Below are 144,179 nucleotides of genomic sequence, written 5' to 3'. Positions count from 1 at the left end.
TAAGCCATCCCAAATAAAGAAAATAAAATGTATAAAATTGGTATCTGTTGCCCTAGATTTTACCTCTCCTGAATTCCAGATGTATGCTTCCTCTTATAAATGAAACTCAGTTTCCCCAAAGTGGAACTTCTCATGTTTCCCATTTAAACATGTTCTCCCAATGCTCATTTTGACATTACAGGAACCACTCTAACACAGGATTGAAGACAAAATGATCTCTGATTTCCTCCCCCATCCTCCCATTTGGGCTATTGTCCAAGGTCTAATTAATTCGGCAAATATCTGACCTAGTACCAGGGACTGTGACCTGGTACAGGAATAAAATGGTGAGCAAAACAGACATGGATCCTTCCCTCATAGAGCACACAGTCCCCTGGCAGAGATGGACATTAATCAAATAAAAGTCGCAATTGCCACAAGTGCTGGTGGGGAGGCAGTGACATAAACACGGCTACACCATGAGAACTGAGACTGCCTGCACCCACATACCCTAACTCAGGGGTAAGAGCTAAAGCCGCCTACATCAACATGACTTCACTATTTGTTCCAGTAATTCTTGCCCAGGGAGGTAAGTCTTTATACCAGTCAATACCTTTATTGTTTGCTTGTGGAAATTCCTAAAAATCAATTTAGTGACAATAGGTCACTTAACTAGCAGCCTATATAAAACCGATACCAGCTCCTGACTTCTCACTTCTGAGACACTTTTCAGTTTTGCTTGATCAGCAGCTTATTTGGGTGGTCTTTGGGAGAGTCTATAGTCAATGACAAGCTGATAGGTTCTGTGAAAGAAATCAAAGAATGGGAACAAGAGTGGATAGCGAGGGGCTTAATCTAAAATGAGACTAGGAAAAGAAGACCCAGGGAAGGCTCCAGAGGAAATGATGATGGGGCTGAGAACGTAATGTGGAGGTGGAATTCACTAGATGAAGAGTGGAGAAGGAAGCATGTTCTAGGCAAAGGCCTCCAGCTGGAGGAGAACTGTACTTTTCTACAATGGAAAGGAAGGTATTGCAACTAGAGCAGAGAGAATGCAATGAAGGGCAGGATGAACTGGGGCCATCATGATCATAAGGACCTTGTGGGATATGTTGAAAATTTGGGTTTTTATCCCTGAAAGTAAAGGGCAACCATTAGAGGGTTTAAAGCAGAAGAGTAATGTGACACCTTAACAAGATCATTCTGGTTGTTGAGTGGATAGTGGATTGTAAAAGAACAAAAGTTTGGGAGAGATAATTAAGAGCTACTGTACAACTCCAGAAAAAAGACTAAAGTGAATTTGACAACCATATTATAAGCCAAATCCATCCTGTTTACAATGCCCCCTCCCAGTTTAGGCTTTCCCCATAGCCTCTTCACCTAGTCCACATGAATCTAACTCTACTACTTAACTAGCTCTCTGATTTCAGTATTCTGCTTTGTAAAACAGGCATAAGTGGCCAGGCGCGGTGGCTCACGCCTGTAATCCTAGCACTCTGGGAGGCCGAGGTGGGTGGATCGTTTGAGCTCAGGAGTTCGAGACCAGCCTGAGCAAGAGTGAGACCCCATCTCTACTAAAGAAAAAAAATAGAAAGAAATTAGCCGGACAAGAAAATATATAGAGAAAATTAGCCGGGCATGGTGGCGCATGCCTGTAGTCCCAACTACTCGGGAGGCTGAGGAAGTAGGATTGCTTGAGCCCAGGAGTTTGAGGTTGCTGTGAGTTAGGCTTACACCACAGCACTCTAGCCTGGGCAACAGAGTGAGACTCTGTCTCAAAAAATAAAATAAAATAAAATAAAATAAAACAGGCATAAGTAATAACACATATGCAGCCCACTTCATTTAACAAATATTTTTAGTAACTATTATATGCCCAGCACTGTGCTTAGTTCTAGAAATTTAGTCATGAGCAAGACAAACATATCCTTGCCCCTCAAACCACCAGATTGTATAAAATAATGCAAGGGAAGACTCTTTGAAAACTGTGAGGTTGTATTAGTACTCTTGATTGCAAGTGACAGAAACACAAATCAGATAGCAGAAGCAAAAAGGTAATTTATTAGCTCATGTGCCTGAAAAATCTAGGAGTATCCTGGTTTTAGGCATTTGGGAATCTAGGTAATGACATCAGGGATCCATACCTTTCTCCATCTCTTGGACAGGCTATTTCCACATGGTGGACAAGATGACTACTAGCAGTGCAAGAATAATCTTGGCAGGAAAGAATACAGTTATGAATCACTTAACAATGGGAATATATTCTGAGAAATGTTTTGTTAGGCAATTTTGTCACTGTGTAAACATCATAGAGTGTACTCACTCAAACCTAGATAGTATAGCCTACCACACACCTAGGCTATCTGGTATAGCCTGTTGCTCCTAGGCTATAAACCTAGGACAAGCCTGTATAAGCATGTTATTGTATTGAATACAATGTAACACAATGGTAAGTATTCGTGTATCTAAACATATCTAAGCATAGAAAAGGTACAGTAAAAATACAGTATTATAATCTTATGGGACAACCATCATAGATGCAGATCAGTGACTGAAGTGCCATTATGTGGTGCATGACTATACATCTTTCCCGAGAGCTGCAAGGGACAAGTTCAGAGTGGGATTCTGATTGGCCTGACTTACATGAGACATAGAGTACCAATCTTGATGCAGAATTCTGGCCAGGCTTGGATCATGTGTCCACTCCTGGAGGAAGGAATTGGGGGAGAATTCAGAAGAAATTCAAGTCCTCCTGAATCAAATACACTGAACAGTATTTCCATGGAATGGTGTAGGGGAAGATTGGTTCTCCTGTGAAAGGTTTGCTGGGCAGAAACAGCCATGCTGACATATATGCCCACAACAAAGATGCTACAAACAAATATTAGGCTTTATAATTAGGTCCAAAATATCTGGTATCTCTGTGGTAGCCTTTATAGGTCTCAACATAAATACAAGACAGGAAGGAAGATGAAATAAGAGGAGAAAAGTAAAAATGTAATAATATTAATAGCTAGAAGACACATAGTGTGAGTCAAACACATGATTTTAAGGATAAGAGAGACCTGAAGATGTTTTTAGTCTGAGGAAAAGTAGAGTAGAAAACACTGGAGAGAAAGGAAAAAATCAGTAGAAAAAGGTCAAGGAAGAAAAAGAATAAAGAACACAGGAAGAGGGTTTTGTCTTGAGGCAGGATAGCTAGCTCATCTTTTGACTCAGAAAGGAAAGAGGTTTGGATAGGTGTGGATGTACCATATTTAAAAATCATCAATTTTTGAACAGAGTTTATTTTCACCTTGAAACATCTCTTATATGGTGATGTATTTTTCTAAAATGTTTCACCATAAACTTCTCTTTTTTATTTTTGATTATTATGTGTACATAATAGTTGTATATCTTTATAGGTACATGTGATATTTGGATACAGGCTTACAGTGTGAATTAATCAAATCAGAGTAATTGGGGTATCCATCACCTCAGGCACTTAACATTTCTTTGTGTTAGGAACATTTCAATTCCACTCTTTTAGTTATTTTAAACTATGCCCCAACTTATTGTTGATTATGGTCATAAATATCTCTTAATGACTTAGCATTGTTTTATAGTTTAACTGCAGCATTTTTTTTCATGATGTTACCTGAAATAACCTGTGCTTCTTATAATCAATTGTCTTAGATTTGATTAAATTTGTCTGGTAACTGTATAAGTAATCTAAGGGCTTTCATGCTTGACAACCTCCACACTCTCTGCTTTCTGAGCAAGTAGAGCAGGGGATGAGGTGAGACAGTTTGCCAGTAGGGATTGGATTAGGATTTGGATTAGGTAGGTACAGCCCCTGCTCTGATGAGACCCTCAGCTCCACCAGTTACTAGCAGGGTCTAAAGCCAAGTTGCTTAACTTCTCTAAGCGTCAATTTTTTCATCCATGAAATATGTTTGAGGTGTAGATTAAATGAGTTTCATGTGTGGGAAAGAAAATCTTTGTATGTTGCTTGAGCCATAGAAAGTGTGAATAAAGATAAGTTGTTGCTTTTGTTATTATTATTTTGGGTTTAAATGAGATGTGAATGTTTGGAATAACTGCCAAGGAAAATGGCAGAGGGAGCTAAGAACAATAGAAACAGTGTTAAGAATCTATCTAAGAGTTGAAACAATAGACCTACAGTGCCACAGTCTGCTCGTGGCATGACTTCCTTAAACAGAGTTGGGCAGCCAGGTACAGGTGTGTCAATGGCAGCTCGTACCATCAGATGTTTGGCTGAGTAAGTGCAGCAACATGCCAATCATGCCACTGCTCTGCACCTTTGCCTTTGCCATTCTCTTCCCAGGAACACCATTTCCCCATAGATATATGGCTCATTCCCTCACCTCCTGCAGACTTCTTCTCAAATGTCACTTCTATAGGGATGCCTCCCTGGTCACACACCTAAAGTAGCTCTTTCTACCTTACTCTGCTGAATATTTTCATTAGTGGACTGTGGCACCTCATATTAGAGGGCATTTTTATTTGTGTATTGCTTGCCTGCCTTCCTAGCAAGTAAGGCAGTGGTGACTTGGTTTTGTTCACTGATCTCTAGAGCCTGATCCAAAACAGACACATAAATAATTGCTGATTAAATAAATGAATAAATAAAAACAAAAGGTGAGAAGGCAATTCAGGTAATCATCCAAAGTTGAGGTTACGATGGAAGGAAATGAAATCAAAAGGGAGCTGATGTTCACTTATTCATTCATAGCTATTTCTTGGGCACCTACTCTGTGCCTACTCTGTTCTAGGTACTGGAGATGAACCAAGGAGGGAAACAGAAAACTCCTGTTCTCTGGGACTCATATTCAACTGTGGGAGATGGAAAATGAACAAGATCAATAATTAAATGTATACTGCATTAGAAAGGGATATGTACCATAGAAGAGTGCAGCAGGACAGAAGGAATCTAGAACATAGGAAAGAGTGTGAGTGGTTACCATGTTAAACTGAGTAGTCAGGGGAGATGGCTGAGACAGTGGCATTTCAACACAAACAGGTGGAGATCACAGAGTTAATCCTGAAGCTACCTGGGTAAAGATTATTCTAGACAGAAGATACAGCTAGTGCAAGGGGGCTGAGGTAGAAGCATTCCTGGAGTGTTCAAGGAATAGCCAGGAGACCAGTGTGGCTGCTGCAGAGTAAGGCAGGGGAGAAGGCCAGGAAATGAGGAGGGTGCATTGTTCAAGGCATTGTCAGCCATTGCAAGGACTTAGGATTCCATTCTGAGTAATGGGAAACCATGCAGGATTTTGGGTAGTAGAGTAACATAATAAGAATTTTGTTTTAAACAATGTAAAATACAATTATCCTCATTTTACAACTAAGAAAACTGAAGTTCAGAGGGTGAAGCATCTCAGAAACCCCAAAGATTCCACCAAGCGTCTCCTGGAATTAATAAATAAATTCAACAAAGTCTCAGGATACAAAATCAATGTACATAAATCAGTAGCATTTCTATATACTAATAGCAGTCAAGCTGAGAGTCAAATCAAAGACTCAAGACCATTCATAATAACTACAAAGAAAATAAAATACCTAAGAATATACTTAACCAAGGAGGTGAATGATCTCTGTAAAGAGAACTATGAAACTGAGGAAAGAAATCACGAGGATACAAACAAATGGGAAAACATATCATGCTCATGGATAGGTAGAATTAACATTGTTAAAATGTCCATACTATTCAAAGAGATTTACAAATTCAAAGCAATCCCCATCAAATTACCGACATCATACTTCACAGATCTAAGAAAAATAATTCTATGTTTCATTTGGGACCAGGAAAAAGCCAGAATAGCCAAAGCAACCTTAAGCAAAAAGAACAAATCTGGAGGCATCATATTACCTGACTTCAAATTATATTACACGGCTATAGTAACTAAAACGGCATGGTATTGGTACAAATATAGAGACATGGACCAATGGAATAGAACAGAGAATCCCAATATAAAACCATCTACCTACAACCAAATGATCTTCAACAAAGCAGAAAACAACATACACATGGGAAAAGAAGCTCTATTCAATAAATAGTGCTGAGAAAATTGGATAGCCACACACAGAATGAAATAGGACCCTGACCTCTCACCACTCACAAAAATAATTCAAGATGGACAAAAGATTTAAATCTAAGGCATGAAACAATAAGAATTCTAGAAAAAAATGTAGGAAAAACTCTTCTAGATATCAGCTTAGGCAAAGAATTTATGACTAAGAACCTAAAGGCAATCATGGTAACAAAAATAATTAATAAATGGGATTTGATTAAACTAAAAAGCTTCTGCACAGCTAAGGAAACAATCAACAGAGCAAATAGACAACCTACAGAATGGGAAAAAGTATTTGCAAGCTATACATCTGACAAAGGGCTAATATCCAGAATGTACAAAGAACTCAAGCAAGTCAGCAATAAAAAAACAAACAACCCTATTAAAAAGTGGGCAAAAGACATGAAAAGAAGCTTCCAAAAAGAAGAAAGACACATGGTCGATAAACTATGAAAAAATGCTCACCATCATTAATCATCAGGGAAACGCAAATTAAAACCACAATGAGATATCACCTTACCCCAATTAGAATGACTTTTATTAAAAACAATAGATGCTGGCATGGATGCAGCGAGAAAGGAACACTTATATACCGTTGGTGAGACTGCAAATTACTGCAAACTCTATACAAAACAGTGTGAAGATTCCTCAGAGATCTAAAGTAGATCTACTATTCGATCCAGCAATCCCACTATTAGGTATCTACCCAAAGGAAAAGAAGACTTTTCATCAAAAAGACACCTGCACTCAAATGTTGGTAGCAGCACAATTCACAATTGCAATGATATGGAATCAATGCAGTGCCCATCAATTCATGAGTAGATTAATAAAATGTGGTATTTGTATACCATGGAGTACTACTCAGTCATAAAAAGGTGAATTAATACCTTTTGCAACAATCTGGATGGAACTAAAAACCATTCCCCTAAGTGAAGTATCTCAAGAATGGAAAAACAAACACCACATGTTCTCACTATTAAATTGGAAGTAACTGATGAGCACATTTGTGCACAGAGGGAAGTAAAACTCAGTGGAAATCAACCAGGAGAGAGAGGAAAGGAGGGGAGGGGCAAAAACCTACCTAATGGGTACAATGAACACTATTTGGGTGATGGGCACACCTATAGCCAGGACTTGAGCATTACAAAAGCTATCCATGTAAACTAAAACATTTGTACCCTCTTAATATTTTGAAATAAAATAAACAAAAACAAAAAACTAAAAATGAATGAACAAAAAGAAATATCAGCTCCTCCTCCTCACACCCCTTGTGAAGGAAACTGCACTATCCCCATCCCCTGATTTTTTTGTGGCCACGTTTGTAGCTTCTGAACCCAGCCACAGGCATTTATGACCAAAGGGCAACCAATCCATTGGCTAAGCTGTGACACATTCTGATGGTCCAGTAAGATTCTGCAAGCCACTGAAAATAGAAAATCTAAGAGCTCTGCCTGTTAGTAGTGGGAACAAGAGCAAATAACTAGGAAAAAGAGGTTGGTGGTAGAGAGAGGAAAATGGAGCAAATAGCCAAGCACGGTAGACATTCTCAGACAGTGCTGGTCTGGGCTAGTGTTGCCTCAGTTCCTAAGCTGACTGGTTCCAGAAGTAATGTATATGTATTCTTACAACAATCTCTGCTTTTCCTGAGGTAACTTGAAACCTAACCAAGCCAAGCCAAAGCAAGTTCCCAGGCCACTCATGATATTGTCAAACAATACCTCCTTCTTCTCCACGTGGGTGGTTCACCAGTCTCACCTGCCTATGCTATTCCTGCAGCCATCTCCTCTGTGAGCACTGGAGAGCCAGTCCCCAGGCCGGAGTCAGGCCAATTCTCCTGACTTATACCAATGGGATTCCAGTTGATGCTGCTGTTTTCTGATCTGGAATACAATATTCTAACTATGAAAAGCATCTCACCAAGACCCTCTTTTTTTCTACCAGGTATCTTCCTCTTATTTTTACTACGACTGCTAACCCAATCTGAAACTAAGGATCCTAAAAATAACCCTAGCATGTTAAAGGGACCTTCCAATATTCAATTCAATCCAACAAATACTAAGTGAACATCTACTACGTGCTGGATGCTGGGAACAACTATGCACAAGGCAGACAAGTCCTCAGGGAGCTTCAGTCTAGCAAAAAAAAAAAAAAAAAAAGAAAGAAAGAAAAGAAAAAGAAAACCGGCAAACTTGCAGTACTTTGGTCTTGCTGTCACAGATCTGTTGTATATGGAGAGTTCTATTTTGAGGAACATGGAAAGATAATGGTGTCTTTTTCCTGTGAGCTTAAGAACTTAAAGTTGGTCATTTGCCAATCTAGCAAATCTTGCAACATAATGCAGAAAAATCTGATTAAAACTAAAGCATGTCTCCTTGTCTCATGGACTGAATGCTTCCACTGAGATTTGAATGTCCTCCTTGTTCCTTTAAATGATGGCATCTGGCCAAGTCATTAACTTTTTGATAGCCTGTCCTCTTTCCCCCAGCTATCGGTTCCAGATCTACACTTGGTGACTCAAGTTTCATGGCTGCCTTGATGGGAGTTGAGAATGAATAAACATGTAGAATATTAAATCTGAAAGGACAGTGCCAAATGTAAGAGGAAAATTAAGGAAAACAATGCTTTTCTGCCTGTTTTATACATAGTATATGTGTAATCTTCTGTGTTTTTTCTGGTCTTATTTTAAAAAATTAACATACAACAAAATTGACCTTTTCTGTGTGTTCAGTTCTATACATTTTGACATGTGTATAAATTCATATAACCACCACCACACTCAAGACACAGAACACTTCTGTGTCTCTCTCTTGTTATCCTTTTGCCATCACATTCTTCTCCTACCCCAATCTCTAATGGATCCCTAATCATTGGTCTGTTGTCTATCAAAATTTCATACAAATGGAATCATTTAGTATGTAACCTTTTGACACTGGCTCCTTTCACTCAGCTTAATGCCTTTGAGATTCACCCAAGTTGTCGTATGATTCAATAGTTAGTTCATTTATATTGTTGAGTAGTATTTTGTTATTTAGATGCTCCACAGTTTATTCACAAGTTGGAGGACATTTGGGTTGTTTCCAAGTTTTGGTGATTATGAATAGAGCCCTTAGATAAACATTTATGTACAGGGTTGTGGGTCTTTTTTTTTTTTTTTTTTTTTTGGTAAACTTATTTATTTTTTCCGTGGCAAATACCAAGGAATGAGATTGTTTGGTATGGTGGTAGATATATGGTTAAGTTAAATTAACATATATATGTTTAAGTTAAACTTCGCCAGGCAATGTTATAATTTTTACTTTCAACAATCAAGCATATTTAAAAATATTTAATAAAAGAAGATAGTCTATCTTCCAAGATATTTGCCATGTCTATCGCTCTTCCTTTGCTACTACATTACAAGTTTCCTTCTAGCATCACTTTACTTCTATCTGAAGAACTCCTTTTAGCAGTTCCTCAAGGACAGGCATGCTGTCAGTGAATTCTCTTAGTTTTTCTTTGTATCAGAATGTTTTTACTTCCTTACTTTCAACAATCAAGCATACATAAAAATATTTAATAAAAGAATAGTCTATCTTCCAAGATATTTGCCATGTCTATTGCTCCTCCTTTGTTACTACAAGTTTCCTTCTAGTATCATTTTACTTCTATCTGAAGAACTCCTTTTAGCAGTTCCTTAAGGACAGGCATGCTGGCAGTGAATTCTCTCAGTTTTTCTTCATATCAGAATGTTTTTACTTCCCCTTGATTCCTGAAGAACACTTTCACTGTTATAGAATTTCGGGTTGACAGAACTTTAAAAATGTTGTTTTACTTTCTTTTAAATGATTTCTGAGGAGAAATCTATAGCCATTCAAATGGTTGTTTCTCTATAAGTAATGTATTGTTTTTCTCTCGTTTCTTTCAGTATTTTTCCTTTGTCTTTAGTTTATAGGGGTTTGATTCCAATGTGCCTGGTCCTTGGGGCTGATAATATCCCCCATTGGATTTAGTGAGCTTATTGAATCTGCAAGTTTATTTCTCTTGCCATACTCTTTCCATTCCCTCTGAGACTCTGATGACAAAAATGTTAGACTTTTTTATTATGTTCTACAGGTCCCTGAATATGTTCATTTTTTCCAATCTTTTTTCTTTCTTTTGTTCAAATGCAATAATTTCTATTTGATCTATCTTCAATTTCACTTTTTTTTTCCCGCTAGTGAGCCTAACCTGTGAGTTTTTATCTTTAAGTTGTTGTATTTTTTCAATTCTAACATTTCAAACAGTTCTTCTTTATATCTTCTATTTCTTCACTGAAGCTTTCTATTATTCCATTTATATAAGAGTTTACTTGCTTACTTGGTGGAGCATTATTACAGTAGCTCCACTAGCAAGTCTTTGTCAGATACTTTCAATGTCTGTGTCATCTTGGTGTTGGTATCTCTTGATTTTCTTTTCCCAAGTGAGTCATGATCTTCCTGTTACTTGGTACGCTGCATACTTGCAGACTGCATTCTAGACATTTTGAATATTATATTATGAGATTCTGGGTCTTGTTTAAATCCTACAAAGAATATTGATATTTTTGTCTTAGCAGGTAATTGACATAGTGGGCTCAGCTTACAAATTGTGACCAATCATTTGTGGATTATGAATCCAATATCAGTCCAGTTGTTAAAGCCTTTCCAGTCCTGTTCAGATATGTCTCATGTATATGCCACCCAGTGTTCAGTCAAGGATCTGGGCAGCAGTTAGTCTTTCAGTTCAGTCCTTAATGTCCATGTGGTTTTGAGTCAGATCTATGCATACACAAATCAAGGGCGAGCCCTCAAGTTCATAAACAACTTTAATCGACGATAATCCTGAACTCCTTTCTCTCTGTGTTCTCTCTTCCTTCAGTCTGAAATGTGGGGATAATTGTAGGAAGTGCACGACAGAATAGGGCTACCAAAACCCCAGATTTCTGACCAGAAGAACCAAGAGGGGAGCCCCAGGAAACCAGCAGGTACTGAAGGAAGAGAGAACACAGAGAAAGAAAAGGCCACAGGAACTTGCCTCACCCTCTTGGGGCCATGACTCCTCCAACTGGGCAGGATGTTCCCTTTCCTCAGAGTTTGACTCCTGTGTGCTCCTGTTACTGCTACCACTGCAGTACTTCATAGGGGTTAAAGTAAATAAAGGACTAGAGAAAAGGGGAAAAAATAAAATCACGGTTTTCTACAGCTTCTCCAAGCATTAGGACTTCCTTTTCCCACTCTTTGAGCCAGAGTTGGAAGACCTCTCCTGAGCTCTCTCTGCCTGTGCCTCTGTGTCCACATTGGGTTTCCAGCAGTCTTGAGTTCATTTCCAGGGATACCAGAGGGGGAAAAATGATAAATTCACCATTTTGGTTTTCTTCCCCAAACTGCCTGCTACTATTGACTTTTCAGAGTCCTCAGATGCTCCACATATTCTGCCCAGGTTTTGCAGTTACATTCAGTGGGAGAAATAGGCTGCAGTGAGTACACGTACTCCATTGTACCTGGAATCAGAACTCCTTCAATATTTTTAAAAACTTCTTGAAGAGGCAAGAAAATGGTGAAATTTCTTATTCTAAATTTCCTGCCTAACTGAATGTTTAGACCTATTAATGCTAGGAAGAGGAAAAATGTAAGTGTGGGTGGGTGAGGTGGGACTATCATGTAGTCATGTGAAACATTTTAAAGCCAAAAAAAGGAAAGAAAGTCTTTTAAGCTTTACTTTTACAGGCTTCTATTTTACCCAGTACCATCTGTGGGAAAGGAAATAAGAATTGAAAGGCAAAAATTAAAATAAGTTTTGGAATCAGTAAAGGACTAAAGAAAGTTTTACTGGGCAAGTTAGTATGGATTCAGGAAAGAAGGAAATACACTATACTTACTGAGGTTTTTTTGTACCATCTCCAAGCCAGAGCTTGCCAGGAATTTCCCTTTTTCCATTCACCCTGCTCATAAGCCCACCACAAAGAGCAAGACTTGGGTTTGCCTAAGCCTACGCTTGAGACAGAAATAAAACCCTTTTACCTCCTAACAGAGGACTGAGCTGTGTGAGACTCTGAAAGCGTTTCTTACTGCTTATCTTCTTATTTTTTTTATAGCCTATGTGTTCTTAATATCCTTACCTTTTGGCCACATAAATACCCAGTTTTAGTTCTTGTATTTCCACATCACCCATGGCATAAGGTCACAGTAGAGATCAACCTCTACACAATGTGCCACTGTGTTAGCTGCTTTCGGTATGAATCTATTCAGAAGGGGGGTGTTCTTTGGGAAATTTTCAAAGTCAAAGTTAATTGAGAGTCTCCTGATAATCTAGTTTTTTTTCCAAATCCTTTCTGACAAGTGTCTTTATAGTGGGCTCCCATCCTGTTACTGGTGTGGTCAGAAACCCCATTTCCTCCACTCTTCAAGGGATAAGGGTGAGAAAAGGACTGCTGGGTATGATTTATAAGACAAGAAACAGACTATTCATGCCAAATGAGAAACTAAATTTGCTTTTCTTTTTTTATTTCAGCTTATTATGGGGGTTCAAAAGTTCAGATTACATACGTTGCCCATGTACTGCCTATCCCCCGCTAAATTTGCTTTGAAACCTACACTGTTTGCCCAGAGATGACTCTCAAGAAAAATACCCCTGGAAACTCTGCTAAAATGAGGGTTGTTATTCCCTAAGGTACTGTCCCTTCTCTTGGGAGCCTGGCAGGAAACAGAATTTTGAGTCCTGGGAAGCGAATTGCTGTCAGCCTAACAGTCCTAACCCAGAGCAACCAGATTGCAGGCTTTTGTGGGTTGGGGATCATGTGTTCTTCACTTATGCTCAGCACAAATCCTTCCACATGGTGGGAAATCCATATGATTATTTAATGAAGTGGTATCTTAACCAGACCTGAGAGAGTTGATTCATTCATAAACCAACATTGTCAAGTTGCCTGCTATGGGCAAGGCTTTGTTCTAGATCTTTATACTGGGGATAGAAGAAAAGCAAAAGAAATCCCTGCTTCAAGGAGAGTGTTTCAGTAGGAGAGTCAGAGGGTAACCAACCAAATAAATATAGTATAATGGCAGGTGGTAGTAAGTGGCATAAAGAGAATGGTAAGTGGAAGAGACTAGTGTAGTTCAAAGCCAAAGGGTGATAGTAGGTTTCTCAGAAGAGGTGACTGTAAACAGAGACTTCAGGAAATGAAGGCAGTGAACTATTCAAAGGGGAGGTGGCCCAGACTAAGGAAACAGCAAGTCAGAGGTTCTGAGGCAGAAGGATAAATGTTTAAGGGTGAAAAAGAATTGACCTGGAAAGAGTTGATCAGGGAGGAAGAACAGATGCTTTGCATGGAGTAGACTGCTGGCTTCTAGTTCAGTCCCAAGTAGGAACCACCTTGACACATCTGGTCCCTGATGTTTCTGGAGGATCCAAAGGGGAAGGTGCCTAAATGTATCTCTAATACCAGATCTCACTAATAATGGCTCAAGCCTCAAGAGATTTTAGCCTGTCCCCAGAGCCCTGAAATAATTCATTCAACAATTTGTAATAATTAGGAAGCTCTTACTATGTGCCAGGTACTGTGCAATTACTCATGATCATGGCTTGGCCTAGAAATTGGAAAATGCCCTTGGGTTTACTTTCCCAGGAGGTAATTATTACAGTGGTAAGTGGTGTTAAGTCAGCTAGTCACAGGCATGAAATACCCTAGGACAGAACTCGCTGTTCCTTCTTTCTGGGTGCTTCTCTTAAAGTGTTCCAGCCTTAGTTCTTAGTTTTCTTCTCTGTTTCATACTTTCCTCTTTGTTATTTCATCCAGCCTCACAAATATAATCTCCAGGCCTAGTAATGTGAAATTTACATGTGAATCTACACATCTATCCTGAACTCTAAACTTATATACTTAACTGCCTACTTGTCTTCTCCATTAGGCTAAAAGACATCTCAAATTTGGTGTGTCCAGCACTGAATTTCTAATCTCCCTCCCTAATCACGCTCAACTCAGTCTTCCTTCTCTGAGTTGGTGACAGCTCCACCCTCGTTCAGGACCAAAATCACAAAATCATGCTAGACTTCTCTCTTTCCTGGAATCTCATGTCCCGTCTTTCAACAAATCCTGTTGGCTCAATATTCAAAATATACCCAAACTCTGACCCTTATTTCCACCTCCACTGCTACCAGGCTGGTCTAAGCCACCATCATTTTCCGCCCGAATTATTGCAGTAGCCTGATGCGTCTCTCTGCTGAAACCCTTGCTCCTCTACAAGTCTATTCTCAAAACAGCAGCAAGATACTTTCAAAATTAAGTCAGCTCATGCCACTCCCTGCTCACATTCCTGCAATGATGCCCGTCTCATTGAAAGTAAAAACAGAAATCGTGCAACAGCCTACAATTATCTTTCCTCCCTTCAACTCCCTGACCTCATGTCACTCCCTTTCCCCTTTGCTCACTCTGTCCTGATGATACTGGCCTCTTGCCTTGACCTGGTCAGGTTCTCTCCTGCATCACAATTCCCTCTGCCTGGACTTTCTTCCCCAGCTACATACATGGCTAGTATCTTCTCCTCCTCATCTTTGCTTAAGTACCACTTTCTTAGGGACACCTACCTGAACATGCGATTTAAAACCACACACTTCCCCATGCAACATTCCCCATCTCCCTTACTTTTCTTGAGAAGCCCTTATCACCTTCTGACACATCATGTAAAATTTACTCACGATGTGTTGTTAATTGGCTGGCTGTCCCCCTCACTGGGTATCGGTTCCACAAGAATAAAGAGTTCCATCTGTTTTTCTCACTGGTGGAATCTCAAGTGTCTAAACTAGTGTCTGACACACAGTAGGTGTTCAATAAATATTTGTTTTGTTAATGAATTGGTTGTTTTGTGATATATTGTCCTCCCCACTAGACTATAGGCTATATCTAATGCAATTCCTTATATTCTAGGCCTTCAATAGATGTTTTTGATGGGGCTATTTAGCTGGAAGAATGCACTAATTGTGCAGCATTTCATAAAATTTTCTCATCTAGTTTCTAGTTCATGGAAATTTTTGTAGAAAGTCATCATTATATAAAGCACATTTCATTTTTTTCTTTTTATTGACATACTATATATACATACACAAAAGTACATCATTATAAGTGCACATCCTGTTGTAATTTTACAAAATGAAGTCACCCATGTAACCAGTACCCAGAGGAGAAAGCACAATATCACCAGCCCCTAGATCCCCCACTCACGCTGTCCTTTCTGACATCTAATATAGATTAGTTTAAGTACCTTTAATTTTTTTTAAAAAAACCCATATTGGAATTTTAATAGTTTCAATAATGCTTATATGAAACTAATTTTCTAGAAGTGATCTAATTTTCACTCCTCACTGGCAAAGGAAATATAAAACTGGAGATTGTTTTAAAAAGAACAAACAGGAGGAATTTATCAGAAGCTCACACTTCGAGGTAGAATTTTCTGGCAAAAATCAGTTACATGTAGATATTGGATATCTCTGCTTTTACCCCATGTACATTCAGGAAGGACTGTGAAATACATTATTTGTCAGAAACATACATCAAGTGCTAAGGTATTTCTTTATTGCTGACTGGCTTGTAATATTGATGCTGTTATATCTTTAAGGATTTTCTCACACTAAGTAAGAGGAAGCTTGCTGAAGAATCATTTCATTTCAACTTAAGGGTAAAGAACTGCACATATGTGGGTGAGCTGTTATTCTTTATTCCTCACATCCTCAGATCTATTCTCAGCACATCTCATCTCTGCATAAGCAGATGACTCAGACTTCTTACTGCCTCCCGCCTTTCCCTAAAACCATACCTCTTTTCTCAAGGGGAATTCCCTATGACCATTTGATGAGAGAACAAGGGGACATTGACCTGGTTTAAGGATATGTTTGGGGTGGCTTTGCAAGTCAAAGGGAAATCTCCCAGTGGATAGAACTTTGGGCAGTACATCTGGATGATCATTGACATAAGAAGAGATAAGCTGAGGTTTCCTGAAATACACAGCTTCATAGGTAGTGGCTAATGGGTTGGTCAACTTATTAGGGACTTAGAAGATTGGTGCCAAGACTACCTGAAGAGAATTTATATGATGATGGACCTCTGAGAATGGCTACAGTCGTTGAGGCTATTTGAGTACCAAATAAAAGTCCCCCAGAGGACATCTACTTCATAGAAGGCTAAATGAGGAGGTGTCCAAGATGACCTATCCCTTGGTTGTCAGTTAGCCTTCTTCCCTGACTGCTATGGTCTAATATTTGTGTCCCTTTAAAACTCATATGTTGAAACACAATCACCTATGTGATGATCCCACCATGTCCCAAGTAGGACTATTGGGAGGTGATTAGGTCTTGAGGAAAGTGCCCTCATGAATGGGATTAAGGCCCTCATAAAAGAGGCCTCAGAGAGCCACCTACCCCCAGCCACCATAGGAGGACACAAAAATTGCCCTTTATGAATAGGAAACAGGATCTTACCTGATACAGAGTCTGACAGCACCTTGTTCTTGGATTTCCCAGCCTCCAGAGCTGTAAGAAATAAATTTTAGTTGTTTATAAACAACACAGTTTATGGTATTTTGTTATAGCAGTCTGAACAGACTAAGACACTGGCCATGTTTATGCTTGGGCAAATGGCCATAGGAACAGGACTAGAGGCAATATATGAAAACAAAAATGTGAACTTCCTCTCACTGAAGTTGATCTGGCCATTGCCATTGCTGGGTGCTCAAATTTCTAAACCAGAAGCCAACACTAAGCCCTTAATTTGGTATCATTTCCTGGGGGCATCAGCCATCCAGGATGATACTATTGGCTGCTTCATCATGGAAGGGGCAGTAATTTGTCTTCATGGGAATAATTACATACATTGGACAGTAACTTCTGGTCCATGATGCTTCTGCCAGCACCACCATATGTGGTTGAGAGACTGCCTTATTCATCCCCCATGGCATCACACACATCATTGCCACTGATCAAGGAACTCACTTACAATGAAACAATGGTGGTTGGGCTCACATCATGGAATTCATTGTTTATATGTCACCTGGAAGCTGCTGGCTTGATGGAATGATGTAATGACCTATGGAAGGCTCTCCTATGGTGCTTGCTGGGAAGTCAGGGTGCCATCCTTTAAGGGGTCAGATCAGTGGTCAATATAGTTGTTGAATGTATGGCTCTGGAAACCCAGGATTGGAGGTAGGAATAGCTTCTGTCACTGTTACACTTCAATAACCCACTTCAAGGATGTTGTCTTCTTGCCAGGCACAGTGGCTCGTGCCTGTAACCCCAGCTACTCAGGAGACTGAGGCAGGAAGATCTCTTGAGACCAGTAGTTCAAGACCAGCCCAGGCAACACAGCAAAATCCAGCTTCTTAAACTTTTTTTTAATTAGCCAGGCATGGTGGCACACACCTGTAGTTCCAGCTCCTTGGGAGGCTGAGGTGGGAGGATCACTTGAGCCTGGGAGTTCAAAGCTGTAGTGAGCTATGATCATGCCACTGCACTCTAGGTTAGGCAAAACAGTAAGACCCCCATCTTTAAAAAAAAAAAAAAAAAAAAAAGAACATCACTTTCTTGTCCCTAAAACATTGCATCTAGTGGGCTTTAGGTTCTTGTGCCAAGTGGAGAAAAATATTTCTGTTAGGAAACACTGAGAATGCCCCTTGGACATTTGGAGGTATTCATGGCACTGATCAAGGGCAGAGAATTAGGTATCTATGGGCCAGTGTGATTGATTTTGATTACCATGGAGAAATTGGGATTGTTGCTACAAAATGGGAAAAACACTGTCTGGAGCCCATGGAATGCATTGCATTCTCATGTCCAATAGTAATGGTCAATGAGAAACAACAGCAACTCAACAAAGACAGAACCACTGAGCACCTGGAGCCTGTGGGAATGAAGGTTTGGCTGACCTCATCAGGTAAGAACACCTTAATTGTCAAGGAGCTGGGTGAGGGTGAGAGATCAAGGAATGGATGGTGGAAGAAGAAAGTCAGGATTATCAGATTAGGCCTGCTCAGATGTGGGGCTGTAGCAGCTTATTTTATTGTAATGGTTTCTTTTCCTGCCTTTCTTTGCTGCCTTGCATCAGTTTAGGTTCCAGGAAGGGATATAACTGAACTTCATCACCCTTCAGTGATACTAGCTGATGTGTGTTTTCCCTGTGTCAAGGACCTGAGTTTCTTTGGCTAAGCAAGGGACTAGAATGGAAGCTGAGTGACAACAGGGTGGCCTGAGCCCGTTATTCTTAGATCTGTTCTCTGCCCTTTCCTGTCATGCCCCGTGGCCTGGGAGGCTGACCTCTACTAGACCTGTTGTTTCATTTGCTTTTTTTTTTTTTCTCCCTCTGGCCAGAAAGTACTGGCAAGAGGCCAGAAGGCAGGAGGAGAGCAAGGCCAGAGATTGTTACTGTCTCCTCCTCTCACCTCCCTGCCTCACTACAGTCAAGGCAGAGGCTCCAGCTTCCAGCCTCGATGTCTCTCCTGCACGGTTTCAGCTCTTACCAGGCTGGTACCAGCATCCCCTCCCCTTGTCCCTGCAGACCTCCTGCGGTAAGGACTAATCCCTGAGTGTCTCCCCAGCTCTTGTTGGTTCCATTAACCCTGCCCACGCCTCTGTAAATAATCCCTGCATGAAATTCTTTTCAGCTAAACCCTTTTGAAGGTGCCATCTGTTTCCTGCTATGACTTCAATGGATATAGCAGGGAAAATAGCCGAGAAAGGAGAGAGCTATGGAGGTCAGCTATTGTGAAGTGGGGGAAAATTTGAGGATATGAGGCTGGCATATTACAACAGGCCAGAATAAGATGTATTTTCACAGGCTGAAATGGGAATCCTACTGGTCAAAGCTGATAGCTTTTTTTTTTTTTAAGTATTGTCAAGTAGGAAAAAAAAAACCAAAAAAAAAAAAAAAAAAAACACAAAAAAAACAACTCTGTGAAACCTGACTGGGATATACCCAATATTGAGTGATTTCCTGGGATGTAGGACTTTCATTGCCAAAACTGGGACATTCTTGGACAAATGGGAAGGTTGATCAGCTTAACCTGTGACTGTAATCAGGACCTCTGAATCCTGCCCAGCTGCCCCTGCTGAAGGGTCATTCTAGGCAAAAGAACACTGTTCTAGAACCACGTGCCTCTTCTCCATCCTCACTGAATGGCAGATGTCACTTATCTCTCATGGCATTCTTTCTCATTAATTCTACAGGCAGTCTGAAAATCTCTCTTACCACAGTGGATCAGGCAGCCAGCATCAATTGATCAGACTTAAAATGCCAGACAAAAACCTTTCTGTTACCCCTGAATTAGAGCTATAGCCTCAAACTCAAAAGCTGAGCTGGACCAAGTGGCACATCCAGAGCTCCTTTTGCCCTTATAGCCTTGGGCCTTGCTGAAGTAGCAGGATAAGTGGCCTTTTGGCTTCTTTGCACTTGGTCAAGAAACTGATCTTGATCCTCTGTGTCTCTCCATATATTGTAAAAGCTTCAAAGGCTGCCAGAATAGCAGCTCACACCTCTGTGACATTAACAACCTGCCCAGCATTGTTCTAAGTGCTTTGTTGTTGTTTTAAATTATCTATATTTTAGGGATGAGAAAACACAGAGTTAAATGATTTAAGTGACTTTTTCTGGGTTGCACAGGCAGCATATAGTGGACGTGAGACCCAAATCCACTCAGTCAGGCTCTTCCACACTACACTGTAGTGCCTCAAACCTATTCACCTGGGTATCCTTGACACCTGGCTCGGAGCGTGGCCGGTGGTAAGTGCTCAGTCATTAAATATGTGCTTAAAATTGTTAAATGAAGAGAAATCCCACCAGAAAAATCTCTCCTTTTTCATGTCTCCTTTTCTGTGGACCCTGCCCTGGTTTCATTAGGCCTTCTAAGCAAAGGCAACATTTGACCCAGCTGACTAAACCAGCAGCGTGGGGTAAAAACAGAGCAGAGAGTAGTCCAACGTAAGTGGGTTCAAATCCAGATTCTGTCAGCCTCTTAATCTATAGCATGAGAATTACAGTGGTACTTACCTTGAAGAATTGTGCTAAATGGGAGTCGAGAAGTTGGCCCCGTAAATACTTAGTGTTAGCTTTCATTATTTTAATTGTTATTATTAAAAATCAATACAGGCCGGGCATGGTGGCTCACGCCTGTAATCCTAGCACTCTGGGAAGCCGAGGCGGGAGGATGGCTCAAGGTCAGGAGTTCGAGACCAGCCTGAGCAAGAGCGAAACCCCGGTCTCCACTAAAAATAGAAAGAAATTATCTGGACAACTAAAAATATATATAGAAAAAATTAGCTGGGCATGGTGGCGCATGCCTGTAGTCTCAGCTACTCGGGAGGCTGAGGCAGGAGGATTGCTTGAGCCCAGGAGTTTGAGGTTGCTGTGAGCTAGGCTGATGCCACGGCACTCCAGCCTGGGCAACAGAGTGAGACTCTGTCTCAAAAATAAATAAATAAATAAAAATAAAATAAAAATCAATACAAATGTAAATCTAAGTGCAAAGGGGAAATTTCCCATTCCAGCAGCAACCCCTTACTCCCCCTGGCTCCGTCCCCTAGCCAAGGGCTCTTTCCGTGGGGTCTGTTTCACCCTCAGCTTCTCCTGATGCGCCTCCTCTTCCTCGGAGAGGACGTGAGTGGAGAGAGAGAAGTCCGTGAGCTCCCCCTAGAGGACAGCGGTGCTTCTAACTTTGACACCCTCCCCAAAGTCTCGGGACCCACAGGATGTTGTCTGGTATTTTCTGTTTGTTCCTCCAAATGTTTGTCCCTCTTTCTGTGCTGCGTGTTTTCTATTTGTCTCTCGGGATCTACTTTCCACCCCTTTCTGCTCCGCTCTGCGCTCCGGATGCTCACCTGTGCAGACTGCCTCGGCGAGCTCCCTTTCCTTCCAACTTCCAGTTTGACTTTAACCGATGCAAGTCACCAGTATTGAGGAAGAGGAGAGAGGCTGGGGTGTGGGTTCCTCAGCGGCCCCCACTCCCAACCCCAGCCAGAATGCTAGTAGCCAGCAAATCTCTCTACCGAAGGCCACAGCAGACTGTGCTCCGGTTCCTTGGGGTGGCTCCCCACGCTCCCCCTCCAGACCTAGGGATGGCAATGGCTTCCTGCTGTTGCTGCCCTCCCCCGGCAGTTTTGTTTCCCTTAATCCTCCCCACACCTTTGTAATTAGTCCCTTTATTAAGCTCTCCTCTCCTCGATTACCCTGTTTGAGTGTGTCACCTGTTTCCTGCCAGGTTCTACTGATAACTACGTTCAAAATCCTTACCAGTCTCCTCCTTCCCCAGTACCCTGTGCTCCAACAACCCAACTGTAACACTTACGGTTTCTGTAATGTAATCAAAATCGTGCAGCTTAGTGGCCCAGGGTTCTCCCACTAATTCTTCTATCTGCAGCGCCCTGACTTCTCCATGTCCATCCCCTTCACAGCCCACTCTCCAGCCTCTACCTAATCCCAATTCCTTTCCCGCTGTAAAGGCTTCAGCTCAAAGGCCATGTCTTCCATTCAGTCCTTCCTTACCTCCTTTGGCACACATTCTGTTTTTCCCATCTCACTGACATCTATGCTGTTTCTAGCCTATTGAGTAGCAGCGTTGCATTTCCGTTGGATTCATCTTTTCTCTAGTGTCTGTGGAGGGTCTTGGGTAGTTTAATTATGTTCCTTTGACTGCATAAGTTAATACAGGCCTAATCCAAGCAGTACACGGCATCTCCCTGGCCACAGGGGCTTCTTCACAGCAGGAAACTGAGGGGCTTTGTTCTGTGGTTGTGGGAATTGATGCTTTGCCCTTCAGAAATGAGCAGGGAGCATAGAGTTGCACCTGCTGCTGGCAGCTATCTTGTCGCCAAGAGGAATGCCAGTGTGAGGAAGAAACTAGCACGGAGGGAGGGCAGAGTCAAGAGGGTCACTGGGGAACAGAGCCGAGGCCTTGATCAAATTGTGCCCAAAACTGTTATGCAAGCTGATCCGAGGTGGATTTTCAGTTATACCAACTAAAAATATATGTAGCATTTGTGTTAACAAAAGATTGACTTTCATAGAGTGCAATTAGAAGACAACTTTGGCCAGGTGCAGTGGCTCATGCCTGTAATCCTAGCACTTGAGGGGGCTGAGGTGGGAGGATTGCTTCAAGCCAAGAGTTTGATACCAGCCTGGACAACATAGCAAAACCCCATCTCTACAAAAAATTTTCTTTAAAAATTAGCCAGGCATGGTGGCATGCACCTGTAGTCCCAGCTACTCAGGAGGCTGAGGCAGGAAGATCACTTGAGCCCAGGAGTTTGAGGCTGCAGTGAGCTATAATAGTGCCACTGCACTCTAGCCTGGGTGATAGAGTGAGACCCTGTCTCAAAACAAATAAATAAAAATTAAAAAAGAGAAAACTTAATTCTTTTCTTCTTCTGCCTATTCAAACCCACCTACAGGACTACTTCCTCCCCTGTCCCTGGATGAAAGCTTGGTGGGATGCAAGGGGGAGGGGAGAGGCCTCATACCTCATCTGTTCTTTTGCTGATAATAAAATGGCTTCCAGTCAGCTCTAATCACAAAATATTTTATTTCAGTAATTAAAATACGTATCTCTGTGTAATAGCCAAACCTCTGAAGTTCATTCAACATTAAAGCATCTCCTCTTCCCTGACTCTAGCCACCAAAAGCTGCAGTGGGTGTTGGGTGGGAGGAGAATGTTTCTATTTTCCCATCTAACATAGGGCATAGCGTCTTTTTCTCTATTTCCCCTCCTCCCTTGCTTACTAAGAGGTCTCTGGCTCCTCCTGGGCTAAAGCAGAGGAGGGGGAAAGATAAGCAGCAAGGAAGGTCTTACTCATGTGGGCACTCTAATGATTCCCTCTCTTTAAATATTTAAAACCAGCTCTCCCTGGGTTTGGCCCCAGAGAGAACGGTCCCATGGGCACTTCCGTGGGAGGTCCTCAGAGAACACATTCCGCTGTGCCCTCTGTGATGTGAGCAATGCGTTTTTCTCTGTGTGTCATCTTCATTCCCTCCCCAACTCCCGGGACTCTGCAACTCCATCCTCCTGTTGGGTTTACGGCATCCCTTTGAGTTCTCCGAGGCTGCAGGTGTGCGCTCTCTCTCTCTCTCTCCCATGCTGCTCACATCCAGTCCTGGAAAGACACTCTTCCATCTTTGTCCCCATCCTTGGTGGGAGAACAGTTGCTCCCAGGGCAGTCTGGTCTCTTCTCTCTGCTCCGAGAGCAGCCAGCCAATCACAGCCTCTTGCTTTTTGATTTCATAGGTGTGCGCTGCATCGCAGCCACGTGGCAGTCACTGTGCTAAGCAAACCCCAAGGGGCACTTATCTCGAATACAGTCTAATCTCTCAGCAGGCTTGGGGTAGGGAGGGAGGAAATGGATGCCCCATCCTTTCCCATGAGCGTGGGAAGTAGGGCTGAGGTGCAAACACACTGACATGCTCTCCATTACTTCCAAAGTTTGAGATGGATGTTTGCTGATAGCCACAAAACTGGTTTGTTGCTTCCTCCTTGAAAAGTCCCATGTAGGTGTTCCGGCCCTTCCCATTAGAACATGGAGTACTGATCAGTTATTGTCTGGAGGCCTCAGCAGAAACTGAGACAGAAAAGGCAGGAAGAGTCCCTCTGTAACATCCTAACCCATGTGCATACCTTACCCCTAGGTAGAATTCACCACTGTAGAGATGGATCATGTAGAGCTGTTCCTCAAAATACTGGAAGCATATTGATGCCCTTAATTGACTTTGAAAGTCAGGGACTGAGTCAGGTGAACAAAAGTGGAGACTCATGGACCAAATCCAACTGGTTGAGGAGTCGAGTGACTTATTCTCCAGCTCATGTTTCTATATGGAGAGACTTCCCAGGAGTAATAATCCTAGTCTCTCTCCTTTTGTTTTCCTGGTCCTCCTGTGGGGCAGAGTTATCCAGGGAGTTTGGAAGAAGGGACCAAGCCTGTGCCAGTCTCCCCTCTCCACACATCTGTCTGTCTGCAAAGAGGGAATATTCTAGTTTGCTCTCTTGGCTGTCAGGTAAACCCTGCCTTGCTGGGGGTGAGACGTGGATTGTGGGGGAGGGTTAGTTCAGTTCAGGATCCTGCTAGCAAGCCTATTTGGCTACACACTTAAGCCAAATCCTTTACAGTTACATCATCAGTAACAAAGCTGACATTTTGACCTCAATCTGCCTGAAACCTGTATGGCTCAACTGGTTCTACATTCGGGTGGGAAAGAAAAGCCTTCTTTGGGGGTTGGCTTAAACACCATCACAATCCTCAGACATAATCTTTTTTTTTCCCTTTGTCCCACATAGTCTTTAAAATTTTTCCCAAATCAGTTAAAAAATTTTAAAATTAGGGAGAGTTTAACTAAAGTTCTGGGTTTCCAGCTCGTTGTGATGATTTCAATGATTCAGGAACACTGGGGCTGCGTGCTTAGCGGCAGAGATCACTCAGCCTGAGCAGCAGCTGCTCCCTTAGGCGAAGCATGCACTTTCCAGCTCTCCCCAGTGCCCAGCTGGCTACAGTTGCTGGATCTAGCAAATATAAATGCACAACCCCCAGTGTGTGTGAAATTCAGGTAAGCAATGATTTTATTATTATTATTATTTTAATATAAGTGTGTTCAATGTAATTCATGCAATTCGGTCAGGGCACCCTGTATTGTATCTGGCAACTCTACCTCATTCATTTTTGTTATCCGCTTGAGCCTAGAAGATAAGTGAGCTTTCTACCTTTGTACTCAATTTGACTTCTTTTTTTATGCCCAATAACTAATGTACTGCCTGACCCATAGTAGGGTACTCAATAATATTTGTGGAATGAATATATCCATATAAGCTTAAGGACCAAAATTATATTCCACAGAGAATGTCATTACTCACATAAGATGAATAAAAAATAACAACCTCTTGCTGAGCACACTTGAATTTTCAGTTATTTGAGGAGGAGCCCTGAACTAGAATTCCGGATCCTCAACTTACAGGCTTAGCTTTGTCACTCACTAGCTGCATGGAGTTGGGCAAATCAACTAGCCTTCCTGGACCTCTGGTTTCTCATCTCTAAAAGGAGGGAACTGAAATGCTTGCTGTCCAGGGCTTCTACCAAAGCCGAAGTTTTTGATTTTCTTTGGTTCCAAATATTCATCATAGAGAAAGATTAATATGTGCAGAATTTGACAGCAGTATTAGTCAGCAGCAGGAGGAGAACAGTCAATTAATGATTATGTAACTGGTGATAATAAATCAGCTAATATATAAATAGGTTACTTTATCATGTCTCCAGGCAGTATTTCTTTTTTTTTTTTTTTGTTGAGACAGAGTCTCACTTTGTTGCCCAGGCTAGAGTGAGTGCCGTGGCGTCAGCTTAGCTCACAGCAACCTCAGACTCCTCGGCTTAAGCGATCCTACTGCCTCAGCCTCCCGAGTAGCTGGGACTACAGGCATGCGCCACTATGCCCGGCTAATTTTTTCTATATAGATTTTTAGTTGTCCATATAATGTCGTTCTATTTTTAGTAGAGACGGGGTCTCGATCAGGCTGGTCTCGAACTCCTGACCTTGAGCAATCCACCCGCCTCGGCCTCCCAGAGTGCTAGGATTACAGGCGTGAGCCACCGCGCCCGGCCTCCAGGCAGTATTTCAAAAATTCCTGATCTAAAACAGGAAGTAGGAGTGTAGAAACTTAGAAGAGTATGCAGTATATTACATTATCAGGAGCCTAAGATGCCATCAACTGATATACACTATGATTTGATAATCGCTTCTTAGGGGAAATATATATATATGTATGTATATAAATATATGTATATATATATAAATATATGTGCATATATATAAAAATTATCACATCTCATGCCAATTCAAGAAACTAAAAAAGTGATTTTTAAAAAGTATACCTTATAATAGAGAAACCATATGTGGTGAATTTAGGGTATTTCCAATTATATAAAACCTTATGGACACCAGGAGATCAACCCATGGTGAATCAACATTTAGTGAGCCCTTAACAAGTGCCAGGTACTGTACTAAATGCTTTCATTTAAATCGGGGTTTCTTAAACTCAGCATTATTGACATTTATGGCCGGATTGTTCTTTGTTGTGGTGGCTGTCCTGTGCATGGTAAGATGTTTAGCAGCATCCCTGATCTCTGTCCACCAGATGCCAGCAGCACCCACACCCACAGTTGGGATAACCACAAATGTCTCTAGACATTGCCAAATGTTCCCTGGGGGAAACTTGTGCCTGGTTGAGAACCACTAGTTTAAATTACCCAATTGAATTAGATAATTCACAACTACCCAGCAAAGTCAAGCCTCTGCAGTCTTCACTGTATCAGCACCATGCTGTGGTCTATGCAGACCTGGGAGGGAGACTCCTCCTTTGTCACTGTGTTTTCTACACTGCCTCCAGGTTACCCACGCATTGCAGCTCAATGTCTCACCAGGCTCAATCACAAAACAGCTTCTGCTGTTTCCTGTGTCCTGTCTCTCCCTGAAGCTCAGAATGGGTCCCTGCGGCTGGAGAAGTGAAGATGCCACAATACTGACCTCTGACCTGCCTTCCTTCTCCTTACTCTGTTAAGAGAATGTTTCCCTAAACTTTAGGAAGGTCAGGAGAGGGAGGGATAAGGATCTAACTTTTAATAACCACTTCCTATCTGTCAGGCAAAAGATGGTAATAACGCTTATATTACCCCTGTAATGCTAAATTCTAAAATAAATGACTCTCATTTATTTTATGGAAATTAATGGAAATTTTCAGGCTGCTCTCTGAGCTCTTCTTTTCCTAATTACTTACTCATCTTGACTTGAAAATGCCCTAGTACTTAACTTTTCACTAACAAACATAGTTGAGTCCTTTACCAATCATTTATGTCTGGGTTGTAATGTTTTCATTCTGATCTTTAGTTAGTTATTTGAATCTGTGTATTTTTCAAAAGCAGTGGGTCTCTGATGCCAGATCAGAATTGCTTAAAAAATAAAAAAAGGAAAGAGAGGTAGTGCGCCTCTAAGTCAATAATCCTTATGGGAATGAGGACACAACACGTTGGAGCAGTAAGCCAGAATCACCTGTGGGACCTTTCCTTAAAACTAAAACTCAGGCCAGGCAAGGTGGCTCACGCCTGTTATCCCAGCACTTTGGGAGGCTGAGGCAGGAGAATCACTTGAGCCCAGGAGTTTGAGACTGCAGTGAGCTATGACAAGCTATGACGACGCCACTGCATTTGATCCTGGGTGACAGAGCGAGACCCAGGCTCAAAAAATAAAATAAAATAAAACTCAAGCCTATGTTTCCTGCCTCCCATCTCTACCCCCCAAAATAAAACAAAGATTAAGATCTATCTCCTGCCTCATCCAGGGGTGTGTGGCTTCAACTGAGAATCAAAGTTCTGAGTGTATTAATTTTCAGGTGTGTTGGGGCATACAAATGGTGGAAAATGTTTCTTAATTTTCATATAGGAAAAATTTTTATATTGTCAAGTCAATAAAATGGATTTCTCTTTGCATTCAATATTTAATATAAGTTCCTCCAAGCCTATGTTAGGTTGTATAACTTTTTACCAATTTCTCCTTCTGGGAGAATTACACTTCCCTATCAGACATGTGACTGTCTTTGGTCAATGAAACCTTAAAAAGCCACTATGAGTTTCATCTGCTCTCTTTTCCAGCTGCTAGTTCCCAAAAATGTTCCTGATGGTGGTTTCTCTGACAACTTACGTCTTGGAGTGAGGAAGACAAAGGTTGTGGGAGCTGAGGCCCTAATTGACTTCTGATGGAGATGTAATGTGAGCAAGAAATAAACTTCTTGCTTTAAAGCCACTGAGATTTTGAGGTTGTTATAGCAGCATAACTTAGACTTTCATGACTGATACAGAGAGTCAGAAGATCGTGTAAGTGTGTGACTCTGGCCATGTGCGACAATAACAGGCGGAAGTGTTTTGAGTCAAACTGAATACTTGGCTCACCTATAAGTGTTTAAATTTTTTAAAATGTTCAAACACTTTAGTGAGCAAACAAAACATATCTGTGGATTTGTTTCAGTCAGTGGGTCACCAATTAGTGACCAAGTTTATAGAATGAAAGTCATTTTTTCAGGAATATGAATACAATGACAATGGCCCTGCTATAAGATCACTAATTGGAATAAACTGGAATAATTTTTATAACTGGGAAAAAACCCTTGATTGGTCTAGTTTAAAATATATTCCTATATTATGTTAAAAACTGCTGAGATTTGGAATTTTCATCTTATATAGAAGAACCAATCTTTAAAAGAATATAGTTTTCCTTGACTAAAATCACAACTCTATTGTAATAAACAGTTAAGACTGAATTTAAAAAAAAAATAAAAAACAAATTCCCTAATTCCTTTACACAGAAATTATCTCTTCTTCTTTTTTTCTTAAGTCACATGTTTTTCTTAGGTACCTACTATGTGCCAAACATTGTTCTGACATATAGTGGGTTAACAAGATATGGTCTCTGCCCTCACAGAGCTTATACCTTAGCAAAGTTCCCACGAGTGGTTCTGACACACTTCCTCTGAGAGTTGTGCCCTCATTCCCATGAGGGTTCCTGATAGAGAGTTTATATTCTGGTGAGAGATAAGTGGTTAATTTTGCTTTTTTTTTTTTTAAATAAAAAACTTTTTTTATCATTTTTAATTATAAAAATCAGTGGTTTTTAATACACTCATCAAGTTGTAAAACCATCACTATATTCTCTAATTCCAGAACATTTCCTCACCCCAAGAAGAAGCCCCTTTCTCATTAGTATTCACTCCTCATTCCTTCCTTCCCCAAGTCCCTAGCAACCACGAACCCACTTTCTGTCTCTATGGATTTGCCTATTCTGAACATATTCTATGGATGCAATAATACATTGTGTCTGGCTTCTTTACTTAGCATAATGTTTTCAAGTTTCACCCATGTTGGAGCATGACTCAGAACTTCATTCCTTTTTTATTGCTAGATAATATTCCACTGTATAGATGCACCATATTTTGCTTACCCATTAAACAGGTGATAGACATTTGGGTTGCTTCCACTTTTGGCCTTTATGAGTAATGCTGCTATGAACATTTGTGTCCACATTTTTGTGTGGACATGTATATTCAGTTATCATGGGTACCTGCCTAGGAGTGGAATTGCTGACTGATAGAGCAACTCCAGGTTTAACTTTTTAAGAAATTTCTAAACTGTTTCTCAAGAAGTTAAACATGGAATTACCATAGGATCCAGCAATTCCAATCCTAGGTATAAGGCGGCTGCACCATTTTACATCCCCACCCACAACTTAAGGGGGTTTCAGTTTCTCCACATCCTACCAACACTTGTTATTATCTGGCTTTTTAATTATAGTTATCCTAGTGGGTGTGTAGTGGTACCTCGTTGTGGATTTGATTTACATTTCCCTAATGACTAATGATGTTGGGCATCTTTCCATGTGCTTATTGGCCATATATATGCTCATCCAAATCATTTGCCCATTTTTTTTTTGTTGGGAGGAATATGTATTTGAAGAAAAATAAAAGTGCAATGTGTTAGAGAATGAGAGGAGGCACTAATTTTGGAAAAGGTGGTGAGAACTAAATGAAGTGAAAGAAATGAGTCATGAAAAGGTTTGGGAGAAGAGCATTTGAGGCAGAAGAAACAGTAAGGGCTATGATGAAAATAAACCATGGTAATGGGATATAAAAATACTGGAAGGAGGAGCCACAGTAAGTAGAGTGGTCTATGAAACTTCTTTGTGAAGTGACATTTTAGCAAAGACCTGCCAGCCAACATCAATTCCATCTTCCCCCTCATCCCTCTTATACAGTTACTTGGAAAGTCCTAGTGGTGCTTCACATCAATTGACCTCCCAATGCATAATCTTAGGATTCGGATGGAGAGGGAAGGGAGGCACGCACCCCCTTTTCTTTCTAGTGGGAAAGGGGAGAAAATTCTTTTAAGTGGAAACCTATTACAGCTGTAAAAATACATGGAACCAGCTAGGTAAATTGTGAATTATTACCATGATTTTATTTTTTTCTGAGACAGTAAGAGCTACAGCATTTTTTTTAAAATAAAAGATTAAAAATTAAACTATAATCCCTAGAAGAAGAATTACCAATTTCTCAGGACTGGTAAGACAGCCATGTGCCAGCAGTACTGTTGGTTCAGGACCAAGGACAGCATCTCAGGTTTTTCTGTCCCCCTCCCTTCATTTAATTATGCCACACCTGCACATATGCCTATCTCTTTCTTTATATTTCTACTACCACTACTCCAATAATGCCAGAATCCTTCATTCTTATAGTGCTCTCCATTGTAAGGATGTCCATTCCATGAATGTGATACCTTTACTCACGTGCTTTCTTCCCTTTCAACACTTTCCCCCTCCTGTTTTCTTTATTGTAGTAAAATACACATAACATTTGCCATTTAACCATTTTTAACTGTATAGCTCAGTGATCTTAAGCATATTCACAATGTTTTGTAATCACCAGAACATTTTCATCTTCATAAACTGAAACTCTATACCCATTAAGAGTAACTCCCCATCTCCCCTTCCATCCCCTAGCCCCTGGCAAACCCCATTTTGCTTTCTGTCTCTCTCTTCCTGCCTACTTTTTGTTTAGTCTGCTAATTGTCACAGGATGTTTCACCAATAGCATAAGCATCACACCCAGGAACTTGTACTTGTTATGAATGTAAATTCTTGGGCCCCATTCCGGGCCTACTGAAACAGAAACTCTGCGGAGGAATCCAGCAATCTGCATTTTGACAAGTCCTTCAGGTGGACAACTTCTTCGGGTGATTCCCACTAAAATTTAAGAACCATTGATCTAAGGACATGAATAGAAATTTTTCAAAAGAAGATATAAAAATGGCTAACAAACATATGAAAAAGTGTTCAACATCTCTAATCATCAGGGAAATGCAAATCAAAACCACAATGAGATATCACTTAACCCCAGTGAGAATGGCCTTTATCAAAAAAACCCAAAACAACACATGTTGGCGTGGGTGTGGAGAGACAGGAACACTAATACACTGCTGGTGGGACTGCAAACTAGTGCAACCTCTGTGGAAAGCATTATGGAGGTATCTTAAACAGATTCAAGTAGACCTGCCATTTGACCCAGCAATCCCATTACTGGGCATATACCCAAAGGAAAAAAGGTCATTCTGTAACAAAGGCACGTGTACCCAAATGTTTATAGCAGCACAATTCACAATAGCAAAGATGTGGAAACAACCCAAATGCCCATCAATACATGATTGGATTAGTAAACTGTGGTATATGTATACCATGGAATACTACTCAGCTATAAGGAATGATGAAGATACAACATCTCTATGGTTCTCCTGGAGAGAGTTGGAACCCATTATATTAAGTGAAGTATCCCAAGAATGGAAAAACAAGCATCACATGTACTCACCAGAAAATTGGTTTCCTTGATCATCACCTAAATACAAATCTGGAAACGACACCAATTGGACATCAGACTGAGGTGGGAGGTGGGGGAGGGGATGGGGGTATGCCTACACAATGAGTGCATTGCGCACCGTTTGGGGAGTGGTAACACTTGAAGGTGCTGACTCGGGAAAGGGGGGATGGGGAAAAAATATGAAACTATTGTTTTTAAAAAAAAAAAAAAAAAAAAAGAATAGAATAATAAATCTAGGATTTAATTCCAAAAAAAAAAAAAAAAGACGAATAAGACATGGTCTTTGCCTAGAGGAATTGTGTGTAACTAGGAAGAGAAACACAAAAATGACAATAAGATGATAAGATAAGATAAGAGCTATGGCACATTCCCAGTGTGTTGTGGCAATATAGCTGAGGAAGCAATTCGTTCTGCCCAAGCCAGTCAAGGAAAGCTACTGAAAAGAGGTGACACATTCATTAAGCCAAGTAGAAGAAGAAATCATTCCAGCCTAAGGAAGGAGGATGAGCTAAAGCAGGATGAAATGGAACTGCATCCCGTGTTTGGGAAACTGTTTAGTGTATTGAAAGTATACCGTGTTTTGGGAGAGAGTAACCAGAATTGAGTCAAAAAGGTAGACAGGAGATAGATAATATAGAGTGTTTCCTGAACATGCAAAGAGATCTGGACTCTGTTCTATTTCACAGCAGTAAAAATTCACTTCATAGGATTCATTTCATTTTAAGATATAAGCTAAATTATAATTTTAAATGACTGAAGAATGTTACCAGTAATAATTAGACAATAAAAGTATTCATTTCTTAGTCAAAAAAAAAAAAAAAAAACCATTGATCTAGTGGTTTTTAGTACAAAAATAGTGGGTTTTCATACATTCATCAAGTTGTAAAACTATCACCACTACCTAACTCCATAGTATTTTCATCATTCTAAAAAGATGTCTGTTTTTCATTAGTAATCACTCCTCATTCCTTCCTCCTTCCATCCCCTGGCAACCACCAATCCACTAATTCTAATTTTTTAAATTGCAACTGAAGTCCTTCCCTTATAAAATCTTTCCTGGTACAAGAACATCTCCAAAGACCAATCAAATGTCTCAAATATATTTGACACTATTAAAATACAAAATTAGGGTTACTCTACAAATATTTCGTAACCTTCCCATGGTATTATGGACTTACTGCTTCACATAACTTAGTTTTTGTGTTGATTAGTTTCACTAATTGTTACACGTGGCAAGTCCTGTTTCCCCAGTTAGATTTTAAGCTGTTTGAGGACAAGGATCATGTTTTCTCTTTTGTTGGCCTTTTCAGTGAATACAGAGCTGGCCAGCCATATTATAGGTCCTCAAACAATACAGAAAACATTTATTGTGCCTGTTCTATGTGTCAGTGCTTGTGGTGCCTGCAAAGTGATACCAAAATGAATACAACACAGTTCTTGTCTTTTCTGACCTTTCACTATAGTGAGTGCTGGTAGACACATAAATATAGATGTAATGCAGCAACATAAAATAATACTAAGTAGAACTCTAAGTAGCATACTATTGGGACCCAAAGAAAACATAATAAGTTTTATTTTTAAAAGGTGGAATAGGCTGGGTGCGGTGGCTTACGCCTATAATCCTAGCACTCTGGGAGGCTGAGGCGGGTGGATCGTTTGAGCTCAGGAGTTCGAGACCAGCCTGAGCAAGAGCGAGACCCCATCTCTACTAAAAATAGAAAGAAATTATATGGACAGCTAAAAATATATATAGAAAAGCCAGGCATGGTGGTGCATGCCTGTAGTCCCAGCTACTCGGGAGGCTGAGGCAGGAGGATTGCTTGAGCCCAGGGGTTTGAGGTTGCTGTGAGCTAGGCTGACGCCACGACACTCTAGCCCGGGCAACACACTGACACTCAGTCTAAAAAAAAAAAAAAAAAAAAAAAAATGGGATAGATTCAGAGAAAGAGAGTTTCACACTAAACATATCTTCCCAGGTCCTGAAATAGGTTTCTTTGTGTGGAAGTTGGAGGAAGAGAGAAGCACAGGCATCCGTGGCTATAGGAATAGTTCTAGCAAAGGCTATGACATGTGGACATACATAATTGACTTCAGTGGCTTAAAAATTGGCCCAGGAGATACGTGTGGTTAGATATGAAACAGGACTTGGTTTGAGGCATTTTAAAGAGTGCTTGATGTGCATTCTAGAGAAGACCTGTGGCATGATATTCCCAGTGGTTCCCAAATATTGATGCATATTATAATCACCTAGAAAGCTTGTTTGAAAACATGCAGATTTCTAGTATTCACACCAGAACTTCTAAATCAAAACCTCGGGAATATAGTCCAAGAATCTATACTTTTAGCAAGCTACGTTGGTGATTCTTATGTATTTGTTGGCAGTATGCAAGGTAGACAGGTGGAGGGAGAGTTTTGAGGTCATAAAGTCAGTTAGGGGTTACTGAAATACTCTAGGAGGGAGAAGACAGAGCCTGTAGAGTAGCAGGAGCCACAGGACAGAAAGATGGGGAGATAAAATACACTGTATATCCTATATAGTTGAAAGGATTTGGAGACTAAATGTTGACTGAAATAAATCATTAAGTCTTCAAAAATTTAATGATTTATTGATTAAAATCCATCTCAAACTCTTCCTTTCCATGTGTTCTCCTATACTTTGGAGCAACGGTATCAAGAAGAGAGTCCCATTGCTTGTAAATAGGCTGCAAAGTGCCATACAGTAATGTGAACAGTAGATGGCACTTTTGTGCTATGCCTGAATTTCCAAATTTCAACGCCTAGGAATGAGTGACGCTAAAATAAAAACAACCAGCCTGAGCAAGACGGAGACCCCGTCTCCACTAAAAATAGAAAGAAATTAGCAGGGTAAATAAAAATAGAAAAAATTAGCCGGGCATGGTGGCACATGCCTGTAGTCCCAGCTACTCGGGAGGCTGAGGCAGGAGTATCACTTGAGCCCAGGAGTTTGAGGTTGCTGTGAGCTAGGCTGACACCACAGCACTCTAGCCTGGGCAACAGAGCGAGACTCTGTCTCAAAAAAAACAAAATAGAATAAAATCAAATAAATCAAATCAAATCAAATCAACCCTTTACAGTGCTCAAGTGGATAAATACAATTTCTGGTTTGAGGGGGACCTGGAACAGAAGGGCTAGGTCAGTTTGCCCTACCTAGTACCTGGCCTCAAATGATAGTTTGCAGGTTTTCAAATATTGATCCTGCTTGTGGCTCCCATTCACATTAACAATAAGTTTGTAATTTGGGGAGGTCCCAAATAATCACTGTTGCAAGTGGAAGTACATGAATTTAAGTAGGATTGAGGTTAGAAAATACTTCCCCAATTGTGGCCACATTTCCAAATGTCCACCTCTGAGCTTTTGCTGTTTGCAAAGTGACGAAAAAAAGAAAAGAACAAAATCAAATATGGAAAAGAACTATGGGAGGTGCAATTTGGAGTAACAAAGGAGGACAGTGGAATGGAAATAAAAGAGATCTTTTTTTAAAAAAGAAAAACCTAACTATTAAAACCTTGGCAAGGATGTAAAATTTTACATATTTACAAAACCCTTGCAATCATGCAAAAGGCATGATGACTTAGTGGGTTCTGGAGGCAGACTGCTGGGTGTCTAAAAAATCCTCAGCTCTGCCACTTCCTAGGTATGTGCCTTGGATAAATAACGTAATGTCAATTTTCTCATCTGTAAAATGGAAATGGTAATAATAGAATCTAATAAGATTGTTATGAGAATTAAAGGTCCAAATTTGTAAGGTACTTAACAGAGTAATTAGCATGTAGTAAGGACATCATAGGTAGATGGCAGATTTTTTTAAAATCAACTTCAGGTGATGGAACAATAGGTAATTTTTGCCCCATCCTCCATCTTTTCAATTAAAAACATGTATTTTTGATAATCGGGGAAAAATTTTTTCAAAAAAGCAACTTTTACTAAAAGACCTAGAAAAAAACCTGTACTTAAATTCTCTTTTCTTTTGAACTAGCTTCTAAATGTTTAACTTTTTCTTCCTTTTTCTGTTCATCTGCTCTGTGCCCAGTATTAGACTATCATGGCTACGAGCAATCCTGAGGTCTTGATTACTCCTCAGTTTCCAGCATTATTATCTTTTTATTGTAGTGAAATATATAGAAAACATAAAATTTACCATTTTAAGGGTACAATTCATGGGCATTGAGTATATTCACAATGTTGTGCAAACATCACCACTACCAATTTCCAGACCTTCCTCATCCCAAACAGAAACTCTGTACTCATTAAACAATAATTCCCCAGTCTCCCATACCCCAGATCCTGGTAACCTCTATTCTACTTTCTGTCTTTATGAATTCACCTATTCTAGGTACCTCATAGAAATTGAATCATACAATATATGTTCCATTGTGTCTGGTTTATTCACTTAGCATAATGTTTTCAAGGTTCATTCATGTTGTAGCATGTATCAGAACTTCATTCCTTTTTTATGGCTGAATAATATTTCTGTATATGTATATATCCCATTTTATTTATCCATTCATCTGTTGGATACTTAGGTTGTTTCCATCTTTTGGTGATTGTAAATAATGCTGCTATGAAGATTGTTATACAAGTATCTGCTAGAGTCCCTGTTTTCAAATTTGTGGGATATATCTGTTAGAATAGGAGAAAGGGCTGAGAAGGGCTGCAGGGGCTTGCAGAGTGGGTGCAGGTATTGAAAAAAAAAACCCTCAGGCAGAAGCTAACCAGACTTCGAGGCTAGGAACCGGATGCAGAGACTTGCAGAGTGGGTGCAGGTGTTAAAGTCTAACTAAGGGGGGGTTGATAACCACAGACAAGGACCAGCTGCAACTGGCTTGTCCTCTATCTAGGTCACCTTACATGAACTTTGACTAATTACAATACCATTTGCATTGTGGTTTTAAAATTTATCTAACCTTGAAATTGCCATGACAGTTCCAAAACAACTACATAAAGTATGAAAATGGGAGGGAATCCAATTCTAGGCATTACTACCCAAATTCTTGGTAAAAACCAATCCCTTAGCCTTAAATATTTCTCCCCTCAATTAGTGAGACTTCATAAGACAAAAAACCCTTTCCTTTCGATGCAGCTGCTCTTTTTTGAGCCTGCTTACTCTTTCTCCTGAGAGAATATACTTTCACTTTCAATAAAAGGTGCTTGCTTGGCTTAGGTGGTGAGTCCTGAAATTCTTTTCTCCTACAATCACCAAGAACCTGAAAATACCTCCACTCAGAGGCTGGTATAATAACATACCCAGCAGTGGAATCAATGGATCATAAGGTAATTTTGTTTAACTTTTTGAGAAACTGCTGAACTTTTCCACAGTGCTACATCATTTTACATTCTCACCAGTAGCCAGCATTATTTTAAAACATGCCAGGGTTTTTTTTTTTTAATAAGTTAAATGTAGGCTGGGGATATGCAGCAAAGCTTAGAGTCTTGCCCCAGCTTGCTGACAAGTTGCTGCTATCAATACTAAACACATCATCTCCTAGACTAAAGCAATGTTTCTCAGCATACACAGCTGAGGCTCCCACAGTAGTCATCTATGGAGCTTGTTATATCAGTAGGGCCCTGGATCCCACCCCAGACAGTGTAGGTCTGTCCAGAAAGTATGCAGCCATTAACAATATAAGGAGAACGATCTGCACATCGGATGTAACCTGGGCAGTCAAGGAGAGTGCATGGGATGCACATGGGTGAACAATGACGATGACACTGTACCAGTCAGTGAGGCGCTAGATGCCATTCAGTGAGTATGTGCACTGCGTGGCCCTCACATTCAAAATCACTGAGAAAGTAGAACAATGAATCTGCATCAAATTTTGCATAAGCTTGAACATTCCTCCGAGGAAACTATTTGGATGATTCAGAAGGCTTTTTTGGACCACGTAATGAGTGTGGCACAAATAAGACTGTGGCACAAATGCTTCAAAGATGGTCAAGAATCTGTTGAAAGTGATCCACATTCAGGAAGGCCTGCAACAAGCAGAACACCTGAGAATGTTGAATGTGTAGGGGTTAGGTTAAGAGACACTGGGAGAACTGTGTGAGGTCCCAAGGTGCCTACTTTGAAAGGGACTGAGTCATCATTGTCTTTGTACAATGTTTCTTGTATCTTCTCCAATAAACGTCTCTATTTTTCATATTACATGGCTGGATACTTTCTATACAGACCTTGTACGTTGAATCAGCATCTCTGGGAATGGTTACCGTGAACCAACATTATAAACGCTAAAATATGAGACTCATCAACCTAGGTAGCTGAGTTCTTGAGGGCGGGGAAAATATCTTAATCATCTTTGTATCCCTCAAGGCTAAACAAACAACAAATCTTCAATAAACATATACTTGAATTAACTAATCACTGGACAATTAGAGAATCTGTAAATGAGGTGTGTAGTATACCTTTCATTTGCATAGAACATGTATTTTACCAGCTGTACTCTACAAAGCCATTTTATGTTGCCAAGAATCTTTGTTGTGTGTAATTTTCAGCTCAGAACTTCATGCTTTGAGGCTGGGTTAAAAAAAGGATATGGACTTGGAATTGGAAGAGCTGTCTCTGCCTGATCTCTAAGATAAATATCTAGGAATCAAGTTTATAATTTGAAAACACTGATAACATTTTTTAATTCTACCACTTTGAGTTTTTCTGAAGCACAAATGATATTATGTGTAAGAAAGCCTGCTGTACAAATGTTGTCTAATAACTTAAAAATCATGTTTTTAAGTCTTCCTAAAGACTTTAAATATGCTACTGAATTTACTGCTCTAAACCACACCAAATGAGCAGATGAAAATAGAAACATATCATAGAAAAACATTAAGTGGACGCACACTTATTCATTCACTCATTTGTCGATCACGCGTATCAAGCCTCTATATCTATATCTAAGCAGGGCACTGTGTGGAAAACAGTGACTAAACAAATTCAAATCTGTCCCGCAGGGGTTTAGTTCCTTTGAATATATTAATAACTAGCAAGCTGTCCTTCTTCATATCAAAACTCCCTCATAACAAACTGTAGGGTACAAGCTTGAAACTCTAGGGCTCTATCTCTTTAACACGTAATAGAACTCAGATTGCCTCGATCGCAGGTTGCCAACCCCCTCCCTCTCATCGGTCTCATTCCTGTTCTGGTTACTATCCCCCTTCTGGACATCAAACCGGGGGAAACGCAAGTGTTAGTAAACGTAGGCTTTGGTGCGAGGCCGCACCTGACCCGGAAGCGTCCCTCCCGCTCGCTCTCTCCGGTGCCCTCAAAGTCTCGGGGCTCGACTGGCCACGCCTGGAGCGCGGAGTTTGACTGGGCCGCCGTTGTTGTAGTGACCGGGAGGCGCTGCCTCTCTGGGCAGACGGTTCCGGGCGCCGCACGGTCCCCCCCTCACCCCCGTCCCCTCCCCTACCCCAGTTTCCCCCACCCGCACAAATCCCGGCGCCGATCATTCCCTCCATGGCTTCCGCCACGGTAAGGACGGGCTGGGGGGTCCCTCCCCGGAGGACCCGGTCCCTCGGATGCGGTACCAGGTGGGGGCCGCACCCGCACCTAGCGGGAGGCCGAGGCAGGTATCTACAGCCGGGTCTTGAGCCCCTAGCCCCTCGCCCCTCTCCCCGGGGCATCCGCGTCTCACTCTCTACCACCGGGGCTGCTGGAGCGCCGAGCCCAGACCCGGCTCCCGGGCGCTCCTCTCCGCTCCTCTCCCAGAGCTCCGGACGAAATCTGGCGGCCCAATGGCCTCCAGAATTCTCTGAGAGTTTCCGTGGAGCGCCTGCGTCAGAATCACCTGGGAGCTTTTTTGTTGTTGTTGTTGTTTTTCAAGTACCAAAGTCTGGGCCGCACCTCGCACCTGCCAACGCCAACCCAGCGGGCGGGGCTCCAGAACGTGCATTTCAAACGAGCCGCCCAGGTGGTCTCTCGGATGCGCTTGATTCTGGGACGCGGGAATGCAGGATTTTGCCGGCTCTGCAGGGGGACCTGGCGTCCAGCGTCTCTCTGTAGGGGTAGTGGGCGCCGCGCCCGCGCGCGTGCTGCTGCCGGGCACCCCTACCCCGCAAACCCACCGCCTATGTGGCCGTTCCCAGGCAGCACCCCTGGGGAGTGGCAGCGTTGATCCCGATCCCCAGAACTCGAAGTCTGCATCTGCTTTCAAAACTTGACAACTTTCCTTCTCAGGAGGACCCCGTTCTGGAGCGTTATTTTAAAGGCCACAAAGCTGCAATCACTTCTGTGGACTTCAGCCCCAACGGCAAACAACTTGGTAAGTTTTATTCTTGTTTTCCTTTATGTAATGAAACAAACGCTCAACTGGTCGGAACCTTTTCCTCCAGTGCTGGCTGGGTCACAGGAAGAACTACTGAGGACCTCTCTGGGGGTTGAGAGCTACCGGAGACTCGGGGAGCCCAGCGCCGCAAGGCGCAGCCGGGGCCACCTGTCATCCCGGCCCCGACACCGGCCCAGCAAAGAGCCGCCTATCTGTCGCTCTGGGCCTGGCTGACGACTTTCGCGAACTAACCACCAGGAGGAGTGTGTGGGAAGGGGAGGGGTTTGTCCTCGGCCCGGGGAGGGTGGAGTGTTGGCTGGAGAGTTCGTGAAAAGTTGTGAGACTAGCAGGAGGAAGTGGGGCCAGAGAAGTTGGTCTGTGCCGGAGGCCGAGAACCGAAAGGTCTCAGATGACCCCTGGAAAGCCCAGGTGGCAGGAAAGGAGCCGGGCGTCTGCATGAAAAGAAGGACCTGCTGGGAGGTACACCCCTACCTGAGCCGGGAGCTCAAGCCGCGGCTTCCGCAGCCCTTCCCGTGTGGTGGCTGGGTGGCTGCGTCTGCGCCTTAGCTGTTAGGATCCGGATGGCCGTGAGGTGGACTTGGGCAGGCAAGATCTGCCTGCTCCTGGCGATTCTAACAGTGGCCTATATCCTGGTGGATCTCTTGGTCTCCACTTTCCATGCCTCCCCAGGAGCCGGCCGTGCCAGGGAGCGGGGGTCAAGACGGCTCTCAGACCTCCAGGAACAGGCAGAGGATTTGTCTCGTCCACTTTATGAGAAGCCCCCTGCAGATTCCCATGCACTTGGGGAGTGGGGGAGAGCCAGCAAACTCCAGCTCAACGAGGGTGAACTGAAGCAGCAAGAAGAACTCATTGAGAGATATGCCATTAATATTTACCTCAGTGACAGGATCTCCCTGCACCGCCACATAGAGGATAAAAGAATGTATGAGTGTAAATCCAAGAAGTTCAACTATAGGAGACTCCCTACCACCTCTGTTATTATTGCTTTCTATAATGAAGCCTGGTCAACTTTGCTCCGCACCATTCACAGTGTTTTAGAAACTTCCCCTGCAGTCCTTTTGAAGGAGATCATCTTGGTCGATGACTTGAGTGACAGAGTTTATTTGAAAACACAACTTGAAACTTACATCAGCAATCTGGATAGAGTTCGCTTGATTAGAACAAATAAGCGAGAGGGCCTGGTTAGGGCCCGCCTGATTGGTGCCACTTTTGCCACTGGGGATGTCCTCACTTTCCTGGATTGTCACTGTGAGTGTAATTCTGGTTGGTTGGAACCACTTTTGGAAAGGATTGGTACAGATGAAACAATAGTTGTTTGTCCTGTTATAGACACCATTGATTGGAATACTTTTGAATTCTACATGCAAACAGGGGAGCCCATGATTGGTGGGTTTGACTGGCGTTTAACATTTCAGTGGCATTCTGTCTCCAAACATGAAAGGGACAGGCGGAAATCAAGAATTGACCCTATCAGATCACCCACCATGGCTGGAGGACTGTTTGCTGTCAGCAAGAAATATTTTCAGTACCTTGGAACATATGACACTGGAATGGAAGTATGGGGAGGTGAAAACCTCGAGCTGTCTTTTAGGGTGTGGCAGTGTGGTGGTAAATTGGAGATCCACCCGTGTTCCCACGTGGGCCATGTGTTCCCCAAGCGGGCACCGTATGCTCGCCCCAATTTCCTACAGAATACTGCTCGGGCAGCAGAAGTGTGGATGGATGAGTACAAAGAGCATTTTTACAATCGAAACCCTCCAGCAAGGAAAGAAGCTTATGGTGATATTTCTGAAAGAAAATTACTACGAGAACGGCTGAGATGCAAGAGCTTCGACTGGTATTTGAAAAATGTGTTTCCTAACTTACACGTTCCGGAGGATAGGCCAGGCTGGCATGGGGCTATTCGCAGTATGGGCATCTCTTCTGAATGTTTAGATTATAACTCTCCTGACAACAATCCCACAGGTGCCAACCTTTCACTGTTTGGATGCCACGGTCAAGGAGGCAATCAATTCTTTGAATATACTTCAAACAAAGAAATAAGGTTTAATTCTGTGACAGAGTTATGTGCAGAGGTTCCGGAACAAAAAAATCATGTAGGAATGCAAAATTGTCCTAAAGATGGGTTCTTTATTCCAACAAACATTATCTGGCATTTTAAAGAAGATGGAACCATTTTTCATCCACACTCAGGACTGTGTCTTAGTGCTTATCGGACACCTGAGGGCCGACCTAGTGTACAAATGAGAACTTGTGATGCTCTAGATAAAAATCAAATTTGGAGTTTTGAGAAATAGAAGAGCACAACAGCACTTTCATCATGAACTGACAATAGCTACAAGAAAGTTCAAAGAGCCTTCAGAGAGCCTCAGTGAAGATTGTATTTTATGAGAAGTCACCCGACCATCATCTGTGACAGCACTGAAAAGCTGTGGTTCATTTGGGGATATTACACTGAAACTGGGTGCACAGAGTGCTGCTGTTTAGTATTTCAAAGTGCCTTACTTATGGATTGTTTTATTTAAAAGCTTTGTCAATATGGTCTCTTCCTTTTCCTTAAAGAAGTTGACTGTGAATTGAGATACACAGAACATATAAATGCCAGACTTAATATTAAAGAATGTAAAAGTCCAAGCAAAATGAGATGTGATTTATGTTGATGGGTAAGTTCACTGCACATCCCATTTTTCAATAAAATTCATAAATGTGCAGTTTGAGCTATTGCTATTTTGAATACATAGAATTTGAATTTCTTTTAGCCAGCACATTCGATTTTAGGTTTTGGTTTACTTTTTAATCTAATTTTCCTCTAATCAAATAAAAATCAAAGAAAGTTGATCTTAAGGAGAAAGGCCAGGTTTTAGATGTATGTATCATTGGAAGAGGGCATTAGTTTGAATGTGAATTCAGAGGTCTTTTTAACATATAAACATCTCAAAAAACTATACCCACATCTAAATGAAATGGGGAGATATTTACATTCCACGCTTTGTACACTTGAGCTTTTGGACTTAACTGATTTGTATACTGATACCTCAGATCACTCTGATTTTGTAAGCTGTCCTCTCTGTTAACTTGTTTCTTTGTATGGGACATTTTCTGATTACACTTCCTTAAGTTATGAATGTACTAGAAAGGGGCTCATTCAGAATACTGTGCCTCCTTTTGTCAATGCTTAATCATTTAAGTAAACACAATTGAAGCCTCTCTAAAGTTAAACCCAACTGTGTTTACTAAAATGTGTGAAATTGAAAGTGGAGCAGATTCTACAAAGGCTGTGGAACTCTTCTACAAGTTCTTGCTGATCAGGATGTTTAAGGATTTATCTTAAACATGCAAGGAAACAAAGATTGCCTTGACAGTCGTGAATACTGACTTCCAGCTTGTTTTCAGTACCTAGCACTGAACCTGGAACTCAGGCAGCTTTTGGTAAGTGGGTGAATGACTGACTGAATGAATGGCTCAACTGAGGAATGTGACTTTGGTCAAGTCCTTTGACGTGTTTGTGCCTCAGTTGCCTCATCTGTAAAATGTGGGTGCTGAATTAGATCTTGAAGATCCCTTTCAGCTTTGAAATGTTGATTGTATATTATATCCTTCTCCGAGTCAGTCACTGTGCAATCTACAACACTTTTTATCTCTTTACTTTTGACATAGGTACTGTTGAGCAAGGTTCAGTCCACTTGTGAAGCTGGAAGAGAGAGATGGTTTTAAAAATTAAGTGAGCCGAGCTCGCCTGAATTTGTTTATTTCTGTGGGTTAAGAAGTTGTAGTCAGTGTTTGTAGCCATTTCATTTTCATAATTGTTGAACCAGATTTGTTTTTAAAACCTTTAGACTCTAAAAGTAATATTTTCACTAAGAATATAAATATTTTCCAAACTGAATTATTTGAGAAGTAAAACATGCTTTTTTTTTAAAAAAAAAAAAAGTATTTTTTATTGATTTCATACCAATGTTATATCCAGAAATCACAGGCTAGATTTAAAATTAAATTTCAATTACTTCACTTTGGTTTAGAGTTATGAAAAAGGCATGCTTTATAATGAATTAGTCCACAATATTCATGGGCAAAGTTGTTTTTAGTGTTTACTTGATGACTTGGAGAGTAGGAATTTTGTAAAATTGAATTTAAGAAAATTGTTTAGGATAACCATTTCAAAAAATGAAATTGCTATGCGATCTTGAATATTTCATTTCTCTTTTGCCTCTTAAAATGAAAATGTGTTCATTGATTTTGTACGTTATCCAGCAACCTTAAAATTTATCGAAGAATTGTCCAGATTCTGGGTACACTGTGCTTGGCCCTGGGTTTAATTTAAGAAGGATTAATAACAATGGTCTGGATTTTTCAAAAGAGATCTCCTAAACCCACCCATTGCCCTTGCCCAGTCTGCTGTTTAAAACATTTTTCTATTTTTTACTTTTTTATTTATTTGTTTGTTGTTCTTGTTAGCCCTCTATCATATGGGAGAACTAAAATTGATATATTCTGGAAGTACTTACTGGAGTTATTTTTATTTTAGTATCTTGATGTCAAAAGGGAACAAAGGCTTTTAAAAGTAAAAGCCTCTGTTAATTCTTTATTTACCTTTTGCCCTAAGTTGCTGAGTGTGATCCAACAGTCTTTTAGGAAGAAATTTTAGGCTGGTGCTTTATTTACATCAATAATTCAGAATAGTTAGGCTGTTCATTTTTCACAATAATATATGTAACAGAAAAATGAAACTTTCACATGTTTATATATAGGCACATTCCCATTTAATTCCAAAAATGTACTGTAATGCTATGTACAAAATATATTTTCATTCCCTAATTTTAATTTATTAGTACCAAAGTTCTCTTTTGCTGTAGACAGTTAAGATTTGATCTTTTAAGTTACGTGCTTAATAACAGTTATAGGAAAATATTATGTGGGCAAGGAGTTTCAGTTCACTATGTCATTTAGTGTCCAATTCTATGAATAGATTTACTATCTAAGTATATTTAGCAGTTATTTTAAATAATAATCTAGTCATTGGAAGGATCTCTTTAATTCAAAATAACTTGTTTGTAAAAGAAAATTTGTTTACTCATTCAGTAATAGACTCTTGCATATTCATCATGTGTTGTCAAATCAAAGTTTTCTAGGTTGAAGATGAAATTATTTTTAAATTGTGTAGTCTTAGTTTAGGATCTCTATTTTGGTTTATAAATATTTAGTTTTGACTTGTTTGTCCTTTTGAATTGCTGTTTTAATAATATTTTTAAATGAGCACAAATGTTGAATTCACATTAATCTCTTTTGAATTTTTTTTCTGTGTGATGCATGGTTTCCATCTTTTTTTTTCCCTTTGGTAATGATATTTGCAATGTTGATTAAGACATGTAAAATAAAATGTGTCTAATTATTTTTGCAAATGGATTGTGATGATTTTAGCATATGGGATCATGCTCCTGTATACACTTTTATGATGGTAACAGAGGTAAGTTTATAATTCTTTTAATTATTTGAAAATGCAGACAGTAGAATGTTTTAGAAAATCAAGGTTCCTTTTATTTAGCAAGGTGTCATTAACCAGTAAGTATTGTGAAGTGATGTTAGCACTATTATTGCATTAACTCATGAACAAACTAGAAATGATAAGGGATCTCTGGGACCCATTGGGGCCACTATAAAAGGAAGCAAGTGAGGGAAAGGCGTGGTGGCTCAAGCTTGTAATCCTAGCACTCTGGGAGGCTGAGGTGGGAGGATTGCTTGAGCTCAGGAATTCGAGAGCAGCCTGAACAAGAGGAAAACCCTGTCTCTACTAAAAATAGAAAAATTAGTCGGGTGTGGTGGCATGTGCCTGTAGTCCCAGCTACTTGGAAGGCTGAGGCAGGAGGATCACTTGAGCCCAGGAGTGTGAGGTTGCAGTGAGCTGTGGTGACGCCACTGCACTACTCTACCCAAAGTGACAGAGCAAGACTCTGTCTAAAAAAAAAAAAAAAAAGGAAGCAAGTAGGCACCTGGGCACATTAGCACCAATTTCAATACCCTGGGCAGAAAAGAAAAATATCTGTCCTATAAACCACATAACCTCACATTTTCCCTACCCGTGAGTACAATTCCCTTCTACCAGTGGCATCTCTCTTCCTCTGTAGTGATTCCTGACTATCACCCTACATCCCTGCCTCTCCCTGGCCAGACACACTGCCTGAGAATAGCTGTTCTAAGGAGTTTGCTTTAACATCAGATGTCTTATAGCCACACTTAGAATATATATAGGCAAGCTAAACATATTTTCACTGATCTCTTGTTTTTTAGACAATTAAAAGTTGCTTAAGTACTTAGCATTCTAACTATGTTCTCTTCCTAAGTGACTCTTGCAACTCTGTAAATCACTTCATTTCTCTGTGTTTCAATTTCATGATTGTAAAAAAAGACTGGAAAATCCATTCGTGGTTGCCAGAGTCTAGGGGAGGGAAGAATAGAGAGAATGATTGCTAATGGAGTGGTGGTAAAGGGAATGTTCTGGAATTAGTGACAATAGTTGCACAACTTGGTCGAAATACTGAATTGTACACTTACTTTAAAAGGGTAAATTTTATGCTATGTGAATTACATCTCAATTTTTAAGAATACTTGATGAAAAAAATGTGGGCTGGAGAATTTCAGGTGTTACAGAAAAGATTTCTCCTTTCTGTGTGCCTCTGTGCATGCTAGACTTTAGCACAGGCCAGCAGGATTTATTATTAATAATATCACTTGACTCATTTTTTAATTTGCAGAATTCAGAAAATTAAATATATATGTGAGTCTGTGTGTTATATTAGGTAGGGCATAGAAATCAGTTTGTATTGGAGTTTTCCTAAAATACAGAGAAACCTCAATCAATCCTTTTGGATAGGAGGTAGAGATTATTGTAAAAGGTGAAATGAGTTCCTGAGTTGTATAGTTGTCTATGGTAGAACTGAAAACAAGAGAAGTCATTCTAACTTGCTAATAATTGGGTATTACTTTTCCTTTTGGGCTGAGTTTTATCACTTTCCCAGTCTGGGCTGGGAGAGATATCTGCTGCAGGCCAGTGGCGTCCTCAGCTGTCTGGTCACCATTCTAACACATTTATTTGCATTTATGTAATCCTGTTCAAAAGGAGAAGGAGAGGTACTCTATTTATTTAGTACGCCCTTATTTAGTTAATGCTACTATGTGCCAGATGCTATCCTATGCTCTGGGTATACATTACAAAGGTGAACAAGACAGATGGGCTTCATAAGATGGTATGAAGAGTTCATGGTCCAGTGGTAGAAACAAATATTACCAAGTAGACATACAAATCCGTGTGTAAGTACAACTTGATGAAACAAAGAAAAACAGTCAAATGCTGTGAAGGAAAGGGACAGGGTACTTTGAGGGAGAATAATAGTAGAGAACCTACTTAAACATTTGGGGTCAAGGAACATTTCTCTGCAGAAGTTAGATATAACTGAAGACCTGAAGGAGAAGTTAGCCAGGTAAAGACTAGAAAGAGAATAACACAGGCAAAGACCAAGTGTGGGAAAGAGCTTCCTGGATCAAGGAAGTAAAAGAATGCCAGATTGAGTAGAGCCTGGTAAGCAAAGGAAGAGAGAGAGAGAGATGAAGCTGCAGGGGAATGCAGAGGCAGCTTGGGTGGGTAGGAGGCTGTGGTGTGTTAGTTAAATGGTGGCTCTCCAAAAGATAGTTCATGTCCTAATCCCTGGAACCTGTGACCTTACTATTTGGGGAAAAGGTCTTTCTAGATATTATTAAGGATCTCTAAATGAGATCATCCTTGATTATCTGGGTGGGCCTGAAATCCAGTGACAAATGTCCTTGTGAGAGACACACAGAAGAGATAAGAGGAGACCATGTAAAGCCAGAGGCAGAGATTGGAGTGATGTAGCCATAGGCAAGGAGCACCTGGAGGCACCAGAAGCTCTAAGAAGGAAGGAATGTGTTGTCCTGTAGAACTTTTGGAGGGAGTATGACCCTGACAACACCTTGATCAGACTTCTGGCTTCTAGAACAGTGAAAGAATAAATTTCTGTTGTTTTATGCCTCCATGTTTGTGGTAATTTATTACAGCAGCCACAGGAAACTAAGGCATGTTTTAGGATTTTGTTCTGAGAGTCATGAAAATTGTTGAAGGGTTTTAAATAAGAGAATGACATAATCTGATTTATATCTCAAAAAGATCACTCTGGCTTATATGTGGAGATTATACCATTAGTACAGAAATCATTTAGGGGCTATTCTAGTAATATGAGCAGGAGATGACCATGGTTCAAACTAACATGGTGGTCTTCAAACTAGAGTGGCAGTCTGGGCAGGAGAGAAATTGGGAGTTATTAACATATAGCTATTATTTAAAGTCATGGGAATGGATGAAATCACCTGGGAAGAATATAGAACAATGAGAGCAAATGGCCCATGTCTGAGTCCTGAAGATTTCCAACCTTTAGATCAGAAGAGGAGATAGCAGAAGAATCTAAGAAGGAATACTTATTATAGAAAGATAGGAGAGAAAGCCATCATATTAGGGCATTAAATGTGAAATGTCTGATTTTGAATCAAAAGTGTAATTTACTATATCTCAAACCAGAAGCAGTACAATTAGTCAAAGTATGCACCTAAACTGTAAACACAGTTTTGCCATCTTAACGGTAGCTTGTTTATGCCAGCAGCAAAGAAGTCTGGAGAGTGAGTGGTGATGAAATCGAGAAAGGCATTTTCCACAGCTTGTTGAGAATTGAGTATTTTTCCTTGCAAGAAGTGGTCCAAAATCTGTAAGAAGTGGTAGTCAGTTGGTGCAAGGTCTGGTGAATGTGGTGGATGACAGAGAGTTTCCAAGTCCAGCTTCTGTAGTTTGAGCAGTTATATTTGTGCAACTTGTGGTTGTACATTGTCTTGCCAGAGGATTGGCCTGTCTCTGTTGACCAATCTCAGCTGCTTAATAGCAAGCATCCTCATCATTTCATTCACTTGGTTGCAGTACACATGCGCTGTAATCAATTGACCAGGTTTCATGATGCTGTAGTGGATAATACCAGCACTGGACCACAAAACAGACACCATTAGCTTTTTTTGATGAATATTCAGTTTTGGACTGTGTTTCGGCACTTCCATCTTTGTCCAACCATTGTGCCAAATGCTTGCAGTTGTCAAGAGGAATCCATTTTTCATCACACGTAACAATACAATGTAGAAATGGTTCACCTTTATGTTGTGACAGGCAAGCTTTGAGACAATTTCTCTTCTGATGCTCATTTAATTTATGCGGTACCATCTCTCCATCTTCTTCACCCTGCCAATTTGTTTCAGATGGTCCAATATGGTTGGAATAGTAACATCAAACTTTGCTGTTAATTCACGCTTAGCTTGAGATGGATTTGCTTCTGCTACAGCTGTCAGCTCATCATTGTCCACCTTGGTCTCAAGTTGCCCATGTGGCTCATTTTCAAGATTTAAATCACCAGAATGGAACTTCTCAAACCATCAACGTACTGTGTGTTCATTAGCCACATCCTTCCCAAACACTTTGTTGATATTTTGAGCTGTCTGCGCTGCGTTGGTTCCACAATGGAATTCATATTCAAAATAACCCGAATTTTTTACTTATCCATGGTTTCACAAAAATTGCTCTAAAAAAAGTTTGAAAGATAATCACAAGCCAAAGCATGCATTTGAAAGGCTGTATCTTCACAAGAAAAATAAAACAAGAGTCTTAAAGTGAAACATCAGATATATCAACTGTCAAGCTTAGTACTTAAGGAAGTCAGACATTTCATTCTTAAAAACCTAATAGTAGGGTATTGTGAAAGCCAAGGTCAGAGTAGAATAGAAGAAAGAGGAAAAGATATTAAATAGTCATTAGAGAGAGTCAGGAGGAGACTAATAGAGAATTGTGCACAACTCTGTGGTGAGAGACTCATGTGAAATTCGTGATCATGAATTGACCGTATTTCCAGTCTATCAGGGCAGGGGAAGTATCCAGCACTTCTCACTAGTATAGATTGTAGTCTCAGAAAAGGCAGAGTGATTGGGATTTTTCCAGGGGAATTTGAAGGAAGGAGGGAGAATCAAGGTATCGAATGTATGTTGGGGGGGTTATCAATTGAATAAGGAGAGAAATGATGATTATAAATTGGATTGTGAACTGAAGGTGGCGAGAAGAGTGCCTCAGTGGACAACTCAGGTCAATGGGTTGGAGTTCTGGATGAGATGGAGGCAACTGAGTGAGTGAGTGATAAGGAAAGCAAGTTGTCATGGTGGATTTCAGTCAGTGATTTGGGAAGTGTTCAGGTTCTGCTGGTGACAAGATCCAGGCTGCGCCCATAGAATGGGTTGCTGAGAAAGCATGGAAGAAAAGGTCTTTGGAGAGGCCCTGTTTTCCCCTTGGTCTGAAGTGTTCTTCACTACCTCACTCTTGGCTTGGCTGGCTCTTTGTCCTTCATGCTTCCACTTAAAATGCCACTGATACTCTATCTAAATTAAGTATTCCACCCCCACACAAAATTCTCATTATGACTTCCTGTCATATCTCTTGGCACAATTAAAAATTGCCTGCTTCTCCACTTAAATTTAAGTTCCCCATTTAAGAGATTTTGTCTATTTTATTACGTAGAACTTCTCCCTCCCCCACTACGTCTTACACATCAAAGGGGTCAGGTGTCTGTTGAATGAACTTAAGACACTAGGAGTTGGAATGGAGAGAAAGATGTGACCTGAAGTAGGTGATGTGTGAAAAAGAAGAAGATTGCCACTTGAAAGGGTTTCATGGAACTTGGTGTCCCCAAGCAGAGTCAAGGTGTTAGTTAATGCGGAGGAGGGGCTTTCAGAGAGGAGGAATGGATACAAGGGGGATCACCCAGCAGATATTCCTGTGGCCCAGTGGTAGCTTTGGGAAGGAGGGAAGGCATGGCTGTTGGGGTCAGCTAAGGGGTTTCCAGAACATTATGGGAGTGAGGGTTGGCACAGAGATTGGGACCAGAGAGGATAAAGGCTTAAACTTCAGATGTGACTGCAGGAAACAAAACCTGAACCATCGTGGATTTTTCTCTGTAGCCTCTTAGAAGATGTGGGCTCTTGGGTTTCACAGACTGGGTTGGAGGTGATGAGAGAGGAGAGGATGGGAGAAAGCAATAGTCTTTGTTGCTTGTTAAGTCTTGTTAAGTGTTGTCATCCTTTTTATGGTGTGGAAACTGAAAGTTCAGTAACTCTCCCGAAACCGTGTGGCTAGTAAGTAGCAGAGCCTGGTTGAGCTGGTTCGGAGTCTGATTTTGCAGACATACTCTTTTCCAGTATGCCGGTCAATCTCTTTCCCAGAGGGCCACACTCAAGTTTAAACAAACAGCAAAAGGATTTAAAAGTATTTTCACATCGGTTGCAAAATCTGAGCTGTATTTAAGAAGTTTCAATTCAAAATTACATACTTTTAACATTGAAGTTGTCATTTTTCCCTCCTTTTGCCCTTCAAGGTTATCCTGTCATTGACTAAATCCCTGTTTAACATGTAGGATGTTTGTAAAATAAATGGTGGTAAAGAATAAGTTAATTCTCTCCTTTTTTTGACTGAATAGAAGTGGAATGAAATTTGGAATTTTTAAGTTACTTTCCCTGCAGTGAAACCAGAATAAAAGTTTGCGAAAACTTCTTTTTCTGTTAGGGTTCTTGATGGCAACCTAGGTAGTAGCTTTTTTGAGCTTCTCTTGTTATAGCTTAAAAAGTTACTCCCAAGTGCTAAAATAATTTAGTGTATACACTGAGAGGAAGTAACAGATTGTAATTATTTCTCAAATTTCAGTGTGTATCAGAATTAAGTGATAAACTTGTCAAAAATCCATATTCCTGAGTCTCACCCCAAAGAATGTATAGTTTACTAGAATAATGCATTTTTTAACAGGGTCCCCAGTAATTCTAATGGAGATAATCCATAAATCCCCTATGCTTTGAGAAACACTGGCTTATTGGTGAAAAGCCCAGGCTTTGGAGTTTGATAGAACTGGGTTAAAAATCAAGCTCTACCACTTTACATCTGCATGACCTTGGCAAGTTCCTTAACCTCACTAAGCCTCATTTCTTGATCTGTAAAAAAAAAAAAAAGGATAATGATATTTATCTACCTTGTTATGAGGATTAAATAAAAGAGTGCAGTACTCATGAAGTATTTAAAAGTAGTAGGCCTATAGTAACAACTCAGGAAAGGTTTGTGTTATTGTCATTGCCAGCCCTCAAAGAATTTGGGGGAATTTGAATAAATTAAATTCAACTTCTTTAGCTTGTCATTACTAAAGATTGTTTTTTAAAGCACCCGCAGCTCCTTTAGACCCTGCTTATACCAGCAAGCTAATTACTGAGTATCAGCTAGAAGGAAAACAAGCTTAATTATTCCCTCATTCAAGGCAGAGGGATTTTAAGTTAGTGCCATCACTTAATTATATTATTATGCAGTGCTTGGATAGTATAAATTCATTCTGACACTATTACCTATTAAAGTTTATCTAGGCCGGGCGCGGTGGCTCACGCCTGTAATCCTAGCACTCTGGGAGGCCGAGGCGGGTGGATCGCTCGAGGTCAGGAGTTCGAGACCAGCCTGAGCAAGAGTGAGACCCCATCTCTACTAAAAATAGAAAGAAATTATATGGACAACTAAAATATATATATACAAAAAAAATTAGCCGGGCATGGTGGCGCATGCCTGTAGTCCCAGCTACTCGGGAGGCTGAGGCAGTAGGATTGCTTGAGCCCAGGAGTTTGAGGTTGCTGTGAGCTAGGCTGACGCCACGGCACTCACTCTAGCCTGGGCAACAGAGTAAGACTCTGTCTCAAAAAAAAAAAAAAAAAAAAAAAAAAAGTTTATCTAGTTAAGATTGGAATATTGTCTTTATATTGTGTAACCCTCTCCCTCACTTCCATCGAGATTTATAGATACGTGTGCCTAGGGATTGCATTTTTTCTTTTTTAAAAAATATTTATAGACAATTCCTTCTCATAGGGTTCTTTAGAAGATTTCCTTGTTTATATTTCCCTGAAGAAGGCAGTCGAGTGTTCCTTTTGTGACCCAATGACCAGTATGAACCTGGAAATGCAGCAGAAAGTACAAAATCATGGTGCCTTCAAACTAGAAAGCTGAGTTTAAGTCCAACAGATTTTATAGTATGACATAATGGAGATAGAAAATATATAGAAGGACTTCTGAAATAATTGAAAAATTCAAGGATTTCTATATGAAAATAATCTAAATTATCAGAATTCTCTTGAATGTGGAATGAAAAGGCCTGCGAGGGAATATAATTCAAATGTATAAAGTTACGTAAAATACTACATTATGAATGTGGACCTTTTTAACAAATTGTAAAATACGTACTCTTTGACCTAGACCCAGCAATAATTCTGCTAGGAATTCATCACAGTGATGTATTTACATATGTTGGAAATGACACATGTACATTGCAGCATCCTTTGTAAAAGTGTAAGACTGCAGACAACCTAAATGGGGTACACTGCCTAATAAATTAAGGTATAGCTATACAATAGAATGCTACACAACTAATAAAAAGAATAAAGCAGGTTGATGACAGTAATTGATAGCTGGAAACAAATATAAAACTACACAAAGTATGTGAGGCAACTGTTTTCAGGCATTGAGCTATGGAGAGTACAAAACTATGATCCTTGCAAGAAGAGAAACACACAGGGTGAGTCCCATGATCTTCTTGGCTTTCTTCCTGGGGGCACTTTTCCTGCTGCGCAGCAGAGAGGTAGAGCCAGAGCAGACTGACAACCTGGCTGAGCTGAGGATGTGCAGGGTGGGAATCTATGAGCCCTCCCAAGGTTGCTTCCAGCTGGACTAAGAGCTAAATGGTAATACTAGTGACCTTACAGGGCTAGTAGTCTAAATCTTTAGCTCCAACAGAGGGGAAATCTCTCTGAGCTCCCCAGGCATTTAGTCGAGAGGTCAGAAAGGCCATGCCTTAGGAATCAGTACCACACCTGAAATGCCTTAGGCGTGCCCTAGACTAAGTTCAAAGGTGAAGCAGACCCACTCTAACAAAGTACAAAACTAAGTGTGATAAGACCAAAAAGGAGCCACCCATAATTCAGTTGCCTCCTGGACTTTTTTTTTTTTTTTTTTTAAACTGAATCCTGAACTCTAGTTAGTGGATTGCTTTTTGCAGTGGTTTGCTTTCATGGTTCTGAAACTACTGTTTGTATTCTAGGCTTGAGCAAAAATATATTTAGCACAATGGGAGCCAGGTTCTTTATTGTGGGAGAAGAGAGTTACAAATACGGAAAGGTGGGGAGGGCGGCAAGAATGCACTCTGTGGTGTTAGAACTCATGGTTTTTCATATCTACATCTATCAACATATCTATGTATAGATATAGCTCTCTATTTATAGATAATTTCTTAGTTATGCTTGCTGAGATTTCTATCTTATTTCGTAGCTCTGTTCACTGACACACCAGGAGCAATGAGCAAACATAGTGCCCAGATCTTGGTTTCTAAATACTATTGTCCACTAAAATAAATCAGAGCTTTCTAGGGGAAAAGGCCCATTCCAGGACTGAGGCAAAAAAAAGTACATCTTAGAGCATCTTATAATTCTAGAAAGTAAGGAATACTTGAATGATGGAAACAGGGAAGAAGGACATAGAGACCATCTTTAAGGGGCTTTCACTAGCCAAATCTGGAACAATTTGAGAGTCAAAATAAATAATGAGAGTTCTGGATTGTAACTCATTGAATAAAATAACCTGAGTCCACACTGATATACATAAGTGGGTGAATAAATAGGTAAATGGAGGAAAAGGGATGGTTCTGCCTTATAATAATAAATTTAAAAATATTAATTCATTAATCAACTAAACATTAATTAGTAAATTATAGAAAGAATGATGAGTTGGAAAATTATCAAAGGGGGCAAATATTAGTGTGTGACAGTTTGGTGAGGAAGAGGATATTTATGTAGTCTTAAAGTATCTCCCTACAAGTTACTTGTTAATTACAAAGGGAAAAAATGCTAACTGTACATAACAGAAATCACCAAAACCAAGCGATCAAAGTCACTACTACCAATATTAGAACAAAAGACATCATGTGCTCCCTATTATGATGTATTGTTAAAGGCACAACATAACTTTTGTGATATTGCTGCCAAAAATATATATTCTGAATCTAATCATGAGAAGACATTTAAAAAAAAATTAAGAAACATGCTACCAAAATAACAGGGCTGCAGTCTTCAAGAATACCAAAGTCAATAAAAACAAAAGCAGCCTAGGAACTCTTCCTAATTTATAGTAGACTAAGGACACGTGGCAGTTAATGCAGTGCATAGGCTGGACTGGGGAAAATAGTCGTAATTGGCCGGGCGCGGTGGCTCACGCCTGTAATCCTAGCACTCTGGGAGGCCGAGGTGGGCGGATCGTTTGAGCTCAGGAGTTCGAGACCAGCCTGAGCAAGAGCGAGACCCCCATCTCTACTAAAAATAGAAAGAAATTATATAGACAGCTAAAAATATATATAGAAAAAATTAGCCGGGCATGGTGGCACATGCCTGTAGTCCCAGCTACTTGGGAGGCTGAGACAGGAGGATCCCTTGAGCTCAGGAGTTTGAGGTTGCTGTGAGCTAGGCTGACGCCACGGCACTCACTCTGGCCTGGGCAACAGAGTGAGACTCTGTCTCAAAAAAAAAAAAAAAAAAAAAAAAAGAAAATAGTCGTAATTGACAAAATATATATATGAACTGTGGATACAATATCTATGGGTGGTTGGTTCCAGACCCCTTGAGTATACCAAAATCCATGGATGCTCAAGTTCCTTCAATAAAATGGTGTAGTACTTGCATATAATCTATGCATATCTTCCCATATACTTTAAATCATCTCTAGATTTTTTTATAATACCTAATGCAACATAAATTCCATGCAAATGTTGTAATTATTTAGGGAATAATGACAAGAAAGTCTGTATGTGTTCAGTACGGACACTTTTTTTTCCAAAATATTTTTGATCCGTGATTGGCTGAATCCACAGATACAGAACCCATGGGTATGGAGGGCAGACTGTATATTAAATAGTACTATTTAATTTTCTGACTTTGTTAATTATACTGTGATTTAGGTAAGCGAATGTCCTTGTTCTTAAGAAATACACACTGAAGTATTAATATTTAGTAGTAAAGAGGCATTATGTTTCTAACTTTGTTTCAAATAATTAAGAAAAGATATGCATATGTGAAAGTATTTGTATGTAGAGAGAAAATGATAAAGCAAATAGACAAAATATAAACAAAGACAAAATCTAGAGTAGAGAATTATATGGGAGTTTTTTGTGCTACCTTGTAATTTTTCCATAAGCTTAAAATTATCAAAACAAAAATTTACCAAAAAAAAAGAATAAGGCAGCTCTATGTGTTAACAAAACATGATCTCTAACATATATCATACTAAGTGAAGGGAGGCGGAGGGGCAAAATGCAGAATAGTATGGACAATATACTACCATTTATATAAAAAATATATGAGGATAGACATTTGTATTCCCTAGAAAATGGTAAAGCTGGTTGCATTTAGGAAGGGGAACCAGGTGGTCAAAGACTTGAAGGAGATTTAGTTAAATACCCCTTTGTAATATTAGCATTCTGTGTCAGGTACAGGTCCCACCAATTGAAAAGATACATAAGATAATTTACAAGAAACACAAAAACTAGAGAACTAGAGCAGTCAGCACCATTTCTTTTCAGAAAGTAGTATTTTTGGCAGAGCAAACCTCTAGGTAACTGCAGTTGGTTAAATCAATGACTGAGAGAGCTTGGGTTGACTCAAGGAAGTTATTGGTACTTAAGGTGACATAAAAACTGTTTGCTTTTTGGGTATTACGGAGAGCAAACATGTTTTCCATTAGTATGTTCTTGGCCTCCAGAGACACAGCACTGACCTAGGTAGTAAGCATAGGCTTTGTTCTTTCCTATGTCCTAACAAGGATTTCTTGAAACAATGGATTATTGTTATGGAATACAAATATTTTTAAAATTGGTAGATTTACTAGTTAAACGTTTTCTTTTTAACTTCCTCCCTTTGACATTTTATCTCAAAATAAACCAGTCGGATAATGAATGGTGCAAGGTTTGACATTTTAAATTATGTGGTAATGTTTATGTAGGGTGTGTTTCAGTGGAAATGTATGAAAGCAAATTCCACGTTGACACAGTACACGTTGACAATAATAATCAAATACCTTTTATTATAATGGTATTAGGTTTTGGTGGGACAATCCTTTTCCTAAAAAAGAAGGTTAAGGAAGAGGAAAAGTCAGTGTTGGTTTTCATAATTTTTAATAAGAATGCATTCATGGAGTTTTTATACACTATTAGTTTTGTTTTTTTCTGTTTTCCTAAAGTTTAGAAGAAAACATAGTATGCCTTGAGCTGTACTGTTGTAATTGGAATGTCTCTGTTTCCCATAATCAGCAGGCCTCCAAAATGCCATCTTGCCGTGGGTTAGGCTATCTCTGTCCCTGAAGTCATTTTTCCTTCCTACTCTCTGAGTCACTTTGCTTTAGCAGGTTTCATACTGATATACAGATGGACCCCAACTTAACAATGGTTCAACTTATAATTTTTTGACTTTACAATGGGTTTATGAGGATGTAACCCCATCATAAATGAGCAGCTGTATAGCAAGTGTTAATTTAATGTGGGTATGTAACCATCAACTCTAAATTTTTAATTTTTTTAGCCCCCTCTGTGTATAATACAGGTATTATGGGGATGAACATGGAGAATAAACTGTGACATTTAATCTGGTTAGAGGGCCCTTTACCTCTTCCACTAACAAAAGTTGTGAAGACTCTAGCCCTGTGTCACCTTCTCAGTTAAGCTTCACATTCTTATCCCCCCAAAGTCCCCCCAGTTTATTGTTGCTGTACCATGATCCTATAATACCATTTTTCTGGCCCTTATCATATTGACTGTTAGGGACCCTGTAAACCTTAAACGAGTTAGGGAATGATAAAATGTGTGTGTGGGGGGGGAGTTAATATATAACTATAATGTATAAGATTTCTATATTAACTCCTCATTTTCACCTCAACTCATGCCATTTCTGGCTTTGATCCCACCATTTCACTGAAGCAATTCTTGTTGCCAAACCAACATTTGGTCCTTGGTCCCGGGCCAGCTTTGGGAACATACCACCTGTGCAGTGGCACAGGGCCCCGTGCTTACTTGAACACTGAGCTATCATTGTCTTGAAATTCTTAATCATTTTTCTACAAGGGCCTCACATTTACATGTTTTACTGGGCATGGCAAATTATGTAGGAAGCTGTGATAAGGCCTGGGCTTACTCAGTCTCTTCAAAGCATTTCACAGTTTGTCACCCTCTTGGAATACTTCTCGTCTCTCTGGACACCACAATTTCCTTGTGCCCTCCTCCTTTATGGCTCCTTCCTTTGCTCTTCCTTGTCTGAAGGTTAAGTATCTTCACTTTCTTCTTTTTTATGTACTCACTTCCTAAGTGAGTCGATCCAGTTTACAGTCTTTAAGGCTTTCTTTAGGCTACTGCTAAGAGTAACAACAACAAAAAAACCTTTAGCAATAATAGCTACATTTGAGTATTTTCAATGGGGCAGGCTTAAATTACAGGTATTATTTCATTTAATACTTTTAATACCTTATTGTGCAGATGAAGTGTCCCAGGCACAGAGAGGTTGAGTAACTTGCCCAGGGGCACACAGTAGTAAGTGACAGCCTGGATTTGAACCCAGGGAGTCTAATTCTATAGTTTGTTCTTTTAACCACAACACTGTACAGTCAAAACCTCTCCCTGAGCTCCAGGTGTGTATGTCCATCTCCCTACTTGACATTTCCATTTATGTGCCTAACTGGCATCTCAAATTTACTATGTCCAAAAAAGAACTTTTGATTTCTACTCCACCCTTCATCACTCCAAACCTCCTTCTCTTGGAATTTTATATGTTGGCAAAAGAACTTAGGAGATTTCAGTGACTATATACCCAGTTCCTATTTCTCTTCTCACAGTGACACTAATTGTATTTCAAGTTTATAAAGTTGCATTTTTTTCCAAGCATTCTACAATCTAGACTTAGTGGTTCTCATTGACCTAGTTTCTGTTATTGGGGCTATTTCTGGAGCTGCATGTACATAATATTTAATAAAATGTGTTTTTTAGGCAAGAGTTAAAAATCTTTCATTTCCTTGTTTGTTCATTCGTTGCCAAGGCATTTATTTCCACCATTGATTGCATTTGTTTTCCTTCTCTTAAAGCCTTAAGTTAATGTCTGACACACATGATTCTTTTATTAATCAGCAAATGTCATAAAATTACAGAGCAGAAAGAGACTTTTAAGATCATCGTATCCAGCTATAAAAGTATTACTGGATCAATTGGTAAAATTAGAATACAGTTGGTAAAATTTAGTATCTATGATAAATTTCCTGTAGCTGATAACTCTGCTATAGGTGTGTAAGAGAATATCCTTTTTCTTAGGAAAATCACACTGAAGTATTTAGGTATAAAGGTGCCATGACATATACAACTTCTAAATGGTTCGGGAAATAGGTGCGTGTGTGTGTGTGTGTACACGTGTGTTCATGTACAGAGAAAGGAGCACAGGGCAAATGATAAAGCAAATGAGGCAAAATATTACCAACAGGTGGATTTGGGTAAAGGGTATATTATTGTTATTTGGGTTATTCTTGTAGCTTTTCTGTAAATGTGAAATTATTTCCACATAAACAGTTTAAAAAATTATCTCATCCAGCCCTCTTAGGAAAAACTTTCAGTCTCCATGACACAGAGTTTAAGCAACTTTCCCAGTCACCCAGGGAGTTAGAGAGGGAACTGACTCAGTCCAGTGTACTCTCTGTTACTCTGTATTGACGCCTTCTAGTAAATAAGTAGTTACTGAGCTCTAAGTTTGAATGCAGGGGCCAGTAATCCTGCTGTATGGTTACACAGGACATAGCCAACCTTGCATATTAGTGATGTAGTTTTGAGGATCTTTAAAAAATATTTTTGCTTTTGCCTGTCAGCCTGAGAACCTCCAGCCCATCTGTTACCTGGAAACCTTGTTATTAGATTTGCTGCCAATTGTAATGAGACATACATATGTTTATGTTTTAACAAACAGTGGTTTTGTTCTTTTATTTCTTGATAGCTACTGCTTCCTGGGACACCTTTCTCATGCTATGGAGTTTCAAGCCACAAGCGAGAGCTTACAGATATGTGGGTCACAAGGATGTTGTAACCAGCGTGCAGTTTTCTCCACATGGAAACTTACTGGCATCTGCCTCACGAGACAGAACCATTAGACTCTGGATTCCTGATAAGTAAGAGAAACAAAGAAACACTTGATGTGCTTTGAATCTAGAAATGCAAACAAAAGCTGGAGCCTGACTGCTCCTCCGGTACTTCTTGGGAATGCCCAAACTCCCCAGTTGCCTACCTATACTACCTGAGTCTCGGTCACATGCGAAGGATACTGTCCTTCATATATAATCAAACTATTTTGTACAATTTTTTCCTCATCTTTACCTTATATCTTCTTTTTGAAAACTATTTCTAGACATGGAAATATGCTTAATATGTCTTAAGTTTATTGGGAGGGTAGCAGTAGTAGTAGTTATCAATTTCTTTGTAAGTCTGATATAAGCTTTAGGATTATCTCCCCAGAAAGATACACATCAACTTGTAAAACCAAAAATTTACAGTTTATTAACCTTCTGACACCCATTTATGGATCCTTTAGGGGCCCTTGGATCCCTATTGAGAAAACTCCTGTGCCAGAACTGTTCTTTGATTTTTATCATTCATTATTGGGCTCCAGAATTTTCTTGTTAAAGAAAATTTCTGACAAAAGTATAAATCATTGTATTTGTGTAAGGTCATATCTTGTTATAATAAATCTCTCTATAAGAGGCTTTTCAAACCCCAGCTGATAGCCCATCTTTTTTAAACAATTATTGTCACGGATTTTTTTTTTTTAAGCTTTTAAGCTCTTGAGTATATAACTTTTCAAACGTACATGAAAATAGAATGAATATGAACTCCCCCCATATACCCATCAACCAGCTTTGACGGTTGTCAGTGTCCTGCCCATCTTGTTTTGTCTATTTCAGTGCCTCCCCCCTACCCCCACCAATATATACCCCCTTTTTTCCTGGAGTATTTTTAGAAGAAATCCCACACATCATATCATTCCCCCACCAATGAAGCAAAGCTCACAGGGCATTCCCCTGCCAGTGGGCACTTCTTTCCGCCACCACCCAAGGGAAACTCCATGTTGAGAAACCCACATATCATCCTGATGATAGCAAATGCTACTGAAGAGAACTGATGTGTGATAATGATAATGTGGATGGCATTGTAGAGGGGGATTATATAAGGAGGAAGAGACTGGATTGAGGTCCAAGAGAAATGTGTTCCAATATCCTTAACTTTGAGAATTTAGAATTAAGTGTTTTTGCTATCTTCACAGCATAACTTCAGTCTCCCATTACTAATTCAAGGAAATCTCGGTGAACAAACTGTTTAAGGGTAGATGAGCTAAAACACACTGCATCATTAATTTGTCATAGCTAATCTCAGTACAGTGATTAAGCTTGTGTAGATGACTCCAGTTTCTCTTTCTAATCATGTCACAGTGGGGCCAGAGCAATGGTGGATTATGGCAATGGGAAGGAAGCTGATGTATCAGCTATCTATTGCCACCTAACAATCCCCAAAACTCAGTATGTTAGTACAAAAACTATCATTTCTCACAATTTTGTGTGTTGTCTGGATGGTTCTTCTGTCCTGCTGGTGTTGGCTGAGATTGCTCACGCAACTTCATTGATCTGGCAGCTGGGCTGGATGGGGCCAATGCCTCACTCACATGCCTGGGGCCTTGGTGCTGGCTGTTGTCTGGGGCACCTTAGTTCTCCCTGTGCTCTCTCTCCAGCAGGACTTTCTTATAGAGTGGCAACTGGGTTCCACGAGAAAGACGGCAAAAGCTGCTAGACCTTTTAAGGGCCAGGCCTGAAACTTACTGTCATCTCTGCCACATTCCGTTGGTCCAAGTAATGTCACAACACCAGCCCAGATTCAAAGTGGGGAGAAATAAATATACTCCACCTCCAGCAGAGAGGAGTAGCATGCATGCACAGGGATGATAGGAGTGCCGGCAGCGTATCTGCAGACAGATACCACAGCTGGTGGCTGGGAGGCTAAGAAAGAATTAGATAGGAGCATTTGCGAAAGCCGTTCTGGCCTGGAGTTCGTCACAACGGGCAGTCAAGAAAACTTGGCTGAACAGACAGGTAAATATGTGGGAGGCAGAGAGCCTATATTAAAGCAAGATGAGGAAGTAGAAACCAGTTAAGCACCAGCACAACAAAGGCACTCCTATCGTGGTTTTTTAAATGCTTCCTGCTGAGACAGGATGCAGTGGTTAGGCCAGCTGAGAGGAGGGCCTTTCAGATTGCCAGCAAGCAGAATGGCCTGCTGGAGTGTGGGGTCAGAACTACATTTCAGGGCAGATTTTTATGATGCTGACTGGCTGTTGCTTGGCTTCCCGGTCATTGCAGATGCCAAGTCTTTTCTTTGTTTTCGCTAGGCCTTATGCTTGAATTCAGGCCACATTACACTCCTGATTTCTACTCAGAAATCTCCCTAGGGACTTCACTGAACTAGTCCCTGGATGCTCCCTCCTAATTTTTATTTAATATTTATTTGTTATTTCTGACATCATATTATATGTGAGGGGATAGAGACTTATGGTAAAGTCACCTTTGCCTCCTACGGGCCACGGGAAGGCTGAGCCAGGTTTGATCTAAGAACATTTAAGTATTGACTCTTCCTAGTGAAATTCAACGAAATGTATCGAGCTCTTTTTATGTGCCTGGCATTGTGCTAGATGCTGGTCTTAAAGAGATAAAGAAATTATCATTCCTGTCTTCAAAAAACTTACTGCTTCATAGGAGAGAAGCAGGTTTATTTTTTTTCAAGTCATGGTATAATGTAGTACTCAAAATAGCCGTAGCACATAGGGAGTGAATAAGCCTGTCTGGCTTGGTCAAGGAGGTCTAGGGATGGGGGAATACTCCAAACTGAGAAAGCTGTGAGTGCAAAGGCAAAGGTGTGCTTGAAGCACCATAACTGCGCCGAGTACAAAGTTCAGTGTTGTGGCAGGATGTTTCGCCAGAGAGCTTGGGCGTTGTGCTTTCTGTTGGAGGACAGCCAGTGACACGTCTACACTGGGATTTATGTGCTTGCAGTAACACTCGTAGCAAGGTAATAAGCACAGTATGTAGGTGAACAGAAAGGGATAAAAGATTAGAGCAGGGAGATCAGTTAAGAGGCTTTTGCAATAACCTAGGTGAAGGATGTTGAGGATATATCTAGCTTAGGGCAAGCAGAGCAGGGATAGAAAGAAGAGGAGGATCCCAGAGATATTTAGGAAGTGAGGATGATGTGGATGTGGTTTGTTGACTTCCTGGAGGAGAGGAAGGGGGAGGAGTTGAGGTGACTTCCAGGCTTCTGGCTTGGAGACAAGCAGATATTGCTTTGACCAACCAAGGTAGCAAAACACAGGATGAGGTGTGGGTGTATGGGAGGCCAGTGTGAACGTTTGAAAATCTGATACGGATATATTATTTCAGACTAAATTCTGTTGCCTGATCTTTTTCAAGCAGTTATGGCAGTTTTCCCCATAAGGGATCGTAATATAACTGTAACTTTCTCAATGGAAAATTGCTAAGTTCTAGACATAGTATAAGGTAAAAGTGCCTTGGGAACACTGGCACAAGGTAGGGTTTCCCACATATCACCTTGGAAAATGCTACTTGTGCCAGTGTTCCCAAGCTGCCCCTGACCTGGCCAGCCTCACTCTGGGCTTCTCCCACCCCCTGCTGCCCTCCTTGCTTTCCCCCACACAGCCACCAGGCTCCCACCCCAGGGCTCTGTCCTCGCTTCCTCTCTCCAAGACACTCCTTTCTTCAAGCCTCACTCCCTCCTTCCTTTACATCTCTGCTCCAAGGCCACCCTTTTTGTGAGGCCGTGCCTGGATGCCCTGTTTAAAACTGCAGCCCCTTCCAGCCCGGCTCTGTTTTCCTCCATAGCGCTTACACTATCTGACCTACTGTATCTGCTTTCCTATTTGTTTACTGTCTGACTCTCTAGAACGTAAGAGCAGGGCCTTGACTATTTTGCTGACCACTGTTCCCAGCACACAGCTGTCACACACTGAGTATTTGCTGAATGAATGAGTATATCCTCAAACACTGTCTAGCCTGCTTCTATTTTTTTCTACTTCTTCTCAAATGCCTCACATTATTTTCTCTCTTTTTATCCTTTTTTTTTTCCACTCTAGCCAAGGGGAAAAAAATGCATCTGAAATTTCAAGGTGTTGAAAAGTGACGTATATTGTTACCATTTATTCTTTGTTTTGCTTGTGAATGTGAGATTGGGCCTACAGGGTAAGCGAGGCCTTAGATACATACCAGGGTTCTTATTTCTCGTCACTGGTGGGTGGCAGCAGGGTGGGAATGGGAAAGTCAGATCACCTGGAGACATTCTGTCTAGAGGCACATGGCAAAAGGACTTCTTCCCAACCCAGACTGTCAGTCCATGCAAGTTCCATGTGACCCCAATCTGAAAATAGCCTTGGTGCTATTGATTTAATCAATCTTAGCTTTTTTTTTTCTCTAGGTTGCAACTTCTTTAAACTGTATACTGCCATTTCTAGAGCAACAAAAGAAACTTAAAATGCATGGTAGAGATTTGTTCGAAGTACTATTTTCTTAGCTTCCCATTAAGACAAAAACAGCAAATGCATTTCAGGGTGAGGACAACCATGGTCTTTCTTGTTAAATATCAGTTGTGACTTTAATGAACAAAAGTAGTATGAAACAGTGTTGACTAAGGGTACAGTACAATGTAGCCTTTTCACGCATTTGTTAGGTTTTATATGAGTTAACCCATTTTATATGCTTTAAAGTCTGTATAAGGATAAAATATTGATTATAAGTAAATCAAATGTGTTATAAATATTGAACTGTTTATTTCCAGGAGAGGGAAATCCTCAGAATTTAAAGCTCATACAGCTCCAGTTCGAAGTGTGGACTTTTCAGCTGACGGCCAGTATTTAGCTACGGCTTCTGAAGACAAATCTATCAAAGTATGGAACATGTATCGCCAGCGTTTCTTATATTCCTTGTACAGACACACACACTGGGTACGCTGTGCCAAGTAAGTGCAAAAAGTGTCATAATAAGATTTCCATATTTTTTTTTTTTTTTTTTGCTGCTGTAGTCCATGTTTTCCCCCAACCTCCAGAAAAGGGAATTGAGGGCATATTCATGCATTCATTTGGCAGGTACTTAGTGTGTGACTGCTGTGTGCTGGGAACAGTAGTCAGCAAAATAGTGAAGACCCCGCTCTTACGTTCTAGAGAGTCAGACAGTAAACAATAGGAAAGCAGATACAGTAGGTCAGATGGTGTAAGCACGATGGAGAAAAACAGAGCCGGGCTGGAAGGGGCTGCAGTTTTAAACAGGGCATCCAGGCACGGCCTCACAAAAAGGGTGGCCTTGGAGCAGAGATGTAAAGGAAGGAGGGAGTGAGGCTTGAAGAAAGGAGTGTCTTGGAGAGAGGAAGCGAGGACAGAGCCCTGGGGTGGGAGCCTGGTGGCTGTGTGGGGGAAAGCAAGGAGGGCAGCAGGGGGTGGGAGAAGCCCAGAGTGAGGCTGGCCAGGTCAGGGGCGGCGCTGACCTATGCCCTGGGTGGGAGGAGATGCTGCTGCAGCCTGCTCATCTCTCTGTCCTGCACCTTCCTGGGTGGCTCCGACTGCTGCGTGAACGATACGCTGTCAAAGCAGCGCCCGAGGCAGGGAGACGTTGTTAGGAGACTGATGCAATACAAGGCCCAGCTTGGCCCAAGGTGGTGCCAGTGGAAATTGCGAGAAGCACTTAGATTCTAGATGGAGTCTGAAGTTACGATCTGCAGTACCTGCTGTCACATCTGATGTGACAGAGAAAGAGGAGTCGGGAGGACTCTGGCAGCAGTCTGTTGATAGACGAGTGCTAATGTAGGTGTCATTACCTGTCAGCTAACATCACAGAGCCCTTCTTATTCATGAGAAACGATTCCAAAACAGTTATAGTACATCTGACAGAAGGATTGTTTTATTTCTCCCATTTGGCAGATGAGGAAACTGAGTTTCAGAGAGGTGAAGTTAGGTCTCATCTAGTTGAAAGTGACAGAAACCGAAATTCTTTTTCTCCCCTTCACGTGGTTAATTGGCTGATGTGTTTGGAGTGGGGAAGAGAACACTAGGACCAGGGACCCCAGTACTGTCAGGTCTCTCTCTGTATCTCTTCTCGGGGCTTCTCTACATGCTGGCTTCGTTCTCTCACACGTGCTGGTGGGAGGTCATGCGAGGCCCAGGCCTCAATCCTCATAGCTTTGTGACAGGAGGGGAAAAGCTTCTCTCTCCCAGCTCCAGTTAGAAAAGTGCCAGGGGTGACTCTGGCCCTGCTGGGGCCCTGGGCCCATCCCTTTGCCCAGCAGTGAAATACTGCGGCTGCCTCAGTGTAAGTCGGGGGCCCGGCGGAAACCAGCTACCCTGGCCAGGGAGGAGGGGTCATCCCAAGCTTATGTGCTAGGCCTGGGGAAAGAACAGTTCTCACAAGGAGGGGGCATGGCACAGACGTGGTCACTAGGGAAACACTGTGGCCACCACACTCTGTGCCTGCCGTGTGAAATAACAAGCCAGGTGTCCCCAGCTAGGCTGTGGTGGAGTGGCAGGTGGAGCCAGTTCTCTCTGCCTCGCCTTGTAGCCACACTCTTCACTAAAGTTACATTCTCAGTGGGACATAATTCCTCAGGAGGTGCTGCCAATAACCTGTGGTAAGGACCGTAAGATGAATACAAAAAGATCTCACTTTTAGTCAATAGTTTTTTTTTTTTTTTTTCTCTTAAAGCTTTCAGCCACCTTTTGGCTCTGGCCATCTCAGTATTATTTCTGTATTTGCCATGTAGCTGTGTGGTGAAAAACAGAGACCCTGGCCCTAAATATACAGATTAGTATCCCAGCCCTGCACCTTGTCAATGGTGTGACCTTTGGGAAAGTCAACGAACTTCTCAGTGCCTCAGTTTTCTCCGCTGTAATATTAGGATCATGATGGTAGCAACCTGCCACATAGGTTGTTGTGGTCTTTCAATAAGTAAATGCCCAGGTAGCACTTAGAGTAGTGCCTCGCACATGGTAATCACTATGTAAATCTTAGTAATCATCTTCGTCATCATCATTGGATACCTCATTCTTACTAAATTTTTAACGGTAGCGTATAACTTGAGTTGATAATTTTTTAGGCTAAACTTAATTTAACAGCCCAGAATCTCCTTAAGTGGGATAATTTTTTTCCACCTTTGGGTCCCAAGAGGCTGGTCAAATCATTTGTGTTTATTTATAAAATGATGTTGTAAATAGGAAGAAGCGGCAGAGAACAGACAGAGGTACAGGCAGCTGGGTCAGGTACTGGGAAGGAAGAGTTCTGTCGCCCCCCCTAGGAGCCAACTCTGGGTATGTTTGGCAAAGGAAACATCCCTTATCAGGGAGCTCAACAATAAGCAAAAACATCGAATATTGATTTAACTAAGCAAAACAGAATACTCTATTTACACTCCAACTAAAAATAATAAGGTTATTTATCTAGCGTGGACTGTGTGCTTCTGTTTCCTTCCAAAAAGAATGAAGGTGGTTTATACTAACTCTCACACCTACGGATACATCAGTCATGGAGGGAAGGAGCAGCCAAGTCTATCTAGAATCACGTAAACTGAGTTTCCTGCAGCTGAGGTATTAGCGGAATGACAGTGGCTGACATAGTTTTCATTTTCTAATAACAAGAAGGAATACTGTCATGTTTTCCATGTAAGAGAAAATCTTTCCTAGAAGTAAATTCTAGGGGGTACTTTATTCACTGCCCTTGTATTGAATCATCTATATAGAATATAAATGTTTAAAAAAGAAGGTAACACTAATGCAAGACAGAAGAATTTATAAAAAGTCACCAATAATGTAAAATTTTGGTCTTCAAAATGTACCTTTAAGCATAGCCTCTGCTATGTACCACATATCTGTATTAAGTACGTAGAGATGAATAGAGTCTTGGCCTCAAGGAGCCTATAGTTCAATGGAAAAAAATAGATACTAAATAATTATAAAATGATGTACGCTGTGGGGAAAATGATACACAAGTGAATGAGTGAGGCATTGAACTAGATTTGTGTGAGGAAAAATCAAGGAAGACATTCCAGGCTGTTAAGTTAAGTGTAGCCTACAGCTGCCTCCCTACATATTTTAAGTCTGGCCTAAAGGATTCTCCCTACATAGTGAGGGGGAGCCTAACTGGATGTGTGAATGGTCTGTAACCTTCCCCTGTGGCGACCACGAGTTTCCACCAGTCACAGATGGCCAACTGTTCAGACAGCGAGCTGCGACCCATCGGGCCGTTTCCGTACCTCACTTCTGTTTTCTGTGTGTCACTTTCCCTTTTCTGTCCCTAAATCCTCTCCAGCCATGCGGTAGAGCCAGAGTCTCTCTGAACCTATTCTGGTTCAGGGGCTGCCCCCAATTTGCAAATTGTTCTTTGCTCAATTAAACTCTGTTAAACTTAATTTGTCTAAAGTTTTTCTTTTAACAAGGCCCAGACCTGAGGAAAGGGAAGTGGAAAAGGAGGCAGCAGGCATGTTTGTCAGGTGGGAGGAGGGTGGGCAAAGTGCTTCAAGGAGGGAATCAGAAGGAGCACAGCTCCGTGGCCTGGAGAACACAGTGTGCCCTGGGAACGTCCATTCTTCAGCTGTGGTCGGAACACGGGAAGCAGGTGGGGCAAGGTAATGTTCATGTGCCTGCCTGCACCACAGCATCACCCTTGAGCAAGTCGGTTCCCTGCTCTCAGCCTCCGTGGAAAGTGAGGGTAGTGAGGCATCTCTCAGTGCAGGATGAGAAATACAGGTTTGTGGTGTCTGAGACTGAGTGATGCCGGAAGACTGCCTCTCCTCCAGCTGAGCTCCAGTTAGGGAGAAACTCTGGAGTTGGGGAGGAACCATCAAAAGTGTTCTTCTCCCTCATCAGTTCGAGAGGAGAAAGCAATGGTGGAATTCTGCATTTCTGTCCTTCTAGCCCCGATTCCTTGTTTTCTGGTAGTGGTGCTCGAATTTTCCCTGAGAAGCCAGGATTCCCCCTCCATCCCTTTGTCTGTCATATGCTGGAGTGGTCCTATCTCCAATTCCAGCGGCAGGCATTCAGCTCAGGCATAGCATGCCCCTCCTATACCTCATGCCTTTCCTCTTGGATTGCTGCATATAGGCTTGTTTAAGTCTGTAACTGCTGAGGGACACTGTGGGCAAAAAACTGACCTGAAAATGATGTTGATTCAGAGGAGAGCAGAGCTGTGAGAGGAAGACAGGATGAATTGTTTAATCACATGGTCTGGCTTCTGGATACAGCCATACCTGAAAGTATCAGAATGTGTGTGTGTGTGTGTGTGTGTGTGTGTGTGTGTGTCAGAGAGAGAGAGAAAGAGGGAGGAGGGAAGGAAGGGAGGAAGAAAAGGAGTGAGGAAGAGGTGAGCCTTAAAAAATTTCCTTTTGCTTTTTTTTTTTCCTAAAAAAAGATGCTTTCCGTAGGAAGTGATACTGGAGCAGAGTTTTAGAAAAATGAGATCTTCATGTCTAGTCAAGACACCTGTTTTATCTCCGTCCTCAACACCACTGCCTTAGGGTTTTTGGCATTGTTGGCCCTTGTGGAGACTTTTGCAATAATTTCTTAAATATCCTGACTGCAGATTCCCTTCATCCCTGCTTTTGTACAAAGCAAATCGTGCTGTTCCTCAGCAACTCCTTGCCCTGGCATGTATGCTCTGCCTTCCTGTTACAACCTGTCTTTCTTTTGTCACTTTCACCATTCACATTTCTGCTGCCATACAAGGTTTCTCAAGCGTGAATGGTCTGTTTTGTTCTGTGCCGTCACACTTGGTGCCTTCCATGCCCAGACTGCGCCTTGCTTCCACGCTTCCTTCACAGTTCCGCTCTGTATCTCTTCCTCCAAGAAATGTTTCTGACTCTCCCAGGCCAAGCTTAGTGTGATTGCTTTATGCTACTACATTGCCCTGTTTATGAAGTTTGTCAGCTTAGTCCTCTCTTCCCTATTAGACTTTGAATTACTAGCATTTTATTTATGTCGTATTCTCTTGCCAGGCACTGTTCTAAATTCTGTGGATATGGCAGAAAGTAAAACAGACAAAACTCCTATTCTCATGGAGTTTACTGAAGGAAGACAGATGACAAATTATTAGTGATAAGTGGTCTGGAGAAAAATAATGTAGGGTAAGAAGATAGAGAATTATGGGGCTGGGAGGCGCACTTTTACGGACAGAAGTCATAGAAAGCGTTAGCCACTGGGTGACATTTGAGCCAAGACTTGTGTGCATTGAGGGAGGGAGGTATCAGGAGAGAGTATTCAAGATAGAGTCAGATATGGTGTGAGAAGCACTGAAAAGTGTGTTAGTTACAGGGTGGGGAAGAGTCAGGAGTTGTGCAAAACTGTGGTTGAATGAATCAATGAAAGGTCGGTGAGCAGAGTTAGGCTGATCTCTAACGTGCAGGTAACTTTGGTGGGAATTTTCATGAGTTTCTTCAGGGAAGAGTCATTTTTTTTAATCTTTTATAGCAAATCCAGGACTACTGTACATGCATGTTTTGCATGCAGCTGTTTATGTGGCTTCACTGCTTTCTTTTGTCCCTTCTGGTTGACTCTTGTTCAGATTGGCAAATTGCTTACTCAGCACAGTTAGTCTTAATGGAATGCCTGTATCTTTCTGATACCTTAGGGTTGTGAGGGATTTTTTTTTTTAATCAGTTGTTTTCTTACTGTTTGGAGTGAGTAATTCATGTGAAACTCTGCAGAGGGCTCCCTGGAGGAATATTCTTTGATATAAATAATTTGCTTAAATTTATGAATAAGGATTTCATCTTCTTGGCAACTTTTCACTGCCACACAGCAGTCCCCAGACTTTTTGGCACCAGGGACCAGTTTCATGGAAGACAGTTTTTCCATGGACCAGGGAATGGGGGAAGGCGGAGCTCAGGCAGTGATGTGAGTGGTGGGGAGTGGCTATAAATACAGATGAAGCTTCACTGCTTACCCACTGCTCACCTCCTGCTGTGCGGCCCAGTTCCTAACAGGCCACAGACTGCTATTGGTCCATGCCCTGGGGCTTGGGGACCACAGCTGTAGAACATGCTTACAGATTATTTCTCATACATTTATTATAATCTTTTTTCTTGCCTCATTTTACTGCAGTTAGAACAAGAGAGTTTAGACCAGTGTCCAGAGGGCGCAATTGACCATCCACGCCCAGCTTCCCAGAGTGTGCATCTTTCAGTGAGAACTTAGCCTTGATGAGGTCATCCTAATCCAGGACTTCCAAAGGTCTGCAGGACTAGAAGTCCCATTTTCACTTTATACCCAGAGGTCAGAAAGCTCAGGGGGAACTGTGTCATGTTTAGTAAATTTACGAGAATCTGAAACATAAACCAGTTGCCAGTTTACTTATTTATAATGACAATGCTAACCGCCAAAGAGTTTAGAACATTTGCATTCCTTAATCAGGGCCTTCTTCGTTTGCCAACAAAGTCAGAATATAATCAGAAGGCTGCTCAGTGAGTCCTAGAACTAAAGCAAGGGGAGTTTGTTGAAAAAAATCAAAGTAGTTGGCTCTGAAAATCTCTGCCTTTTAAGTGCCTTTTAGTCCATTTAAATTTATGTAACTTGTCCTGTGATTGGATACATCTTATTGCTTTCTATTTGTTCCATTTGTTGTTGTTTCTTTATCCTCCTTTTCTTTTGGATTAATCAAATATTTCCTTGTATCCCATTTTATCTCCTCTGTTGTCTTTTTAACTTTACTCTGTCTAATTTTTTGTGTGTGTTTAGTGGTAACCTCTAGAGGTTACAGTATGCATCCTTGACTTATCACAGTCTACTCTTGAATTAATTTTATGCCATTTTATATATAATGTTAGAACTTACAAAAATATATCTCCATTTACCCACTTTTTGACAGTTTTACTTCTACATATGGCATAAGTTCACAATACATTAAGCAGCCAATTTTCTTCTAAAGAAAATGAGGAACAAAAAAGTCTTTTTATATTTACCTCCATGTTTGCTAGTTCCAGCACATTTGGTAGGATGTCTCTTCAGCCTAAAAAACTGCAATTACCATTTCTTGAGTTCTTGTAGTGCAGGTCTCCTGTTGAGGCTTGGATTTAGCCTATGTAGGATGGATCTAGAGTAGTCTTTACTCATGGGCTATAATACTAATGGCCTTTCTAGGGTTTCTGCAGAATGCCTAGAGTGTTCAGCAAAGTCTGGTCAGAACTTGAACAGCTCTCAGTACTATGTAACCGCTGTAATCTTTGTTCAGCTCACAGCCTCCCAGTAGTTGTTCTCTGCCAAGCCTTGTTGCCCTGTGCATGAGCAGCTTTGTATTTGACCAAAGACTTAAGGGGACTCATAGACAGAATTTGTGGGGTTTCTGCTCTTCATAGCTCCTCCCTCATACCCTGTCCTCAAAATTCCAGTTGTTTAGCAGCTTTGAATTCTGACTTACATTTCCTCTGCTCCTTGAGATTGCTATTGTCTCCCTGGGCTCTGCTTCCTTGTACCATGGTTTAGAAAGTACTCCCAGGCTACAACCTGGTATGGATTTTATGCTCTTCTTATGTGCTTCCCACCTCTCAAGATTCACAACCCTGTGCTATCTCTTGCCTAGTGCCTAAAAACAGTTGCTTCATATATCTTTCCCAGTTGTATGCTTGTTTATGGTAGGAGAGTAAGTCTGATGACCATCACTCTCCCATTGCTGGAATTGGAAGTTCTGTCAAAGGAATTAGTGAAACCTGACAAGCCAGTTTCAAAATGCTTATGAATGCAATAAATAAGCAATGGTAGCCAAGAAAGAACTGACAAAATAATTAGAAGAAACTTGTCCAATTAGCTCTCAAAACATAGTTGAGGCCGGGCGTGGTGGCTCACGCCTGTAATCCTAGCACTCTGGGAGGCCGAGGTGGGCGGATCATTTGAGCTCAGGAGTTCGAGACCAGCCTGAGCAAGAGCGAGACCCCATCTCTACTAAAAATAGAAAGAAATTATATGGACAGCTAAAAATATATATAGAAAAAATTAGCCGGGCATGGTGGCTCATGCCTGTAGTCCCAGCTACTCGGGAGGCTGAGACAGGAGGATCGCTTGAGCTCAGGAGTTTGAGGTTGCTGTGAGCTAGGCTGACGCCACGGCACTCACTCTAGCCTGGGCAACAGAGTGAGACTCTGTCTCAAAAAAAAAAAAAAAAAAAACATAGTTGAAACTATAGTAATTAAAATAGTACAGGATTAGGAAAATAGGTCATAGTCCACAAGCAGACCCATGTGTATATGGGAACTTATGATAAAGGTAGCATTTTCCGATCAGTGGGGAAATGTATGGACTTGTTTTTTGTTTTTTGTTTTTTTTTTTTAATAGAGACAAGGTCTTGCTCTGTTGCCCATGTTGAAGTGCAGTGGCTTGATCATAGCACACTGCTGACTCGAACTCCTGGGCTCAAGCGATCCTCCCACCTCAGCCTCCTGTGGAGCTGGAACTAAAGGCGAGTGCCACCATGCCTGGTTAACATTTTTATTTTTTGTAGAGTTGGGGTCTCACTATGTTGGCCAGAATGGTCTCAAACTGCTGTCCTCAAGCGATCTTTCTGCCTCAGCCTCCCAAAGTGCTGGGATTATAGGTGTGAGCCACTGCACTCAGCCAGTATATGGACTACTTAATATATGGTTAAGATTTTTATTTGGAAAAATATACAGTTGGATCTTTATTTTATATACCATACATTAAAAAAAAAAAACTATAGATGAATTAAACAACTAAACAATAAAAATAATCCAAGTAGTAAGTACTGCTCTTCCAGGGCATGGACAATGTATTTAAATAAATGTATAGGATCAACACAGCAATTATTTCTCCTTTTAGTATTTGAATTTTAAATGTATGCCATGGACTTAGATAATTAAAATTCTTTGTCTGCCTCCGTGCCCAGTACTTACTGTAAGCTTGTTCCTGAAGCCCAGACTTATTCCATGTGTCACAGAAATGGTGCCCATTAATATAAGGGGAGATGAACAACTGAATTCTCTGGACTCATTGTTTATGACTATGTATCTTACTTTACAGAAATATTTTTAAAATGTGCCATATATTGAGAAATATAGTCATGCTTTTAAAATATAAGTTAGTTTTCTCAGGTCTCATGATCAGCAAAAAAAAAAAAAAAGGAAAAACATAGATTACTATAGTTTTTATTTTTATTTTTGTAGAGACAGGGTCTTGCTATGTTGCCCAGGCTGGTCTTGAACTCCTGACCTCAAGCAATCCTGCCTCGGCCTCCCAGTTGTTGAGGTTGCAGGCATGAGCCACTGTGCTCAGCAGTATAGTATTTTTAGAAATCAATTTGCAAAATATATCAGGAGTCTTTGTTATAGTGATTCCATAACTGAAAATTTATCTGAAATACTCTTTTGCATTCAAAGGAAAAAGCTTTGTATTCAAAGGTATTGCTTTCAGTATAATTTATAATGAGAAATTGGAAATAACCAATTTTTCCAGATAAAGAAAACTTGTTAAATGTATTTAGATTATTATGTAGCCATTAAAAGGGGAGTATATGTAAGTTATGGCATGAAAATATTTTTACATGAGGGGTACAAAATTCATGATTTTAGTATAAAAGACCTACATATGAACAAAAGGTTAGATACCTGTCATACACAAAATATTAAGTGTGAATGTGTTTGGGTGATAGGATTCTAGACTTTTAAATTTTTCTGTATTTCCCAATTTTTAAACATAATTTTTCTTTAATGATGAATGAAGAAAACATCATTCAAGATATATATGTAGGCGAGAAATACCATCTCTTTAGCTGCAAAAGAATTTTTCTAAAAGTTAAAATTATTGTAGCCCTAAATTTCTAAAAATAATGTATCTTGTAAGATAACTTATGTTTATAGTGTTCTCAGTCAAAAATAAGTAGAAGCTAATGTAGAAAACTTTTCTAACATTGCTTTTTGAGCATTAATTTTAGGGGGAAAATCTGGCTTTAATTCTCAGTTGTTGGTAGGGTTACAAGTGATCTTTTGATCATCTGCAGTATAGATTTTTTTTATTGTGGTAATATATATATAACATAAAATTTACCAGTTTAACCATTTTTATATATACAGTTCTGTGGCATTAAGTAAATTCACATTGTTGTGCAACACATTGCAAAGATTTTTGTCAGGTCTCATTGGTTATATATGATATGAAGTTAGCCCCAATTCCCTCGAAAACTTTGTTTTTTATTATTATTATTATTATTATTGTTCCCTAAATATTTACTGAGGACCTACTCAATGTCAGGCATTGTGTCTGAGGATAGAACACTAAATGGGACAGATGTGGTTTCTCTCTTCTTAGAGCTTACATTCTTTTAGGCAAGCAAACAGACCACTTAGTCATAAGTGAGATGTTAACTGTGAATGTGGGCTACTCTAAGAACACATCCTGGGGTGCTGACCTAGTTAGGGTGCAGTGTTTAGGAAGGCTTTTCCTGAGGAAGTGAATAGAAGCAGAGAACCTGAAGGATGTGTAAAATCCTTCTCCATATTTAAAGCTAGGTAAAGAGTAGGGGGCCGTGTTTGAGGCACAGGGACGAGCATGTGAGGAAAAACATATGCCAGCGCAAGGACCTAAGAGAAGATGGGGACGGTGCCCAGGAGGGGAGAGTGATGGAAGACTGTGGGCAGTGGTCCCCACGTCAGACTTCTCTTCAAGGGAAATGTGAAACCACCAAAAGGTTTTAAGCAGAAGAGTGACCGCATTTGATTTGAGATTTAAAGATTACTTTTAGGCCGGGTGTGGTGGCTCACGCCTGTAATCCTAGCACTCAGGGAGGCTGACGCAGAGGATTGCTTGAGGCCAGGAGTTCGAGACAAGCCTGAGCAAGAGCAAGACCCCGTCTCTACAAAAAATAGTAAAAATTAGCCGGGCATGGTGGCATGTACTTATAGTCCCAGGTACCCAGGAGGCTGAGGCAGAGGGATCATTTGACCCCCCAGGAGTTTGAGGTTGTAGTGAGCTCTGATGATGCCATGGCACTCTGGCCTGGGTGACAGAGCGAGGCCTTGTCTCTAAATGAATGAGTGAATGAGTGAATGAATGAATAAATAAATAAAGCATCTACCTAGCAATCGTCTATCACTTTTGTTGCTTGTGGAGCATGGAAGATAGCAGGACCGATTATGGTTTGCGGAGACAGGACCTGATAATGGATTGGGATGGAGGAAGTGGAGGAGAAGGAGGAAGCAAGCATGACTCCTGGGTTTCTGGCTTGAGAGACTGTTTACTGAGAAAAAGAACACTGGAGAAGGAGCAGTTTGGGGAGGAAGAGGATGAGTTCATACTTGGATAAGTTCAGAGTTGGAAGTGCCTGCAGTATATCCAAGAGGAGACGCCCAGTAGGCAGTTATACTTACGAGTGGAGATTCCAAGAGTGAAGTCTGGGCACAAAGGTAGTAAATGAGGCAACAAATAATTAGCATGTTTCATGGCATACTTAATCTTTTTCATCTGCTTTTTGTCTCTCAGGAGTTGCAGAAATGAATCTTGTTACTGTAGTCAACAGATGGTTTCTCTTCTAATGCTGACCAACAGTTAAAAAACATAAATATTTTGTTTATTGCCTCAGACTTCACCTTTGTCTATAAACACACCATATCCTATCAAAGCAAACTTGGAGACTGCCAATTTTTTTTTTTTTTAATGAGTCTATGAAAATTTTAGGGCTGACTGCAATCCAAACTCCCTCATAATACAACTAGGAAACAATGGTCAGTGTGGTTGTGAGTTTCACAAGGTTACACCCAGGCAGTTGCAGAATTGGCCCTAGAGTTCAGGACTCTGCTTACTGGGCAGTCTTATTTCCACTACTTTTTACTGCTTCCTCCTATTGAAGAGCTGCTAGGTTTCAGAGTTCCTCTTACTAATGATTTTTCTCACACGACATGGAACAGTGCCTACCTTGTTTGGTCTCAGAGCCCTGAGGGCTGGAAATGTGTTTTTATGGAATATTACTAATGATAAGAAATATTCAAGGGAAAATTTGGATTTCTCATGAAAGCACTTTAAAATTTTTCATGGACCCTTTTGGTTCCGTAATGAATGAATAACTCCGTGACTATGCATATAGACATAACATTTTACATACAGTTTCAGGAACTACATAGATTCCAAGTTAAAGAACTCCTGTTATATAATTTGCACTACTCTCAAGGATGTGTGAATCCATTTTTCTAGAAAGAAGTTCAAGAATTTCCTCATTCTATTGAATGAGTACAAATGAATTTTAAGGGGTTCGATGGTCGTTCAGTTAACTGCTCAGATGCCTTACGTCTGCTGATCCATTAGTCACTGTTGACTAATGTAATATCCATCTTGGTGACACACTCTCTGGCAGTTTTAAAAGGTGGTTGCGTAGAAGTGAATTAGAGAGTCAGAAATCTATTAATGTCTCAGTAGAAATTTTATATCTTCTTTACATTCTTAAAATTAACAGCCCAGTTAGATGTTATTTGAGCCCTGACAGTAAAGGACTTACCTTTCCTGCTCAAAGTCAGAGCAAAGAGAAGCCTGTTTTATTGGTCTTAACCTATTTTTGATGTATCTGATGAAACATAAAAGGGAGGAGGAGAAAATACAAACTATCATCCTCGCTTTCGGCCCCCAAAGGCAAAAAATATATACAGAGCATATATGCAGGGATTATAATGTGGTATCCAGAGCAGGGGGGAGGACTCTGCGTGCCCTTAGGTTGTTTTAAGTTGAAGGGAGAAACATCCTCTCCCTCGGGTACCAGCTTCTTCCCTTCCACCACCTGCATTCTTCGCTTATCTGAGGTTCATACCCTCTTCATTTCTTTTGTGCTCAGAAATTTCTTCCAGGCTGTGGACCCTCCTGTTCAGGGTGGATCTTTAGCTGACCAAGATATATGCTTTTCCTCATTCACAAGTTTCTTTAAAATCCTGTTTCTTCTATGGAGCTTCTAGTGACAAATTGGTGCCTTTTTGGTTACAAACTTTTTTCATATCGCTTTCTAAAATTATATTATTTGTGTGCCCTCCCTCCTTCCTCCTCCCCAGAATAAAAGCCTCGTGAGGGCAGGGATCTTATCAGTCTCATTCATGACTACATTCCTATTACCCAGGGCAGTGCCCAGTGCCAGGTACTGGCAGGTGCTCGATATATCTTTGAGTGAATCAGTGGGTGAATATCTTCCCCATAAATTCCTCGAGGACAGGGACCGTGCCTGTTTTACTTACAGCTTATGACAACACACACAGATTTTCATTAAAGATAGTCTATAGCCTCCTAAGAGCACTGCGTCACGGTCCCCTTCCACTTGAGAACTTTCTGTTGTTTACACAGAAGCCACACAGAACTTCCAGTGCTCTAAGTAATGTGGCCAGTAGAATAAACTTTCCTTTTTGCCAGAGACTTAAGCACAGTGGCTCAGAAGTTTGGCTATGGAAACAGGCTGCCTGACTCAAATCTGGACCCCTCCCCTTATTAACTCAGTGACTCTGGCAGTTACTGATGCTTTATGTGCCTCAGTTTATTCATCTGTAAATTAAGGCAAATAGTAGCATCTGTTTTATAGGATTATTTTGAAGATTAAATGAGTTGCTATCAGTAATGTTTTAAGAACTATTCTAGGACATATGTACTCGATAAATGTGGGTATGATCATGACGTGATAGTGGTGGTGGGGTTCGGCCAATAATGTTGTAGGATGAATATTTTTGTATTTTATTATTATGTGATCATTTCATCTTATTAATATTTTTTTCATCATTGCTTTCTCAAAATATAAGAATCAAGTCTTCTCAGAAATATTCTTGTCACTTATGATATTCATATTAAGTAATTTTTTTAAAAAAGATAGCTTATTAAGAAACACAATTTGATTCCTTGCATTAGTCATTTACAATTATTATGCAAAGTTTATTTTCATGGGGGTACTGAGTAGATTTTTCTTCTCCAGAGTCTATGTAAAATAAGTTTCTTCTATTTAGAGTATTTCTATAATATGGTCCTTCATATTTGAATCTTTCTCACGTATTTTCTGGAGGAAAAGATTAATAATATATTACTTGTTATTATAAAGTCAGGGTAAACTACCCAGCATGGAAGATTTTTCCTTGCAAGGTTATTTTCTTGAGTTTCTAAATATTATTTCACATAGAACTTAATTATGCTTGTGTGTGTCTTTTTGTTTCACCTGTGAATCCATAAATGCCAGAGTCAAGCATTTCTGTCAGGAAGAATTATTTTTTTAGGTCAACCTTAAGAATGAGGGTTGGGGAGAACAAAAAGGAAAGCCTTTGATTATATTCCACACCCTCAGTTGATGACTTATAATAATCTTGACTCTGGGCATAGAAGTAAAATTGAAACCTAATCAGTCTATTACCTAAATCTGTCTTTTTTGGTTTTTGTTATTGCTAAAATATTAGTAATAAAAATACTATTCATAGTTTCCTAATAGTCTAAAATTAGTCTTCATTTTCTTTTTGGTCCTCTGCACTTCCATCTAATTTTCAAAGGTACTTAGGAGAAAAATAACAAAAGAACCTTGGAAAGGATCTTAAAGGAATAGACAGCTTATAAGCAGAAGACAAGACGTCTGAGATTTTTCTCATTTGCTCCTTAATGAGGCGTATAGATGATAGGTCTGTCCAGAAAGGAACTTCTGTATAAATGAGTTGTCCTATTTTCAGTCCATTGGAGCTCTCTGGCCTCCCCAAGTACAGGAAGTTACAGGCGTGGGCAGTTAAGTTCTTTGTCAGTGATATCACTTCGTTTTAATTCTCAACATACCAGTCCGTTTCTTAACAGAAAGTTTCACTACAGGCTTGGTGAGATGAGTGATAAAGGCTTTCTTGGATCATACAGATAACACTGGAAAATGACAGAAATAGAGGAAAGAAACAGAGTACTTTAAAAAATACAAGGTACTTGGCTTGGCAGGAGTGGAGAGTTGAATCAAAAACCTAGAGCAGAAGACATAAAACTAAATTATTTGAATAAAAGAATAAAAGGGAAAAAAGACAATTGGTTAGTCTACACAGCCTGGGTTGACCTTTTTAATGGTCTGTCAGTGTTGTCTGTCATGATGACATTTAGTGGGAAAGATGTTGCTTGCAGAATATGGCTTGGCTGCGTGGTATGGTAACAGTGGTCGCTGGTATTTGATATGTACAGCCTGACTTGTAAGTGCTGTGGAGGTGAGGGTGAGGATTTGTCAGGAGCCTTTCACAAATCAAATATTTCTTCTGCTTTCCAGATTTTCACCTGATGGAAGATTAATTGTTTCATGTAGTGAGGATAAAACTATTAAAATTTGGGATACCACAAATAAGCAGTGTGTTAATAACTTCTCAGATTCTGTAGGGTAAGTACAGTCATGTACATTTATGTGGGTTAGTTTGTTAAGGAGATGTTTAATTATAACAATTTAAGTAAAGAAATGAGAGTAGAAAAATTGAAATATTAGACCATCTTATTCTTTCCTCCTAGATTTGCAAATTTTGTGGATTTTAACCCTAATGGTACATGCATAGCTTCAGCAGGTTCTGATCAAACTGTGAAAATCTGGGATATAAGAGTGAACAAATTACTCCAGCATTATCAAGGTAATAATTTCCCTAACAAAAAAATTCAATTATTGAATGGGCTTCTCTGGGAAGGACCCATTCTCCTTCTTGGTGTGTTTTGGCCCTCTCCGTGAGGGCCCTGGGCTGCCTTGGAATTGGCTAGAGAAGAGTATAGTTGGTTCCCATCAATAGCAGGGACTGAGAAGCTGCAGGGAAGAGGGAGGTAAAGGGACCTTAAAAATGATGTTAGGGCTAGAAGAAAATAAGTTACTGTAAGATCTTCAAACTCTGATTATCTGCATTGAGTGAGAAGTCAGGGAATGAAATTGACTCTGAGTTCTGACTCACAGGGAGGTGTGTGAGCACAAATAGGTGTTATAACTGGTACAAACAACATCCTGCTATGCCTGTGTATTGAGGCTAAAAGAGAAGTGAATTGATTTTCTTGGTTTATATTGGATTTATATTAAGTCCACATTATTATTTTACATAAGTAGCTATCACTTATTCAGTATTTAACATGTAGCAGATGCTGTGCTAAATCCTCACAATATTCCTAAGAAGTATCATTGTTACCACCTGTTTTAAAGATAAGGAAATTGAGGCTTAAAGAGAGAAAGTAACTTGCTCAAATAATTGATAGAACTGACTTAGATCTTCCTGCTTATAAGTGCATAGAATAAACTTTTGATTATTGTGTTATACTGCCTCCTATTGGAAGGATGATATCCAGAAATGAATTCTCCAACATGATGGCAGGACTGTGCCCTTCTTCAAATATATCTTCACATTCTTCACCCCTTAATCCCAAGCCACTAATTGGTTACTAAATTAAATTTGAGGCCAGGTCATATACCTTATATGAGCTGGTAGTAATCAACTGTTGGTTATATTGGTAACGTATACAAAAACTTTATAGTTATGTGATCAATAAGATTATCTTTCCATGACAAGGTCTTGTTTTTAGTTATTCCGTCTCACTAGCCAGAAGCTTAATCTTGTATGATGCCAACATACTTACTCGTTTTGATGAGCTATATAGAATTTTGGTGTTGTGGAGATATTGTTGTAATTGATTCTTACTTTGAACCTAATGTTGCTACTAAGGCAAAAAGGGGTATCTTTAAAATTAAGAATTGTTCTCTGAACTTTCTGTTTTTATTTTCTACAAATCAGTTCACAGTGGTGGAGTTAACTGTCTGTCATTCCATCCTTCGGGGAACTACCTCATCACTGCTTCTTCAGATGGCACGCTTAAGATCCTGGATCTCTTAGAAGGAAGGCTCATATATACACTTCAAGGACATACGGTACTAACACTAAGATTTTTGCTTTTTATATATAAAAATATAAAATATTACATATTTTAAAGTGTTGATCCATTTATTATATGCCTTTATTATTTTTCCAGACATGACACACACATTGCTGCTATCACAAAATTTTTTTTACTTCCAAGCCTATGTTTTTATACTCTGGAAGCAACTCTTTAAAATATTATTTATTGTAATTCTTGCCAAAATCAATGCATATTTTTCAGTGGCCATTAAATGAATCCTCTACTGCTGTCTTTATCAGTATGTTGTATAAATTGGCTGGGATGGGTAAGTGTATTCCCTATTGCTGAGCTCTCCCCTCATGCAGAGACTCTCCCACTAACTCTGACGCTCTTTGCCTGTCATGCCCCTCATTTACTGCTTTCACTCATCTGATTGGTGAGTTTAGAAGGAGAAATTTGGCAACCATAGCCCAACACCTTCTGCTCTCCTGCCCTAGAGAGTGAGCCTATTCTCACTGTTTTCTTCTGATACTTTTTGTGGGGAGATCTGCCCTTGTCTCGTGTTGCCTGTGACTTAGTTAGTCAAACCTCACTCATTCTGGGTGTCAGTTCTAGAAAGCCCATTTACCTTACAGATAAAAGCCACATTCTCTTTTTGAGAGAGCAAGCACTTATCTGTAAGGAAAGGTGACATTTTGGTTCTCATATGCCTTATTCCTATGTCTTATTTCTCAAATGATCTAGAACCAAGGGAGGAAGAGGGGTGCTATTTATTGAGCCAATGCAAAGATACCCCCACCCATAGAATGCATTAAAGAGAAATTTTTGTTTGAATATATAAACTATTCTTCCCTTCTGAGTAAATATTCAAACTTCTCTGAATTTTTTAGTATACATCCTTTCCTTTTTTTTTTTTTTTTGATGTACTAGGTACTTCCTTTTAACCAAGTATAACCTGTTTGTATCTAGAAATAGAATGAGCTTTGTGGTCTAGAAGAAAAAGGATTCTTTCTACTTTCATATATCTTGCCTGGTTTCCTGCTTTGCTTTATCATTTATGCTGCAGAAGCATTAGGGTGAAGCAGAAATAGACACTAGCCATCTCAGAAATATGCATATCCATGGATTTAGGAAGAATAAACACAACCAGTAAAAGTAGCTAAGGGTTGAAATATCCATGAAAGAAGTACAGAATAATAGGGGGGAAAAGATAAACACAGTATTTTAGAAGAAAAACACTCTACAAAGAGATGGAATTTTTCATAGTCTGAAGGTGAAGGTGTTTTTGAAGCTACGATAACCGAAGTCTGTGGGATGATCTACTTGGAAAAATACAAGATGTTTTCCCCCAAAACTTTTCTTGTATAGATTAAGGACATATTAAAAACAAATAGAATACATGAATATTTTTGAGATGAGAAGTAATTACTTTTATTTTAACTAAAGGCTATGCTTCATGTGCCTCTAAGTCCAGTCTTGCCCAACTCTGCAGTAATTGCTCAATGTCAAGTTCTCATTACTTCTCACCTAGATAACAGTCCTCCAACCATCCTAACTGCCCCCCAGCCATCATTCTTACTCCAATTCATTCTCACAATTGTGATGCTAATTTTCATCAATCACAGCTCTCCTCCTGTCCATGTCTGTGTCCTGCTCTTACAACTTTTAGTGATTCACTGTTGCCTACGTGAAGGAAGAACTCAGTGAAGCCTGTTGTGGCCAGGAAATGTCCTTTGTTTATATAGTCTCATTCCCATCACCTACATATTTATCATCCAGTCTCTGCTAGTGATTAGTTGAATATAAAGTCCAAAGCCAGAATATCTTAACAGAAATTCTTATCAATTTACACATGTACAAGTTTTTCTTGAAAGGAGAAGAGGGTTATTTTCTTATTAATTTTTAGAATTTCTTTTTTTAGTGTCACTTATTTGTGTTTTAATGTAATTGAATTGGTTCTTTGATTATCTTTATTTTGCCAGCATTAGTTGCTGGTAACTGGGTATGTTCTATCACACTTATTGTATAAGTAATCTACATAAATTAGGATAAAAATTGGTATTCACAATCCTCTTGGCCATGAAAAAGTCTCACCAAGTGTTTTTTGTATTTTATCTCCCTTTGTTTCTTAGGGACCTGTCTTTACTGTTTCATTTTCAAAAGGCGGAGAGCTATTTACATCAGGAGGTGCAGACGCACAGGTTTGCAAATTTTTTAGCTCTCTCTTTGGTTTGATTTGCATAAAGGAATCCCTGACCTCAGCTAAGATTTTTACAACCAACTAGTTTGAATATGTTAAGATTATTATCAATGAATTTATATTTTAATGTAGTGCCATGAAGTCTGCTATCTCATAGCTGAAATAGTACCAGTTCTGATAAGTTTTTGGAACTCAAATAGTTATCTTGTTTTGCTCATTCTTACATATAATTATATATGTAGCTGACACTGAATGCCAATTTTCAGTAAGTACGTAGCACTTCTGCTTAAGTTATTGCCTCATCTTTTGTCTGTATGTCTTGTTTCTTCAAATGTGAAGTTTCTTGAGGACTACAAATATAAATCATTTATATAGTGAATCTGCATTTATTTGAAATTGACCAAGAGTCATTTGCAGCCAAATTTATTGAATAAAGTGGATGATCAAGCCAAAATGGGCTTTGAGAGGGGGAGGGAATTTTAAGATAAGGAGATTTTTTTTTAAATTATTTTAACGCTGCGGGCAATTGTAACAAGGATATTTTCTTAATATGAATTTTAGACTAGATATGAAGCCAATTCGAAATGCTAAATCTCTCCCCTACCACATCTAAAACAAAGTGTTGAGAAATAGTAACATTTTTGAAATAGATATCTAAGCCGTCTGACTACTTTGGGGGATAATTCTGCATATTCACTTTTAAAAAATCAGTTCAGTTGCTTGTACATGCAAGTCAATAACTGCCAATATCATTGACTTTCTTTATAGGTCTTATTATGGAGGACTAACTTTGATGAATTGCCTTGTAAAGCTCTTAATAAAAGAAATCTCAAAAGATTACATTTTGATTCACCACCACATCTTCTTGATACCTACCCAAGAACCCCACATCCCCATGAGGGAAAGATTGAGACTGTTGAAGTGAGTATTTTGTTTATATTTATCCTACATTTTGGCATACATTTTGAGGCTGTTGGTCAACTAGGTACTTGAAATTATACCTAATTATATAAAACCTAGTCCTGCCTTAAAACAGCAGCACTTTGAGAAATAATCAATTGTTTTCCTTAATGTAACTATACACATATGGTAGTATGTAATAGTGTTAAAGCCTCGACGTTTGCTTCTTGAAGACCCATAAACAGTGTTGATAGTCATAGGAAATGAGAAATTAAATCTAAGCCTTCCGGTAACTGTGAAATCTGAACTAGCTTCATATTCTGTGCGTGATTAGGGAGTCATGTGATGGCTGTCATAACAGGGCTGAAGGGCAAGAATTTTTATAACAGTTATTGAAGCTAGGTATCTTAAAACCCTTTTATAGCAAAACAGAAATCTTAGGGAAAGGAAAGAAATCTTTAGGCATTAAATCTAATAATTGAGACCATTTTATTGCTTACTTATATATAGGTTTGAATATAAGAATTTTTTTTTTTTTTTTTTTGAGACAGAGTCTCACTCTGTTGCCCAGGCTAGAGTGAGTGCCGTGGCGTCAGTCTAGCTCACAGCAACCTCAAACTCCTGGGCTTAAGCGATCCTACTGCCTCAGCCTCCCGAGTAGCTAGGACTACAGGCATGTGCCACCATGCCCGGCTAATTTTTTGTATATATATATTTTAGTTGTCCATATAATTTCTTTCTATTTTTAGTAGAGACGAGGTCTCACTCTTGTTCAGGCTGGTCTTGAACTCCTGACCTTGAGCGAGCCACCCGCCTCGGCCTCCCAGAGTGCTAGGATTACAGGCGTGAGCCACCGCGCCCGGCCTGAATATATAATTTTTTTTTAATTTTTTTAATTTTTTTGTTTTTCAGCTCATTATGGGGGTACAAAAGTTCAGGCTCTATATATTGCCCATGCCTCCCCATCCCCCCGAGTCTGAGCTTCAATTGTGTCCATTCCCTAGACAGTGCACATCGCACTCATCATGTAGGTGTGCATAAGTATCCCAAGAATGGAAAAATAAGCACCACATGTACTCACCAGCAAACTGGTTTCCCTGAGTGCACATTTGGGAGTAACACCAACTGGGTATCGGACAGAGGTCAGGGCTGGATGGAAGGGATGGGTGAATATATAATTATCTATCTTGTGGGGGTTTTTTTGACAAGTTCCTTTAGGTCCTGTAGATTTAGGTGTTCTACTCCCTTCAAAGAGAAGTTCATCTTTGCTGGATTCTTAGCTGGCGTTAGCCTATTTCTTACCTTTTTGCATGATTCTTAAGCCCTTTTCTATTCTAAGAGCTGACATCAGAAATCACTATTATCTGTTCATCTGATTTTTTTTTAATTATTTTGCTTTACTACTTCATGCTGCTTATTGTGTCATCATTGTTTTTCTTTTATTCCTTGAGAGAAAGAACGTGATATAATTTGTTTTTCACATTTTTTTCAGTTTCTACAATTATAAGTGTATTTGTTGATCTCCTATGATCACATAAATTATATGTGAACTATATTTTAATTTAACTTGAGTAGTCTTTTCTTGTGTTATCCGAGCTGGTCTTACTCACTCTTGGTGTTGTTTATTCAAGCATCTCTGTGGCTTGGCTGGGCTTGATCAGGAGGAAAATACCCTGCTGCCCTGTCACCTACTGGGCTGCCTTTCTGGAGTGTTGGGTGGCAGAGCTGTAGGCTGAGCCAGCGTCTCCTTACTCCTCACTTCATTAGGTAATGTTTCCAGGACTCCACGCTACCTCAGCATGGAGACTCAAGCCATTTTCGCTGTGATTTACTGTCAGCCCCAGTCCACTAAGAGTGCTGGACTTTCCTTATAATGTCACTGAGTTGTCTGAGTGGCTCTGCTTTGACGGTGCAGCCAGAAAGCCGTAAAACCAGTTGGGTTGCTTTGTATTGCTAGGTCAGGATGATCCAAGCCATGCAAAGCCACTCTCAACTGTATTTTTCACAAATACACTTAAAAATTCTATTAAAAACTGACTTTTCATCATGGAATTAGGTTCAGTTACACTGTACAGAATGTTGGGACTTGTGACTGAAATTTTTTTTTGTGGCCTCAAAGAAGTCGGCTTCTGTGTACACAGTTTAAATTATCTGTAAGCACACATGGTTAAAATTAGGTTAAATTAGGTATACAATGTCATTTATTTTTGTAAAATACTTTCAGACCCTGTGATAATAAAATGCCAGAGAGGTGATAGGATCCTGCATGCATATGAACAACCAATTGTTCCTTTTTTTCCTCAAAAAAATTTCCTATAATAAAGCAAGGATGTAAAGTTTTCTGGACAGAGGGCATTTTAGTATTATGAATAAATAATTATTAAGTGCCAAATTGTGTTTTAAGAATTTTATTTCAAAACAGAGCCAAGAGACTACTTAATTCCAAACTTTCACCTAGAATGGAATGGTATAAGTCTGAATAAAAATTGTGTTGTATTTATTTATGATTAGTAAATTTTACTTTGAAATAGTAAATTTCGTAAATTAAATTTTTTTTCAAAGCTTTAGGCAAGATGAACTTACACGTTACTTTGGAAATATTTAAAAACTAGAAAAAAGTGTTTTGAGGTTAGTATTCATGATTTAAAGAAACAGGTATTATTAAAATATGTAGAATAAATAGTATGTAAGTAAAGGAATTATTTTCTTTCTAGAAAATTTTTCTAATTTTCTCATTTTGCAGTAACCATAAGTATTTCATTTCTGAGTTTGAAGCAAGATAGCATTTCTATGATTCGTATTTTATTATGTTTTCCAAGAGGCTCATTTGAATTGTACAGTATCATTCCACTGGGGAAAAATTGGCGTTTTACAAAAGCCACCCATTTGCCAGTCTTCAGTGCTTCCCCTGCAGTTGTCTTAGATCTTGGGTATCAGCTGATTATAATTCCTACACGGACAGAGGGGGTGATAGCCAGATTGCTTTTAGAGTAGATGAGAAAAGGCGGCCACATGAAACATCAAATCCTCGCTGTGTGAAGCAGCCCCCTCCTGAGTTCTTTCTACCCTTCTAACTATAGATCATTTGTAGCGATCCTGGCCTAGGCACTCCATCTTAATTAGGCCTAGGCACTCCATCTTAATTAAAAACATGAGAGCAACGCCTTTTTCTTTTTTGGGGGGGGTGGGGGTAGGAAAGAAGCCTAATTTCTACACAAGGTATCTTAACCCTGCCCACGTTGTGCTATGGCATATCACTAGTTCATGCTGACTTTATCTTCTTCAGACTGTCACAGGCTGAATTGCACTTTCCTGCTCCCAGACAAAACCAAACTTTCCTTCTTGAAGGGGAAATTGCAGGTGTGTGCACGACACTTTTCTCCTAAGCAGTCCCCTCCTCTTTTGCATATTTTGATGGGAAGACAGTAGAAGCTTCTAAGGGATGATGATAGATCTTGGTGACAGTAAGGCATCAAAATATTTATTCAAAGAGAATTGCAGAATATTATAAGAAGGGATTATAATTAGTTAAGAAGAATTTATTAATAAAATAATTGTTCTGGTGGCTTTCAGTTTTATTATGACCATTCCAGATTACCTTAATCCATAAATTGCATATAGAAGTTCTGTGTGATATTTAGCAGGAAGGAAAATGTCCTTTAACTTAACCAAATATTTATATAATAGAATTTTCATGATAGTCTGACCATCATGATTCATTGTTGAAAACTACAAGCGATCAATTTAAGTCTTCAAGTCTGAGATTGCGTTTTTATCTCAATCTTCTAATAAAGTTAAAAACATCACTATTTATGATTTTTAAAAAATGACCACTTGCCTACCTATCTTGTATTTTAGTTCTAGCTATGATACATGTTTATAATGTTTTAGGCCTCAATAAATGTTCTCCAGAGATTACATGCTAATAGTGATAATAATATTTAACACATATACAACACTGTTATAAATGCTTTACACAAATTAAGTAATTTAATGTCCCGGAAATCTCTACGAAGTAACATTTTTATCCCCATGAGACACTGAAGTGTATGTTAGTTAAATATTAAAGGTAGTAAATGGCAGCACTAGAATTTCAACTCCGACTCCATTCTGTGTTTTTAACGTCTTTGATGTAATGCTTCAATATAATCAAAATTAAATTTTATCCTGTTAACAGATATTAAAGTATCTGTGTCCTGGATGTTATACTAGCTTTAGAGTACGCAGCACTGAACAACGTGGGCATACTCCTTGCCCTTGGGAAGCTTATAGACTAGTGAAGGGATATGGAAACTGTTAGTAGAGGTGTCTATGTTCATGGACTCTTCAGTATCATGGACACACAGAACCTCAGAGTGTGATGTGGGATCGTACCTTTGAGGTCATATAGGCTAACCTTTTCCTCATTCATGAATCTCAATTATATATCCTTGTTCAGCCATGGAGAACTCAGCCTCTCATAAGGCAGCCCACTCCATTTCAAGGCAACTCTAATTCTAAAAGGGTTCTTCCCTTTAATGAAGATTGGGAGCTGGAAGGTACTGTTACTACTTCTGGAGGTTAGCTAGCAAAGAATTTAACTGTGTCAACCCCCTCGGCATATTTTCTTTGTGGAGAGGACTGTAAACGTTTACTTAGTAAGAATTTTTGGCTCTATTTAGTTTATGTGGCAGCAAATTGTTCCACAATGCAGTAAAATACTGTTAGTTTCATCAAAAGTTTTCCACCTTGTAGAAGGTCAAGAATTTTTCATGAGAGGTGCTGATTCTTTCCATGTGATTTAAATTTTTTGAGCAGTTCCAATTTCAGATGGTGAAACCAGGTTGTATTTTCATAGGTAAACAATTTCCTAGCTACACTAGGTGGCAGTAGATTAAAGAGAATAAAACGTCTGCAAGCAGTCTCTTTGAACAGCAAGCCTAAGATTGAAAGGAAAATAATCATCCTGAGTTTTCTTATCTTTGCCTCAACTCCAGACTCAGAGCTACCAGGAGGAGGCTGTTCTGCTGTCTGGAACAGCCAGAAAGAAATAAAGGTTTTGACTAGCTGAGCTGGTAGCTCATTCTCACCTTGCACAGGTTTATCCCTTCTTTACTTTAACATGGCAATTACCGGGTATGTGCACAGCCCCCTTTAACACATTGGCTGGATAATTATAAAATGTTCTTACTATTTCTAAAGCTACAGCTATGTCCGTCAAGCATAAGTGCTTTTAAAACCATTGCACTCCTCTCATCACTGGCTCAGCCCTCATTGCTGCAGTCCTGGACTATTGCGGTTGTGTCCTCACTGCCATCCCTAATTTATTCTTGATATTCTACATGTTCCTGTCAGATTACTCTTTCTGAAGCACATTTAGCCTCCAACTTTCTGTGCCTTCCCAAATTCCTTCACCCTTCACAATTTGTCCCTTGCCAACCTCTCTTGTCTCTTCTTTCTACTCCTATGTAAAAGCATTGTGTCAGTATTCTGCTGCTATCCTGAGGAATGCTCTTTAACTCATCTCTGTTGGTCTGTTTTTGTTTTTATTTTCTAGACCTTTTTTTAAAGCGCCCTCTTAAGCTGTGGTTCCTCCATAGGAAGCGTTTCTCACTATCTAAGTGCAGCACTTTCTTCTTTGAGGTTCTTCAGTAGTTGGCACTGTTCGTCTGGCATAAAGTTCTGTTATCTTTGTTGCCCTTTGTTTCCTTCTTTATATTCATCATGTTTGAATTTTTTTGATCGTTTTGAATTCTGAAATAACCTCCCTCAAAGGTAGTCACCATTCTAGTAATCATTCTCTTGCTTTTCTTTGTCACTTTAGTATATATGTTTGAATCTACAATTAAATATTGTTTAGTTTTAAATGATTTTGAACTTCATATAAATTGAATCATTGAATATTTTTTGTAACTTGCTTTTTCCATTTTTTCATTTTTTTATTTTTTAGAGACAGTGTCTCGTTCTGTCTCCTAGGCTAGAGTGCAGTGGTCCAATTATAGCTCACTGCAACCTTGAACTGGGCTCAAGCAGTCCTCCCTCCCAGCCTCCCAAGTAGCTGGGACTACAGGTGCGCACCACCATGCCCAGCTAGTTTTTGTATTTTTTGTAGAGACTAGATCTCACTATATTACTCAGGCTGGTCTTGAACTCCTGGCCTCAGGCGATCCTCCACCTTAGCCTCCCAAAGTGCTGTGTTGGGATTACAAGAATGAGCCATCTCACCCAGCCCACTTTTTCATTTAAAATTAAAATCTGAGATTCATAATATAAATTCTGAATTCATGTAATCATATGTTGTTACACATAGTTCTATTTCATTTGTTTCCACTGCTGTATAGTATTCTAATGAATTCATCACAGTAGTAATTCCCACAATCTCTTTTATTGCTGACAGATATTTGGGGTGTTTCCAATTGTTTTTTGGCCATTACAAAAAAATGCTGCTATAAACAATGCTGGCATTATTGAGCTTTCTAGTTTTTGCAATCTAATAGGTATTAAGTGGTAGTTTGCTTTAATTTCTACTTTTCTCATTACTAATGTTTCTGAATATCTTTTCATATGCTGATTAATTATTAGGTTTTCACTTCTATAATTTTTTTCCTGTGTTGCTGTCCTTTTTACATTGGTTTATAGGTTTGTCTTATATATTTTAGATGTTTGTCCTTCCTCCATTTTCAACATCATAATATCTCCTCCTCTTCAGTTAGCTCATTGTTAACTTTGTGATGACCATTGTTAAACAGAAATCCTGAATTTTGGTATAATCAGATACATCAGTTTTGGGGGGGTTGTATTGTTCTGTTTTGCCTTATGGTTTTGCTTTTGCCATTTTTAAGGTAATTTTTTCAGCCTCTGTTTACAATGATATTCTTATACATTTATTTCTATTAACTTTAGAGTTTTAACATAACATTTAGCTTTCTAAATGCCCACCTTTGTATGTAGTATTAGGCAGGAATCCATATAGTGAGTTTTTCAATTACAGATTGAAAGTTTTTTCAATTACAAATCACCCTTCCTCTGCTGATTTGTGGTGCCATTTTTCTCTTATATTTATTTTCTATATATACAACACTCTGCTTCTGAGCTCTTTATTATATAGCTTCCTATTTATTTGAGCTTTATTTAATAGCATGTTTTATTCTTTTTTTCATAAGGTCTTACACATCTTTGTATGTTTTTTCTGATGTATTTTTAAAAAATCTTAAAGTACTGTAAATGGTGTCTTTTTAAAATTTACCTTCGTTGTTTTTTTTTTTTGTTTGGAGACAAAGTCTTACTCTGTCACCCCGGCTACAGTGCAGTGCAGTGTCATCCTTGTAGCTCACTGCAACCTCAAACTCCTGGGCTCTAGTGATCCTCCTGCCTCAGCCTCCTGAGTAGCTGAGACTACTGGCACATCCCACTACACCCAGCTAATTTTTCTATTTTTTGTAGAGCCGGGGTCTTGCTCTTGCTCAGGCTGGCCTCGAACTCCTGAGCTCAAGCAATCCTCCTGCCTCGGCCTTCCAGAGTGCTAGAATTACAGGTGTGAGCCACTGTGCCAGGCCTAAAATTTACATTTTCTAATTGTGTGCTGGAAATGCAGTTGATTTTGCATATTGATTTTGGGTCTAGAAATCTTCTTAAGCTTTCTTATTAGTTCTAATTATTTAGCAATATATTCTTTTGGGATTTCTTCATAGATAATTATATATGAATGACTATTTATTTGTTTATTTCTAATTCTTACATCTTAACATCTTTTATTTCCTTTTCTTGTCTTACTGAACTGACTAGGATTTTTTTCTGCATCTTTTAAGGTGGGTCATTTTATTTTATTTTTAGTATCCCTTTGTAGATAAATTTCATTGATTTTTCTAAAGTGAACACAGTCTTTTATTTCTGGGATAAATTCAGCTTTGTCATAATGATCTTTTCTTTTACATTGATAGGATTGGTTAGGCTAATATTTTACTAAAAATTTTTGTCTCCCTATTAATGAATATACCAATATATTTTAATTTTAGAATATATTAAGAAATATACTCTAGGTTTTTACAAATAGCATTCGGTTTCTAATGGTATAAAAATCTCATATGAATTTTTTTTATGTATACACACAGATTAATCCAAAGCTTGAGGTAATCGATTTGCAGAGCTCAACTCCCCCTGTTGTGGATATCTTTTCTTTTGCTTCTACCACAGTAAGTTTTTTGTTTTTTGACATTTAAGTGGTGTTTAGTTATTTGGCACAATCCATTTTCTTTAAGAAGCAGGGGGGAGGGGATAAAATGTGGGCTAAGTAGCCCAACATTCTAGTCCAGAAAGAACCTTATACAAGTCACATTTACAATGTATCTGAATGGCCACAAGGGGGAGCAGCACCAATTTTAAGGACCCTGAGCTCAATCTAATCCATACTCACTGTCTCATCTGCCACCCAGGTGACATTTCACATGCCATCTCACAGGGCAGATTCCCTACTACTTTGTCATTTGTCTTTCAGAGGTGCTAAACTTAACTTCTAGTCTTCTCTCTAGAAGCTATAGGAAAAGCAGTCAGTTCCCTTTGTTAATCTCTTTTGATGGATTCTCCAGAAATTCAGAAGTATTTCTAATACTTGCAATTTTGTTTATAAAAATCATACATATATAATTTATTTTTTCAAATAAATGCATTTATTTAACGTATTAAAAGTCTTCAAAGAGTAGAGTTTTAGCTTTTCAATTTAGAAGTCTGCTTAATCTTTTCAAGGCAAACCTTTGACACAGTTGATTCTGCTAGTCAGTGCAAAACTAGTTGTAAGAACAAATGAGAAGAACAGCCTAGTCTTTGACACTGCTGTTAGAGTGTCAATTTAGTTGAATATTTTGGCTAAGTTTTTAACAGTGGCCAAATAAGAAAACAAAAAGCCCTGACATATGACATTACAAACTCTCCAGTAGTATTTATTGTAGAGGAATTCTGCAGAGGAATAGTCCATTTTGGGTCTATCCTATACCAGAAAGCACTCTAATTATTTAAGGGTCCTTTCAGCTTTAATTCACATCAGAGAAGACTTCTAGATCTCTCACAAGAAGTTTCAGTGACAGAAACCAAGTGAGGGTAACCAAGGGGCTGATTGTCAAAGGGAATTCAAGGTATCACTGGTAACAACTGGGACTTCAAGCTTCTCTGTGGTGTTGTCTCTTACAGTGTTCATGTTTATAAAATAACCCTATCAGCATTTCTGCCTTAATAACTTATTTATGGAATTAAAAATTAACTAGACATCTAAAACTTGCCACAGTGCTTGATTTATAGTAGGTGACCAATGCATTTATGTTCAATGAATTACTCAAAATGCATGTTGTTGAAACTTACAAATTCTGGTGAGTTAGGTTTTTCTCCCTAAAGTAAGAGGGAGCAAAATATAAGTGGTTCATAAGATGTGTTGCCTCCCTGTGAGGTAGTCAGTAGGCTAAAATTGAGTATTCCTGACCTAGAAAATATCACAGATTGTTAAAATCTTTGGTCCCTTTTGAGACTCACTCTCTCCTTGCCAGGCTTTGCAAAGCCTCATGACCTGAGGAATTCACAGTCTTGACAAACAATACTATGGAGGTGGCATAACTGCCACCTAGCATATACTGGCTGTCACACAGACAGACAGACAACAGGGTATCTGTCCCTCGATGGTAATCCAGAGGTGCCAAAATCAACTAGTCTACATTACTGGACTCTAACTCTCTAACTCAGGGAATCTGGTGTATGTGGGAGTTTGAGAGGACAATTCTGTGTAACAAATGTGACACTTAACGGTTGTGCTACAGAACAACATAATAAAATAGAAGAGTACAATTGTTATCCAAATAAGAGATAATATGAGGTTTAATTATATGAAATTGTCATTTTGTAGGTAAAAACACTCTAATATCGGTGACCTCTCATGGTTCCATCGAGTATATATGCATTAAAAGAAAGACTCCACTGTTACTTTGAGTTGTGTACTTGATGGTACATAAAAATAAAGTAAGGAAATAAGAAAACACAGGAAAACAAAATCTTGTTTGCTATAAATTGGATTGGGATTATGCTAATGAAGCCATATCTAGATAGATTCATTATTAATCTGTAAAGTAGTTGCTTGACTCCAGGCAGACGTAAGGACTTTATTTTACTAATGCATTCTGAAGATATAGATACTCATAAAGCATTTAGATTTTTAAAAAGAATATCCCTAAAAAGCTTTCCTTTAAATTTTTGATGTATATGTCTTTCTTTTAATTCAATGATAGATAATTGATTAGAGAACTAAAATGAAATTACTTTTTTAACTGTTTGCTTTCTCATTAATGTAGAAGTAATTCTGAATCAATAGTTGATTCAGAATAGTCTCTGCATTGACTGTTTCTCTCTTTGCTTCTGCACAACAAATCAGACATAATTATAAAGTAAATTTATTTCTGCTTTGGCATGGAACACAATTGCATGAAATATTTTTGGTGTGCACTTTGCATGTGATTGGAATTTTAAAATCCAGAGAAATATTGGAAGTCAAAGAAAGCAGTGTTAAAAGGTAGTTTTTGTTTTTGTCTATTGTGGTTACTGTTTCTTTTGGGGGTTGGTTTGGTGGTTTTTGTAGACCGAAAGGAAGTTTCCATAGAAATTCATTTTATGAAGATAGGGCATAGAAATATTACTCCTTGAACTTTAGTTTTTCAAGTTTCTTAGTAGAATAAAAGCAGGTTTGTTATGTTGTAAGAAACAGTTATCTTCTATTCCCACTTTCACTTGATTTAATTATATTCAGGATGATTTGTAGGCCTAAATGTACTGATATCTATCCTTTGATGTTGTCTTACTACAGAGAAGAAATTATGGCATACAGTATAACAGTTGGTATCTTTGTGGCTTACACTTGTGTCTCTAATGCCAGCGAGGAAATCTGAGACAATATTTGGGGATAAAAATATGCTGTTACCTCCATCTGCATTTTTAAAGCTTTGTTGTGTTAAAAAAAAAAAAAAAGTTTCTGTAAAGGGATATACTGGCTGTCATACAGACATAGTTTAAAAATGTTGATCTCAAATTCCCGAATCTTTATTCTGATTAAATTAATTCACTTATTATATACTAATTTTCTAAAGATTATTTAGTTTAAAATTCTATTTGAGTCTTTTAATGTTTTCATTTATTTAGTTAGAACTAGACCAGGGTTCTGTCATTAAAATTGTACTAGGGCATTTAGCAGTAGCATTGCCATGTGATGTGGCTACATGGGGTATTCCAGACTCCCTCCACCACCACTCTCCAGAAAAGACAAGCAAGACAGGAATTTCTCTTCTGAATCCTAATATAAAGAGGTTGTTTTTTTTTTAACTCTAAATAAAATTTGTTAAATACTATAGGATTATTAGAATTTTTTATCTTTAGATAAATTATATTCTTAAATTTTGATGTATTAATTTTATTATGGTTTGTCCTACAAATGAACAAAATGAACTTGGTAATCTTGCTGTTGTTCCTCTGATTGTCCAAACACTGGACTCTTCTCAGAGAACTGACACAATGTTCCCATCTTCATCTTGGCAACTATGCAGAATATGAATGTAAAGACAGTATTTCAAATCAAATTAGTTGTTGATAATAAACTGAGAACTTGCAATTACATTGTAGAAAAAATTAGTCAAAATAGTTAAAAACATACTACACGAAGGCATTTCGTGAGATGCTGACGGGGGTGTCAAGCTGGCTGTCTGACCCTAAGAAACATACAGCTTTAGCCAGATAGAAATAACTGAATAAGAAATAAGTGTCAGTTTCAATACACCAGATGCCAAGTGTATGTGACTGTCAATGAAATATTGTTAATGGGAATATTCAGAAGAGATTAATAGGCTGGAGGAAACTAGATTTCTCTAGAAGGAAAACCTTTGACCAGTTCTTGACCTAACCAGAGATGGGAAGTATTTTGCTGGGGGCATTCCAGGTAGGGAAAGCAAGGTATAAGACACATGGCTCAGAAGAATATGAAAATAGGTACCATGGTAATGAAAGTGCATCAGTCTAGTTTTGAGTTTTTACATTGCCTAACTCAGTGGATGGATGGTAGATGTGGTGGAATCCAGGGAGGACAGCCTCTCACATACATATATGTCTCTCAGTAACTATTTAACTATTCTGTGCCACTCACCATTCTTGGCTTTAGAGAAAGTGAACAAAACAAAAATACCTGCGTCAGAGAACCCTACATTCTATATTCGAGTTGGAGAGACAGGCAATTCACAGATTAAGAAAAACTATATAGTATAGTGAATGCAAAGGTGAAAAAAAGCACTGATGGCAGATAGGAAGAGGGCTGCAATTTTAGATAATATGGCCAGGACAAGGGTCACATGACAGGTGACATTTGAGCGAAGAACTGAAGGAATGAAGGGAGTAAGTCATGTGAATATCTGGGAAGGGCACTCCAGGAGAGTGGGAGCAGTGACAGAAGGCCAGATCCTGAGTAACATGGGAGCCACTGGAGGGTTTCCAGCAGAGGAGGGACATGATCTGACTTATGTCTTAACAGGTTCACTCTGGCTGCTGTATGAGAATTGTCTGGGGGTGGTTGTGGGGGTGGATGGGTCGGGAGACTAATTAGGAAGCTAATGAAATAATCAGACAGGAGGCAATACTGGCTTGACCCAGGGCTGTAGCTGAGGAGGTAGTGATAAGCGATCGGATTCTGGATATATTTTGAAGGCAGAGCCAAGAGGATTTCCTGACAGATTGAATGTCAACTGTGGGATTCCCTATCTCCTTTCCCCAGGGACAGTAAGGTGTAGCCCTGAGTAATCTCAGGATAGCTGAGAGTATCTCGTGGCTCTGCATGGCTTTGGCAGAGGAGCTGCTGAGGGAAAACGAATCATGGTTTTCCGGTCTTCTGTTTGAGGATCAGGAAAATGATCGGCTGAGTCAGTGCAAGAGATACTTTGCCGTTTCTGGGACTTTAGGAAGCACACTTCTGCCTTCCTAAATGTCATTTGGATTTGCATTTTTCAGTAAAGTGCATTGGATTGGGAAGCTTTTTTTTTTTTGTATCAGTTTATTTTTAGGAAGAAAAGGGTTACACACTTTCATGGAGATTGTCATATGGTATATGCTGCTTGAAAAATATTAATGTTCGTGACAAAATATATGGACACACAGAGTAAAGTTGCAGATACAGAGGAGAATATTTCCATGAATGTTGTGGCAACAGTTCATCCTGGTTACTAGACAACATTGCGTAACTAGTTCAGAGTTATTTCAGTTCCTAACTGCTTATGTAAGCAAAGATTTGGAAAGACTGAACAAGAACACAGTGTATGCAAACCTAAATATCTCAAAACTAAAATTTATGACTTTGAAAGTATAAAGTGGTCATACGAATTTAAAGTTTTTAAACTTTGCAACAGTTTATTTGGTGGCATTTTTGATTTGGAAGTTTAGTTCATATGACTTCTGAAACTAGGTGTGTTTGTAACTTACGTGGCTGCTTTCTAAGCTTTAGGAAACAGACATCTGTATGGTGTCATCGAGCTTTCTTTCGTTCAGTGGCCCTGCAGTGTCTTTCTTCTGCCCTGCTCTAAAGGTTTGAAAGGAAATAAACTCAGGCATTTGTAAGATTCTGGTCTGTGGACTCCCTAGCTTGTGCATTCCTCAATTTATCCTCCTTTTATTAAGAGGCTTTTAATCTTCACTTCAAATGATAGTAAATACATCAAGTGAGATGCAGCAATTTTTTATCTCAAAAAGTTAAATGTTAAACTCCAAGATGCTTAATACGAGTAAAAGAGGAATATTTATATGGTTTGAGAAATGATTTTAAAACATTTCCTTTTGAATTGAAAGAAGTAAATTGTCAAGACATTTTAAAAATAGGACATACATGATAACTTACAGAAGTAAATGAAAAAAAAATACAACATTTTCACAGATCTTTTGCCATTTAGAAATAGAAAGTACATTTATATTTTTTAAGATACAATCTGTAAAATAGAGATAGGAGAGAAAATATTAGAAATGGGAAGGAGACTATTTCCAAATTAGTTGGATCCTTGCTTTTGAAGTACATCATGACCCATATGTTATAAAAACTAACAGTTGTGAATATGATGGCTGACCTTTTAAAAAAATTATGGGGATCTGGATAGCTGTAACGTTTACTAAGATAGTACTACTGTAAGAAGAGATTAATAAAAATCATAGTCATTAATTCCTAACTGTTAAGATAGACTGAAAAATTTATTGAGTTTCTTTCCTTTTAAGTTTCAAAGCCACAGGGAAAGAAAAATTAATGAATTTACCACAAATTTTATACTAATTAAAAATTTTTAAAATAGTCCAAGTTAAATAATACTTTATGCAGTGAAACTGGTCCTTTTTTCCTGTTGACAAAAGTGATTTAGGACTTAAACTTTTCTATATGAAATGTGTTAAAAAAAAAAAAAAAAGAAGAAGGCAACTCTACCTTTACAAAAAGATTTTATAAAACATGCTATTTGGGAACCCAACAAGAGAAAATGCTTCTAAGAATTTCCTTTAGAAAATTAGCACATTTCTGGGAACTGTAAGTGTTGAAGTTCCAGGTATTATTTCTGCCCTCCAACTTCCTGAGATACTGTATTTCTAAACTGTGACTTCTGACTGCTGCAGTAATATCACCGTCCCAGGCCTGGGAATCTAAGTTGCATCCCCGGTTCCCACAGCTGAAGCTGAGGGTGAGGCATGCTGAAAATGCCGGACAGCTTTCAGCCCACGCATCCAGTAACAACTGGTTCCTTCCTCTTCCTGTGGAAGAGCAACATCCTCTGAGATGAGAAGAAATGCACCCTGAGGAATGCAGAACAGCAGTGAGCTTTTCACACAGGAAATTACTACTGTAGCACTCTGAAAAGTGCTTGTCTCCTGGACTGTCGGCCCATAATGAGCTTCCTGCTGACCCAGAGGATGGTTTACTATGGAGCTAAATGCCATTTGTGGGGCTGTTGGAGTTTCACAGAAAATAGCAAACTAGCTTTCAGATGTTCTGTACATCTATATCCATCCAGTTTTGAGTTGTTTGGTGCCACTTAGATAGTAAAGTTAGTTGGCTTTGTGCCTTTCTTTATTTAGCCATTTGACAGTTAATTATTTGGCGGAAGTAGTCAGCAAGTCTGCTGAAGTAAATTTTTCAATCAATTCTTTGTACTTTATGATGTCAAGTTATGTAAAATATATTAGAGCTTCATTGAGATTTAAAACCTCCTCATCTTAGTGAACTGGCTATTAAGGCCCAGTGATGGCCTAGTGCTTTCTGTGTGTTTCAATTTCTTTGCTTTTACTTTCTAAGATAGGCATTGGTAGAAGATGTCATACTCTATACAGTCATACATCCTCAAGCATAAATAAAACTATGTTTCTTTAAATCAGCCAGCCAACCCCTATCACTTAAATTTCAAATTGACTTGAATTGACTTTTAAAATTGAGGAATGTTTAACTACAATTTGATTCCCTGCTTTGGTTTGGTTTTTTGTCTAATTCTTCCAGTATTTTGTTTTTCTCTTGCTCAGCATAATTATGGCCACTACAAAGCTCAGTTTTTATGTCATATGTACTTTTTAAACTGCTTTCCAAATCACTAGAGAATTTTGGTGGGTTTCAGTGTTTATGGTGCAAGATTATTGTACTTTTTATGTATTTATTTGGATTATTTTGCTGAAGCACGGCACGAGTTACTTGTTTGTTTTAAGTAGAAGGAGAGATGGAGAAAGAATGCCAGGCATTTCCTCTTCTTTTTCAGAATGTCTTTTTAATGAACATTCCTCTTTCCTCTTCAGGAACAAACCATCTCAGCTCAGCAAGGGGCCTCTAAATGTCTAGTTTCTAATAATCCAATTTCTTGCATTCTGACCCTAGAGAGGTAGTTGTTTCATGCATTTACTATCTAGCTCCCTTTTTGCTTTTACCAACTTCCAAATCTGTTTAACCAGTTCCCTATATTAAATTCTTTCTGTTAAAATAACTACCATGCTCTCTGTTTTCCTGCTGGATTCTGAATGATACATAACAAATCATCCTAAAGAAATAAAAATATATACACACAAAGATTTCTATTCAAAGATGCATATTCCAGCATTGTTTATAATAGTAACAACAAAAATGGGCAAAAACCAAATGTCTTTTAACAGGGTATTAGTTAAATAAAAGTATAGACTATCAACAGATGGGACATTATGTAGCCATTCTATGTTTAATGACAACTAAATGCAATGTGTGTGATTCTGGATCCTGGACCAGTGGAAAAATTGCTATGTAGTACATTATTAAGATACTTGACAAAAGCTGAATATTAGACAATAGTATCAATGTGAAATTCCTGCTTTTGATAATCATACTGTGGTTATGTAACAGAATGGTCTTGTCCTTAGGACATACCCATTGTAGGAACTGAGGTAAGGAGGCATAGTATCTGTAATTTCTCTCAAAAGATTCAGAAAAAAATTACTAAAATAGATGTGGCATAATGTCAATAATTGGTGATCTGGATGGAGAATATATGGGAGTCTTTTTAATTATTCTTGTAACTTTAAGTTTGAAATTATTTCAAGATAAAAAGTTAAAAAACAAAAATATTTTCCTGTGTCACAACTAAAAGTACTCCATACATCATATGGAAAAAAGTATATAACAAACAATATGATTCTAATTTTGTAAATGGGAAAAATGTGTTTGTCCATTCAACAGAATTCCTTCTTAGTGTCTTATATGTATCATATACTAACCTGGGCACTGGAATTTGCCCAAGGTCATACAGCCAGTAAATAACACAGTTGGATCTTGGAATCTATCTGGCTTTAGAATGTGTTCTTTTTTTTTTTTTTTGAGACAGAGTCTCACTCTGTTGCCCAGGCTAGAGTGAGTGCCGTGGCGTCAGCCTAGCTCACAGCAACCTCAAACTCCTGAGCTCAAGCGATCCTCCTGTCTCAGCCTCCCAAGTAGCTGGGACTACAGGCATGCACCACCATGCCCGGCTAATTTTTTTCTATATATATTTTTAGCTGTCCATATAATTTCTTTCTATTTTTAGTAGAGATGGGGTCTCGCTCTTGCTCAGGCTGGTAGAATGTGTTCTTTTCGGTACCATGTAGTGTACGTATGTGTTGCTAAAGCAGTAACTTTCTTAATTACACAAAGAATGAATAGCAGTAAAAAAAATTTAGAAAACATACATAAACCCTCACACAAAATACATAATGGATGAAGTATTGTCAGGAGATAACCGTTGTGAACATTTGGAAGTCTAGTCTTCCAGGAAAAGGTCGGGGTTATTAGAATCTCGATTCTTGGAGAAGAGGCCTTTTCCTCCAGCCTCAGGAGCTCAGAGGCTGGACCATAAGAGTCTGGACCCAGACCTCAGAGGGGCACCACCCAACTGGTGTAGTATTAATATACACCAGGGAGTTAAGAACTGTTGCTGGGAAGAGGCTGACAGGAACAGCAAGCAGACAGGAAGGAGCGCATGTCTTCTGTCTCCCCTGGCCTCCGGTCTCCTCACACCTCCTGTGGGCAGAGCCTGACAGGGAACCCACTGGCAAGAGAAAACTAGTTTCAGAACACCAGTCTCAGCATCACAAAGCAGAGTTTCAAAGGGTGGATTTGGAAATGAGACACATTCTATAAGAGCAATTATTGGATTAAAAAATAGGAACTTTTAGAAAAAGCTTTATAAAGCAAATTCTACTCTAGAGCATGTTTACAAATGTGGGTTTTCACTAGTACTATATGAGATTTCTTATTTCCTATATTTTTAAATATACTAGGTATTATTTTTTTTAATTATTTAATATTTTAAAAGCCTTAAAAATTTTAATAAGCAAGAAATGTTACCAAGTTAATTTTATTTTTCAGTGACTTGTGAGCTTTGACTTATTTTCATCATTACTATTCATTCATATTTCTGAGAATTGCTTATTTGTATGCTTTAGCTATTTTTCTATTGTTTTGTTTATTTTAAAATTGATCCTTAAGTCATTTTAATTAGGAAGGTTGACCTCTCTTGCCATATCCTACAAATTTGTTTTTCTTGTTTGTCATTTCCCCTTGAATTTTATTTCTGACTGTTGCTGGGTTTAGCTACATTAACTTTTTGAAAAATTTTTGTTTGTTTGTTTGGGTTCTATGCAGAGAAAAGTATCTCCCCAATCCAGAAATATATCTTAGTCACTCTTCTTAATGTTTTATTGTTAACAATAAAACCTTAAATTCTAGGTGTATTAATTTAGTTATGAGGTACAGATTTGTAGTTAACAAAGTGCCCTCAATTTGTATGGTTTCTTTCTTCCCTGATTTCATTGACCTTCATTAAACATTAAATTCTTATGTACTTGTAGCTATTTGGAGACTTTCTCATCTGTCTTATTGATCTGTTTGTTCTTGATTCATATTCATACCTTTTTAATTATAGATTTAGAATATTTCTTTAAAATATAGTGCACAGATTTTTTTCATCAAAAGTTTCTTGGATATTCTCGCCTATTACTTACCCATATGAACTTTAAAATTATTCTGTCAGTTTCCAAAAAACATTCCATTGGAATATTGATTGGCATTGCGTTAGACTTACAAAATAATTTGAGGACAATTGCCAACTTTGCCATCCTGAGTTGCTCATTTAGGAATGTAGTATTATATAGACAAGAATTTTTTTCCTTTTCTTTCTTTCGTTTATTTAATTGACAAATAAAATTGTATGTATTTATTATGTACAACATGTTTTGAAGCATATATACATGTGGAATGGTTAAATCCAGCTAATTAACAAATGCATTACCTCAGAGTTTCACTGAATCAAATTTAGGAACATTTTCATTACATGCCTGTGGTTCCCATAAAAATAGCCACCATTTTTCATGTTCTACTAAGCATTTTACCTCCTTACTAAGCATGCACACAGATTCATTCCACAGTGGGCCCTCAAGAGGTTAGGTAACTTGCCCAAAGACACACAGCTAGGAAGTGCTGGAAGCAAGGAAGGCCTGGATTAGACTAACGTCAGAGTTCAGACTCAGAAACCCCATACCATACTGCCTCCCCAGCCAGAGGCCTTGCCACTCTGAATCCTGTTTTTAGCTTCCATGTTGTCAGAATGGCTTAACCTAAGTGAGTGTTTTTTCACTGTGGTACAATAGCCAAAGAGGCCTGATCAGTGTCTCTGGTTGGGGGGGGGGGGGGAAGGAAAGAGAATCTCTAGTTCGGGAGCAGGTGGGGAAATAGGCCCTAGAGTCAATGTTAGTAAGCAATTTGTTGTGAGGGCTACTTTGGGATTTTACACATTACCTATTCCCACTTGCCAAGTATGTAAATCCTTGGCACATACCAGACTTTAGAGAGCACACATCCTTAACTTAGTGTTAGAATCCTCATAAAAAGAATCGTGTTTAAGACACACTTGCCTCTTACTGATTATCCAGAAGGTGTGCCATATGGTGTGCTTGTCATAGGTTGTTCAAGCCTAATTGTGTGGCTATAGCTTCCTAATATGAATAATTATTTGATCTGTCATATCTTTAAATGTCTTTCCTAATGATGTAATGGCTTTACCTACCTTGACAGGGCGTTGTTAGTGTTCTCTTCGTGCTCTCCCTCCACCCTTGCCCTATCACTAATTTTCAATTTTTTGTTTGTTTGTGTTTTAAGAAAGGATATTCTTAGTGACAGGAACCGTGTGTGCAGAAGTTTCCTTTGGCGTTGTTATTGCTGTGAGTTCTGGTATGTGTAGCTATTATTTCCCTTTGGAATAAATGATAGCAGCAGTTCCCATCAGATTTGGTTAGTGTGATTTTTTTTTAGCCAGCCTAAGCCCATAATATTTTGTTTTTTTCTAGTGATTTGAGGCACTTTTACAACTGTGCAGCCATATGCAGAATCCAGGCCATCTCTTCCAACGTTTTTCTCTCCCTTGCTGTTCTGGATCCTCAGATCATGAGAATTCATAGTTCCAAGGAATGTAGTCGCTCCATGTTCACAACTCCTTAGACTCAGTTCGCCTCTCCTGGACTGATTCCGTAACAGAGCTGTGTGTGTTACAGTGTTGCACCTTGTACCTTGTCCCCGTAGGTAGAACTTTCAAAGGAATTTTGTTTGTTCACTTGGATAATTCTTTTGTTTGAAGCTTCAGGTTCAATAAAATGGATTTGTGTCCTACTTTGTCTCTAAGGTTGATAATATGTAAAGTAAATTTATTTTAAATGACATCTAACATCAGTAAAGTACTGTGCTGAGTAAATGTTATTCTAAATTCAGAAATGTACATTTTGGATATAATCATAATGTAATAAAATTTCAAGATGACAAATAATTAAAATAATTCCTTATTTTAAACAGAACTAGAACTGCATCATTAAGATAAAGCAAAAATAGTTGCATGCTTTGGAAAATCAACTGAAATTTGAAGAATTTGATTATGAAATGTATTCACCCAGATTTGTACTTTTAGAAAATTCTGTGTACTTTTTGTACAATTCAGCACATAGTAAAATTACTGAAAAAAATCTAAAATGCTAATATGTTTTAGAAATTACTTTGGTTTTTTTTGCTAGAAATCAGTTATATATGTGTTCTGTGAATTATAAATGCAATAAACATATGGCTGGTTTACATTTTGGGCACTAATGTATCAAAGGGTCATCTCCTCCTCCTCCTCCTCCTCGTCCTCCTTCTCATCCTCCTCCTCCTGGATAAAGCAGTCTTTTTCTGATATACAATTAAATGGCATGAGAAATTTCAAGCATATAAGTTTATATTTAAAAGAAAAAGTTGCCAGTTTTTAAATTGAGTATGCTGATAGGTTTACCATAGTTAGAATTGAGAAAAAAATTTTATTCTAAAATAAGCTATCATTCATCTTAAATGTATTTAAAACTTTTTAGAGAGCAACAGTTTTCTCTAAGATATATTGGTAATCTTTAATTAAGCGTTGAAATGTTTATTTCTGTTACTAAGTGTTATGACTATTTTTATGTATTTATTAGTCAAAGGAAATGACAGTCACAGGATTTATATCCCAAACTATGAATATGTTTTGTTTATTTTTAGTTTTTGCTTTAGCACTCTTTCAGGCAGCTCTCCTGGCAACAGTGACATCGCTTCTGCCTGTCATGTATTTTTTTGCAATTAAGCTCTTCCATTATATTCCCCCACTACAATTTATTTAATGCAAATGTTATAGCTGTTAGATATAGCCATTAACTTATATAATTTTTTCTACGGCATTTTTAGTCAAATTTCTTCCTAAATATGAGGAAAAATGAATTTTATGAGAATTTAAACAATTTTTTAATGGAAAAAAATAAAGATATACTGGAAATTTGTGTCTTTTCCTCCTGCCTTCACCCCTCCCCAAGCCATTCCTCACACCAGGGCGGGAGATTTGGATCTGACCACAATAACTAGGATTTGATTGTTTTCCTCTGCTTCTTATATACCTGGCACAAGAGAATCTGGAGTACTGGTAGACTGTACGTGGAGACTAGGCCAACTAGCTTGTTCAAGTGGAAAGGCTAGTACATATGGAATCAATTAGTCTGACCATAGCTCTGCATACCCCAGATGAGTGAATCTCAGCAGAATGGAAAATTTCTCAGAGTGCTAACCAAAGATGAGCTGGATTTCTGTAGGAGCTGAGCTTAGGGCAGTGAATCTTGTGTTAACATCGTGAAGGAAAGTGGCTTGACCTAAGGCAGGGGCTGGTTCAACAGACATTGTTTATTCATTTCACAGAAACTAATGTGCAGGATTTGGGGGTTTTGGGGGGGATATGTGTGGGTTATAATGGTAAGCAAAAGCCACCATGGAGTGTTACTTGGTATGGTGACAGTGTGAATTGGGAGCATTTGATTAAATCATTAAGGTGTGGGATCAGAGAAAGTTTCCCTGAGAAAGGCATTTTGGCTGAAGTGTAAAACCTTGTTACTCAAAATATCCATGGGTGGTTTGCTTGGGCATTAGCTGAAAGCTTAGTAGAAATGAAGATTCCCAGGGTCCACCCCAGACCTACCAAATCAGACCCTGCATTTTAATACAATCCCGGGTGATTTATTTGTGCGTTAAAGTACTGATCTAAAGCTTCACTAGGAGTTGAAGTGAGAGGGCTGGGGGTGCTGGAAGGTTCTAGGCAGAGGAACAGTGTGTGCAAAGGCTGTGTCTTGTGAGGGAGGTTGGTATGCTCTAGGGACTAAAAAGAAGTCTAGGGCCCAGGGATAGAGTGGAGCAAGTTGTTACGTGAGCCAATCCTGCAGAGATGGTAGGGGTCAGGAATGCTGGCCTTTTCACAATTTTGCCCTTTGCAGTTTGAAAATAAGCAGCCGAGTAGACACATGAAAACTAGTTAAGAGAGTAAGTCAGTAGTCCAGACAAAAACTGAAGGTAGTGGGATTAGGATCATCTGAGTGGAAATCAAGAGAATGAAATTCATTTGAAAGATATGTAAGTCGTACAATTGATAGGATTTTTACTGAATTGAGGGGAAGCAGGGGGTTGTCAAGGATAATTCCTGGATTTCTAGCTTGTACAGTGATATGCTATTCATCAAGGTAGGGGATTTCCTAAGGAGGGGACCAAATTTGCAATCACTTATTCCAATGTGGACATGTTGAGTTTGATATGCCTTTGAAATATCCAGAAGTACATGTCAGGTATGCAGTTGTGAGTGCATATCTGGAGCTTACAGGAAAGGTCTAGAGTGGAAATAAGAATGTGTGAGTATTCTGCATGTATGTGGTACTTGAGCAGCAGGCTTAGGTAAGATTGCCTGAGTAGAGTCAGAAGAGGATTTAGGACTAGACTTTGAGGACTTTTAATAAAATAGTATGATGACTGAGTGTAAGTCTGCAAAGGAGGCAGAGAGGACTAGTAGGAAGCAAAGAAACCCAAGGGTGTGGTGTCATGGCAGCCAAGGGAGGAGGAGCGCTTCAAGAGGGTGAGAGGAGGCAACATTGCTGAAAGTCCTGAGGATGGAAAAATATTTGATGAATTTAGAAGAGATTATGGGTAACCTTTTGGAGAGCTTTTGTGATGGACTTATACAGGTACAGACCAGTGTGAAGTGGGTTGAAGAGTGAGTAGAGGGGAAGGGTGAGTAAAGGAGTTGGCTAGAATAGACATTTTTCTTTTATTCAGTACATTTGTTAAGTACCTGTTATATACTAAGCAATAGGAATGTACAAATGAAAGACTAGGTCCAATAATAGTGATATATGCCTAAATTGCTATGGGAATATTAATAATTAGTGGAAGGGTTAAATAAAGAAAATGTGTGGGGTAGGGTTGTGGGGGCTGGGGGGAGGGGGCAGTGGATAAAAAAGTTAGTCAGAGATAGTTTCCCAGAAGTGAGTGATACTTGAGCTGGTTCTTCAAGAATTTGCCAGATAATAAGGGGAACAAGGACAGAGCTCAGCAAGTGCAAAAGCAAGAAGTCTTGACAAGGGAGTGAATTCAGGGAATTGTGGACATTTCAGATTGGCTGCAACATTGGGTGGGAGTAAAGGATTACATGAGATGAGAAAGGAGAGAGAAGGTGAGGATGAATCGTGATTGACCTTGAATGCCATTTGAAGGTGTTTGGATTCACCCTAAGAATTGGGGGAACCAGTGAATGATTTTTCACCAGGAGAGTGACAAGAGCAAATTTGGATTTCAGAACAGTTACTTTGGAGATGTGAAAAAGGAGGGGTGGGAGGGAGGTGAGATTGGAAGTTTGGAGACTTCAGAGGCAACTACAGTAGTAATCTGGATACTAAGTGATAAATGCCTGATCTAGAGCAGTAGCGTAGGAAACGAAGATGAGGAGACTGGCTCATGAGAGGGTTTGTTGAACAGTAATTTTCATTTTAAGTGTACACTCAGCATATACTTTATTCATTTACAACTCAGTTAATATTTACTTAGTATAGCTCATTCATTTATTTATTGAACTCCCACCTGTCTTATATAGCTTATTGTTTAATTTGAGAAACTAGGTATACAGATAGGAAACAGAAAAAAAAAACTTGGAACAGAATGGATAGAGAAATATCTTTAATTCAAGAAAGTTTATTAATTACTTTATATGTGCCTTACACATAGGAGGTACTTAGCATGTTGTTGGCTCTCTGAAAGAAAGCCAGCTATGGCTTCTGTCTTCTAGAAAGGTAGTTTAGAATTTAGTAGAATTGGGCTGGGCCTGGTGGCTCATGCCTCTAATCCTAGCACTCTGGGAGGCCGAGGTGGGTGGATCGTTTGACCTCAGGAGTTGACGCCCAGGCAACTAAGTGAGACTCTGTCTCAAAAAAAAAAAAAAAAGAATTTAGTAGAATTGGAGGAAGGGCATGATATGATGATATTGATGATAGTAGGTAATTTAATGCAAACCATATAGAGATTAATATATACCTTTTTTTTTTTTTTTTTTGGAGACAGAGTCTCGTTCTGTTGCCCAGGCTAGAGTACCATGGCGTCAGCCTAGCTTATAGCAACCTCAAACTCCTGGGCTCAAGCGATCTTCCTGCCTCAGCCTCCCGAGTAGCTGGGACTACAGGTGTGTGCCACCATGCCCAGCTAATTTTTTGTTTTTAGTAGAGACTGGGTCTCTCTCTTGCTCAGGTTGGTCTCAAACTCCTGAGCTCAAGCAATCCTCCTGCTTTGGCCTCCCAGAGTGCTAGGATTATAGGCATGAGCCACTACACCCAGCCTAGATTAAACTCTTTACCTACACATTCTCACAACCATATAATGCAGTCCAATATTATCATCTCCATTTTACAGATGAGGAAACTAAGGCGTAGAGAGGTCAGGTAATTTGTCCCAGGCCATACAGTTAATACATAGAAGAGAAAAGGATTAAACCCAAGTCTGTGTGACTTGATGTCCCATTTATATCACCGCCGTATTATATGACTTCACAAATAGCAGAAATGCAAACAAAAATTGATAATTGCCTTAAACAAAATTGAATTATTATAGAGATTTGGAGGAGGAACAAATTGCGTCTATTTGGGGAAGATGAGGAAAGACTTCATTGTTTTGTAAATATAAATTAAATTCAACTGATGTAGTATATACTGTATACACTGAGTTTACATAGTGAACTCTGGTTTTTGAATGATATAATGAATAATAAATATAAGGAAGGTTCTCAATATCTAGCTGTGAATATGCATTACTGTTACTCTACAGTCACGGTTATTAATTATACTGGAATGTCCACATGATGCTAGATGATGAATAGAACAATATATATGGAGAATTTGTTCTCTAAAAGATGATCTATAAAGCTTGCCAATTTTTTGAATTTAGCTTTGTTAAATGACTGGATGAATTCCTGCCTTAAAATTATCTCTTAATAGCATTAAAACAAATACAGGAAGGAAGCTAAAATCTTATTTAGTACCTAGAGTATAAGTACTTAGAGAAAAAGCAAGCCTGGAAAATAATTTTTCAGAGATGTCTTCTAAATAATGCTTATGATTCTATCATAATTTTATGTTTCACAAAATTAATGAGGATAATTATTTGAAGACACACATTTGGTTGGCTTTCTGTATACATTATTGGGATACAAAAGTGGTGGTGGTGTGTTTGCTTTAGCAGCATACATATTCAAATGGAAATGATACACAGAACAGTAGAGTGGCCTCCATGTCAGGATACCATGAAATTTATATTCTGTGGTTTTTGAAATACCATGTTTATAGATATGGAGGCTCCTCAGTATCATAAAGATATCAGTTCTCCCTAAATAAATTTACAGATTTGAGGCAATTCCAGTAAATACCCCAGTAAGATTTTTAATGAAAACTTAAAAAGTTAATTATAAAGTTTATATGGAAGAGCAAAGGGCCAAAAATAGCCAGCACAATTTTAAAGAAATTTGAAGGTTGGAAGCTCATTAAGCTCTAAGTGTGGTAGTTTTACAGGGAGAAACAGAGTCCATAGTGGGGAGCATGTAAACAGATCCACACAAATGTGGACAGTTGATGTATGAAAGACCTGACTTTGCAGATCTGGGAAGATGAACTAGCCACCAAGTGGACGTTCAATAATGTTCATACTTTTAACCACAAACAAAATAAGTACCGGATGGGTTAAAGACTTAAATATGAAAAGCAATACTTTAAAGTTTCTAAAAGAAACAGAAGATAAAGGCCATTCTCATTGGGGTTAATGGCGTGGGTGTGGAGAGACAGGAACACTCATACACTGCTGGTGGGACTGCAAACTAGTGCAACCCCTGTGGAAAGCATTGTGGAGGTATCTTAAACAGATTCAAGTAGACCTGCCATTTGACCCAGCAATCCCATTACTGGACATATACCCAAAGGAAAAAAGGTCATTCTGTAACAAAGACACATGTACCCGAATGTTCATAGCAGCACAATTCACAATAGCAAAGATGTGAAAACAACCCAAATGCCCATCAATACATGATTGGATTAGTAAGCTGTGGTATATGTATACCATGGAATATTACTCAGCTATAAGGAATAATGAAGATACGACATCTCTATGGTTCTCCTGGAGAGAGTTGGAACCCATTATATTAAGTGAAGTATCCCAAGAATGGAAAAACAAGCATCACATGTACTCACCAGAAAATTGGTTTCCCTGAACATCACCTAAATACACATCTGGGAACGACACCAATCAGATATCAGACTGAGGAGGGGGTGGGGGAGGGGATGGGGGTATGCCTACACAATGAGTGCATTGGGCACCATTTGGGGAATGGTAATGCTTGAAGGTGCTGACTCGGGAAGGGGGGGTGGGGAAGGGAGGGATATATACCTACATGATGGGTGCAACGCGCACTACCTGGGGAACAGACACGCCTGGAGCTCTGACTTGGGGGGAAAGGCGGTACATGGGCAACGTATGTAACTTGCAATTCTGTATCCCCCATAACAATAAGATGATATAAAATAATAAAAAAAAAAGATAAAAGAAACAGAAGAATATATTTATTCATTCTGTGTAGGCAAGGATTGCTTAAACAAAATATAAAATACACAAATCATAAAGGAAAAGTTGATAAAATTGGCTACATTAAAAATAAAAACTTGTGTAAATAAAAACTTGTGTAATTCAAAAAACCCCATAAAATAAAAGTAAAGACAAACCACAGAGTAGGAGATATACGTCATACATATAAACAACAAAGTATTGGTATCCAGAATATATAAAGAACTCTTAAATATAAATTAAAAAAAAGAGAAGTAGACCAATTAAAAAGTGGACAAAGGATTTAAATAAGCCATTTACAGAAGGATGATTGATACACTCATAAAATATGCTCAAGTTATCAGTAATCAAAGAAATATACAATAAAATTAAAACCATGAGGTGCTGTTTCCTGCCCGTAGTTTTGGCAAAATTTAATATGTCTAATGATCAACTATTGATGATATTGTAGAGAAAAGGAAAACTTTCTTCTGCTTCTAGAAGAATAAGTTGATTCCAGTGTTTTGAATAGTATTTGGTAAAACTATCACTTAGCTATCCAGCTCCAGAGAAAATCTCATACTTGTATACAGGAGACATTTATAAGAATGCTCACTGTAGCAGTCAATGCTAGTTAACAGTAGAAGGAGGTACATAAATTGTGGAATAGTCAATCCGTATAATAAACTGGAGTTGCATGCATCACCATGGACGAATATAACAATGTTGATTAACAGAAAATACCAAAAAGTTCTAATATATAGTTGTCCTTTGGTATATGTGGGAGACTGGTTCCAGGAACCCTGAAATGTGTGGATGCTGAAGTCCCTGATGTAAAATGGTGCATAGATTTACATATAACCTATACACATCCTTCTGTATACTTTAAATCATCTCTAGATTAATTATAATACCTAATAAAATGTAAATACTGTGTAAATAGTTGTTATATTGTTTTGTTTTGTTTTGTTTTGACACATGGTCTCACTCTGTTGCCTGAGCTAGAGTGCAGTGGCATCATCGTACCTCACTGCAACCGCAAACTCCTGGGCTCAAGTGATGCTCCTGCCTCAGCCTCCTGAGTAGCTGAGACTACAGGCATGTGCCACCACACTTGGCTAGTTTTTATATTCTTTGTAGAGACAGAGTTTCACTATGTTGCTCAGGCTGGTCTTGAACTCCTGGCCTCAAGCAATCTTCCCACCTCAGCCTCCCAAAGTGCTAGGATTACAGGAGTGGGCCACCATGCCTGGCCCTGTGTTATTTTTTATTGTCATTATTGTTGTTTTTTATTGTTTTTTTTCCCAAAATATTTTTGATCCACAGTTGGTGGAATCTGAGGATGTGAAACCTGCAGATATGAAGGGTTGACTGTAACACTATTTCATGTGAAGTTCTAATACATGCAAAAATGATACTAATGTTTAGGAATGTCTACATATATTATAAAAGTAAAAGGACACGAATTGGAATAATAGACACCAAATTCAAGATAGTTAGAGAGAAAGAAAGGGAGATCAGAGAGGGGTGCACCTTATTCCTTAAGCTGGGGTCAGAGGGTTGCTGTTATTGTTTATACCTTTTCATTGAATTTGTTAAAGCATAATTGGAACTTTAAAAAATTGTTAGATAAAAAGAGAAGGATTACTGATTCATTCAAAACAGTATTGCAGTGAGGTTGCTTTTTTTACTCATGTATTAATTTCACTTGATTGCTGTTGTGCATGTAAAGAAAGGGGCAGCATGCTGAAAGGTGAACAGATGGCTTTCTCAGACATGATGTGAGTGAAACTAAATCAGATATGGCTTTCCCAGTCGAATCCCCTTTTTTTCCAAGATGTAATACCTACTTGAATATAAAATATCTTTTTAAGAAATACATCATTTTATAACATAAGCTGTTACCTGCCTCAGAATTTAGATTCACACATACAGCTTTTTAAAAACAGAGTGAACGATAACCAGATGTTTGCCCTAATCATTTAGCATGCCGTATAAATGATTCTTGTTGAATTCTATATGAAAAATATAATAAGGATAAATCCCCTATTCTGAATGCACTTTCAAGTGTAACAGCGAGATTCTCAAAAGAAGTAATGGCTACCCATTTTCCCTTTTGGATTTACAGAAGGTTTTATTGATGTTATATTTGTCTAGAGTATTGGGAATAACATATACTTGTAGTCTTTTTAGTTTAATATTAATTCAGAAGAGAATGACTAATTTTATCTCACTACCTGTTCCTTATCCCACTCTCACCCCCAGATAATTTTGGTCAGTACTTTATATCATTAATTAAAATGTATCTGGTGCAGTGCACTGTTTTAGGTCAGCATAGAGCATTAGGAGACAGATCCTCTTTAAGGAATTGATAATTTGTGTTTTCTTAATCATATAAGAAGTGAAACATAGAAAATTTTTGTACAGATTTTATTTGTCCTAGTTGTTTCCTACCTATTCATGGCTTCAAAATTAGTAAGTTTCTCTAGAGATGAGAATAAAGATCAAAGACAAAGGCAGACAGTAGATTTGTGGCCTCAGCTGTCTTTTCCAAGGTGACTGAATTAATCCTTTGAATATTCTAGTTGATAGCTACTAGGGGTGTGTTTTTAGGTCTTCTGATAAAAATGAAATACCCAGTTGGTTTCAAGAAGAGAAAAGGAGAAAGCCCTCTTTAAGACCTTATCCCCAAAGCCTGAAGGCTGTTTCTTTGAGAAAAAGATATATGATTTCTCCTGAGGGAGAAACAAGTCTTTCTCAACTTAGCAGATTTAGTTTGGGAGATAAAATTTCACATGACATTCTTTGATTATATCCTAGAAATACCTTTAAATCAATAAGATTTGATCATAGGGGTATGTTCTTATAAGGATACATAATATACAGTGCAGGTATATAAGATAGAAAAGATGTGGTTTTTCTTTTTCAGGATCAACAGCCCAAGTTTCTAAGAATTTTAGATATTGGGAATAAATTCTGTGTTGTGGTCCTGAGACACCCCCCATGCGGGTGATTCTGTAGCTTCTTTTTCTGTTTCCCTGATTGGTCCATCTACTTCTTGGTCAACATTGGCTTTTGATCTTAGGGAAAGAACAAAATACAGAGCAACACTCTGAGTCACTTCTAAAAAACAGCCATCCTTTGTTAGGATTCTCAGATGAGCTCAGTGACTGTCTGAACCCTTTGTGCTGGTGGTCAATGTGGTGTAAAGCCTCCTACTCCTTGGTCATGAGTCTTCTGGTCCTCACATTTTGATAATTCATCAACCCCAGAGGGGCCGCCATCCATCAAGCCTCCTGCCTGTACACTGCCTTCCCCTATGTATGTGCTTCTTTGCCTCACCTTGCTTAGATTCTGTGATCCATCGTGACAGACACACTCTTGTCTCCTTCTCCCTCTGTTGTTCTCACCCAGAAAAACACCAGCCTGGGTAAATCTGTTTCTCTGTGTCCTTACACTTATACCCAAGGAGCTGGATTTGACTAGACAGCCATCCTGGCTGGTCTCATCTAAAATTTATTTACACAAAGTGGCCCAGGTGCTCAAACACTGCCACGCCAGCCCATTTATGGAGTAGTTATCCCCTCACTCTCCTGTGCTGTTAGTGCTCCCTTTTCTCCTCGATCTTTTCCATCAGCACACAGTTGTGATATATTTCCCATCTTCAAAAACAAAAACTTCATTTGACCCCTCGTCCCTTTCCAACTACTATTTCATTGCTCTGCTCCCCTTTATAGCAAAATTGTTCTCAAAAGATTTGCTTAGATTCACTGTCTTCATTTCTTCACATGCCATTCTTCTGAGCACACTCCCATCAAGCTTTTGTCCCCACCATTCTACACGTGTCAAGGTCCCAAGGACTCATCTAAATCTGCCCCTCTGTGGTACTTGATCCTGGTGATCACTCCCTCCTCCTGGAGACTCTTTTTTCACTTGGCTGCTGGACCACTACCCCTGCTACCTCACGGGCCACCAGTCACCTTTCCTGCTCCTTCTCCTACTGCTAGAGTCTCTGCAACTCTTCTCTTGTTTGGCTTCTCCCTGAGTGATCATAGACCCATGGATATAAAGATCTATATGGCAGTAACTCAGAAATACATATATACATATACATATATATCTCCCCAACCTCTCCACAGAGATCTAGAATCATAGATTTCCAATTGCATTAATGAAGATCTAATAGGCATCTCAAACTTAACATGTCCAAAATTTATTCTCCACCCTTTCTCCATTAAAAATTACATCATCAGTGTAGCTACATCATAGTGTAGCACCTTACCCAGGTTTATTTTTCTTCATAGCACTTGTCATTACATTGCATTATATTGCATATCTATTTTGCTCCTTCACCCACTGGAGTATGACAGCAGGGTCTCTTGTTTATTCATTCCTTGTGGTAGGCAGAACAATGGTTCCTCAAAGATTTTCATGTCTTTATCCCCAGAATCTGTAAATATATTTCTTTACATGGCAAAAGGAGCGTCGCAAATGTGATTAAGGATCTTGAGATAGGGAATGTTGCTAGATTATCTGGGTGGGCCCCATGTAATCACAAGGGTCCTTATCAGAGAAAGATGGAGGCATGAGAGTTAGAGAAGGTGTAACAGTGAAGCAGAGATGGGAGTGATGCAGCCATGTGCACAGCCTCTAGCAGCTGAAAAAGGCAAGGAATGGATTCTCCCCTAGAGCCTCCCTCCAGAAGGAATGCAGCATGGCTGACACCTTGATTTTAGGCCTGTAAAACCTATTTTGGACTTCTGACGTCTGGAATTATAAGGTAATACATTTGTGTTGTTCCAGGCCACTAAGTTTGTGGTAATTTGTTACAGCAGCAATAGGAAAACTAATACACTCCTGTATCTCTGGCACCTACTAGAATTTGCCTGACATATAGGTGCTAAATAAAATAATTTTGTTTGAACAAGTGGCACATCTTTGTTATTTTAGATCCCATATGGAAATTATTGTGGTTTCCAATTCCTAGTTTAAATGTTATCGTTGAAAATAAATGATACATTCTTTCTTTGAAAAATAATATTTGATTTTATTTTTGCCTAGGCAAAAGGCTTTCTTTTTTTGTTGTTGTTAATATCTTAGTCTATTTCAGGCAGGCCTTTTATACGTTCATACTTTTGTGTGTGTGCGTGTGCGTGTGTGTGTGTGTGTGTGTGTGTGTGTATGTGTGATGATTTAAAAATCTCAGAATGTCAGGAATAGAAGAAAGGGTTTTAAAGGCATGCAGTAGAATTTCCTGATCTGATGTTTATAAATTTCTCCCAATATCACTGACAAGTGACCATCTCAAGTCTATTTTAGAACCTTCAATACTGGGAAACTCATTTTGGCTAGAAGAGTCAAGACCACTTTCGGATAGATTTTTCTGTCGTTCATCTACTTGTTCTCCACTTACAGAATTAAACCAAGACTCAAAATGTTACTTATAAACCAAAACTGACTTATTTTAACCAGTACATTAAAAATATATCTGAAGTTCAAGTCACCGATTACCTTTACATGTGAAATGCCTACTTTTGCTTTCACATTTGTCAGAAAATCCTTATGGTGATCCTTATGTTATTTAATGAGAAACCATTAAATACACTTTTAGGAGATCAAAATCAAGAAGTGGTTTGCAGTTAGGTGATATATGATTGTACTGTTCCCTAATTGTGCCTCTGAGGAGGCATTTAAGGTTCTAACTTTCAGCAGAGAATGGCCTGGTTTAACCTTGGTGTATGTTTCTCTCCAAATACTGTCAAATTACTAATATTTATTTTCTGTGAATGGCTCAGCTGATGCAGGACAGTCAATTAAATTCAGTTCAACAAATGCGGGGTCCTGTAGGTGTCACATGCACTAATGTGAGGTACCTGAGAAAGAAGGTGCCAGAGATGTGCCGGCCTCGTGGGGGATCTAGGCCCTGCCCTTTTTTAATTCTCCCACCACAATAGAGAATCCTCAAAAGCAGGCGTCATTGGTAAATATGAATACTTAGCATGACGTAGGTGCTCAGTAAGCATTTACTCAAAAACTAGGCCGGGCGTGGTGGCTCATGCCTGTAATCCTAGCACTTTGGGAGGCTGCAGTGGGAGGATTGCTTAAGTCCAGGAGTTCGAGACCAGCCTGAGCAACATAGTGAGACCCCATCTCTACAAAAAATACAAAAATTAGCTGGGCTTGATGATGAGTGCCTGTAATCCCTGCTACTCGGGAGGCTGATGCAGGAGGATCACTTGAACCCAGGAGTTGGAGGTTGCTGTGAGCTATGATGACTGTACTCTAGCATGGGCAACAGAGCAAGACCCTGTCTCACCAAAAAAAACAAAAAAACAAAAACAAAACAAAACCCTGAATAGCTAACCCTATTAGCAACTTTGAAAGAGGAGAGGACCTCAATGTATTGGGAGAAGCAGGTACTGCAGACTCACTTGCTGGACTTCTGTCAGCCCAGTATCTTAAACATCATATTTTTTCCTATTTCAGTTTTTTAAAAATTTTATGAATGAGTGCACTGAAACTTTTCCAAGCTGTGCATCTCACTGTTCTGTACAGACAAAATGCAAAGGAAGGGTTGGTTGGTGGGAAAGAATCTGATAATATCTAGGTTCCAATACCTTTGAGAGACAGAGAGATAGATATGTCAGTTGGCTAATGTTGAAGGATACAGATCTAGTACTCTTTTTTCCTCTCTGCCCATAACCTTTTCCCTTTTTAATGTCATCTCCAAATGACATATGATAGTAATGTATTTTTTGCTGTTCCCAAACAAGAAAACCATTATTAAGGCTTTATTGGAGCTCTTTTACTGTTTAGACTGTCTGTGGTCTTAAATCTTTTCTTTGCCGGTGTTCCTGTTGTCTTTTCTTCACTAACCACCCTGACTGCAAACCCTGAGGGTTCAATGACTGATTTGTTAATTAGCTTTGGGCCTTTTTCCAAGACGAGCTGCAGCTGTTATTACAATATGATTAATAATATTTGTGGCCATGTATGTACATACTTAGGTATGTTGTGATCCATATTTTTAAAAGAAAAAGCTTTCTTGGTTGTAAAGAATTTGGTTTCCATCTGCGAGAACAGTAATAAAATCTGCATGTAAGTGGTTAACATATTCAAAAATATTCAAGTTTCTGCTAAGTACCAGACATGATGCTAGGTCCAAAGGATACAGTGGTGGGAAGAGTAGGCGTAGTATAGTCTAGCTGGGGAGACAGACAATAGACAAGGAGCAAATATTAAATACAAATTCTGATCAGTTACAGAGGAAAACATCAGGATGCCATGCTGGAGAATGGAAGGCCCAGCTTCAATAGGGTGGTCAGGGACTACTTTTCTGAAGATGTGATGATTAAGCTGAAATTTGCAGGTCCAAAAGGACGCAGTCATGCTAGGACAGAAGAGAAAGCCATCGCAGACAGAGAAGAAGCGATGTTTAAAAAACAAAAAACCAAACAAAAAAAGCCTATCCTTGAGTAAGCATTATTTATTTTGGGTTGAAGATGGTTGTTGTACATGGGCATCCGTATGTCGTCCCCAGGGAGTGAGGTGGCTGCCTCTATAGGTTCAAGAATGCAGATTGTGGTCATGAGACAGGTTTCTTGGTGAATCCTTTATATGTCCATACTCACCTTTACACTGCTTTCATTTTCGCCTTTGCTGCCCGCTGGAGACCCATGTAAATAAGTGCTGTGTGTTGTTTTCTCAGTTCCCCTAGCTCAGAGCGTGAATAGGTGGTTGGTCATAGATGCTTCTGGGTATGGCTAATGACTAACATTAAAAATCCTTTATGTTAACTTGTTCTTCCATGATCTACCCTTGCTAGGAGCTTTTCTTCTGGACATTTTTAGTACAATTTTAGCTTTTCACGTGAAGTTGAGTAATTCAAAGAGATATTAATGGGATTGTTTTGAAGGTATGGATTTTAATGGGCGCTTCATACCCTAAAAAGTCATGTGCCCTCGGGTATTTTAGGTGTATACTCTAACAATATCAGGCACATCTCAGAAGTGGGAAATTTGAGGCTACAGAGCGTAGCTCCTCAGAGACCAGGACAGTTTTTCAAGATACAATAAATATAACCTGATAGACAAGAAAACAAAAATATAGATGTTCATAAATCTCTGAGGGAGAAAAGTTAAGTAAGTTATCAAATGACTGAATGAAGGCTCCAGAATGTGAGCTTCAGGAGGGCAGGGTCTTGGATCATGTTGTGTTATCCACTGCTGGGTCCTCAGCACTTAGAATAGGGCCTGGCACAGAGTGGAGCTCCGGAAATATCTGTGGAGTGAACAACCGAAAAGACCTTGAACAGATACACTTAGCCAAGTAGGATACTAAGATGTGTTTTAGACATATTATGAATGGTAGATTTTGAGTTTGTTTTTATTATTTTAAATAAATGGTGAATCAGTAAGACTATCACAGAGGGAAACTTGAAAGTTTTCATCTTCCTAATAAAGAAATGATTGGCGGATATCAGACTGAGGTGGGGGGTGGGGGGAGGGGATGGGTGTATGCCTACATGATGAGTGCAATGCACACTGTCTGGGGAATGGACACGCCTGGAGCTTTGACTTGGGGGGGACAGGCGGTACATGGGCAACATATGTAACCTGAAATTCTGTATCCCCCATAATAAGATGAAATAAAAAAAAAAAAAAAAAAAGAAAGAAATGATTGGGAGAATTGGAAAACAGTGGCCTTGATCCCAAAGTTGCAGGACACAGAGTATTTTGGCATCTTAGATTTATGATTGGTATGTTTTATACATCTTTCCTTTCTTACCTGTGTGGCCTTGGGCAAGCTATTTAACCTTTCTGTATCTATTTCCTTATTTATAAAATGGGAGTAACAGTAGATAAAACCTACCTGATAGGATTATTGTGAGGATTAAATCAGTTATGTGTAAAGCATTTGAAACAATGCCAAGCACACAATAAGCTCTATATGTGTTAATTGTCATCAGAAGTATATTTTCGTTGTTTGGGGTAACCTCTGTTAGGAACCTTTATATCCCAAGTGATAATGATAAATTCAAAATTGATTAAGATTTAAAAAAAAAACTTTTATGAGGCATATATTTGTGTTTCATTTGTTTTTGTAATAGCTTTAATGAGATTTTATGTGCTATAAAATTCACCCTTTTAAAGTATACATTTCAATGATTTTTTTTTTGTATATTCACAAAGTTGTACAATTATCACCACTATCTAATTTAGAGTATTTTATTATCCCCCAAATAAATTTAAAACATTTTCATTACCCCCAATACCCATTACCAATCTCTCCACATTCTCCCCTCTCCTTAGCCCTTGGCAACCACTGATCTCAGTCTTTCTTCATATACTTGTCTATTTTGACCATTTCACATAAATAAAGTTATGGTGTGGTCTTTTGTGTCTCATGTCTTTAACTTAGCGTAATGTTTTCAAGGCTCATCTATGTTGTAGCATGTGTCAATGTGTCAGTACTTCATTCCTTTTTGTGGGCAAATAATCATCATCATGATTTTGGTTAGCTGTTCATTATCACAGTATTTGCGGCATTTGAGTTGTTTCCATTTTCTTGGCCCTTATAAATAGTGCTGCTGTGAGCATTCATATACCAGTTTTGTGTGGATGTGTGCTTTTAGCTCTCTTGAGTATATACCCTGGAGTATAATTGCTGCGTCATATGGTAATTCCATGTTTAGCATTTTGAGGAACTACCAAGCTTTCCCAGAGTGGCTGCATTTTACAATCCCACTAGCAATGGATGAGGGTTCTAATTTCTCTATATCCTTACTAACATGTTTTATTGGTTATCTTTTTTATTTTAGTCATCCTAATGAGTGTTAAGTGGTATCTCATTGTGGGTTTTTTTTTTCTGTGATATTTTGAAATTAATTTATACATTTTTATAAGATTTTTTATTTCAGCATATCATGGGTGTACTCATTGTGGTTTTGATTTGCATTTTCCTGATGGCTAATGGAGTTGAGCATCTATGGTTTATTGTCCATTTGTATATTTTTGAAGAAATGTCTTTTCAGTCCTTTGCCCATTCTTAAATTGGGTTATTTGTCTTTTTATTGTTATGAGTTCTTAATGTGTCTACACATAAATCCCTTATCAAATATATGATTTGCGAATGTTTTCTTCTATCCTCTGGGTTGTCTTTTTCACTTTCTTGTTGGTATCTTTTGAAGTTCATGAGTTTTTAATTTTAATAAAGTCCAATTTTTTGTCATTTGTGTTTTTGGTGTTATATCTGAGAAGCCTTTGTGTAATCTAAGGTCAGGAAAATTTACTGTGTTTTCCTCTAAAAGTTTTATAGTTTTAGCTCCTACACGTAAGTCTGTGATCTATTTTGAGTTAATTTTGTATATGGTGTAAGATAAGGGCCCAAATTCATTCTTTTGAATGTGGAAACCCAGTTTTCCCAGCACCATTTGTTAAAAAGACTGTTGTTTTCCCACTAAATTGTCTTGGCAACCTTAACAAAAATCAGTTGACCATAAATGGAAGGGTTTATTTCTGGACTCTCAATTCTATTCTATTGAATATAGTTTTGTAGTAAGTTTTGAAATTTTGAAGTGTGAGTCCTCAACATTCTTTCTACAATATTATTTTAGCTATTCTGGATTCCATGTGAATTGTAGGATCAGCTTGTCAATTTCTGCAAGGGAGCTGGGATTTTGATAGAGATTGCACTGAATCTGTATATCAACGTGGGCAGTATTGCCATCTTAACAATGTTAAGTTTTATGGTTCATGAACGTGGGATATGGGATGTCTTTTTATTTATTTAGGTTTTTAATTTCTTTCAGTGATGGTTTGTAGTTTTCAGTGTACAAGTCTTGCACTTCCTCTGTTAAATTTATTAGTAAGTATTTTATTCTGAGGTTATTGTAAATGGAATTATTTTCCTAATTTTATTTTTAGATAGCTCATTGCTGTATGTTTGGAGGGTTTTTTATTTTTTATTTAATTGTAGTAAAATATACATAACATAAAATTTACCATTTTACCTATTTTTAAGTGTACAATTCCCTGGCATTAAGTACTTTCACAGTATTCACAATGTGTGTAAAAATCATCAGAACTTTTTATCATTCTAAACAGAAACTGTGTACCCATTAAGCAATAACTCCCCGTTACCTCTCCCCTTGCTCCCTGGGAACCTCTACCCTATTTTCTGTCTCTTTTAATTTGCCTATTCTAGGTACCTCATATAAGTGGACTCATACAATGTTTGTCCTTTTGTGTCTGGCTTGTTTTGCTTAGCATGTTTTCAGGGTTTACCCATGTTATATCATGTGTCCGAATTCTGATCCTTTTTAGTGCTGAATAATATTCCATTGTATGTTTGTACTACATTTTGTTTATACATTCATCTGTTGATGGGTACTTGGGTAGTTTCTACCTTTTGGCTATTGTGAATGATGTTGCTATGAACATTGGTGTACAGATATCTGTTAGAGTCCCAGCTTTCAATTCTTTTGGATATATACCTAGGAGTGGAATTGCCAGATCATACAGTAATTTTCTGTTTAATGTTCTGAGGAATTTCCAAATTGTTTTCCACAGCAGCTGCCCCATTTTACATTCCTACCAGCAATGCATGAGGGTTCCGATTTCTCCCCATCCTCACCAGCACTTGTTATTTTTCTTTTTTTTGATAATAGTTACCCTAATGGATGTGTTTGTTTTTAAATTAAGAATTAAACTTCAGGCCGGGCGCGGTGGCTCACGCCTGTAATCCTAGCACTCTGGGAGGCCGAGGCGGGTGGATCGCTCAAGGTCAGGAGTTCGAGACCAGCCTGAGCAAGAGTGAGACCCCGTCTCTACTAAAAATAGAAAGAAATTATATGGACAACTAAAATATATATAGAAAAAATTAGCCGGGCATGGTGGCGCATGCCTGTAGTCCCAGCTACTCGGGAGGCTGAGGCAGTAGGATCGCTTAAGCCTAGGAGTTTGAGGTTGCTGTGAGCTAGGCTGACGCCACGGCACTCACTCTAGCCAGGGCAACAAAGTGACACTCTGTCTCAAAAAAAAATATATAAAAAAAAAAAAAAAAGAATTAAACTTCATGCAATGATCTTTTTAATGGTAGAATACCTGATTCCTCAGGCAGATGTGTGCAAAGTGTATTTCATTAAAAAGAAAATCAAGGAAAATTGTGAATTTTCTCTATTTTCTGTTAGCTTTGTTTCCTTATTATAATTGTAATATCCATAATTTGTTATAATTGAGGGTAAACAATTAAATGTAGGCATGGGCTTTTTAGAAGAGGAATATTTATAATTTTTGCACACATTATTTTAAAGTTTGGGAAATTTAGTTATTCCTGTCTTTTCTATGATGTTAAAGACTACAGAAACCACTGGTAGAACTCTGCCAGACAAGAGTGAGGAGGTCTGCAGATATTTCTTGAACCCTTCATTAATGTCACCAGAATGTTCACCAAAAACGACGAAAAAGAAAACAGAAGACATGAGTGACCTCCGCTCTGAGAGTCAACGAAGCATACCACTTGCTGTGACTGATGCTTTAGAGCATATTATGGAGCAGCTCAATGTTTTGACACAGGTGGGTTGGCATCCTTTGCTCTTGGGGGTAAGATATACAAAACAATCCTGGTTATAGCAGGTTGCAGAACTAACAGAGCAGAGGGAAAATTTTCTTCACTAGCAAGGCAAACTCAAGGTGACAATCAGTATAGCAAGGTAGGCTGAGCTGCCCTAACCATGCACATGTATGTGTGTATGTATAGACACACAATACACACATACACACACTGTGCTAGCTCTGACTTCCAAGGCCAGAAGGGAGCAGTGTGGGCTATGAATGGTACTCCGTGCTATCTACCAACGTCTTGGTTCTAGTAATTTTCTGCCCTTAGAATTTGTGATGCAGTTGTGCTCAGATAGGCCATTCACTTAAGGCCATAAGAAAAATGTGTTGGGAGTAAACATTTCTGGTTAGTGTGAAATATCGCCTGTGTTCCTAGTTTTCACTTTGTAAATATTCTCACTGTCCAATATATAACTTCCTCTCATTCCAAAGCTTCTCACATTGATGTAGTGATTTTCCAGAGGTGATGGTTTTGCATTCCCATTTTATAATATTACCTAGTCCTTTGAGGCCAATTTATCTTTGCAAAGAAGGAATACAGTGGATCTTAAGTAATGTACCAGAAGTCTTCCAACTCTTGGTGAGGAGGTGTAAACTCTTGGTGAGGAGGGAGGTGGTATGTTGGTTGAAATGGATGCACCAAATGCTTCTGTTTCAGCTTTTCTGATTCACTGTTCCCTTTGAAGAAGTCTTCTCTTGTTCCTCTTTGATGTGTAGAATGAGGATACAAATATTTGTCAGAATGGATATTGTTGTAAGTTATATAGAAAGAGAGTCTAAACTGTGAACTAGAGAGATGTCAATTAATTATCCAGAATAAATATTTCAAGTTGAAATAGCTCTTGCATAGAAATCACCTAACGCAGTGCTCAACCCTGTGTGTGCAGTATAATCATCAGGGCAGCTAAAATACATACACATGTCCCAGTTCTTACTTCGAGAGGTTCCATTTCCATTGGTCTGGGATAAGGTCCTGACATCAGTCTTATAAGCACCCCATATGATTCTGTTGTACAGCAGTGTTTAGAACCACTAATTAAATTAGTATTTTGTCCTGTAGATACCATCTCAGGGCCTCTGGAGTTAAGAGGCATGTATATAGTTTTCGGGTCCTGACAGATTGTGGGAAAGAGCCATGTGAGAACTTGGAAGTCACCATAGGATTTGCACAATGAAAATCATATTAAAATCACCCATTTTCCCTTCATAATATTGTGAAAAAGGTGACTTTCTCTGTATTTGTGAGACATTTCTTTCCTTTAAAGGCCATTGCCCTCTCACCTTCGTGCCAAATTTCATTTTAGTTGGCTTGTTTCCCACATTGCCATGACTTCCTCACCCAGACTGTCATTTCAGTGTCAGGCCCTCGTTAGGATCCCGCCCAAATGACTCTTTCCATTCCCTACTCTTTCAGCTTCATTACCCGTTTCTCCTCCTTTTTACCTAATTCAAAGTATAAATCACTTTAAGCTTTAATGAATTTCGCTGTGATTTTTTTTAAATTTTGAAGGCATAGATTGCTCTTCCGTATTAAAGAGGTTAAAAGCAGGCACACAGCATACTTGCAAAAGGAGAACAGTGAATCTGTGGGCAAGCAGCAAGTAAAATAAATATGTTCTGATTCACTTTAATTACAGATGACTTAACATCACCTGACTAAGTGACAGGGTGTTTATAGCTATCTCTACTGAACTATACTTAGAAATAAATTAAAGTGAAATTACATTGTAGATGGTAAACAAATGGAGTTAACCAGTGTTGAAGGTGTTGATAATGATTGTATCAACAACGTTAGCATGTGAAATGTGATAAGGTGTGAAAGTATCTGGCAAAATGCTTGGCACATAGTAGGCACTAACAAATGGTAGAAAGTATTATCAGCATGCCTATTATTTTTAATTAGTCATTATCTATAGTATGGAATATGAAAGCAAAGGCTATTAAATGATATTTGTTTTAAAAATTGGTTATGTTCAGGGGATGACAGGGAATCAATTTGTTATCCTGAAACTTGTTGAGTAAGATAACCAAACATATATCCTGCCTTTCCTATATGAACTCTGCCACTGGGTAACCAGATAGTGGATGAGGGAAGTGTCTCGTTTATAAATTATCTCAAATAATAATTTTTTAAATAATAAAATTAGAATATCATCATTTGCAATCCGCAAGAATTGATAGATCTAGGCATTGAATCACCATAACACCACTAAAAGAGACAACCAAACATTATTAATGTGCCCTCTAATGAAAGAAGAGACCACCTCCTGTGGTCTTACCAAGGGTTCTAACCTGATCAAGCCTTTGAATCCCGCTGCCAACTTGTAGGCTATACAGAGGATGCAAGAATGGGCTGAACTGCACCCTGACTGTACAATCCCTAAAATCTTGACTGGTGGAAACATTACTGGTCAAATGGCCTGAGCCTGTCAACAGACAAATTATAAAGAAAAGAAAGGGAGAGGGTGGGCACCTATAGATTAAAAGAGATTTTAAATACCATATAAAGTCTTGAAAATGGGAAAGATAAAATTATAGTGCCTAGGGATGTACACCTAAGAAACAGAACCGTAAAGAAACAGAAGAAAGTGATTGCTCTAAAGGTCAGGGTAGTGGCTGATTTGGAGAGAGGGCAGGGGAGGTGATTGTGGTAGGCACAAAGAAGGTTCTCTGGGGTGGCTGGCAGAGTTCTAGTTCTTGATCTGGGTCATGGTCATAAGGATGTTTTTTCTTATGAGAATTCCATAAGTAACACATATACTTTGTGTGGGTTCCTGAATAATGTTTTATTTTGTAATAAAACAATTTTAAGATATAAAAGACTGAAGGCAAAGTAGTCAATATCACAAAAAATTTAAATTTCCCAAATTTAACATATATATGTATGTATGCATGTGTTCTGTATGTATTCTAACTCCTTCTTCTTATAAATGAGCATAGTATTCTTCAAGTCCTGTGTGCCAGCACTAGCGTAAGCATTTCATCCAATCCTGCTAACAGCCCTATGAAGTACTATTAGCATCTTCTAGGTGAGGGAACTGCTGGCAGTCATGATATTTTCAAAGTAATCTAGCCATCCTTCTGTCTGGGGTGATAGAGGTATGGTTTGCCATGGATTAGATCGTGACAGAATGACCAGAGATGACGTTTCAGTAGCACCTGGCCAGGCACCCCCACTGCCCACACTGCTGTGCAGTTGTGTGTGGCCCCTTCCCTGGCCTTAATGCTTCAAAAGATCTGGCATAAGAATAGTCTATAGAGCCTGGCCTGATCTTTTACTCCTTTTTCCTCAAACATGTCAATTTTTTTCTTTTCCTTAAACTACTTGATAGTGCCTTGCCCTGTGGTAGCACCCAGAAGAAAGCCTCATTTTTGAGCCAACTTCTTGGCAAAAGAATGGGTGTCCCAGTTCTACAAAGGATCTTCTGTGTAGATTGTCACCGTCATCCTCATCACCAGTGTACTGGGCATTGATTATTTTGTCCTCCTTTTCGCAGACTGTTTCAATCTTGGAGCAGCGACTGACTTTGACAGAGGATAAACTGAAAGACTGTCTTGAAAACCAGCAAAAGCTTTTCAATGCTGTCCAACAGAAAATTTGAATAGAAAAGTATGAGCAGAGGCACGATAAAGTGAACACATGTACATATACTCGGGAAGGTAGTACAAGATGCTCCATGCAACACAACCGCGCGCTCATTATCATGGCATTTCTTAAAAGGGTGAGCAATAGAACAAAAGGCAGAAAAGGCATATCTGAGGACTAATTTAAACACACAAATCAATGTCAAGGACCTAATTTAAATCACTGCTATTTATGATTGCAGTAATAAAATGATAAGCACTCAAGTGACTATATTTTTTCCCATATTATTTTAAATGTCAGTTTTCATTTATAGGCCAAATCCTGCCAGGAAAGTAACCAAATCTCTGGATTTCGCTGTTAAATAATTTCAGATTGACCATGTTCAAGAAATTCTTTAAAGCAATTCACACATTTCTTTAGTGAACACACCCTTGGGGTGAAATAATTCACTGACCTCTAAAACAGCGTGCTGCATGCAGACAATAAATTGTTGATCTGACTTGTTATATTTCTTTCAGTTCAGAAAAACCTGTCCTTTCTTACTAATGGCTTGAAAAGATGATCTAATAAAAATCCCCAGACCACAGAATTTCCACAGCAAGAATACACTTATTTTAATTGGCAATATCACATAGATAACATAGGGCAGTGGGTTTTATTTAATTCATGGTGTAGGTTGTTTATCCTTTGGCCAACCTGAAGGAAAATGAAGAGTTAGAAGCATGCAAAGCATGCCTGTCTTTTCTAGCCCAGATGAATGCACTTGGTGGTTTGGATTGTATCCAAATCTGTGATCACAGTGCACAAAAATTATGTTAGTGTGATTTGCAATATCCTAAAACGCTGGAATGATGCAACAGCAAATTTAAATATACACACATATGTGTACACATGCTTCAGACATATTGTTGCTTAGGCAGCTAAATAATAAGTACTTTAAAATATTTTGCATCATTGTATTTTTTTAAATGAATTGTGATTTGAATGAAGCAAAATGAAAATGAGCCAGACATTCTAAAAGATCTTGGTTACAAATTAAGAATTTTGTTGTATCTTAAACAAAATGAAGATTAAAGTGAAGAAAAGCAGACAAATTAATTTTGGCTTGCTTTTCTATTAACTTGTATCAAGAACAAAGGTGGGAAAAGGCAGGCCATATTTATGATGTCTATAGGTAACATGGGGAAAATGCTATTCTATGTTTTGGAAAAGAAGAAAAAAATGAAGTCCTATTTATGCAAGAGTCTATATTTAGAAATTTTTCTCAAAGCAATTTCAATTATATCTATGAGGTAGGTTTTTAAAATCGTCTCATGTGTTTTAAGTGCCTTTTTTATATTATACTGAGTGTGAATTTCTAGACATTTTTAAGAGCTTGCAAAGACTAAGCAGCTTTGTATTTTTATAACCTCATTGAGAAGACTGAGAAATGAAATATCATAGCAATTTTTGTTTACTCTTTTATGCTTCAAACAATAAAGACATTTTTCTTTTAAAAAAAAAAGTTGTTCCTTTTCTTTTTAAATGATTAACACGTGGAAATCCTAAACTTCTTTATCATCTAGTTTACTCAATCTTTAATGTGCATAAAATTCTCCTGGAGAGCTTGACAAAACCGTTTCCTGGGCCCGATGTCCTGAGTTTGATTCACTGTCGGTGAACCCAGTCATTTGCGTCTCTAACTAGTTTGTAGGTGATGTCGATGTTCTTACCCGAGGCCCAGGCTTCAGAAACCCGACGTAGCTCTAGCCACTTCTGACAAGCTGATGTCACCACGTACCTTTTACAGCCATCACAGAACTTTATAAGTGATATAAAAATAGTGATGATATGAGTGAAAATTCCTTGAAACTTTTTCAATAGGGTCATTATATAACTCTCTTCCTTTTTAATTTAATTTTACTTTTAGCATTTGAGGAATCTCCTTGGTCTTCATGAGATTCCAGCCCCTCTCTTTCCTGATTTAAATACCCAACTGCCTGATCAACATCCCCACTTGGAAATCTAACAAGCTTCTCTAAATATGTCCAAACCAATTCTGCTGCCCTTCACCTCCACCCCCTGCCATGGCTAGGATCACCTTCTCTAGTCTTCCTCATCTCACTAAAATAGCAACTTTCCTTTCAGTTGCTCACGCTGAAGACTTGGCGTCATCCGGTGACTCCTCGCAGACCCCACAGTCCATTCCTTCAGCTACTCTTGTCAGAGTGTGTAAAACACCGGACCACTTCTCACCACCTCCATTTCCCACCGTGGCCCAAGCACCATCCTCTCTTGCCTGGAGGACTGCAGTTGCCTCCTGACCGGTCTCCCTGCTGTCACCCGTGCACAGCAGGCCACAGTGGTTCTTGAAAAGCTGAGTCAAAGCATGTGGCTCTTTGGCTCAGAACCCTCCATGGCTTCCCACCTCACTCAGAGTAAAAGCCCAAGACTTGACTGTACATTATCTGCCCCCTCCCCACCTCTCTTCCACATCTCCCCTCTCCTCCCCTTTGAGTCACCCTCACTCACTGCCCTCTGGCCATAGTGGCTTCTTTGCTTCCCTTTGAAGAAGCAAACTGCTCCCGCCTGAGGGCATTCGTACTTGCCATTTCCTCTGCCTGAAACTCTCTGCCCTCAGGCATGAATACCTCGCAGCATTCAGCCTCTGCTCACTCTTTGTCTTTTCAGAGGGGCCCTGTATGAAATAGTGACCCTCCAAATACTCCCTGTCCCCTGACCTGGCTTTGATTTCTCCAGTACTCATTACCATGTGACACACATATCAGTTCATGCCTGTGTCCCCTCAGCCCTGTTGGAACTCTGCCTGTCAGTCATTGATGGATCTTAGGGCTGAGAACAGTTCCCAGCGTGTAGTAGGCATGCGGCATCTATTGCATCTATTGTGTGAATATATGAAAACAATGTCTGAGCTACAGATTTTTTCCTCCTCTAGCCCCGAAGAGGCTTTTCAACTGTGCTTGATTCCTGAGCAGAATGCCTCAGCAGCCCATTTCAAGAAACAAAATTTCAGGTGAGTGGCTGAGTCGTGGTAAGTCCTCGGGATATCTGTGATAGGGGAAAAGCACTCAAGAAGCCATATTAATCTTCAGCCACATCATTTGATACTACCATTTCCTTCATGGTGAATACGGTTCAACCAAATGAAATATAACTCACTCTGATAGAGTTTCTCAATAGCTGTCTTCCTAGCTGCTTAAATATTTCTCTTAGACTTGAATTCCAGTTGTTAAAGTAGATGGTAAAGGTTTTAGAGGCTTTCTAAACAGGTAACTTCTCATTAGCGTGATGTGCCTGTTAAAAGATAAACTGAGGCAGATTAAAATTTTAAAGTTTCTTTGAGCAGACAGTGATTGATGAATCTGACAGCGTCAAACTGCAACAGTTTGGGCTCCACCAGAGGGAGGGCGAGAGGAAAACTTTTAAAAAGTGTTCGAGGAAATAAGACAGAAAATATTTGATTGGTTCAAATGAAACAGTAACCCTAAAGTACCTAGTTAGAAGTTAGTTGGTGGCTCCTGATTGGTTAAGCTTAAATTTGGTCTTCTAGGATACGATGCTTACTCTGTGGGGTTTTGGTTTGCTTACATAGGAACTCAGGGTGCTGGGGCTGCCTCGGTCTAATGGCCTCCCAATTAATTATTTTAGCATACCAAAGATTAGTTTGCATCCCATTTGCAAATAGATTACCTCTTATTTTAATCTGGAAGATTAATGCCTTTAAATAGTACAGAAGAAAATAGTTCAGGAAGTTCATTAGTGAACTTTGGTGGAATATTGAAAAATAAGCTTAGGGAAGATTTTATTTATTCAATAATCAGTGTTTACAGAGTGTACTTAAAAACTACAATGTACAAAGAAGGTAAATCCAATATGCTTTGCCTTTCTAACTATATATGATTATTTATATGATAGTGCCTCTGGGTTTTACTAAGGATTTGGAATATTAACACAAACATAAGGTATTCATTGCCTGTAGAGACAGAGCAAGCCACTTGCCTGTGGGATGAACCTAAATCCAATCCGGCTGCTGAGTTGTTTCGCTTGGCTCATAGAATTTTAAAAAAAATTTTATTTACCTGCTGATATTTACAAGTTGGAGATTTTATGTTAATATTCTGATCTCTGGCCTATATTGGGAAATCAGAAGATCTGCAATTATTGGGCCTGCATTCCTCCATGGCAGCAATAAACTAGGGCTGGGTGGAGGGGACTCCATTTATGGGGGCAGACATGCCCCGACTCCCTGTCATCTCCATCCCCCTCCATTGCTTGACATTTCCTACTGTCTGGTTCATAGGAGTTCGACAATTACTTATTGAATAAATAAACATTTTTATTTATTCAAGTATTTCTAGAACTTTGCTCTTTGCTTCGCTTAAAGCCAAAAGTAGTTTGGCTCTATTATACTAATATATTAGTATATAGTATACTATATACTATATAGTATAGTATACTATACTATATAGTATATAGTATACTATACTATATAGTATATAGTATACTATATACTATATAGTATATATAGTATAGTATATATAGTATATAGTATACTAATATATTAGTATATAGTATACTAATATACTATGTTAGACTAATGTCATAATTATCCTAAATAAAGGCAAGGCAAAAGCCAGAAGTGGGGGAAGGGTTTGGAATGTGGATCAAGTATGTGTCATTAAGAAAAAGACTTGTCTGAAATTCATACTATCCTTGCCCTTTGACCATTTGGAGAACAGGTATTATATTCTTTGCTTACTGCCTTTTCTCTACAGACAAGATAGCACAGATCCTCACTTAACATTTCATATATGTGTAGAGCAAACTTGGAGGCTGTTATTACCATGAATTCTATGCAACTAAGAGGATTGTAAGATAAACCACCTGCCCCTGGCTAGACATCTGCTGATAGAAAAAAATGATTCTAATATTTGGAGGTTATTGACAAATAATTATGATCAACTCAGAATTTAATAATAAAACAGTTTGGCCTATAGTAGATTTTTAATTGAAATTATACCGTTGATTTATGCTTCAGCTTATACAACTTTTTGCCTTGGCAAGTCACGAGGTTTTAGACTTCATGCACCAGAGGATTTATGAATGGACGTTGAATCTAGGAACACAGTGTAATTGCCAGGTTGTCCTCCATAAGCCCCAGCTGTGACTCAGCCAGGTAACACAATTGCAGCCTGAGCTTACTAGAAAAATAGGTCCATGGCTTGCCAAGAGGCAGAGGTTAATGGGCAGGGTGGGGGAAGGGGTGTGTGCACAATTACTTTTTTCTTGGTAAAGTACATTAGTTGAGTTTTCTTTGTGATCAAATGTCAAATGTGTTCCTATTAAAAACAAAAGCTTGATTTGAGGTTCTTCTCATAATAGATTTCACAACAAAAGAAATAGAAATAACTTGAACATCTAAAAATGCTAAACTTCTAAAGCAAAAAGTACATGAATAGGAAAAATTGGCAAAAGTGCACCACCTAATTGGGAATATCAAAATTTCATAAGTAGAATTTAGTTAATTCACATGACACAAAATTACACAAAATGAATAAGGCAGACTTAACATATGTGCGAACAACTACATGGAAGTATAAACAAATTCATTTTCTTTGCCCAAGGCAAAAAAGAAAGATTGACCATGTTCTGGACCACACAATTTAAGTATTAGTCAAAACTCTATACGCCATATATCCAGAGAGTATATCATAAAATTAGAAATCACAAAATATAGTAAAATGTTCAATCACACAGAAAATATGAAAAAGGAAACTTAAAGTCCACCAAGTAATATTTAGGCCAGAGAGACAACACCAACATGTAATAAAAAGTGTTTTAAAATAAAAATAAAAACTCAATATGTCAAATTAAATGGGATACTGCCAAAGCAAAGTATGAAATAAGCATCTCCCTAAAAATGGAAAAAGCAATCATAGTAAGTGAAAGAAAAATAACAAAATTAAAGTAAGAAATGTGAAAAGTTATTGGCTCTTTGAAAAGTTTAATCATTAATCAAAAGGAAAAAAAAACTTGTTTTGCTTCAAAAGTAATTAAAAACATGGTTACCTTAGAATTTGGTTATTCAGGTTACCATTGAATATTTTTAAAGTAAAGGTCAGCCACAAATCAGAATGTAAAAATTTGAATAACAAATCTAATAGAAACATGATTTGTGTTATTTGTTTCATGAATTTTTAGTGGCTTTTGAATAGAAGCTAAATATATATATTTTTTATCTAGCCATGTGTTGACAGGAGATGGATGTGTAGGGTTGCATTTGTATAACTGCTTGGACACAAATTCTTTCCCTTAACTGTCAGACTTAACCCTTCCACAGATTTTTGGTTTGAAATAAAAAGCGTGAGTAGGACAAATTTGTAGAGTAGCACATTGGACATCTTGAAAACCCAGAGGCCGTCTGTGAACAGGAAACTGTTTGCTTTCATCTCATTCTTAGTACAGTGGCATCTATGATCTATCATTAAGAAAAGTAATCATCTGTCTCCTCCCTCTGATCCCTTTCATGGACTCAAAACCAAGACATGGCAGGATGAGAGAGGCACCTATTGATTTTTAGATATTTATTTTAAAACGCTTTGGTGTTAACAAAATAGAGCATGTAAAAACTTTTGAAAAATACAAAAGAAAAAAAAGTCAGCATGTATCACTTTTGGGTGAGACACCCTTCTGTCTTATTTAAGAAATCACTGCTGTTTGCCCCAGATATTCCTGTGGCCAAGAGGAAAAAGAGTGAGAAACCTCAGTGGGGCAGGCATCGGTGCAGCTGGATGCTGGATACAGAGGGGAACAGGCCAAGGTTGGGGGAAAGCGCTTCTTCTTAAGATGGATTTGGGCTACCTTTGCATCTCTTAATTCTAATGAAATACTATCACTATCTTAAGTTGTTTCCTCTGCTTAATCCCCAGAGGAAATCCCTTCGCTTTTCAGAGATAAAAAGGTAGTAGAACAAAGAGAAAGTCAGGGGAAGCGCCTGGGCCTTTTGCTATAGAATTTCACTGAAGCCTTTCCAAGCCCAGAGGATAGAACCCGAGGGCTATACTGTTTATTCCTACACCTGGATTGAATATCAAGGTCTGTGAGAAGATGGATCATTTAGAAACCTGATGTTCTTGCAGGGGGCTGTTGCTTTTTTAGAACTCTAATAACAACTGTGTCAAAGGCAAAAAAATCACACGAAAAGTTCAAAGTTGTTAAATCCCCTTTCTGCGCCACATTCAGCAAGCCAGAATCTCGCAAGTGATGATGTTGATCATTCTTTCTCTGAAAAGGAGAGATTAAAGATGCAACACTGAGGGTGGGAGGAAAAGAATAAACTGCTTGGGGTGGCAGTTCTTTCTCAAGGGAACACCTGTCTAAGACTTCCTTCATTTTCGTTTTCATTTTCACCTTAAACTTGGTGAAGGCAAAAGACATATGCCTTGATGTTGAATCAGATGTGATCAGGAAAAAATATATGTAAAAGGAGTTGAGGTCTAGGAGGGTCCCGACTTAGTTGTTTCCAGTACAGCACAAACTTGTTCAAGAGAGCAGCACATCAAAGCCCAGCTTATTCCCAAAGGCATTTTGGAGTTGGCAATGGGAAGTAATTATACTGTCGATATAAAAAACTAGAGAGGATAAAGTCCTAGACTATGTTTATTCACCATTAACATCATCATGTGATGTGTTAGACTCATTGTAACAAGTCAGGTATTGCATAGTCAGCATGTCTTATAAGCAGCTCTTCTTAACCCCCTCCTGTACGTCCTTTCCCCAGCGTCGATCAAGTTGGCTGCTGGGTTAGCTGGAGTTACAACATGACACTTAGTAAACGTTCTATTTGGCCTCTGCAGTGATTTGTTTCGGTTTGGTTTTCAAATTACATGCCAATATTTAAAAATCAAACAGTTTCACATAAAATCTAGATTTCTGGCTTTTGTTGAAAAATTGGAAAACCTGGTATTACGTTACATGTTAAATCTTATATTATTTTATATTTGACATCCAGTCTCACGCGGCAAGAACCTCCAGTTCACCTGGTCCTCTTGTCTCTGTGGTCCTCACCTGCTCTGTTAAGTCAACAGGGTGACTCGTGTGTCACGAGGCACAACTCTTATGATCTTGTAGACTCGGGAGTGGTGAACCTAAGGGAATATGCTTCTCTATTTTGAGGAAATGGAAATACAGTAATGGATCAGTGTGAGAACCAAGGCCACAAACACCATCCCTTCACTCTCTAGCCAGTCCTCTCTCTGCTGTTCTGTGTTGCCTCCTTTAGTGTATTATTTATTTCAAAATGGTGAATAGATTTCAAAAGCTATAGAGCCTTAAGGTAATCATATATTAAGTGGAAAAAGAAAAAAGAAAATCACACTCTACGTGCAATATGATTAGAGCAGTGCTAAAATAGTGCATCAAGAAAAGTCTTTGGGTAGATAGTGGCATTATGAAATCTTTTTTTTTTTTTCTATTTTCCATACTTTCTTTTAAAAGTATGTGTTAACTTGTGTAATAAAATAATACTCTATTTTTAAAAATTCTAAACACTTTGAAACAGACACTTTGCCTGTTCACGATAATCCTACTGCCCTTTGCCAGACACTCGCTTCCCTGCCTCCCTTGTAACTCAGATTGGCCACGTGCCTCCACCCTGGCTGATGAGATGTGAAGACAAGTCTTCTGGTGGCTCAAGAAGATTTTCAGGCTTTCAGTCTTGAACCCAGATACATGAAAATGCCAGGCAAATTTCTAACCTCAAGTGACAAAAAAAAAAAAAAACATGGAACTTGAACCCATGTTTAGATACCTCATCAAACAACATCCTTCTGGATTAAGCAACCATTGGGTTTTCTATGACTTGCAGCCAAAATATGGATACACATAAGAACATTTACATTTCTTTCAGATAATAAATATATTATCTGGATTTTAGAATTTTCTTTTACTTCTTTTCCCAATACTACCTAAATAAATTGAAATAAGAGCCAAGACTTCTGATGATCTCATCCAATGAAGGGGGCCAGTCAGAAGATCAACAGAAGACTCCACATCACATTCCCTTCAAGAAAATGCAGACAATCAAACATTTTAGTTCATTTTCACAAGTTTAGTTCTAACAATCCTTGGGTTCCATGAAGCTGATGAGGTAGGGAAACCTTTACTCTGATCGTTCAAAAATGGAAAGGTACGTGTTTGATATCATAAATGTGTTCTGCCTGTGCTGGAGGACACACAGCACAATGCTCAATATGAGTTGCCATTTGATCTGCTTCACTGGTGATGCTGATTATTGTGGGTGAGGAGGTAGGACCTAGAAATTTAGAGAGAGGCAGTGGGAGAGGATGGAAAGTAGAGAGAGGAAGAGATTAGAAGCCATCTTATAAGGATGGTTTAAATGTTTAGAGATCATTAGCCTGAAGACGAGAACACTTGGAGAATGTAACAACCATTAGTTTGATTCTTGTGGGTTCAAGGATTAGGGACGCATTTGGTTTATTTCATGTACTGCAGGAATTTTTAGAAGGATATATGTGAAAATAAAGGCAAGAATTTCAACTGTGGCAATGCAGGAAGAGCTCATAAGCTTTTTGGAAAAGAGATAGGGAAGTTTCTTTAGGCCTTCTCCTAATTACCCAGTCCTTGCTACACTCTTAAATCAACCCTAGAGGCATATTGAGTCTGAAAAACAAATTTATTTTTTTGGAGACAGGGTCTCACTCTGTTCCCCGAGCTAGAGTGCAGTGGCATCATCATAGCTCACTGCAGCCTCCAACTCCTGGGCTCAAGTGATCCTCCTGCCTCAGCCTCCCGAGTAGCTGGGACTACAGGCATGCACCACCTTGCCTGGCTAATTTTTGTATTTTTTATAGAGATGGGTGTCCCTGTGTGTCTTAGGCTGGCCTCGAATTCTTGGCCTCAGGAGATCCTCCTGCTTTGATCTCCCAAAGTACTAGGATTATGGGTGCGAGCCACCGTGCCTGGCCAGGTTTGAAATTTTTTGCAGTCACTTTGGGATATGAGTGACCCTTCAAAGCCTACCTCTGCTCTGATACCTGCCTCAGAGAAGAATCGGAACCCGACATTTCTAAGAGTTTCTTGAGGCTCAAAATTCCTCAAAATAGATATAGATGCACTGTATTTGCAGTGTGTGTTATGGAGATAGCAGTTTCATTATAATGGTAATGGTAACACTAAGTAACTCGCTTCGTGATGCACTTTAATAGTTTTTTAAAAAACGTTTTATTTTGAAATAATTTCAAATTTACAGAAAAGATGAAAGAATAATACAAAGAACTGCCTTGTACCTTTTGCTCAGGTTCCCCAGTTGCTGACATTTTGCCACTTTTGCATTATCATTATTTATCTATCAGCAATCTATTTTCCTGAAACAGTTGAAAGGTGGAGACATGATACCCCAGACCCACAAGAATTTCCTAAAAGACAAGGACATTCTCTTACTTAATCACAATTCATCTATCAAAAGCAGGAAGTTGACATTGATACAGTATCACCATCTAGTATCACCATCCAATCCACCCATCCCAATTCACCTATTGTTCCCATATGTACAGAAGTGATTTGTTTCTCCTGTTTTTTAATCCAGTCTAGGACCGTGTGTACATTTGCTTTTGCTGTCTCTTCAGTCTTCTTCAATCTGGAATGATTCTGCAAACTTTTCTTGTCTTTCATGACTTCAATATTTTTGAAGATTGGAAGCCAATTATTTTGTAGAATCCCCTCAATTTGGGTTCCTGTGATGTTTCCTTATGACTTGGCCAGGGAGATCATAGGAGTGGTGCTGTATTCCTCTCAGTGTGTCAATCAGAAGACACGTAATGTCAATTTGTCCCCTTATCAGTGAAGTTCACTTTTCTCTCTGGTCAGAGTCAGGCATGTGTATTTAAAGTAATAAATTCGAGGATAAATGCCACCATTCCAAGTATAAAAGTTGCTTTCACTCTAGCCCTGCACAACAAGATGAAAAAACACAGGGTGAAAAGCAAAGCACAAGAAAGTGTATATCTGAGCACAGATTTTCTCAGTTTAATAATTTCCTTGATATGAAAGGGAAGAAAAATATGATCTTTTTTTCTCTTTTCTATCACAAAAGGGTGTGCTAGGGCAGACACATTCAGGAAGTATCAAGTTTACTGTTAAACAGATTATGAAACATGTTTATGCGATATCAAACCATGAGATTATTCTAGGTCATGTTTCTACTGCTTACTCAGATATCCATTTGCATGAATCAGTTTTAACCTCCAGAGTTCTCCAGCGCAATCCAAACATTGATACTGCACATGTTGCAAATGGTCAGAGAAATGCCACGTTGGGGCTGGAAATTCGGATTCTGGAGAAGCCAATTCCCAGGAAGTGGCGCACTGTGGAGACAAGGCAGGTGGCCTCCTAACGAGTACTCAGAATCCCCTGGGAGAGGCAGCAGCAGAATCTCTATGCAGCAGCGACTCGGGGCAGCAATCTGGTTAAAGGAGGGGTGGCCACGGGCTGTCTCACAGCTGTGTCATAGCACCCTTTTTATCTTCAATGATACACGACAGATCAATAAAAGTAGCAAAATTCTCTAAATATTTTGATTTTACGTCCATTTTATATACTACTGAGACAATGTACATTATACATGTCAAAGAATAGTATTATTTTGATTCGTAGCAAATGGCCTAAACCATTCTAGCCAACAAACGGTTATCGAGGTTCTTTCCGGTAAATGCTGGTAGTTTCTTCTTAACAGGCCAGTAGGTGTTATTTGATCCCAACCAGTTGGTGTGTCACAATCCAAGCAAGTCTCAGAGCAAATAGGGCAAACATATGGACACATGCTAGCAGGCAGGCAGGAACAAGCACTCATTTTGGCTCGGGACAGCTCCCTCTCTGCCACTGTGTGTGCCAGCCAGTATCTTGCAGGAAAGGGTAGTGGGAAGCAGACTTGTTGACATACGCACAGCAGGTTTGTATAGGCGGCATTTGAGTTGGATCAAGCAAGAGGATCCTGCATGGCGAGGAGACACCCAGAGCTAAGAGGGCCCAGCAGAGTGGGCCTGGGCAGCTGGGCTCACCCAATTCACGCCCTTGCCCCTGCAAGAGCAATGGTGGGTCCCGTCTCACCACCGCTAGCTCACAACTTCACCCATAAAACATTATTTCTAACATTTCTTTACGCTAACTAACTACCCTGAGGTGTGGAGCATACTCCAGATGCTTTAACTAACCAGCTGTAAGAAGTTGATTTAGATTTGGTTGCTTCATATGCTAATTAATTGCTGCTTGAGTTGTTGATTAGAGATAATGCCTACACGTGCAAACTACTTATATTAAAGTAGTTTAAATTAATTATCACACAGATAAAATATCACATTATTTTTAGTTGGGGTAGTTTTAGTGGTAATGGTGTGACTGATGGTGATATAGCTGACCTATGGCATTACCAGGGTTTGCTTTAGCATTTAGGAGGCTCAGAGCAGGCTGAGCGTACACAAAGCAGGCTGCAGGACATCTTGAGAGTCACAAAAAAACCTAAAGCAGCCACATAGCACAGAAACAGCAGGTTTTTAGTTGTTTCCTCATCACCAACTTCTCATTCTGCTTATTACAGAAAAATCAGAAAATACAGTCAACAAAAAGAATGGGCAATCCATAATCCATCCTGAAAAGGATTACCAATCTTAAACACATAGATACACACAGATAGATAGAGATTTGGACACACAAATAAGTTTTTTTAACAAACATGGGAACTTTTTCTTCTAAATGTATGGTCAATAGCTTCCAATATCAATGTATACACTGGAAAGGCAACACTGGTTCTTATTTATAAATTGGTTAATGATAACCAATTTGCTATTGTGAGGCTCTTAGATTTGTTTCTAACTTTTTGCTTCACAAACAGTCCTGCCAGTGAATATCCAGGCAAAGTTCCTCAACCGTTTCCTTAAGAAAAATTCCCAGAGGTGGTGTTGCCAAGTGAAAGTTTGGTGGCCCTGAAAAATGTCTAGCTGGATTTATTCAATTTTAGGAATCGTTTCTGAGATATTTTCTTTCTCTGGCTCTGCCATCCTCCCTCCCCACATTCTTAAGCATTTTGTCTAAGAAAAGCCGACTCTCTCTCTCGTGATAATGTTTTGAAAATTATCCTTGTAGTCCCTCTCCCCAGTGGACAAAGAGAGGGAATGAAAGCCACTGGGTCTAGTGAAGGGAGCAAATGTGCTGTGGAACGAGTTTGCAGGCAGGGCTCTGCAGAGGCAGATGGGGGAAAGCAAAGCGGCTGAGCTCTGAAACCCATTCCATCTCTGGTGGGACCATCGGCATCTAGCACACCTCTTTGCACCTTTCTGCCCTGTCTGCTTCGTCTATTTACTCTTCCCCCTGCCCCAGTGATGCTCAAATCCCAAGATATATGTGATGGCCTTTTTGTATTTGAATCTAACATTTTCTTATTATTGTAAGAACTTTCCAAACATTTTTAAACCTGAGAATTTCTTTCTTCCAAACAAGAACTACAACAAGGCATTACCAAAAAAAAAAAAAAAAAAAGTTAACGGACAAAACAGATCAAGGCGGAGCTGCTCCGTAGGCCTCCTGGAACCAGAATGAAAAACCTGGTACCTCTGCTGCAACACACGCAAAAGGCTCTTCTTTTCCTACCAGCCCTACCCTGGCCTCTGTCAGATTCTCCCAGAGACAAAAGTGAGGCCTTTGTCTAAGATGTAAAATTTGGGGGAGGATTTAAGGAGGCACCAAAAAACTCAGTAATCAAGATAAAGAATATTTTAATGCACTATTTTAAGCAATCAAAATGAATGCAAAAATTTATCATGAACAAAATATTAAAACATTAAATAAAGACAAGTTCAGCCATAGTTTTGCTGAGCCATGTTAGAGCCTGAGCCAAAAGGAAAAAGCAGTAATACTGATGACACTGTCTTTATCTTGATACTATTCTTTATGTTGATTACTGAGTTTTTAATGTTTCTTTAGATTTCGGACTCGAAGTGGGTGCCTCGCTCTCCTTACCCTAGTCCTGGCGCTCACAGTATCCTCCACCTCCGTCACTCTGCGTTGCTGTACCGCTGTTTCTTTTCGCTCATTCCCTCTTAGGATGTACACTCCCTGAGTGTGAAAACCATGTCATGCTCCTCTTTGTCTCTCCAACGCACTAGGCATGTGGTAGGCATTTAATAAACTTTTTAAAAATAAATGGATAGATCTGGAAGCCTTTAGAGGTGGGTTCATCCATCTCACTCAAACTTTAGCCTTGTGATCTTGGGCAGATCATAACTGCTCCGGCTTCAGCTTGCTCATCTGTGAAATGAAAAAGTGGGTAATCTGGAATGTCTTTCTGAATCTGTCCATAGACGTCTATCTATAGCAGTTCAAATCTCCCTAAACGTTCCTGGCCCGTGGCTGATGGTATCAATAAGGCAGCTGCAAGGGTGCTGGTATTTTGCAACAGATTAGAGAGCTATGTTCAGTAAAGCTTATGGAGTTATCTGTAAAATGCCCTCTTGGATATCTACTTGCTTTGAACCTACATTTTGCCGGGACTATACTTAAAAAGCCATTTAGAGGGTAATCTCTCCTGTGATGCTGTCCTGGTTGGGAAATTCAAGCATTGTCCCTTAATTAGGTCAACATATGTTAAGAAATACCTTCCCCCTTTTAGCTCCATTCCCATTGGAATGTTGTTTGTAAATGTGGGCAAAGGCCACTGAAGCATTGAAAACCATCTTACCCTTTCCCATCATCCTTCGCATGTGATTGGGAGGGAGGAAAAGTCAGAAGAGAGTGAAGCAGTTCGTTGCAGGTAAGAAACAAATATCCAGTGAACACCCACTGTGCACAGCCTCTGTGGTGTATCAGACAAAATTTCTGTCTTCGGTGTGAGTTTTCAAGACCGTGCCGGGAAAGGAAAGGTGAACAAAGAAACACCACGAGCTGGTTATATAACCAACTGACAAGGAGTCAGAACAGGGGAAGTAAAGGAGAAAGCAAATTGCCTTTAGGTGTCTACTATGTGAGGACTTGAAAATCTGACCTCATGTCATCTTTTTAACTATCTTTTGAGTCAAGTATTAATAGCTCTAATAGATGAATAAGAACACAGAGGCTTGGACTAAAAACCACTTGAGACATACGATTTCCTTTCCCAAAGTATTCACATCCAAGTTCTTCTAATGTGTTGGAAATGGCTTACTTGACCTGGGTACTGTGAAGTTTAACAAAATAAGGAACTACTACTTGCCTTTCTTCCTCCTCAGTGATGTATCCTTGGGTTTGGCAGTGGCTTTTACTTAACTGTCTCATCTGTGGGGTGTTTGCTTGTTATTACACCACCAGGGTTTGGAAACTCTACTTGGGGAATTTAAAACAGGCCATTAGTTTCACTTTCACACTCAAATATGATTTAGGCCCCGCTGCTGGCTCATTGGAAACAAAGTTCCCATGAATTTTACTTGATAGTTCTAAAAGCCCTGCTGTTCGGTGAGCAAAATTCTCCAGCTGGCTTCATGTTCCAGGGTTTTCTTTTGTTCTTTCCAGAGGCAGGCTAGATCCTGACTGTGTCCATTAAGGAGGGCGCAGGTGGAAAGCTGCCTCCTCTGTCATTTTAAAGCCATAACCTTGAAGTGACAGCTTTGGAAGAAAAGAGCCTGAAAACTGGCTTGGTGCTTTTTTTCTGTCTCTCTGGGGGTTTGAGTTTACCGTGGTGGTGGTGTTGTTCTACCTCTCCTCCCTCCTCCACCCCCGACCCCAGGTGGCTGGGGAGGGATTGGGATTTAATCATCCATGAAAGATGGCAATTTGGCAGCCTGGAAATGTGGAGGTCTGTTTACCTAGGGGCCACATATGAGGCTGGAAACAATGTACGCATACTCACCTTCAACCTCAATCCTACGGATCCAGCTTTCTCACTGTGAAGCAAAGGGACTCACCAAAGCCCTCAAAGGCTCCAGAGACACTGGCTTGTTTGTCTACCAAGTATTCCACCTTTAAATAAAATCAGATGTATAAGAGAAGACAGTGAGAGTTGGCAACTTTTGAGGTAACAACCACATCAATAGAAAGTATCAATCACATCAATTTTGAGATCTTAAT

General features: G+C 39.2%; 2 protein-coding genes across 3 annotated transcripts; both read left to right on the top strand.

Moving 5' to 3' along the window:
• The first annotated feature begins 38,784 nt into the window (after nt 1–38,784).
• POC1B (POC1 centriolar protein B) lies at nt 38,785–129,073 on the top strand. Of its 2 annotated transcripts, XM_069491261.1 has the most exons (12): nt 38,785–38,948; nt 39,654–39,738; nt 59,926–60,097; nt 64,815–64,994; nt 80,246–80,353; nt 80,479–80,594; nt 81,732–81,865; nt 83,967–84,035; nt 84,803–84,955; nt 93,025–93,105; nt 124,220–124,438; nt 127,981–129,073. In XM_069491261.1, exons 1-12 carry the CDS (start codon nt 38,934–38,936, stop codon nt 128,083–128,085), a joined length of 1,437 nt encoding a protein of 478 aa, XP_069347362.1. In that variant the 5' UTR covers nt 38,785–38,933; the 3' UTR covers nt 128,086–129,073. The 2 variants fall into 2 exon arrangements, with proteins under 2 accessions (XP_069347362.1, XP_069347363.1); XM_069491262.1 differs by lacking the exon at nt 93,025–93,105 and having other exon boundaries at nt 38,868–38,948.
• On the top strand, nt 40,075–43,562 carry GALNT4 (polypeptide N-acetylgalactosaminyltransferase 4). Its single transcript, XM_069491260.1, has one exon. The coding sequence runs from the start codon at nt 40,323–40,325 to the stop codon at nt 42,057–42,059; it is 1,737 nt and encodes a 578-aa protein (XP_069347361.1). The 5' UTR covers nt 40,075–40,322; the 3' UTR covers nt 42,060–43,562.
• Nucleotides 129,074–144,179: the final 15,106 nt, after the last annotated feature.

This window comes from Eulemur rufifrons, chromosome 16 (genome assembly GCF_041146395.1).
Source record: "Eulemur rufifrons isolate Redbay chromosome 16, OSU_ERuf_1, whole genome shotgun sequence".
NCBI lineage: Eukaryota > Metazoa > Chordata > Mammalia > Primates > Lemuridae > Eulemur > Eulemur rufifrons.
The sequence above is the reverse complement of the archived record's forward strand: the minus strand, read 5'-3'. Positions and strand labels throughout refer to the sequence as shown.

Bases quoted from the DNA above. Each gene is read 5' to 3' on its own strand.
- POC1B (XM_069491261.1), top strand. The intron at 39,739-59,925 runs GTAAGTTTTATT...ATTTCTTGATAG, and splicing joins CCCCAACGGCAAACAACTTG to CTACTGCTTCCTGGGACACC. The intron at 84,036-84,802 runs GTTTGCAAATTT...CTTTCTTTATAG, and splicing joins CAGGAGGTGCAGACGCACAG to GTCTTATTATGGAGGACTAA.
- GALNT4 (XM_069491260.1), top strand. From the start codon at position 40,323: ATGGCCGTGAGGTGGACTTGGGCAGGCAAGATCTGCCTGCTCCTGGCG.